The following is a 138667-nucleotide window of genomic DNA, read 5'->3' on the forward strand; positions in this document are numbered from 1 at the left end:
AATTATATGTCCCGCTTTAGATGCATGATGGGGGGCGGGGGTGTCAAAGGTTTTGTGGGTTTTTCAGAGAAGTCAGTGATTCAGAAAAGTAAAAAGTCACAGCCCTTGAGATGCTTCCCATGCATCTTTTTAATTAATCTATTCAACCAGTATTTATTGAGACCTACTATGTGCCGGGTTCGTGCTAAGTCCTGGGACTGCAGCCATGAATTCTAGAGAAAGACCCTCACATTAGACAAACTACAAATAAATGTCATTACAGGCGCTCTGGGGCTAGGAAGGAACTGGGGAGAGGTTGAGTGGGAATGACAGAGGAGCCAGCCCAACTTGGGCTGGGGCAGGGGGGTCTCTGAGGACTTCACAGGTACCCTGGCTTCTACTCAGCCTGCACCCCAGCCTCCTCCCCCCCAGCACCCCCATACCAGCGCTGCCTGTCCCTGTTCTGTTCCCACAACCACCATAAACAGCACTCAAAGTATGCTGGGGGCTGAGGAAGACTATGGCCCCACCCTGGGCTCCCTTGAAAGCAGTAGAGCTGGAGGAGTGACTGATCCAAAGGTGTCCTATGTAGACAGGCTCGAAATTTGGATCCGGGTTTGTTTTGTAGTAAGGACATTTGCCAGCATTCTTTGAGCCACTGCTCTGTAGCAGGCACTAACTGAGGTGAGCATTTTACATGTGTCCTCTTTCACTGGCTCATTCGCCCGCCACTTCAACAAGTGTCTGCTGAGCCCCTCCTCTTGCCAGGCACCCTGCCAGATGCTGGTGATAGACCACTGGAGGGGCTCCTAGCCCTCATGGAGCTCATAGTCTGGTGGAGAGATGACAACAGACAAATGAATTAATGAATGTCATAGCTGGTGACAAGGGGTGGGGATGAAATAAGCAAGGTAATAAGAGAGACAGCAACCAGTGTGCAAGGCGAGAGGTGAGTGGTAGCTACTCTGGATAGGGATGGTCAGGGAGGGCTTCCTGGAGGAGGGTTAATTCAAGGTGAGATGTAAAGTTCAAGAAGGAGCCGGTCACTTAAAGAGCGAGGCAGGAACTTCCCAGACAGAGGAAACAGTCCACAAAAAGATTCTGCCATCCTTACAATGGCCTTGTGAGGTGGACATCACTACTATGCCCATTTTACAGACTAGGAAACTGAGGCTCAGAAAAGTGAAATTCCTTCTTGCCTGGGGTCACCCCACTAGGATTTGGTGGAGCAGGCCCTGGAATCCGGGCCTTCTCCCCACACTTTCCCCTTTTGTCTCCTGCCCCTGCCACCTCCTTCCTGAGGACTGGTGAGCAGGCCCCCTGTGGAGGTAGCAGTGGGTGGCAGGGCCAGGAAGTCTGAGTTCTAATCCTGTCTCTGCCTCTCCCAGCAGGGTGACGTGGGCATTCACTTACCTTCTCTGGGCCTCAGTTTCCCTCTCAGTGTGCAAGGATAATAAATGCATGCCTTTTATAAGGTTGCAGTCCAGTGAGGTCAAGGGCATAGAGTGTTTAGTAGAGGTCTCTGCACCCAGAAAGTGCTCAGGGTGATCAGAGCTGTCCCCAGATTAAATGAATTGTTCCTATAGAAGTGGTTTCTACAACTGGGCGAAAATTAGACAGGATTTTTTGTTGCTGCGAATGGCAGTGAGGGGTAGCCTGCACCTTTTGCTAAAAGGTCTGCGTTGCTCACCTCCCCTCTCTGCATTAAGCAAGCTCTTCCTCCCCCTCTCCCTCCCCCTCCCCGCATGACAGCTGCCCACTGAACTGTGAGAAAGAAACTCTGTATTGGAACAGTAAGGTGACCAGAGCTTAATCTATACAGGAGAACGCTGATGAGAATCAGCTTTGGCTAATGGCAGCCTCTTTGGGGCCCTGAGGACCCAGTCCTGTGGAACTCACCTGCTCTACGGCCAGCCTGACCTGCAGCTCGGCCCCAAAGCCATGCATGTGCTGGGCCTGGCCTGGGCCAGCTTGGGCCCCCTGCCCTCCTCTGATTTCTGGTTCCCTTCTTCTTTCCATCATCGGTGCGCCCACACAGCCAGTGTCCCTTATCATAGCACCAGACTGTGGCTTCCCCCCGGGGCTGGGGGCCTCCCAGGGCAGGCCAGGTCCTATCCTAACCACCAGGTGTTCCCAAGTTACTCCTGGCTCAGTAAACTTGAATGTGTCCATGATGTCGCTGACTCTTCTGCACCCCCAGAACTTCTGGCAGTGAGACGGGGTCTGGACAGGTGCCGGCTGGCTGTCTGGTCCCCCCGCCCTGCCCCTCTCCTGCAGAAGCAGGCCAGCCCTGCCAAATGCCAGACAGGAATGCAGCGCCCCTCCACAGCCTCCCTGCCTCTCCTGAGGCACCACCCTGGGCCTCCTGCCAGCGGGTAAACAGAGGAGTCTGAGGAGGGAGAACTCAGCAGCCTAGCTCTTGGGGGCTGGAAGGGATGGGTTTGGGGAAGGGCGGTGTGAGGGGAGCCAGCTCTGCCTTGGATTCAGGACCCCTGCTTCTCACCTGTCCCTGCCTCTAACCAGATGGGTGATTGGCCTCTGTCCTTCAGCCAATGGGACTCAACACAGGGACCGCCAGAGCTTGGGACCAGGGTCCCTGCATCCTGTTGGAAGGCACAGTGTCTAAATGTCTTTCATGGGGACTTGTACTGTTTCCCAGTTCAAAGCAAGTCTGCTGCTCCTGCTGTGTAATCTCAACTTGCTGCTTTCCAGCACTGAACTCACCCAGCTCTGAAGACTTTTGGGTCTCCCCCAACTCTGCTCCCAGGCCTAAAGCTACCTTCCAAATAAGTGTGGCCAGTTCTCAGCCCACAGAAGGCTGATGGCAAAATGATCGAGTCCAGCCCTTCTTTCTACCAACCTGGGAGAGATGGTCACTGCTGGCAACCTCCATGGCACTCCTCTCCCTAACCCTCTATGGCTCCCCATTGCCTACAGCTGTAGTTTCCAAACCTCCCTTTTTAGTAAGGAGACTTTGTAACACCTGTGTTGGTAAAACAGATGACTGCTGAGCATCTCAGGCTGAGGCAGGAGTTGGAGCAAGGCTGGACTCTGCCCCCCATCTTCCCCTCTCCTGGAAGCCCAACACTGTTGGCAAACCATTAGCCAAAAGATAAGGAAGGTATGAGTGTAGCACACAGATCTCCCACCCCTCCTTGGCTCCCACCCCTTCTTAGCTAGCCTCCTGGGTCAGAGGTCATGGTGGCAGGAAACCTTCCCGGGAGAGGCTATCCTTCTGAGCCCAACAGGGTCCTCACCTCCCAGGGCCTACAGACACACCCACAAAGGTTTGACTGACACCACCCCATGCCAGGCCCTGTGCTGGGCACTGGGAGACCTGAGGCAGAAGTGGCTGCCTTCAGAGAACAGAAACCTGTGGGTAGGGGCCTGACACCCAAGAAACAAGTACAGGGATAAGATGGCTACAAACGGCAGTAAATGCCACAAAGACAACAAAACCAAAAGACAGAATCTGGCAGACATCATTAGACCACGGGGTCAGCAAGGGCTCCCTAGGAAGGACAGGGAACAGAGCATCTGGGCAGAGGGAACAGCATGTGCAAAGACCCTGTGTCTCTGTATGCTCCTAGTTGGGAATCATAGGATAAACAAAAGTGTCACATCAGGTCCCTCCCTCTCCACAAAAGGACAGGTACTCGATGTTCACAGCCTCACACATCAGAGTCAGAGATCAGAAATGACCGGCATGGCCACTGACAGGAGAAGGGATAAATAAACAGTGGAATTCAACTAAGCAATTAAAAAGGACACGTCCTGATGCACTCGGTGCCATGGCCGAATCCCCAAAATATGCTGAGTGAAAGCGCCAGGCACAAGAGGGAACGGTGCTGGGACTGCGCTTGTGTGTAGAGGCACAACCGTCTGGGGTGATGGAGGGCAGGCTAGCGGGTCTGTCCCGGGTGGAGCATGACGGGAACCTCCTGAGTGACAGGGCTGCTGGGACTCTTGCTCAGGGTGGTGATCACGCAGTGACACAAATGTAAGAAATCGCAGCGCTGTGCCCATAACACGAAAGTGCTTTATCTTGTGTAAAGTATACCTTGAGAAAGTCCTGAAAGGAAGATAAATACAGTTTGCCCTGTTTGGAAGGAGAGACTCCCACCTCACCCCAGCCCACCTCAGCCAAATCAGGAGTCACCCTGCCGGCTGAGTCTGAGGTCACCACTCAGGGCAGAAACCGAGTCCGGGCTCCCCCAGTTAAAAAAAAAAAAAAAAAAAAGCCACCTGAACCCAGCGGGTCCTCCCCACCTCTCTCCTCTCCTCCCAGCTCCTCCCTCTCAAGTCCCCAGGGCCTGGAGGGGGTCCCAGGGTGGGGATGGGGTGGACCTGGAGACCAGCCTTCCAGAATGTTCCATGTCAGGCTGGGAAGGGCCCGGCTCCGCGGGAGCAGCTAGGCTGTAACCTGAGCCTCTGGTTAAGCGGATTTCTCCCGGGGCAGGACCCCCTCAGGTTCTGGAATGCAGCCTGGGGCGTGGCGGGTGGGGGGGGGGAGCGCTGGGAAGGGGTAACAAAGGGTGAGATCGCTTTGAAATTCTGCTTCCTGCCCCCTCGGTCTCAGAGCTGAACAAACACGCCCTCTTCTCCTGGCGGGGCCTTTGTTGGCAGTGGAAGTGGGGGGAACAGTCCAGGCCCGCCCTTGCCCAGGCTGGGATCGTGGTTTCCAGCCCCCCACCCATCCTCCAGGCCCAGCTGCCCCCCACCAGCTGCATGAAGCCCACCTCCAGTTCACGTGGGGCCAGAGCACAAGCCCCAGCACTTCCTCCGGAACCCAGTGGGCTCCAGCGTCGGCCCACGCATCAGGACGAGATTCAGCCCCACAGCCAGCGGGAGGAGGCATCGGGGCCTCCCGCAGCGGGTGAGGCTGCCCAGTGAGGCCAGGACTGAGGTTGCGGGGCCAGCTTGGGCGGAACATGCCTCCTGGTCGCTTCTCCCCGTGCTCCCCCCGCCCCCATCCCGCTCCCCCGTGACCGGCTTACATGGGTCCAGCACCAGGATTCTGGACAGGCTGAGACAGGGGCAGTGAACTGTCCCCAGTAGGGTTTTGTTTAGTTTCAGTAAGAGGTGCCACCTTTATTCCGGGCCTTCCAGCAGCTCCCTGAAGTGCAGTGAAGAACGGATGAGGCTGCAGCCCCTGGGCCCAGATCCGCGTGCTGCCCCAGGTTTCTCAATCTCAGCTAATAAATAAGGGAGGGGTGATGGTGAGGCTGCAGCCCCTCTCCTCATTCCGACTTAAGGCAGGGCCCCAGTACGGACACCTTACCCGAAAAGGACAGGGGCCTTCGGAAGGGAGCCATCTATCTGGTAGATAAGAGCATGGGGAGCCAGCAATACAACGACACACGGGTGTGCACACAAGCACATGCAGAGGCACCTGGCTCCTCCTTCTCCACGCCCCGGCTCCCAGGACAGTCCCAACGCTCAAACCCCCTCAGTGTCCCCTGTAAAGCCCCAGTGGCTACTCTCCCAGGAGACCCCTGCCCTACCTGCGGCCTTCCTTCCTCCCCCTGCCTTTCCTGCCCTCTCCAGGCTGGGCCCCACCTTCAACGCCCAGGTCAGTTCCCATCCGCAACCCAAGCCCAGGCCATCACATCACCCCCTGGTGCCAAATGGCCCCTGAAGCCTCTCCATCCCTGGAGCCGTCCCTCAGACAGGACCTCCACCTCAGCTGTGTACCCACTGGACCCCAAGGAGGACTCCCTGCCTCCCTCCTCAGCCTGCACTTGACGCGTCCCTAGGCCCCTTCCTCATCTATCTGTCCAGGAGCACTCCCTGGGGGCCAGGTGCTGGGGATGGGGGCAGGAGCTGGCTGGACCATCAGAGGAAATCCCCAACTTAGTCTCCTGGTGAAGGGAAGGCAAGGACAGAAGCGGGCTTGATGGTACCATCCCTGCCGACAGGGATGTCACAGAACCTGAGCCAGGGTGGTCCAGCCACAGTGGACCTATAGGTCTCCTCTGGGGCCTCACTCTCTCCAGGCATCGTTACCAACTCCACCGAGCTGGCCTGGGGGTCTCCTCTGCACTCCCCCAGGCCCGCGGGCTGCCCCTAACACAGCACTGACCACTCTGCACTGTCCTTGTCTCCACGGCTCTGTCCCCCCCACCAGCTGGATCTCCAGGCTTCTGCTTACTTACAGACACACAGAGAGAAGTGAATTAGTGAGCGAGTGAATGAATGGACAAACAAATGAATGAGGGAAGAGCTTCTCCACCAATTGTTCATTTGTAGGCTTCCCTGCCCTTGCAGGTCATGCCCACACTCGGGGGAAGAATTTGCTCCCCTCCCCAGCCTTGTGCTGGTCATTAACTCAGTGCCTGGACTTGCCTGGTTAATGAATAATTAAGCTGGACAGGGGCTGACCTCAGGCTGACCTTGAGCCTCCCCCCAAGTCTTCCTCCAGTTGGATGTGTGACCACTTCCAAGTGACCCTTTTCCTCCTCTTCTCTATTGGTGAGTTCTGAATCCAGGGTAGTGCCAGGCACAGAGGTGCCCTGGCCCCAGCCCCGGAGTGCCTCTGCCCTGGAGGGCCCCAGAGTACCCACAAGGCCACTCCCCCAGGACACAGGGAGAGCGGGGACTGCTTCTTCTCCACACTCCTTACCAAAGCCCAGAATTGCAGAACTGAGCCGGCATGCAGGCCTCAGGCTGGGCTCTGCCATGGACGCACTGAGTGACCTGGGGTCCAGCTCTCCCCACAACTGGGCCTTGATTTCTCCATCATTCAAACAAGGAGGATGGGTTCAACCTGACTGCAGCTCGTTCTCTGATGCTGTGGAAACAGGTGAGTGTTGTGATACAGAGGAGTCCTCGGGGACCAAGTCATCATGCAGTGAGGACCCGAAATCACGCAGCAAGTTGGGGAGGGCTGGGAGGAGGACACAGATCTTTTGAGCCATAGTCCTGGCCTCCCTCGCCTTTAGGGCAGTCCTCCCTGTTGTCAGTGATTCTCTTCTCTTCTTGTCATTCATTCATTCACTGGATAAGTTAGGCAGGGCTTAGCATGAGGTGCCAGGGACTTGCTCTCAGGGAGGCCCAACCTAGGGGACAGAGCCATCCAGAGCAATTTGTGCTAAGGGGCAGGTCCACAAGAGAAAAGGGTGAGGAGGCCTCCTGGAGCAGGTGTCACCTAGAGGAGCAGACGAGGAGAGGGAGGCAGGAGCTGCCAGCAGGAGTAACAGCACGAGCAAACCCCGCAGAGCAACAATGAGCCCTCGGGAGACCTGCACACAGTCCAGTCAGCTTGGCTGTATCGTAACCTGATGAGCCACAGGTAGGAGCCTGGGATTAACTCCGAGACAATGAAGAGCAAAAGGGTTGGCACCAGGGAGCGGCATGGTCAGACTGCCATCTGGAAAGACAGCTCCGGCTGCTGTTGCAGAAAATGACTGAATGGAGCAGAGACAGCCCGGGAGCCTCTGGGTGTCACCCTGGGCAAGACGCAGTGGGGTCTGGATCGGTGGCAGGGGCTAGGAGAGAAGCAGACAGAATCAAGAGTTACTAGGAAGTAGGATCATCAAGACTTGGTAACTGACTTCTGCTTTTGGCCAAGATGGAGTAACAGGCCAGATTTGCTATCCCACTTGAAACAACCAAAAATTCAGAGAAAAAAACAAAAACACATGAAACGGTGGTTTAGAAAAAAAAAAAAAATCTGAAAGGATTAGAGGGAACTGTCTCATGCTTATACTGGTTCCCACCAGCCAGAATGGAAAAGTCATAATTCACAGGGCAGTGGGTGGCTAGAGCACTGAGGAAGTTCTCATCTCAGAATTGGGTAGAATTGGGAAATAATTAGCCTTAGACTGAGCACTGCTAAAAACCTGCCTAATAAATCATAAAGCAAGACCCAAAAGGATCAATTGGCTCCCAAGTAATTTAACTGTTTCTCAGAATAAGATTCAAGAAGATTTATAAGAATATAAAAATATCCAAAAATCCCAATGTCTGGCATCCACCAAGAATTACCAGGCATACAAAGAAGCAAGAAAGCATGACCCATAAAGGAAAGAATAGTCAATCAATAAAAACTGACCCAGGACTAACACAGGTTAGAATTAGCAGAGAAAGTTTCTAAAACAGTTTTTATAACTGTATTTCATATTTTCAAAATGTTAGAGACATGAAGATAAAAAAAAAGATTCAAGTTAACTTTTAAGGGTTGAAAACTACAAAGTCTGAGATGAAAAAACACACTGAATGGGATTTGTGGCAGGTCAGACAAGGCAGAAGAAAAGATAATGAACATGAAGGCGAGGCAATAAAAACTAGCCAAAACCAAACATAGGGAAAGAATTTGTTTAAAAAGTGCAAAGAACAGTAGTCAGCTGTGGGATAATTCCAGGCTGCCTAATATAAGGATAATTGGGGTCCCAGAGGAATAGAGAAAGGGAAACAGAAAAAATATTGGAAGAAATATAGGAGAAAAATTTCCAAACTTAATGAAAACTATCCAAGAAGCTTAATGAACTCCATGCTTGGTGACCGACTGGATGTGGAGAGTGAGGGAGAAGGAGTGGGCAAGGATGATGTCCTAGCTTCTGGCCCAGGAGACACGGCTAGGGTACCATTCTCTGATGGGGAGGCCTGGAGGAAGGGCAGGTAGGGTGGGATTGGGGCGGGAAGGATCTGTGTGGGCTCTAGGGATACAGATGGAGGTGCCAAGGGCAGCAAACGTGATGGGTCTGGCGTTCAGAAGGCAACGGGCTGGAGCTAGAAGCCCAGGAGATCGTGGAGAGATCACTGCCGGAGAGAGCTGAGGGCCAGGGGCAGATTTCAGGACATACTATCAGTTGATCAAGGGGCAGAGCCAGAAGAGCCGCATGAGAGCCTGAGGAGGGACATGCAGAGAGAGAGCAGGGAAGCCCAAGGAGCGCGGTATCCAGGTGGAGTGGCCCAGTAAGAGAAGAGTCTAAAGTGGGAATGCTGTCGCTCAGAGGTGAAGTCTGGTGAGGCTGGCTTGGCCCTAGGCGGAGACTGCCTCAGGATATTGTACAGAAAATGGTAGACGGGGCCTGGAAGAGGGTGGCAAGCTTAAAATATTCTCAGAAGAGTGAGGGCTAGGTGAGTGGGAGGTGGGGTGGAGGCAGGGATGTCTGAATTTCAGACAGCGCCGTCATGCAAGCAAAGACCAGAGCAGGCTGGACCACGGTGCAGGGGCCGAGCCAAGGTCGCGGGGAACAACAGGATAGAGAAAGGGAGAGGCCAGTATGTTGGCCAGGGGATCCTGCTGGTGCAGGAGGGACACTCTGAGTGAGGAGAGGAGGACTCTGGGAGACCTCAGAGTCTTCTGAGCATGAAGCATTGTGCCAGGGTGAGGAGGTGACCCCAGGGACCAGGGTGCAGGAAGCACAAAGTGGGGAGGGAATTGGTGGGGGTTGGGGGGGCAGCAAGCTGTGGTGGATGGAAGGGCATCACAGACTTAGGTTAGGAACCAGGGAGATTCCTAGGGGGAGAGAGAGAGAGAGAGAGAGAGCTGGTTTTCCGCACACCGGGCTCCATCACTACCACCAAGGCTGGCAGCTTGAGGAAAGATGTGCTTGTGCAATCTTGCCTTCACAGAAGGTTCTGGCTGCCTAAGAGGAGAGCCATGACCCAGCCCCCACCTGAACCAGGGCTGTGGGATGGAGAAAAAGTCGAGAGGAGCCAGGCCCCACAGCCTGTCCCTGGAGCCCGATGTTCGGAGCAGACAGGCCAGGGCGCAGGTGTGAGAGGCCCGAGCGGGGACGTGGCAGGCGGCAGCCTGCCTCTCTGAGCTCAGAGGCTCGGGAGAGCCTCTCTTGGCAGAGGGCCCGGGGGAGGCCTCAGCGTGCTAGGCAAGGCCACCTGCTGTCTCCTGCCCCTGCCAGCCTCAGAGGCCCGGGGGGTGTGGGGAGGAGGCCATCTCCCTGGACCCCAGCTGGGTGCAGGGGGCAGCTGGCCAGCTCCTACCTCCCTCTTGAGCATCTTCCACCAGGTAAGCAGCAGCCAAGCCGCACCCCTGTCTCTTTGTCCTCCAGCTCTCGGCTGAACAATTGGGAAGCACCCTCCTCCCCACGGGAGCGTGCTGTGCTCCCTAATGAATGTGGGGGTTACACACACCCAGGGCGCCATGTGTTGTTCAGAAAGTCAATGGAGGCAAACACAGGCACAAACATAAGCACGCGCGGAAATGTGCACGCGCTTGGGAGTAGCTGCCTACACCGACGTGCACGTGTGTAGAGGGATTACACGTGTGCGCATGCAAACACACAGAAAGCATGAAACCACGAAGGTGAGTATATGCACTACATATCCACGCATGCTGGCATGCACACATTATGCACCCAGAATGCAAATACACAGCAGTTGCCCAGGCAAACATGGCCATGTCATCCCTGCAGCTCCGTGCATCCAGAGACGCCCATTCTAGGCGCTTAAAAGAATTCAGAGATGTTCACCCACACACATCTATGTGCATTGAAAACTAAGTGCAAACGGAGGTACACAGGCACATGCAAACATGCACAAAGATGCACGTTTACGCAGATGTACACCCACATTCACATACACAGTTATTCACACATGTACGGAGCTACTCACACTTAAACACGTGCATGCAGACTCAGCAGTGCATGCACACGTGCACAGTCATGCCCGTGGACACAGTGCACAAATACTTCCATGCATGCAAAGAGGTACCTGCAGATAGGCATGTGTCCTCATAAATACTCCGTGCTTAGAAGACCCCAGCAAAAGGCGCTCATTCCTGCAGGTGCACATTCACGCTACACTGAAGGCGCCACGAGGGCAGGGATCACAGCCCCTCTGGTTCATCACTGCATCCCTGATGCCCAGCTCAGGTCCTGGGCCCAGACAGTCTGGGGAATGGCCAGGAGTCCCATGTGGGTGAGTGAGGCTGGGACAGGCTTGTGGCTGGGGAAGGGGGAATTCAGGAATTACTCCTTGATTTTATCTTCCTCCCACTCTCCTCTTCCTCAGACCAGGGCTCCTGTGGCCAGCAGAGGGGCCACTTTCCCATGGGGGACCTTCAGCACCACCTTTGGAGCCCCCTTGGGGAACCAGGAAATCTTGGGATGGGGAGCCCTCAAGTTTCTATACCACCCTGCCCCTTTGACTGAGTCACTTGTTGACCTCGCCCAAGGTAATACGAACCCAGGGCTGATCCCCTCCAAAGCCCACAGCCCCTAAAGTGATGGAGATCATTATCTCCTTTTCACAGGGGAGGAAACTGAGGCTCAGAGAGACCAAGAACAGAGCCAAGACTCCTCTGTAGGATTTTTGCACACTAGGCTTCCAGCTTCAGGGATGAACTTGACCCTGTCATCCCCCTACTCAAAGCCCTTCCGTGCTCCCCTTCACTGGGACTAATCCTCACACTCCCAACCCCTCCCTGACCGGACCCTGCTGACCTCCCCCTCGTCTCTTGCCCTCCAGCACACTAGCCTTTCCCAGTTTCTCGAATGTTCCAAATTCCATTTGGACTTCAACTTTAACCCATGCTGTTCCCCCTGCCCTTGAATCCTCCTACTCCACCTTCAGTTGCAGCTCAAATGTCATGTCTGCTCTTAGGATGTCCTCCCTGGTGGCCAATCCCCCACCTCCAGCCATAATCTGTCACAGTCCCCTGAACTCACCACAACTATTCCTAATCTGCTCAATACCCACCTTGCCCCAAGAGGGAACCCCCAAGGGGCCATCTTGCTCTCAGTATGCCCTGGCACATAGCAGATGCTGGACGGAGCTGTGCTAGAGGAATGATGAGGCTGTGGCTGGCAGGCAGGCAGGGGAGAGGGCAGCAGAGAGAAGGTGGTTGAGCCTGAAGGAGCCTTGGGGGACATAAGGTCCAAACCCCTTTTTGTATTAGGCTGGGGACAGGGGCAGGGGCTTGCCCAAGGTCACACACTGGTGAGAAGAGGGACAGAATTAGAGTTGAGGTCCCCTGCTCTCCAGCCTAGAGTCCACCCACCCATCCACCACCAACAGCCTAGTAATGAGAAAGGAGAGGCCCGCCCCTCCTCCCCCTTCCCTCCTCTCTGGAGGCTGCAGAGTCGAGCTGCCCTGAGCCAGTGGGCCTGGGGGCCCTGACCTCCCCCACCAAGCCTGCAGTATGCCAGTACCCATGAGAAGACCCCCTCCCGTCTCCCCTTTGCTAGCTGGGTTCTAGGGTCATGGGGCCACTCGCTGGCTGTAGGAGGTGGACAAGGCACCTCCCCTCTCTGAGCTTAGTTTACTCATCCATAAATTGGGGCTCTGACACCTCTCCTAGAGTCGCTGGGAAGAACTGGCGGTATAATCGTGAAATAAACGCCCAGCTTCCTGCTCGGCGACAAGCCCAGGCCCTCCTCATGGAGCCTCTGATTTTATCCTCTCAACAAGCAAGACGTAAGAACTACCCCGGTTTAGGTGAGGAAACTGAGGCTCAGGCCACGCACTTTCGCAGGCAGGAGGGCTCCGAACCCCGGTCTACAGCGAGCAGGGGTTTGTCTTTCCTCCTCGCCGGCGCTGGCCCGGGGGCAGGGTCCACACTGGGGGCGTTCTCCGCACCCCCGCGCCACGCGGAGCCCCGGGCGCCAGGCCCACCAGCGGGGCGGCCAGAGCGGAGGGCGGGGGCCGCGCTGGGGCTGGACGGGGGCGCCTGTCCGCACGGGGCCGGCCGTGGGTCGATACCGCGGCGGGATAAAGAGGAGAGGAGAGAGCAGAGCGGCAGGGAGGGCGCGGGGAGGAGGAGGAGGGGGGTGGAGGACAGCCGGGATGGGGAGGGCGGCAGAGGGGAGGGGGGAGAGGAGGGCCCGCCCCCACCGCTGCGCCTTCCTCCCCACACCCCGCCCGGCGGGCCCGGCCCGGGTCTGCAGCCGTCAGCGCTGAGCGCGGCCCCGCGGCCCCGCCGAGGGATCGATAACTAATTTCACCGTAGCAGCCGCCCCAGTTTTTTCCCGATAATTGTGCGCCGGCAGCTGCGAGCGAGGCCCCCAGCCCGGCGCGCGGCCCCCGCCCGCGCCCGATCAATTGACACCGCCACCGGGCGGCAGGAAAACTCATTTTTCTCTCCCTCCCCGGCTCCCGGTGGGCGCCGGCGAAGCTCCGCCTCGCGCCGAGGAGAGGGATGGGGGGCGCGGGCTGGTTCCCGGACTGACAGGTTTGGGAAGGAGACTTCCAGGGAATCCGAGGAAGCCAGAGTGCCTCAGTTTCTCGGTTCCCAGGTAGGGGCGTGGCCGGAGGCCTGGCGTTTGGATTGAGCCGGCCCTCGAGGCTTTCCCGTTGCGGGATGCAAGCGTCCCCCGCCTGAGAGCGCAGGCGCTGTGGTCTGGATGCGTAGGTTCGAATCCGGTCTCTACCAGCTAGCACTGTGTGACCTCGGACTCCTTCTTCCCTTTGAGCTCTTCCTCCTTGATTCTCAGTTTCCCCATCTTCCCAAAGGGGCCCGGCATAGTCCTGGGCACGCAGGGCTGTTGATCGGAGGCGCGCGGGGGGCGGGGGTGTTGGAAGGGCGTTACACAAGTACTCGCTCTATAAATGGTGGTTGTCATCGGAGAGTGGAGGAACTCTTCATCAGTTACTCACTGAGCACCTACTGTGCGCTAGGCACTGTTCTGGGCGTTGGGAACAGAGCAATGATGACAGTAGACAAAAATCCCTGCCCTTATGGAACTGACCTTCTACCGAGGGGATGGACAATAATACATCAATGAAGTGAGAAGATGAGAAAAGCAATAGAGGAAAGTAAACTAGGGCACGTGAGATAGGGTGTGTGTGGGGGGCGTTGCAAGGACGGTGCAGCCCCCAGGACCAACTGAACAGGGCTTCTTTGCCAGAGGCCCCTTTGCCAAGCTGGAGCTGCTGGCTCCCACCCTGCTGTCTCTTCAAGGTCAGGGAAAGCTGCAGACTTGGCGTTCTCTGAGGAGGGTAGGCAGGAGGAGGGAGAACAGAGAATGGAGAAGGCGAGATGGGTCGAGTCCACAGTGGGGCCTGGAGGGAGTCCAGAGAGAAAGGGGGAGTGTAGACGGAGGGAGAAGGGAGGACAGAGCTCTGATGGCCGGGAGGCCTGCAGGGTCAAGGTCAGAAGGGACGCAGGCAGTCGGCTGTCCCAGCTGAGCCGCTGAGGCTCAGAGACAGGCAGGGGCCTGCCCAAGACCACAATGCATGTAGGGGTCAGAGGTGGGCTCCTGAGTCCTGAGGTGAGAGAGAAAGGCCAGAGAGGGAGGGACTGAGGGGAGGGAGCAGTGGGGGGAGCCCATAGGCTGGGTCAGAGTGGGGAGGGGAGCCCAGCTGTGCCTCTCAGAGGTCAGCTGGAGCTTCCTTGGAATGACGTGGGTTGTTAGGACATCTCTGGGAGGCCTGGGAATGACTCAGGGAACCCCATCTGCTGACCAGACTCCCCCTGCCCTGCCCCCAGCCAGATGCCCAGATCTGACAGAGGGGTCCTAAGGCTTCCCCATGAGGGTGGGGGCCCAAGGCTGCTGGGGGGTGAGGCGTTCTGGGCCTGAACAAACCTCAGGACTCTCCCCCTGCCCCAATTTCCTCATCTTGAAAATGGAGCTAGTGGTGAAGTTCTCAGGGTCTGTCAGTCTTCTTCCCTCCAAATTCCTGGCACAGCCAGCCCAGTCACGGGGTAGAGAGCAGTGACTTGGCAGAAATGAAAGTCTGCTAGCAACCAAATGAGGTTAGCAGAGGCAGGAAGGGCTGCGCTGGGTGGCTGGGATCTGGAACACACAGAACTAGGCCACACCCACCCGTTTGTCCATTTGTCCATCCATCCACCCACCCAGACATTCAGCATGTATTTAGTAAGCACCTACTGTGTGCAAGGCACTATGGAGGGGGCTGGGCATGAGGTCCCTGCCTCTTCCATCCTCTCCCTCTCCCCACAACCCCCACACTTTCTCTTGAGGAGTGGTCGAAGGAGCACTGGATTGGGAGTCAAGGTAGAACTCAGACCCACCTGGTGGCCCCTCTGTGCCTTGGCTGGACGAACAAAAACCATGTTGAGGGCCTGGCTCCCAGTATGTCGTCCATCCAGTCCTGCAGTCCCCGTGAGGCAAGATGAGGGAACAGAGACCAGGACTCACCCAGGGTCCCACAGCCGGGAAGTTGTGCCTGTTCCAAGCCTCAGAGTTGCAGATTTGAGGATCCTGCGGAGAAACCAGGCCATGGGGTGAGGACTAAGTCCTCACCTTTCCCTCAGTTGGTGGCTTTGGCTGCCCCTTTGCCCACACCCAGTGGCGGCTGATGCCCGGGGAGGTCATCAGGGTGACCTCAGCTTCCACACTAGCCCCTGAGCCAGCCCAGGCAGGGGCCAAGCCTCCCTTTCTAGAGCCTTGTGCTCCGCCAGTCAGCTGTGAGGGGAAGGCAGGGCAGCCTCCCTTGCAGCTGAGAGCACAGGGTTTGTAAGGCCTGGGTCCCACCCCGGCTGTTGCCCACGAGCCCTGTGCCCTGGTGCAGGCTGAGCCTCAGGGTCCCTATCTGGAAGATGGGCATCTCGGAGGTTCAGTAGGAGCCCCGCAGGCCAGACCCTGTGCTGGACCCATCCACTAAGGCCTTTGAGGAGGTGAGCATCCCCTCTTCTGCATCCTTCAGTCTTCCAGGCCCTGCCACGTTTCTCGGCCACAGTGACGATGCTGAGCCACCTGACAGGACACCACAGCATGACCACACCCAAGGCCTTACAGAATTTTTGGCTTGGAGACGTGAGATCCCAGCCCACCTGGGCCTGGGACCAAGAGCCACACTTTATGGCAAGGAAAGAGCACAGTGGATGCAGCACAGTAGCCACTGGTCTGACCCTAGAGCAACAGGCCTGATGGAATGCTGGGGCATCTGGCTCGTGTGACACCTGGTGCCCAGAACCCACAGCCAGTCAATGGTACCCCTAACAAGGACACACAGTCCAGGAACAAGCTGTGGAAATAGGATTGCGGCCCCTCCATCACTTCCAGTGCCTTGCTTGAAGATTTACATTTCTCCTCCCTGCAACTTAAGACATTGTCACATAAGAGGTCCTGGTTACCTGGGACTGGTGTGGGGAGGGCACAGAATGGGTCCCACTGAACTCAAAGCTGTGACTGCCCTCTGAGCACTGTGGAGCCCTCATGCCAGGGACCAGCCCTGGGACATCTCTGATTCCCCATATGGGGTACCCCTCCCCCACCAGGAATGACTTTTGGGCACCCGGACACCGTAATGGTGAACTCAGGGATGCGAGTTGGTGCTGGCTGTCTGTCCTATCCTGTTTCGCTCTCCCCTCTCCCCATCCCTTGCTCTTGTCCCTGCGACTATACTCCCAGACATGTACTTCAGCCTTTATTTTAGCCTGCTCTGGAGGAACCCAGACCAAACAGGTGTTACGGGCTGAACTATGTCCCTACCCCCGCCCCGAAGTTTACAGGTTGAAGTCCAAACCCCCAGTACCTTAGAGGTTACTGTGTTTGGACACAGGGTCTTTAAAGAGGTAATTAAGTTCAAATGAGGTCACCAGGGTGGGCCCTAATCTAAGGACTGGTGTCCCTCTAACAAGAGGAAATTAGGACCCAGACACACACACAGGAAGGACCACATGAAGACACAGCTATCTACAATTACAAACCAAGGAGAGAGAGGCCTCAGAGGAACCAACGCTGCCAATGCCTTGCTCTTGGGTTTCCAGTCTCCAGAACTGTGAGAAAATATATTTCTGTTGTTTAAGCCACTGGGTCTGTGGCGCGTTGTCATGGCGGCTCAGAGATACACACGGTGTCCTGTTATCACCCCCATTCTACAACCAAAGAGGTCGAGACTTCGAGACGCAAGGACTCACCCAGGGTCACACAGCTAGTGAGCAGCAGAGCCCAAATGCAAACGGGGTCTTTGGGCAGCAGAGTGCAGGCGCTCCACACTAGGAATGCTAGGAGTGCAGTCAGTCTTCAGACCCCCTGGCCCGGCATCACCGGCTCCTCTCCCAGGTCTGGGAAGCCCCTCCCTCCAGCCGGGCCCACCCCTCCTTCTCCAGCTTTGGCGGCACTGGCCTTGGGAGGCTCCCTCTAGCTCCCTGCCTCTGGGCCTCTGGCTCAGCTGTTGCTGCAGCGCTGAGTTCTGCCAGCTGATTCCCTCCTTCCTCTCCTCTGAAGTCTCTCCTCCGGCAGCTTTAAACACACACACACACACACACATGCACACTCAGTGCTCACCCCCTTTTGACAGCCGCTCTCGGGCTCTCTCTACCACCTTCCTTAATGCCTGCTGCAGACCAGTGCAGAGGGACTTTGGGACACTCTCTGAAAACCATGCCCCCGTTGCTCCCTGTGTTCCAGTTGCCTGGGTGACACCCTCTTGTCCTAGCAGGACGCTGTGCACAGAGGATCTCACTGACTCCTATCCCCTGCAGCAGGGACTAGTAGCATCTCCATTTTCTATATGAGGAACCAAGGCCCAGAGAGGGGTAGGGCTCTGCCTAAGGATGCACAGCGAGTGCAGTGGTGGGGCTGGGATTCATCCCTAGTCCCAAGACCCAGCTCTCCCCAGCAGAGGCCAAATGCAAAAAATGGAATTAATCCCAAAGTGTTGTGGCTAATGCAGGCCCTTCCGTGAGAGCAGGCTGTGATGCAGGGCAGAGGGCGGAACCAGGCATGTGCACCCAGAGGTCATTCCCCTCCCCGCCACTGCCCTGATCCTCTCCCCGTGGGCGCTCCAAACTCCTTGAAGGACAAGCATGAACCTCCGCCCAGCCCATGCTCCCTCCCATGTGGCTGCCTGACCCTCAGGCATGAGGATGCTCTGCAGAGACCCTCAAAGACTCCCACTCTGCAGGGAGGGGATGCTGACAGAGGCCAACCTTTCAGGCACCTCTTATGTGCCTGGCTCTTTGCCGTGTTGTAGACATGGAAGGTGGAGCCAGGCCAGGCTTGACCTCCCACAGCACATCATCTAGTGGGGGGAACACGCAATGATCCTACAGGCAGCTGGAACTTTCTAATCACAACAAACGCTGTGAGGGAAAGGAGGTCAATAATGGGATGATCTGACCCAGTCTAAGGAGAGGTTACGGAGGGCTTCCTGGAGGGGGTGGCCCATGAGCGGAGATCTGAAGAATGAGGGGGAGTAACCCAGCTAAAGAGGAAGGGAACAGCATGGCAGCTTGAGGGAATGGCATGTGTTATTCAAAGGACCTGTACAGGGAGGGACACGGAGAGAAGCGGCAGGGACAGGGCCCATGAAATGGAGTTGGTGGAGGATTCAGACGAGGCTGGAAATGCTCCCAAGGGCTGGGGTGGGTAGGGCCCCGTGAGCCACGTTTCAGACTCTTGTCTGGCAGATACCTGTGTTTTGAGCCCCCGCGCCGGTGTGGTGGAGTGGGGTCAACGCACAGAAGCAGGCAAAAAGGCGAGGCTGGCGGTGCGTCCAGGTGAGAGGACCTGGGGATATGTTAGCTGGTGTGAATATTAAAACACAAAACAAACAAACAAAAAACAAAACCCAAGACTCAGCACAGCAGCGACAATATTATCCAGCCCTGATTTCAAACCGGGAGGGACCTTGGAGATTCTTGGTTTGTGGACACACCGTTTTACACGTGAGGAAACAGGCCCGGAGAGAGGAAGTGCTTTACCCCCGAGTGAGTCTGCTGGTTCGTTCATTTAACAAACAGTTTTTGAGCACCTACTAGGTGCCAGACACTGTGCTAAGGGCTGGAGACAGAAAAATGAGCAAGACAGACCTGGCCCACTGCATCAGGGATACGCTGGGGCCAAACCTGCATGGTTCTCAGTGCAGGATGGCCACAGGGATGGAGGGAGGGTAGGAATGGGATGATGATGACAAAATTATACCTACTGAGCATTTTCCATCGCAGACACTGTGTCAAACCTGTGAATATGATTTCATTAATTGCTACAAGGCAACAAGGAAGTGTCGTGGTGCCATTTTACAGATGACAGGATTAAGGGTCAGAGAGGTGGCACAACCTCCCTCAGCCAGGCATGAGTGAGGGACGGGGCAGGCTGTCTGGGCTAAGGGGCCAGACCAACCCCCCCTCCACTACCCCAGCTTGTCCTCCTCCCCAGGACCCAGGCCAGAGCTGGGAGGATGGTGCGGGGGTGGGGTGGGTTGCCTGGAGAAGTAACGCTTGGCTTGGTGTCCCCTGGGGACCCTGGGAGGACTCTACCCCTTCCCCCATTCAGTGGAGGGGCCTGGCCTGGGGGATGGAGGTCATGGGGAGGTTAGGGAGGAAGGAAGGAGCAGAATGTGTCAGGCATTGAAGGCTGCAGGCATCCGCCTTCCTTCTTCCCCTCTCTACTCTCCCCTCCCCCTCCAACAGCAAGGCAACCTCTACAAGTCTGAGTCCACTGTCTATGCAAGGTAGAGGGGACTAGCTTGGGGAGTGGAGCCCTCTGGCCTTCCCCTGCACCAGCCCCACTCCAGGGCACAGTCTTGGCTCCACCACCATCCCTGATCACCAACTACAGGAACACACGTGCTGCACACCCCTCCTGCAAGATCGCAGCCTCCTCACTCATGCACCCAGACATATGCACTCATTCATTTATTCATTCATTCAACAAAGTTCTGAGCATCTGCTCTGGGCTAGACGCCGTGCTGGGTGCTGGTGACAGGGTACAGCAAGGCATTCTAGGTTCCTGTCCTCAGACCAGGACCTCAGAGGGAAGAAGGATGGTCATGAGGGATTACTGTACCTTGTGGTTAGTGCTGAGACTGGGGGAGCACATGAGAGGGAGGTGCCACTAGGTCAAAGGGGAGGATAATCATCCCAGTGGGGGTAGCAGTCAGGGAAGGCTTCCTGGAGGAGGTGATAGCTTACCAAAGAATGAGTAGGAGCCAGTCAGTGAGGAGGAAAAGGGAAAAGTGTTCCAGACAGAGGGAATAGCATGGGTGAAGGCCTGGACTCCCACAGGAACATGACCCACTTAAGGGATAGAGAGGAGGCAGGCAGGGCTGGATCTGAGGGTGCGAGTGGGGGAGCTGGGGAAGCTGAGATGCTGCAAGAGCTAGAAGGTGCTGGGCCCTGTCGGCTACGGTGAAGATTTGAATTTCTCCCTGAGGCTACAGGGGGCTGTGAGCAGGGGAGTGCCAGGTCAAAGGTGAGTTTCAGAATGCTCATCCAGGCTGCATATACACCTGAACACAGGTCCCGGCACACACGCATACCTGCCCCCACCCACGCACCCACCCAGGACACACGCAGGGATACACCTATGTGCCTGGCCCTGTGCTGAGCTCTTCACAAACACAGCATCCGGTCTGGCCCTACAGGTAAGTTCTACCTACTCTCCGCATTTTACAGAAGAGGAAATTGAGGGTCGGAGAGGTGCAGAGTCTTGTCCGGAGACTCACATGTAGGCTCAGCAGAAGCGGCGCCCAGGACCCCGTCTCCAGGCTGAGATTGTGACCACCACACTCTGAGGCCCCCTGGTGAAGAGAGGCAGCGGCAGACAGCACCTGAGGGGAGCCCTTCTTTCTGGAACAGCAGGGCTGGCTAAGACCTGGGAGAAAAGCTGGTGCAACCCCTCTGGACTGGTTTCTTGTTGCTGCTGCGACAAATAACCACAAAGTTCGTGGTTTAAACAGCACAAATTTGTTCTCCTAAGAGTCTGGCAGTCAGAAGCCCAAAGTCAGAGTCTCAGCAGGGCTGTGTTCCTTCTGTGGGTCTAGGGGACAATCTGTTTCCTTGCTTTATTCAGCTTCTTGAGGCTGCCCACATTCCTTGGTTTGTGGCCCCATCCTCCTTTTTCAAAGCCAGGAGCACAGCACCTTCCAGCCTCTCTTTCTAACTCTGACCTTCCTGCTTATCTTGTGATTACACTGGGCCCACCCCCACCAGCCTGACTGTGAACCCCCAGGGGGCTTGGTAGTGCTTCTCCCACATCCTTCCTCCCCCACCCTCCACACACCGCCCGGGTTAGGCCCGGGTCCACCACTGCTGCCTAGAAGACAGGGAGCCCTGTCCAGGCTTCCTGGGAAGGGGCCAGGATGCCCCTGAGGTCTCAGGCTCTCTGGGCTCTGGTCTGAGCCCCACCCCTCCTCCCTTGCCAGAGGTAAGAGCCGGCTAAGGAGGAGCTGAAGTTCGAATGGGTGGGGACCTGTAAGGCCTGTACGAATTCCCCTAGACCCGACTGCTGCCTCCAGCTCTGGGGGAATGGTGCCAGGAGCCAATTAGCTGGGCCCCACCAGGCTCTGGACCTCTTTCCTGGCGGCGGCGAACAGGAGGGGGGTTCTAGGACCTGGGCCCAAGGGCATTCCAGGGAGCTTGGAGCGGAGAGTCCCTACTCTGCCATGTCCCTGCTGGGCCACCTGTGGGGAGTCCCACTCCCTCTCTGGGCCCCTGGGGAAGATGGAGATAATCTTGGAGCCCTCCTCCTGGGTTACTTGGGGATTCAGCGCAGCTGGTGGCGCAGGTACTCCATGTTAAGAACAGTCCAAACCTGCGAAGTAGCCAGACATAGGCCTTCACTTACCATGAAAACAGCAATGTCTCCACCGGGATCCTGGAGAGAAGGTGACACCCAGCGGAGCTGCTGCCCTCCTGCCGCTCAGCTGACCTCTAACGTGAGCAAGAGGCAGAGTTTTGTGGTTGCGAGACCGCCGCGATGTGGAGGTTGGTTGTTACCAGAGCATAACTAAGCGGGACCTGACTAACACGTTTTCTCCCCCAGCTGGATCCACTTCCGGCAGATACACTCACTGTCTGCCCTCCTCCTGACCTGCTGCTTCTGCAGGAACTCCAGAGAGGAGCAAAGTAAAGGAACCCGCGACCCAAGAGGGAAAAACGAGGAAGTGAGCTGGCTCCACCTTCTCCTTCAATTCCCACATTTCATTGGTTATTGGGGTCAGGTGATTCTACCTGGAGTCTAGGGCTCCTCCCCTTAGTGATTGGCCCCGCCCCCACGCCTGCCCCAAGCCTTTTTTCTGCCTTCCCAGAACGCCATGTTTGGTGAGTATAATGTCTGCACCCCAAAGATTAGAGCACAGTAGGATTCCTTAAACTGGGGTATCACATGGGTAGAATTCAGGGTGTTCATGAACTTGGATGGGAAAAAGATTACATCTTCAATTTCCCTACCCTGTAACCATATCCAGTTTAGCATTTCCTTCAGTGATGAACATACCCAGCACGCCCTGTATTCAGCAGTACCTGCGGCTTTGTTCCCAGTAGAAATTGCTGGTATCTTCAGATCACATCAAAGTTGATGCAGACTTCTCAAAATCTCACTCATCCCTCCTCCATTTTAGACCCGCTGCTGAGTCTTGTTAATGGTTAATAGAGTAGCACATTTATCATTTCATCACAACTGTGGCTTTTAAAAATATCTTGATAGCTGTATTTCAAATTAATTGGCTTCCAGTATCATCCCATGTATTTGTGATACATTTACAAACAAGACAGGGTGTGGAGGTGCCACCAAATGCCCCAGTGGTCCATGGCACAGAAAAGTCATGACCACCTGCTGTAGGGAGAAGAATTGGGACTTTGGGTACTTGGAGAAGTAGGGCCAGAAGCGCAGCTGGGAGGCCTGCAGGGAATCTGTCAGGGGCCCTGCAGGTGGGTGCCTGGTGTTCAGGTGGAGCTGGTTGGAGAGAGAATGGGGCTCTCTGGTTGTCTGGGCCTCTCTCCCTGAGGGATGGCGCCTCAAGGCTGGAGGCTGGGCCTTTCTAGGGCCTCCTCTCTCTGCACCAAACCCAGACTGAGTAGGAAAAAGTCCCCAAGAAGAGCTCCTTGGCAGAGATGCCCCAGGGGGAGGCAGCCACCACCCAAGGGAGATGCTGGAGAATTGCTGGTGAGGCAACATCCCTGGCTCCTGCAGGGCCAGGCAAGAGCCTAGCCCACCCCCAGACTCTCCTGCCTGCTCCCCCAGGGTCAGCACACCCCAGGAGCCAGAGGCTTGGGCAGAGCCACCCTAGCATCATGCTGCCCCGGAAAGATCTTCTTTTCACACTAATTCAGTCCCAGTTTTTGAAGGAGGCCGGGGGCTGCCACCACTTCCCCCCTCTGCCTTGGCCCTCTGGCACCCTCCATCACCCCAGCTCAGGGTTGCAGTTTCCTTTACTTTGCTCCTCTCTGGGGTTCCTGCAGAAGAAGGAGGTCAGGAGGAGGGCAGACAGTGAGTGTATCCTCTGGAAGTGGATCCAGTGGATCCCTGCACCTCCTTCCCTCTCAGTGGCAAAATCCCCTGCTCCATCCAGGAGCTGACCTCTCTGAGTCCCCTCGCATCAGGCCAGGCTCAGTCCTGGAGGCCACAGCCCAGGCCCCGAGACAGTCCAAGAGGGTGGAGCTCACACTGAGTGGGGAATCCACACTGAGGGGGGAACTCACACTGGGGGGTGCCCAGCCACTTGTGGGGCACACAGAGATGAACAAATTCAGTCACATCACAAATTCCTTCTGCAGCAATTCAGCAGGCACTACAGAGAAGCAGAGATGTATCAGCTCTGGAGTCAGAAGGCCCTAGGTTTAAATCCCAGACCCACCCCTTACCAGCTAGATGGCCTTGGTCAGGTGATTTGACCGATACTGTTCCTCAGTTTCACTGCCTTGATGGTTATTATGAGGATTATCAAATGTCTGCAAAGTAAAGTAATAAATACATATCATTATGACCATTATCATTATTATTACTGTTATAAGCCAGGAGATGTGCACAGTGACACAGGCTGCTAGGTCTCGTTTCTCCTCTTCCATAAGAATAGTATCTCCCATCCTTAGCTGGGCACATGGCCGCCTGGCCTAGAGACTACACTTCTCAGCTTCCCTTGCAGCTAGATATGGTCATGTGACCAAGTTTTGGCCAATGCGGTGTTGGCAGAAATGCCTGGGCTCACTTCCTGGGAGTTTCCTTAAAGGACAGCTGGGACGCTGCCTCCCTTTTTTCTCCTTTCTGGGATTAGAATGTGAGGGTGGAGGCCAGAGCTGGAGCAGCCATTGTGCACTGTGAGGTTGCAGCTGCATACTGCGGATGGCAGAGCAACAAGGCAGTAGGAGCCTGGGTCCCCAGTGGCCGTGGTCTCTCATACCAGCCCTGACTGCCTGTATTCACTTCAGCAAGAAATTGACACTTTTCTTGTTTAAACCACTATTGTTTGAAGTCTTCCCTGTGTGAAGAACAACCAAATCCTTTTCAACACAGAGATGCTGTGCTAAGGCAGACACACAGCCCCTGCCTCCCGGGGAACTCAGCTGATAGTCAAGTCGCGGAGGATCCATAACCATGTAAACAATGAAGGAAGTAATTGCAGTAGTGAAGGAAGTGAAACGAGGGGATGGAGAACCATATGGGGAGTGGAGGAGGCGCTGACTGACTGACTGGGAGGACAGGCATCCACGGGAGGGCCTCCTGGAGGAGGGAACAGCTGAGCTGAGATCTGACAGATGGAGGAGCGGAAGAGAGGAAAAGGGATGGAGATGGCCCCCATCCTGCCAGGAGCACAAGCCTGGGGTGGAGTCAGGTAGGTGGTCCTGGGCCCCTAGCCCAGCCCTGCCTCTTCCAAGCTGTGGGACCCAGGCAAGCTATTTCTCTCTCTGAGACAAAGTGCTCAGCAACTACCTGACACACAGTAGGTGTTCAGTGAAAGATGGCTGTTTTAGAAGGCATAGGTGAACCGTGTGTGAAATCATAGAGGGGGCCGGGCGGGGGTGGGGTGCAGGAATAAGGGAGTGTTCTGGAAGTCTTCACAGTAGAGGGAACATTTAGACTGGGTCCTGAGGGATGGAGGAGTATGACCAAGATGGGGAAAGAAAAGGCCTCCTAGGAGAATGGGTCACACACGCTTTCTACTCACTATCCACTTTGGGGCCAGCGCCACCCATTGTACCTCCTCAGAGCCCAGCTTCCAGGTCTCCATTTCCGCCTCTAGTCAGTCCATTCCAGGTGGGGTCTGAAATCCAGGCTGAGATTTTCTTCTAACCTCAACTTAATCCCTGCTGCTTCTGGTGGGTAGCACTCATTGGGTTCCCTCCACCTGGCAGTTGGGACATTCTAGGATGAATTCTGTGGGTTCTCAGGTCCTGCAAAGCCCTGCTCAGCCAGGGCCCTGCCCAGACTGCTTGCTACCCGCTGGCCTCTGCTACACTTAGGTTCTCTTCCCTCCTCCAGAAAGTCCTTCCTCTCTCTCCCTCTCACACAATCCAGCCCACGCACTGTTCCCTCTGCCTCCCTACTCTGCCCTTCCTACCACTCACTCTCACCTGCCCTGGCTTTTGCTTTCAATTCAGTCGTGCCACTTCCTCCAGGAAGCCTTCCCTGATCTCTGGGTTAGAGCCTTTTCACTAAACTGTCTGTAGTTCCATCATGATAGCCTGTATTACTGAGTCTATTGGATCCGTGTCTGTTTCCCCCACTAAATGATGAATCTCTCTTGTCCACAGAGGTATCCACAGTACTTAGCTCAGGGTTAGCACAAAATAAGTGATCAGCAAACATATATTAAAGGAAGGAAGTAGGAGAATTAGTCCAAATCCCCAGGAAAGATAAGAAAACAGGCTGAGGGCTTTGGCCCAGGCAGCGGTCAGGTCTCCTGCCCCTGGGGTGAGCTCTCCATTTCCTCTCCCCTCTGCCTAACCCAGCAGAGAGCAGGCTTGGTGTGGGGTGGTAGGGGGGGCAGTGGGCGTGGTGGCAGGGGGCTGTAGACAGAATACCCAACACCCTGGGGAGGCAGAAAGCTGGAGCTGGTGGGGAGGGGAGGCTGAAGCTCACATCTGGTTTGGCCCACCCAGGCCGCAGCTCCTGCGGGCAGCGCATCCACCCCACAGCCCACTAACCGCCCCCCTCCGCCTCCTGAGGGCCCCTTTCAGGGCTGCCCTTGGATTTGTGTGCACGTACAGCCAGTTATATGGTGCTGTGTATGCATCTAAACATCAGGTCTCTTGGGGAGGGTATAGTTCAGTAGTAGAATGCATGCCTAGCATGCATGAGGTCCTGGGTTCAATCCCTAGTACGTACCTCCATTAAAAAAATAAATAAATAAATGAATAACCTAATTAACTCCCCCCCAAAAAAGAATAAAATAAATAAACATCAATTCTTGAGACATAACATTGAAACCTATCTTGAGGCTTGCAGCCAATTTGTTCCTGTGTTTAATATATGGAAACCTCCCGAAAGGATGGTGCCTGGACCCTCTCAGCCTCCCAGGAGGCCTTGAGTGAAGGTAGTCCTAGGTTTGAATGTAGCCTGAGAGAGGCCCCTCTCTTTCCCGAGGCCTAGCGCTGCCAGGTCTGTCACGCCAGCTCTGGGATCTGGACCCTTCTGTGGGCCTCAGCGTCCCCCATCTGCAGCCTGGAACTAAAACTCCAACCCCAGCCTGCCACTCTGGGGGTGCTGGGAGAGAAAGGTGGGGGAAATCAGCTGGGCCGGCAGAGGAGAGGGTTCAAGGAGGCAGGTATGAGGCATCATAGGACCCTGGGGCAGGGAGTCAGGAGACTGGCGGAGCTGTCAGTGGTTGAGCCCCTCTGCAGTGAGGGCAAGGCCCGGGCTGGAGGGGGGAGGAAGGCCACCCAGTTTTGTAATTGGAAGATAGGACACGGTATACCACGAACCTGGGATGTGCTCTAGGAGCCTGGAATTCTCTCTGCGCCCCCTCCTCCTCCACCCCAGACCGCCGGCCCCTAAGGCTTATCATCATGACTGCTGTTACTGAAAGATTCCTTCTCCCCGTTCCCCAAGCACCTGCCCACAGCCCATCAGGCTGGGGATGCAGGGATGCCATCCTGGAGCTCATAGCCAGAGCCTGGGCCGCCACTGGGGGCGCTGCAGCAGGGGACCGGGAGGAGGGCACCTGGAAGGGATTGGGGCGCGGTTCTGGGAAGAGATAGAGCCCCAAATGAGGAGCTGACCCTGAAGCCTGGCAGGAAAAGGTGGGAAGGGCCTTTTAGGCAGGAGGAGCAGCCCGCGCTAAGGCCCGAGACAGGCCAATACCTGGGAACCACTCTGTCTAGCCCAGGGGTTGCGTGGGAGCCTCGCAACCAGGGGCGCAGGCAGGGCAACCGCCGACAGGGCCTTGAACGCCGAGGACAACCCGCTCCCTCGCTCCGCACCCCCACCCCACCTCCAGCCTCCTCCCTTCCTCCGGGCGGTCCCGGGCGGTCCCGGGAAGACAGGGCGGGGCCCCTGGCTGCCCTTTCAAGTCGGCCTCCCGGAGGCTCCGAGCCGAGCCGGCTGGGCGCGGGGGCCGCTGCTCCTCCGCCTACATCAAAGCCCGCCGCCCCAGCCTGAACCGGTTGCGGAAGGGGCGGGCGAGCCCGGAGGGAGGCAGGTTTGGGCAGATTCCCCTTTCATCCCGCGGCTCGGCCAGCAGGGACCTTGGGGAGGCCCTGCACGTCCCTGCTGGGCTTGTCCCTACAGGGCCTAGCGGCCAGAGAAGCCTGTGCGGCTCGTCCCGGCAGGGACAACCTCTATCCTGGCCGGGCTGTGCGACCTCAGACCTGTTCTGCCCTTCTCTGTGCCTCGGTTTCCCCAGCTGCCCTCCACCGTGCTCAGGAAGCCCTGGCACCGGACCTTCCTGGGGAGAAGTGTTCTGGGAAGATTCCCTAGTGATTAGACGCTGAGATCCCAGCAGGGAGCCAGGGCTCACCTTGGCGGGCAGCTACCCTCAGAGGCTGGTGTACCTATCGCCCCATTTTACAGATGGGAAAACCTTGTCCCTAGGAGGCCACATAGCCAGATAAGTAGCAGAGCTGGGTATGGACCTGGGTTTTTTTTTTTTTTTTTTTTTTTTGCTCCAAAGACTTGAAGCTTAGCTGCTGCCTCTGGGATGAGAAAAGTCGAGCCTCTTATCCCCAACAGCCCAGGCAGGGAACCACCCAGCCAACACAAGGACCCCAGCTGCGACCTACCCTTATTACATCCAGTATGTAGCTGAGGGACTGAGGCACAGAGAGGGATGCATGGTAAGCCTCAGTCTCACAGGAAATGACTGTCAGAGTTTGAACCCTGGGGGCATGAAGGAGTTTGATAGCTTTGGCCACAGAGAGCAGTCCTGCCACCACCAGTATCCCCGCCTCGGGCCTAGCAACACACAGCTATGGAGCCTGACAGGGCTTCTCTGTGCCGGGGTTGGGGGTGGGGGGTGCTTAACTGCCAAGAAGGGGCAGTTTTAATGGGCCTCCCCAGGTTGTCAGGTGCACTCAGCCAGGTGGGATGGGATGGGTACCCGGGTATCAGGCAGATGCCACCCCAACCCAGAGATTTAAAATTCCTCCCTGGAAAATCAGATAATCAAGGAAGTCAAATACCGTGAAATGAGTGTGATCCTTGCCAGAAACCCAGAGGGAGCACCGGAGAATCATCACGTGGCAAGCGCAGGAGTGTGACCTGCCCTCTCTCCTTCAGGCAGGGAAACTGAGGCCCAGAACACAGCAGGGAGCCCCTTGTCCAGCATTTATTGAAATCCTCCCATGTGGCAGGCTCTGTGTTGGGGGCCTGTTCAGTCCCTGTGCTTCCGGAGCTCCGGTTCTGCTGAGAATAGTCCTCTGTGCACCGGTAACATTACCATTGTTCAATTTGGATCCAGGAGGGCTTCCCCGAGGAGGAGAAATTGAAGCTGAGACCTGATGTTAAATAGGAGTCAGTGGAGCTAGTGGGAAGAGCATTTCAGGCAGAGGGGAAAGTACGTGCAAAGGCCCTGGGGGCATGAAAGGGTTTGGTTTAGGAGCTTAATGAAGCCAGAAGCCTGCTGCAGAGGAGGGGAGCCTGGGAGAAGGCAGAAAGGTGTGTGTCCCTGGGGTTTGGAGAAGCCTGCCTGGGCCAGGTCAGTGCTGAGGCAGGGGAGAGGAGGCGGGGGCAGCAGGGAATGAAAGTTGGCAACCACCTCAGTAGCACACCAGGACTTCAAATCTCAGGAGAACCCTGGCTGGGAGCAGGATTGAGAAGGGAGCTGTCTCCAGTCCTGTTCTACCTGGGCCAGGTCAGTGCTGAGGCAGGGGAGAGGAGGCGGGGGCAGCAGGGAATGAAAGTTGGCAACCACCTCAGTAGCACGCCAGGACTTCAAATCTCAGGAGTACCCTGGCTGGGAGCAGGATTGAGAAGGGAGCTGTCTCCAGTCCTGTTCTAAACCCAGCTCTGTTGAGCTACTAAAAGAAAAAAGAGGGAGATCAAAAGGGAAAATTTGCAAGTTAGATTTACCCTCAATTCTATTAAACCACCAAAAGCTGTTGGAAAATAGTATTAGGGTCTTAACTCCACAAACGCTGAAAATCCCAGCCTGGAAGGCCCATGGAGGCCCTACCCTGTCCTCCCTGCACTGGGGAAGGAGGGAGGGGCCGCACGAGGCCGAGGCCGGGATTGGGCAGCCTGGCCTGGGCTGGGGGCTTAGCCAATGTGCAAACTGAGTGGGATCAGTGGCTCCCCCAGACGTGGTTTGGGCTTCTCGGAAGTGTGCTGTGTAAGGGGTTGAGCAGTTTCTACCCTAAGATGCACAGGTGCTTGTGGGCATGAGCAAGTCTTCGTCTTGTTTGTGGATGGGGGCGGGGAGGGGGGAGAAGGGAGAGGGAGGAAGAGGAGTAGAGAAAAGGGAGGGAGGCAGAGGGGAGGAAGAAGGACACAGAAAGGAGAGGGAGATGGAGGGAGGAGGAGCCTGGGCTAGACGGTGTCTGCACTTCACTTCCTTCACCCCCAGTAACCTCAGCTCCCCAGGTGGTGCCCCCATGCTAGCCCTGAGCCAGGGGAGTCCCCAGGTGGGTCTTATATGATTCTCACAAGGGCTGGACCCCAGTCACCAAGCTTAGCCAGACCTAGGGGTCCCCCTTGCCCCACTCCCAGGGCCTAACCCTCAGTTTACCAAGGGGCCAGACACCGAGCCTGTGCACACGTGCTAGGTTAAGAGTAAAGACTGGGCTGCACTGGTGGGGCTTCCATCACTCAGCCACTTACCAGCTATGTGACCTTGGGTGAGTGACCCAAGCTGTCTGTGCCTCAATTATGGGGCATAAAGGAATTGATCTGAGAAACCCCACACCACAGCCCTGGAAACACAGTAAGTGCTCAGTTTTAGCTACTAAGATGATTATTTATTATTCCAAAAAGGCTGACTGTGGGATTCCTTCAGGAACAGGCTCTAAACTGGAGGGAGGGGTCTGTGGATAGGCCTCAGGAGGTTCTAGAAGCTCCTAGAATTGACTGCAAAGCTTGGTGTGCTGGTACATTTTTCTGGACAGATAAAGTCCTTAGCTTTTGTCCGAAGGCCTCATGACCCCCCAAAGTTGAGCCTCCTTGTGCCAGCATGGACGGCACCCCCAGTGCTTGGAGGTCTTCACACAGCTTCTGAGGGGCTGCCTGTTGCCTGCCCCTGCTTGACCAGGGCAGACCCACCACAGACACCCACACTTTGGGGGGCCACGTGTGCTCAGGGACAATGAGCACCCAACTCCAGGGGAATTATTTTTAAGGCGGAGTCAAGGCTGTACGATGCAACCAAACCAGCTCCCTTCTCTGGGATGGGGAGGCATCAAAACATATTTCAAAGGCGAGCCTTGAATAAACAAAACACAATAAAAATAACGCTTCGAACCCAAATGTTGAATCGCTGCCCCAGGCACATGCAGCCAGCTGACGCCAGCCCTCTCTGGCGACAGGCACAAGCTGCCCAGGGGCGCGTGCCAGGAACCTCGGTGCAGCTGGGGCCTGGGGGCCAGGTACCCACACCTGCCCCAGCCCCCAGCAGGCCACCTGGCCCGGCCCCGCCCTCCAGGCCTGGCTGGGACTCCTGCCAGCTCCATCCTGGTGGCTGTCGGGTTGGAAGGGTCCTTTGGCCAATTCTCACCTGCTGAAGTTGGAGCTGCCCCATCTGGCATCGGGAGGTTGTCAGTATATGGCAGGGGGCAGTTCCCTCTCCCCGGGAAATGTGAACCTGTTCTGGGAGGCAGTGCAGCTTTGCTGATTCCAACCTTTGTTCAGCTGTGTGACCCTAGGACGGTACCTGCACCTCTCTGAGCCTCACGTAGAAATACGGATCATCCCAGTACCTCCTTCACAGCATAGAGATTTGGCTCCCTCCACAGCAGTCCTTGCAATTAGGACAGGAGAGAGGCTGTCAGGGAGGCCTGGGTGCGCATGAGCACGTGGAAGGACCAACAGCCTCTCTGCCAAGGCCAGGAGCCGTGCGTGGGCCACCAGAACACCCACACTTGCTGGGACACTCTGGGTCCCCGTTTCTCCATCTATGCAATTAAATGACCTTGAAAGAGCCTTCTGTGATTTCCCAGCTAGGCTGTCAAGTGGGAACGCTAAGAGCAGGAAGTGTGTGCAATACAGAATGTGTACAAGATTGACATCCCCCCCCCACACAAATCAGCATCACAATGCAAAAATACACGCTCGTACGCACTTCCTCGTATGGTACAGAACAACTCTGGTGGTGCCCAGGGAACAGGTTACCTAGTGGGAGGGGCCAGGGCCGGTGGGGGCCGACTGGGCGGGGCTTTCTCCTCTCTGGTTTCCGGAGGCGTGTGCCTACCGATGCTGCGCCCGCGCGTTATCTAGTCCAAACAGACACGCAGGGGTATTTGTAAGGTCCCCTTGGAGCTTTGCTGTTCCTGACCTCCTGTGTGATGCTGACCCAGCTCCCAGGGAGCTGCCCTGTGGGATCCGGGGACCCGTGACAGGATGTGGGATCAGGACAAAGCCCAGGCCTAGGCCAATCTGTTACTGCCTCCTCCAAGAAGCCTCCCGGACTGCCTGCCAGCCCTCCCTACAGCCCCGCCCAGCATTTGCCACAGTTTAATAGCTGTGTCCAGGCCCAGCTACACAACTTGCAAGGGCCCAGGGCAAAATGAAAACGTAGGTCCCTTTGCACAAAACTGATTCAGAATCTCGATGGGAGCCACAGAGATTTAAGCCGAGTGGAGGGCCCTCCTGGGTGAGGCCCCATGTGACTGACCGCAGGGGTCACACACTTGTGAGGCCAGCCCCGTTCCTATCTCTCTGACCAAGGTGTGGGCTCCCTGAGGCAGAGTGCTGACAGTCTTGTTTGCCGAGCCTGGTACACAGTAGGTGCTCAATAAATGTGTCTGTGACTGGAGGAGAAGGAACAGAACTAAGGTAGGGGTAGAGTTTACCATAGGTAGGCAGCCTGTGGACACTGGCTCCAGCTCTGCCCCCCTTGGCCTTGCCCTCTGGGCTGGAGGAAATCTGGGCCAGCTTTCTGGAGGAGGAGACCCCTGCCTCAGAGGAAGCAGACACCCTGTGCTCCTCTGTACACCTGCCTGTCCTTCCTTCATCACAGCTTATTATCACTGATGTCTTATCTGCTGCTCAGCTGTGTGACCTTGGGAAAGTGACTTAACCTCTCTGTGCCCTGGTTTCTTCATCTCTAATGTGGAGCTAAGGGCCTGCCTACCTCACAGAGCTGTGTCCTCCTGTATGGATAAGTGAGCTTGGAGCATGACGGCCTTTGGACAAGTGTCTGCATGAGGACCTGCTCGGTAGCCTTAGTCACAATGCCTCTGTGACTCCCAGCTGGACTCCAAGCTCCAGGAGGTCAGGACCTGGGTCTGTCGTGCTCATGTGGGTTCCTGTCGCCCTCGTTAACACTACAAGCTGGCTATGGACTGTTAGAAGGTACTCAGGGCCAGACCCAGCCTGGGGAGGCATCTTCCCCAGGAGAGCACAGGCTAGGTCTCGGACTGCCTGGGCCAGTAGGTTCCTGGGAGAAGATTCTTTGGGGTTTGCTGGGCTCTGCAGCTGGGAGAGCTGGAAGTCAGCCCAGAGCCCAGACGGGGGCTCCCCGGGAGCTTGCGGGTGTCACCACAATCCCCAGGGCTGCCAGGTGCAGACAATAAACCCAGGAAACCCTGGTGGGTGAGTCATTAAGGGTCCCCAAGGCCTCATGATGGGAGACAGCAGATGAGCAGCCCCTGGCTCTTTGGGTCCAAGTGCCACTATTCAAGAGGGTTCCAGAGCCCAATTTGCTGGGTCCAACCGAACTCTGCTTCTGGCTCGGGCCCCACCCAGCATCCGAGGCTGGCTATGATGAGCCCAAATGGCACAGTGAACACAGTGTCACCACTTTCCTAAGGCTGTTTACAGGGAAGTGTTGAGGCTTGTGGGGCTGTCTGGAGGTGGCAGCATGTGTTGTCTCCATGGAGGAGTTTGATGGTCTTCGGCAGGAGCCACCGGAAGGTGCAGCCCATCTATCACTCAGGGCATATTTGGGAGGGACTGACAACAGGACCCCAAAAGGCAGAAATGTCAGGGAAAGGGAGGCCATGGTGGGGGAGGGGGAACTTAGATAACCGGCACAAAGGCCGAGGGCCTGGAATGAGCAGGGGGTATCCCCTCTCATGGCTAGGGCACAGGGTGTGTGTGTGTGTGTGTGTGTGCGCGTGTGTGTGTTCTGGGCTAGGGGAACACTGGCCTCTCCCCCTGCCGTGTCAACAGCCCCCTGGGCCCCTTGGCTCCCCCGGCCCGTGCTGAGAATCATGGCAGCAGCCTTGCTGCAGGGACTGTAACAGTTACCCCCCTTCCTGGGCTCCTTTTCCCATCTGGGTCTAACAACACCCTCACCTCACTGTCATCCAAGGCCCAGGTGTCCACCCCATGCCCTGAACACTGGGTTAGCCCCCCATCCCAGAGCCCGGGTCTCCCATCAGAGCACTTATCACTGTGAATTGCCCATTTGAGTCCATCCATGTCCCCCACCAGACTGTAGCCTCCTGAGGGCAGGCTGGTGCCCACCGTGCACCCAGGGCCCAGCATGTGTGTGGCACACAGTAGGTGCTCAAGTAACTGCCTGCAGAATGAAAGTGAATGAGCCGCCAGGGCAGCTCATGTCCCTGGAGCCCCGTGCGGGGCCGGCTTGCTCTGGTTACCCAGCACCATCGGGTCTCTGGCCCCCTCTCAGGCCAGGCCCCGACTGGCATTGGGGCTGCCTTTCTCGCTCCCCATGGGTCCAGCCCCGCCCTCTGAGGAATTCTGGAGGCTTCTGGCTCACAAGACCCTTCGCTCCTGTCCTTTTCTGTGCCAGTCTCCACATCCTCCCCGAATACACCTCTCTCCCTCCCAGACCCTGCCCTGGTTCTCCCTGCTTCCAGGGTGCCCCAGGTAGGGGGTGGGGGCGGAGGGCGGGGGAAGGGGCAGGAAGCATCTTCCAGGCCACCCTGCTTGCCCTGAGGAGGGGGAGCCCCAGGATTGTCTGTTGGCATCTCTTCCTGCTGAATTTGAATCCTGACTCCAACACTTGAAAACTAAGTGACACTGAAAAAGAAATGAACCTCTCTGGGCCTCTGTTTCCCAACAGTGAATGGCTGTTCTTCTGAGAGAATGCCTCTGTGTGTGGCTGAAGGCTGGGTCCTGGCCTAGGACACGTATGGATCTGGTCCCAGATCCAGCTCCTGCGGTTGGCATGGCCTGGGCGAGAGCCCCTAACTTCTCTGGGCCTCAGTCTCCCCTGCAGAGGGGCTAAAGAGATGCCCTCTCAGGTGGAGAGGCCCTATGAGATGGGGGAGCGCTCAAGAGAAAAGAGCAGTGAATTTCTCCCTCTCCCATCACTTCCTTTTGTCCTGAATGGGAGTCATTGCTCCCTCTCCACCACCCCAAACCAAACCCAACTCCCACTGCCCCCAACCCTGGTTTGGCACAAGTCTGCCCAAGGGCCAGGGTGGGATGGGGGTGGGGGTGAAATGGGGTGAGGGTTACCATTGCTCAGAATGAGAAGGCAGACAAGAAGTGGAAGAGACCCGTGGTGGGGTACACCTGCCTTGCCCCCCAGAGATTCAGGGGGTCTGGGACTGTGGGGAGCAAAAGCTGGGGCAACCAGCTCCAGCCACAGCCACTTCCTCGGCCTTCCAGCTGCACTGCTCCCAGGAGCCCAGGAGGGACAGGCCACCTACCAGCCCTGAGTGGAAATGTACCAGCAAAAAGGACCCTGCTGGGGACCCTGGGGAGGGGTCCAGGCGCTCCCTGCAGCTCTCCCTCCCACCCCTCCCTCCCTCTGTCCCCCACGTTCAAGTTCAAGCTCTGCCTGCTGGGAGCAGGGGCATGTTGGAAAGATCTACAGACGGGATGGGGGTTGCCTCTGAGCCAACAAGTGGACCCGGAATGGGGAGGCTGGGGTCGCTAGGAGACCCTAACAGTGGGAGGGTATGTGTGCGTCCTCTGTGAGTATGTGCTGTTTCTAAGTGCTGTGGTGTGGGTCTCTGTACGGGTGTGGGTGTGTTTGTGGTGCGTGTCGGGGGGTATCTGGGGGCTTGTGTCTGTGGCGCATCTTTACATGGTGTGCATCTGTGTGCTGTGTGTTCCTCTGGTCTGTGTGGTGTGTTGGGTGTGTGCCTGCGTGGTGTGTGTCTGACTTGTGTGTATGTGGTGTGTGCGGGGCGCGTCACCGGGCGCCTGTCTGCGGCTGTCCCTGTATGTCCGTGTGTTTCCGCTGTGAGTGGCGGGAGGTGAGGCTCCGAGCTGCTGCTCAGGGTCCTCTTGACACAGAATCCACGTTTGTCAAGGAGGAAGAGGGCGACCGGAGGGAGAAGAAGGAAGAGGACGGGGAGAGGCGAGAAGAAATGAAGGGCGGGGGCGAGGGGGGCGATGCGAGCGGAAGGGAGGCTGGTGAGACGGGGCGGCGGGCAGGGGAGGGGTCCCCGAGAAGCCGGGGTGCCGGACCCACGTGGCGGCCCGCGGAGTCCCCACACCGACCCCGCCGGCCGGGAAGTACAGGGACGCTGTAGGGCCGCGCCCTGGCCGTCCTGCTTTGGGGTCCCAGATGCCGCAGGGCTGCCCGCCCCCCCCCCCCCATCCGCGCCCTGTGCCTTGCACGCGGGACTCCATTCCCAGTGCTCGTGGCTGACGGCGCTGTCGCAAGCTTAGTAGTTTTTTGGTTTAACAACAACAAAAAGGCGAGAAAGAGAAATTAGGGGCTGGGGGAGGCACGCCCCCATCCTCGCGCGGTCCGGCCTCGAACTCAGGCAGGTGGAAGGAGGCCGCGCGGCGCGGGGAGGGAGGCGCGAGGGCGGCGCGAGGGGAAAAGTTTCCAACCCTTTAGCAAGAGGCGGAGAAGTTTCAGCCGCGCCGGGCGGCACCAAAGCCAGGCCAACACTGCCCCCGTGTGGGCGCAGCGCGGCGCTGCAGCCGGTGGCCGGCTTGGGGTGGCCGCGGCCTTGCCAGGGAAACTGAGGCTCGGAGAGGGCGACATGGGCTGTGCAAGGCCACGGGGAGGAGGTGCAGTAGAATCAGGCCTCCTCTGGGACCCACAGACTTTTCAGGAAATAGAAATACTGGGGAGGAGGGATAGTGAAAGTTGAGAAATGGGATGGAGAGGAGAGGTCATCCAGGGTTTGGAATCCCACTACAGTCCCCAGTGAAGAGGGGTGGCAACACAGCCCCATCCCACTCCCCTGTGGCCTTTCTTTTGGAGCCAGAGCACCCCTTCAAAACAGGCCTCCCCCATCCACAACCCGTCTTGGTCCTAAAATCCCCACTGCCTGTCCAGCCCAATCCCAGCCATCCCTTAACACAGCGTTTAGCTGTGGATTCCGTGGCTGTTTTCTCGCTGGCCAGGAGGTGGCGATAAAGAACTCGATCCGGGATTTGGCCAGGGGTTGGTGCCCAAGCACTGCTTCAAGAAGAGAGGGGAGGGAGCTCAAACTTTGCCCAGCAGTTGGAGTGCAGGTGTGTGGCAGGGCCTAACCTGGCAGACAGGCGAAGCGGGGTGGCACTGCTGGGTCAGTGCAGCGGTCAGATAACCTCCAAGGCAGTTCCCACCATCTTGTCTTTCACCCTCTCCTATGTGGCTCAGAACACTGCTGCTTTGCTAGACCAGCCAGGGCCCGCCTTCTGTGGAGGTGTGATCGTCTGGAACTTCTTGGGCACCTCCTCAGCTGGGCCCCTAAGGTCTGCCTTCATGGATATTGGGAAAGGATGCTCCTAGTGCCTTCCTACCTTTTCCTGCCACTAAGAGAGAAACATCTGGCCTCTGCCCACCCAGATGTTTGCCCTCCAGGGACCAGATGGTGAGAACCTGACCTGGGGAACACATAAGACAAATGTTTGCCCCGTCAGCCAGAGTCTGGATGCCCTCACCCCATAGAGGTGGTCAGCAGACTGCCTTTGGCTCCAGTCAAAGATGGAGGCTGGGGTCAGGGAGGGGGGAGTGGTCAGGGCAGGCACCTGTTTCAGGTGTGGGCTGATCTAGGTTGACAGAGGCTTGGTCCCAAGTTTGAGGTATGTGGCAGTCTCCACCTCCCAGAAGAGGGGCTCATTTGGAACAAGCCTGACCCTTGAAGACACCTTGCCCCCAGCCCTCAGCCCCATCCCAGCTGTGACTCCACCCCTTCCCTCCCCCTTGGTCCAGGACTCCTGCCCCATCCCTCAAGACCAGCAGCCAAGCACCTGGAGAAGCCTGTAGGGTGAGACCTGGCAGCAGGTTCCAGCCACCTGGGATGTGTGTTTATTTGCAGGGCAGGGAAATCCTCTCCTCACTCCTGGCCCATGTCCACGCCTGGGCTTGGGTTCCAGTGGCCATTTATCTCTGAGCACAATGAGATGTTGCGGAAGGCAGAAGGAGCTGGTACCCCTTAGGGTGGCCTCGTTTCAGGACAGTGTGCAACACCAGGCTGGGCAGGAAGGACTCCTAGAGTGAGAATGAGGACCAGCTGGGTGATGCAGGGGGCCTCTGGGCAGGAGATGGGGTTCCCTGGGCCCAGAGGGATTCTACACTGCAGCCCGGGGAGGCAAATCACTGCAGTCAGCCCCATTTTACAGATTCGGAAACTGATATGCAAAAAGACCCCACTGTTTGCAAGTAAGGAGCTGGGATCTGAACCCAGGCAGCCCAGCCCTACAGTCCACCCCTGAGCTGAGCACACAGTGGGGTTTACCCGGAGCCCTGGGCCACCCCACTAGGCACCCACCACTGGGCAAGGAGAGCTCCTGGTGGCCAGCTGCCAGCAGTTGCTTACCAGCTTCTGGCTCCAGGAACAGGGTGATTTGCCCACCTGCTCCAGGAAGGTTTTGAGGTCCCCCCGCTGCCTCGGGATGGTGGCCCTAGGGATGAAGGGCAGGCTGCTGTTCATGGAGGTGTCCTCAGAGAGGTGGCCCTTCAGCTCCTGGGTGGACCTGAGGGGGACAGGAACTCATGAGATCCTGGGACTCAGGGTCCCTGGGTCCCTCAAGGACCCAGACCACTGCTGGACAGGGGGGTTTACAGTGTGGGGAGATGCATGAATCCTGTCCCCTTCCCCAAAGCCTCACAGGCCAGGGAAGTCCCAGGTGAATGAGTTGTCCACGGTCTCCTCCTTGGCTCCGGGGTACAGGGCTTTGGGCAAACTCTCCAGCCATCTCCCGACACTCCCTAACACCCGCTCTGATGCCGCTGGCCCTGACCGGTTGGCTGTCCTGTTCTTGGTGACACCCTGCTGTGCTGGAGGAGAGAGGGCCACTGTGAGTTCTCTACCCAGGTTGGGGCGCCCCCCCCACTCTCCCCTCCTCCCTCTGGCAGGCAAGACCGGGCAGAGCCCCGTCTCCATGGCAACCCAAGGCTCCCTAGTGCCTTCTGGCTGCCTCTAGTGAAGGCTGGGGTTTTAAAACTATCCTGCATGACTGTTTCCGCCTTTATTACCCAAGCTGTGCCCCCGCCCCCCCCCACACCTACTCCTGCTCCAGCCCCAAATGGGCTGCCTTTCCCACAGTGGGAAGGCCAATCACTCCACCCAGGAAATCTAAGAGACAGTGCTGAGAATCCTATGTAGTTAGAAGGGGTAGCTGGGGATGGGAGCCTTTCGTGTCCAAGAGCTGCCCCTCCAGCTGGCCAGGAACCCCAGACTCCCCAGGTGGAAAGGACTGAGAAGCAGCCGTCCGAGCCCCGCGCGGGTGCCCTGGGCTATAACCCAGCCCCTGTACCCAGTCTCCCGTTCTACCCAACTGCCATTTGCAAGCAACTTTCTCCAGTGCCCCATTTCCTTGGATCTCCAGGGGTGGCCTGGGGACTCTGTGGCTTCTTTCTTGGTTGCTGTGTCATCTGCTCTCAGGGCCTTGGCTTCCCCATCGAACAACTAGAAGCTGGACACAACTGCAGCCTGCACCTCCAACTTCCTGTGGCCCGAAGGGGGCTGGGTCTGGCCAAGGTCCTGCATTTTGAGGGCTTTACCCCCAGGGAGGCTTTGGGGCAGCCGTTCCCTGAAAGTGCACACAGTCAGTGCTTAACAAATAGATGTGGCTGTTGGACTCCTGAGAAGAGAAGGGACCGAGCAGCTGGGGAAAGGGGCCCTGGTAAAGGTCATACCAGAGCAAGGACAGGTATTCCTCCGGCCTGACTCTCCACGGCCACTTCAGAAGACACTGGAAGCCCTGCCAAAATGGACACTATCGTATCTGTCCCCAAATTGCCAAGAGCCAGGTTCTGCCTGAGACTCTGGGCCTGGTGGTTGGTTTCCAGCTGCTTGTCTGGACCAGGCAGCATTGGCCTTCCGTAGAGGTGTGATCTTCTGAAACTTTCTGGGCACCTTCTCAGCTAGGCCCCGGAGGCCTGCCTTCATGGATGTGGGAAAAAGATGCTTCTGGTGCCTTCCTACCTCCTCCAGCCCCTGGAGGCCATGTTCGGGGCCAGACGAGGGGTCTGCAGGCTGTGGTGCTGGTTCCAAGGTGGGCAGACAGGGCGTGTGGGAACCCTTGGCAGCAAGAAGTCCTTCCGTGGTGGCCAGGCCTGGGCAGCCACTGTTCTCCCTGGTGCCACCCGCCTTGGGACAACTCTGTTGGACCTCAGACCCTCTACTTAGTCCTTGGAGGTCACCTTAATGGCTTCTGTTAAAAGGCCAGTTCAGATGTCCCCTCTGCAGGGTCAGCTGCCTCTTGGCCTTTGCAGGCCAGCCCCTAACTCCCAGGACCCAGGTCCATGGCCTCTGCTGTCCAGGCTGGAACTTTCTGGAGTCCAGGGCTCCCATCCTGTCTGCTCACCTGCACAGCTGCGCTCCCAGTAGCGGAGTGCTGCATCCCTCAGTGTCTCATCAGCAAACCGCACTCGGAAAGGGCAACACCGCCTGCGGTGGCCTGAGCCTTCCCCCGAGGAGTTGTGGGTGAGCACAGCCTTGAGCTTGGGACCCTGTGTAGAGTGGGGCCTGCTGAGAGAAGCAAGAGGGGCAGGGGAGGACCAGGGCCTGAGCCCCCAGCGCCCCACGCCACCCTGACCACACACATTCGCCAGCCCGGAGCTCGCTGTGAGACCCTGACAACCATAGTGTTTCCTGAGCACGTCCTGCCCACCAGGCAGTGGATCAAGTGCGTGACAGGCATCAGCCCACGAAATCCACACCACCTGGGAAACATGATGATTATTCCCATTTTACAGATGAGGAAACTGAGGCACAGAGTTGGGTTTTTTGTTTTTTTGTTTTTTTTTTGTTTTTTTTTGTTTTTTGCAACTTGCCCAAGGTCACACAGCTGTTTAGAAGTAGAGCTGAGATTTAAATCCTGGTTCCAGAGCGGGCACTCACACGTCAAGCAATCCAGCAGCGAGAATAAGGATATGAATTCAGGAGTCAGGCGGTCCTGGGTCAAGTCTAACTCTTTTGAGCCTCAGCTTCTTTGTCTGAAAAATGGGGATCATCACTGTGCCCACTGTACAGGGCGGCGAAGAGATGAAAGGGACTTCGGTGCACGTTGCCCAGGGTCTGCGGGGCCAGGAGTAAACATCTCTGACCGGGAGCTGTTCTCATAATCATCGATTTCAATTATGCTCCTTCCCAGCCATGTGGCCTGGAGCAGACTGCCCTCTCCATTTTGCTTTTTTGCCCTTTAAATTATGTCCTGTGTGTTATAGGCATGAGAATAGCTTCCTTATAAGAGTTTGGTGAGCAGCAAGTAACACGTGAGGCGTCCAGGACAAGGTAAGGAATCTGATATTGGTAAAGTACCAGTAAAACGTATCTGTTATTGCTACTGTCATTAACTTACTGTCATTTATTTACTGTCATTAGTTCAGCCTCCAGGGTAGGGCTGTAGGACGGCCGGCTTGATCCATCCATGGCTCTGTTATTTAGAAATGCCATATTTGACCTTAAGTATATGCATATTGACATACTGCCTCCATTTATCTGACCACATCTTTATGTCCATGTCGACACAGAAGGGATGCTTTTCATAAGCCCACTGAAGAACCAGGCAGCCAGGAGGTGGCCAAGACAGTGCTGGCTACAGGCATTGGGACCTAGTTACCCAACAGTTGTCTGCTTATGCACGCCTGCTCAGTGCTGGCTGCAGGACCCGACAAAGGCTCGCTCCAGCTCTGTGCTGGTCTGAACCCTCAGCTTCCCCTCTCAAAGGCCGCTGGAGCCTGTTCAAAGGCACCCTGGTGTCCTCAGCAGGACCTACCAGGGAATCCCACTCACTGAAAGGTGCTCAAGAATTAGCTCCTTAATGTGAAACAATGTGGTGTCCACCCCTGCTGTTGCTCACATCTGAGATAATGAGTTCCATACTTTTATTTATTCTTTCTTGTGAGAAGTAGTGGCCTGATTGATTTAAAGTTCCTAGGTTGGCAGATGTGTTTCATTTCTGGCACCTACTCTGATCCATTTGTGGTGTCTGAAGGCAGGTGGATGGATGGACTGATGGATGAATTAATGAAAAGGTCGTAATAGAAGGACTGAATCTTAGGAGGATGGGTAGATGTATGGATGTATGGGTGGATGAATGATTATGTAGATGAGTACGCAGACCTGTAGATGGCTTCATGACTAGATTAGAGATGGATAGTATCCTGGATTTACAAGTGGATGGAAAGATTGGTAGATGATTGATTATTGGATTCATGGATAGATGGATAGAATTCTGGGAGTTTGTGAATAGCTGGATGACTAGTTAAATGGATGGATGGATGGGTGGATGGATGGCTAGGTGGGTTAATGGATCAATAGGAGACCTGGTTCATGAGTGGATGGATGGATGGATGAATGGAGAGATTCATGAACAGGTTGTAAAAGACCTAACTCAGAGATGAGATGTATGCAAGGGTGGAAGGGTGAATGGGAGAATGAATATATGTGTGGATCCGTGAATGGGAGAATGAATATATGTGTGGATCCATGAATGAATTATGAATGTGTTGGTAGCAGACTTGATTCATGGGTGGATGGATTCATAGATGTTGATGGGTGATTCTTGAACAAGTTGGGAGAAGACCTGATTCATGGATGGACACAGAGATGGATGAATAGGTGGACAGATAGATAAATTCATGGGTGAAAGTCAGAGCAAAGAAAGGAAGGAAAGAAATGCTCTTTCTCTCCACTCCCTTGCCCCCACCCTCCCATAACTCACTGGTTGGCCTTGACTGTGGTAAATTGTGAGTGGTCTCTCCTCAAGGGCCCCAGGGCAGGTATCTGATGGAGCAAAATCTTCTTCAGACTATTCTTGAAGTGTGATGACTGGTCCCTTGAAGACAAATAGACCACACCTGGCATGAGTGATCAAGGTTCCCCATTGTCGGAGCACTGATGACAACCCTGTCCCCAGCAGCAGGTCGCTGGCACTTACTGGAGGTCTGGGAGGAAGGAGCCGCTGGGACACTGAGAACTTCTGCAGTGCTCTGATACACCCCGTTGATGTTGCGATGCTGAGGGTGCTGGGAGCCAGGAGGAGGTGGAAATAGCTATGAGCCTTCGCCTGGGGACAGTCCTTGCTAGGCTCTACCTAGTTGTATGGCCTCGGGCCTCAGTTTACTCATCTGTACAGTAGGGGCAATGGTAGACCTGCTCTCAAGGGGTGGTTACCAGGCCTACTCCGCACACTAGCATCATTCTATGCCAGGTGGTGGGACACCGTCCCCCCGCCGGAAATTACTCAGCCCCGCCCTTGCCCCGCCCCCTGGAAGGTCCAGCAGGGCCTCACTCGGTGGCTTTGTCTGCTGGGTACACTGGACTCCGAGCTGGCACAGGAACTCTCGGAACCGGCCGGGGAGGAGCTCTCCTACGAGGGCGCTCAAGGAGTCGGGGACCTCCTTGGCGGAGCCCCTGCGCGGGTCCTCGCACGGTCCAGGCCCGGGGCGCGAGGGCGCCGGTTCCTGAGGCTCGCGGGCCCAGAGCAGGGGCGGCAGCAGTTGCGGCCTCAGCCCTGTCCGGTTCCTCGCCGCCCGCTGGGCCAGGGTTGGCAAGGCTGGCAGGCGCGGCCCGGAGCGCCTGACGCCCACCCCGGGATCTAAGTGCGAGGCCTCACACCCCGCGTCCTCCCACCAGTCGGCGCCGCTCCCCGAGGCCCTCGACCCCCGGGAGAAGCCCCGCACGCCGGAGGATGCTCGGAGCTCGGGCAGAAGTAGCCTGGGCAGCCCCGGGTCTTTCCTTCGGCGAACGCCATCGCCGGGGAGCCCCTCGGGCGCCACCTGCTGGGCCCAGGAGCGGGGGTGACGCCGGGGCATGTCTGGTCCTGCGCTCAGCTCAGGGCATCCTCACGCCTGTGGGGGCGGGGGGTGCCGTCCGAAGTGGAGAGGCGGGCATAGACCAGCCCCCAGGCCATAGCGCCCAGAGCGGGGCAGTATGGTTTGGGGGGGTACCACCACTGGCTCGCCAGACAGTAGTAAGTGGCTCCCGGCTACAGCGCTCCGATCCTCTGTTTCCTCACCTGAGAAACGGTGACGGCGAGAGTACCCACCTTTTTGAGTTGCTGTGACGTTTAAATGAGCGAGCCCACGTAAATGGCTTAGAATAGTGCACGTTGCACATGCTCAACAAAGACTAGCTGACATTATTATCGTTTCTTAAAAAGTTATTTAGGACTTACTCTCAGCTCCACTTCTTATTAGCTGTACCCTTGAGCAAGACTGGCAATTAACCTCTCTCAGTGTCCTCGTCTGTAGAATGGGGATAACGGAGCACTTGCTCCTTTGGAGCGTGAAATAGCACCACGTGGTACGGAGCACTTAGCACTTGGAGGGTTTAACGTCCTGTTACTGCTATCAGCGCTACCGTGGGAATTGGGAACCTGGAACCAGCTTGAAAGGGTGACCTGCCCTGCAGCTGCCCAGTCCTGCTGGAGGCCCAGAGCCCCTTGTGGGTGGGAGCTTCTTGAAAATACAGATACCCAAGATTCTGATTCACGGGGTCCTGGGTGGGACGAAGATGCATATTTTTTTTTTTAACAAACTTCCTCTTTGAGAAACAGAGCCCCAGACCGACCCCAGCTTCTGACACTGGGGTCTCAGAGCCAGCTTCTTCCCTACCATACCCCACTCCAAGATGGTTGTCAACTCTGAGCTGTCTTCTAGTGTCACACTCACCGCAGTGGGGTTTGGAGGCGGGGCCAGAGACAGTCCCCTGAATTTAGAGCCCCCTAACAGGTGGGCTGGTCCTTGGGAGAGCCCATCTTCCTGGCCTGGTCCCTCCGCGGGCCCCTCCCTGCTGCCTCTAGGGCCTCTTCAGTCATTGTGATCCGCCCCTCACCCCAGGCCAAGTGGGACTGAGGCTAGGGGCAGAGGGCGGGGCTGCTGTGCTCAGGATGCCAAGGCTGCAGTCACAAGAGGGCGTGGGACTCCTGGCCAGGGCAGCCAAGCCCAAGCCAGCGAAGAAGGAACCAGGGTTTGGCTACCCCTCTGGTTCTGGGAGGCTCAGGTGAGTCACGTTTGGGCTGGGTGGCTCTGGAACTTCCACTAGAAGGCTGGGCAGTAAGAATGCCGTGCACCTGGAAACTAAGAGAACCAGTTCTGAATTGACCCTCTGCTCCTGCCTGCTGTGTGATTCTGGATAAATCTCTCCTTTCTCAGGGCTCCATGGTGAAATGGACTTTTGGGCCCCCATCTGTGGCTCTTGAAACACCAGACTAACTAGATGATTTCTAAGAAGCCCTCCAACCCTTACTTGCTGCAAACATTTATTGAACAAATACTATGTGCAAGGCTTGGGAATTCAGAGATGCAAGAAGCTTTGAGGTCAGCAGGCTGGCCAGACCCAAAAGGCCTTGGAGTCCAGGTGTAGGGAAGGGATTTTGTCTTCCATTGACAAGAAGCAAAGTTAGGGGTGGATTTTTAGGTGCCCCTAAAAGAGTTAGGCTCAGAGCTGCCCCCCAAATATTACAGACACCTCCAGCAATTGAGATTGTCCAAGTTTATCCCCTTGCCGTAGAGACATGGAAAATGATGCTTGGGAGAAAGGCCCAAGCCAGGGGGACCAAGTCGAACCTAAAGTACCCTAGAGAGGTACTTTAGAGGTGCCAAATAATATGGACAGATTTGGGGGACTCAACAGCAGGTGACCCTTTTCAGCGCACCCCTCACCATAGCTTTCATTTCATTAGAGCAACACACTTTAAGCACCTGCTGTGGAACGCCCAGAGGAAATCACTGTAAATCTAAGTCAGGATGTCAGTTTAGGAAAAAAGAACTTATGATGAATATTGTGACTATTATGATACATATGAATATTGTGATGAATTTTATGAAGCAGCTTCTATTTACTGAGAGCTTGCTCCAAGCACAGGGCTGAAGGCTTGATGCACAATGTCCCACAAATTTAACCCTCAGAATGTTGGAAGGTGAGTAATTATTACATCTATCTTGCAGAAAAGGATACTGAGGCTTGAAGAGGTTCACAAGGTCTACCTATCTGCAAACTCACATTTCCATCAAGGCTGCTTCAGGGAACTCTCTGGAATTTCTGTGTATGGGAGATTAGGGGAGGCAACCTTTTTGGAATGGAAACTTAATGGACTTGTTCTGCTTATTTGGAGTGGCAACCTCATGGCACTGCCAGAGGTATTTTCTCTTCTTTCTCTTCTTTCTTTCTTTTTTTTTTTTTTTTTTTTTTTTTGATCTGTGCATTATTTAAAGATGTTCATTGTTACTGGTGGGATTAAGGCTTGAATGAAACTTTCCCTCCCCCTCTTTACCCAGTGGAAACCCACAGAAGGCTCATTTTTAAAAGTCCAGCCTCGCCGCCTCCAAAAGAGCTGATGCGCAAGCTGGAGGCGGGACAGGGTCTGCACAGCGGCCGTCTCCTTAAGACCACGAGGCTCTCCCGATACTAAACTCCCGTTAGGTTCCCAGCCCACAGGGCGGGGCAAGCCGATCACGGGGCGGAGCCCACCTCGGCCCCGCCCCTCCAGGCGCCCGGAAGTGATGTAAGCGGACAAAGGCGGCGCCAGCCGCGAGGTGTCGCTTCTGGCCGAGGTCTGACGGAGCTGGTTGTGGGTTTGTGGGGTCTTCGCCTCCGCCGTCCTCCCTTCCTCTTTCTGGTCCTCTTCTCCCGCGTCCCGGGAGCCCCCGCCCGGGGTGAGTAGTGCGAGGCGGAGCGGGGGGGAGGGGCCGCGGCGGCCGCCGGGAGAGGGGAGGCCCCGGCCCCCAACTGCCTCGGTGCCCTGAGGCCCCGGCTCTTCACGTGATCCGGGCTCAAGCCGGCCGGGCCTCACGTGCGCGCTCGGGGGAGGTCGGCGGGCCGGGCCTGGGCCCCGGGTTGGGGGTGGAGGAAGGCCGAGGCCCCCCCGAAGCCTGACCAATGCACTCCCCTACGCCAGCTCCCCCCGCAGCAAGTCCCTCTCCCGTTCTGAGCCTCAGTTTCCCCTGTGAGAAACGAAGGTAAGGAGAGCACCCACTAGGAAGATGGGTGTGAGGATTCAGTAAAATGCTCAGATCAGAGTCGCCCGCAGGGTAATGCCTGTTACATGGAAGTTGCTGTCATATTTCACTTTGGACCTGACCCCAGTTACGGCTCAACATAGGTGCCACTCAAAAGACAGCCCACTGCCAAGAGCCCTTGGAGTCAAGGTCAGCCTGTTGGCAGAGAGGCTGCCATTTCAGAAGGCCCGGGCTTTGCTGCCCATCAACTCTGTGATCTCTCTCTCTGGACCCTGGTTTCTTCGTCTGAACCATAAAGGGTAGAAACAGCTGGTGTCAGAAGCTTTGCCGGTAAGGCTGGGCAGTATTGCACATGGTCTGGATGTATGGAATCTGCCCAGTAAGATGGGATGAGCCCCTGGGAGGACTAGGGCTTTGACCAGGGTAAGAAGTCTGGATTCTGCCAAATCCTGTTCCTGGCTTCCTCTGTGTGTGCATCACTCCATTATTGGAATGGTTTTTCTCCCTGTAAACTACGGACTGTGGGAGTGTTGGAAGTACACGTGGAATGCTTTGGTGGAGGCCAGAAGCCACAATCACAAAGATAGAGTCTCTAAAACCTGCAGTATTTCCCCGTTTACATGGATTGGAATCTCAGTCCCCTCCTACGTGGACTGGTAGAGCTGTTTGAGTCTGCGTTAAGTCATAATCCCTTAGGTGTGGCCAACACGCTAAGGTTTATAGGGCCTTTCAGTGCATTTTCTCATTAGATCTTCACACTTGGCAGAGAGAATTCATGAGAATCTCATTTGACAGAGAGTTTTACGTTTGAGATTGATATGTGCCCAGCAACGTATGGATCACTTTATACTTTTATATCCACGTCTGACCATCACAGCCTTCCTGTAAATATTGCTGTTGCCATTTCATAGATAGACACTTACTTAAACTGAGGTTGTGTCTTACCTGAGTTTACACAGCCGATGAGAAGCGAAGCTGGGATTCAGACCTGGTTCATTTTAGTCCATCTGAGCCTTTGCTTTTTAATCCCCTTCTTTTTTTTTTTTTTTTTCTTTGTCTTCCTTACTCCCTCCCTCCCTTTCTCTTTCATAGAGCACCCTGCCATTCTCATAAGTCCGACTGCTGTCCACACAGATCCAGGGAGAACAGGCCCTGTCCTATAATACGGTGTGGGAGGGAAGAGGTGGCTTCAGGCAGGCTCTTGCCTCCTGTTGCTTCCGGTCTTTTTCTTAGAGACTGGAGAGGAGGATGAGATCAGCCTGCAGAGCCTGATGGGGACAGTCCTAACACCGTTCTCTCCCACGGATCCTGGGAGAAGAGTAGTAACTGGAGCGGCTGCCTGGGTGTTTCCCTGAACGCCTTTGGCAGGGGAGGTGTTGGCCAGATGACCATGAAGGATGCACAGACACATTCTACTGGCTGAGGAGTGGTTCTCTGAGAAAGGGTTCCTCTTCCCCTCCAAGCTGGACTGGAGCACCCACCAAGCCAGCCTGGGCCCAGGTGCCTTCCCCCTCCCTGCAGCCAGGTAGCTCCTCGCTGTGATCTGGACAGAGTGGAGGAGGACTTCCTGCAGTCTGACAACCCAGCTGTTCCCTCTGACTCCTGGGGACCTGCCCACCCCAATCTGGACGCCCAGAAGCAAAGTGTAGACAGGGCCCCAGAAGTCACGTTTAGTAATGAATCTAAGCTGCTAGAACAAATGTCAGAGTTATACTTGCCATTTCCCAGCCTATGTGTGCCTGGCTGGTTCCTAGAATCTGCCTGTAAGTAGAATGCTTGTAAATTAGATTATTCGGGAGACCTTGACATTTAAAGGAATCATGTTGTAAGGCTTTGGGGAAAGCAAAAAATTATATTGTCAGTAATGGGCTTCAGCCTTATCAGGTTTCAGTGGTTAGATTTTTGTCTGTAGGATTTTTTTTTTAAAGTGCAAAATGACTAGCTGCACAAAGGTCCTTCTTTGATTCATTCAGCAACCAATTAGTAAACACCCACCTTGTAACAGGTGTAAGGCTGATGGTGTATGAGGTAATGTCCCTGCTCCTGGGAAGCTCACCTCCCAGGAGGGTAGGCCAACAGATAGAATACAGCCAGGTAAGTGTCCAACTGCAGATTTATTTGGTTCATTTGATCAGAAGGGAGCTTTTTGTTGAATACCTGTGTGCTACGCGGGATGCAAGAGAAATACAGTGATGCATCCTGGTGTCCACTGCTTTCTAAAGAGTTCCCAGTCCAGTGGGGAGATGGATACAAATACAGAACCAGAGATTTGTCAAGGCTGGTGGGCGGTACGGGGGACAGGGCTGAACTTGCTGAGCCTGTGGGCTCATCTCCCACACCCGCTTTCTCTGTCCACACTGCAGCCCGCCCAGGCCATCACCAGTTCTCTGTGTAGCATGCGTGTCATGCCTCTTCTGCTCTGTCCCCATCCAGAACATTCCTTGTCCTAAGCCCGGCTCAGGGGCTGCCTTCTCTCGGCTGCTGCCTCGTCTCCCATTTGGAAAGGACTCCTCCATCCCCTGAGTTTCCATAGCACTTTGTGGCTCAACAAAGGGTCCTTGTTTCTGCCTTGTTTTTGATGGTTCCATTTCTTCCTGTCTCTCCTCTGGATTGTAAGCTCTCAGGGGGTCGGACTTGATCTGGACAAGCCTCACAGCAGCTGGGACAGCACCTGCCCATGGTGACCATCTGTAGCTGAGAGCCATGCCTAGGTGGAGAGATGTGATCCTCCGACCCTTCCTGTCGTGGTGCGGATGTCCCTCCCTGAGTGTGGCACCGTCGAACCGTCCCCCCCTCCTATGCAGCACTGGGGCCTCAGCTCTGCCGCCATGGCCTGGCTGCTGCTTCCTGACCCGTCTGCTTTCACTCTTCCCACAGTCCACACAGCCTTCCAGAAGCATACAACTCAGGCCACTCCCTGCTTATCCTAGAGGAGTGCAAGCTCATCGCTCTTAGTGTGGAGTGTAGACTACTAAATGTAACCTGCAGGACCCGAGGTTTCCCATTGGAAGGTTCTCCACACACTTTCCTCCCGAAGCAGCCGTCCTGACTGCTTAGCAAACACATCCTCCGTCTTAGTTCCAGCTGGTGTGTCCTGTCCCCAGGGGTGTCTGCCCTGATGCCCTGGGCACGCTTGGTTCCTCGGGCTGTTCCCTTCTAGCCGCAGTACCTCTGCCATCCTCACACACACAATTGTGTGTGTCCGTTGTCCTGGTTCACAGCCCGGAGCCTGGCAGAGTCTGCCTCATGGGTAACGAAGGACTGGACCCTGCAGTGAGTTTGTTTCTGTGCTCACGAGAGAGGAAGGCAGGTGTGGGGCTCCTTGGGCCCCTGTCGGGACCAGCTGAAATTTCTGCTGTAGGAGGCCTGGGTTCTTTGCTGTGTTTTCCTTTCTCTTAAGTGCAGGTTGGGGGTCTCTGTATCCTGGGGTCAGAAGCTACTGAGTCAGGTGTCATGAAGAGTAAGGAAGGAACCAGAAGCCAGGACTCTGGGTCTCCTGCTCTGACATGAAGATAGCTTTGTAAAATGACTTGAATGCAAGAGACAGAAGGCACTGCCATCCAAAGGGTGGAAGCAGATTTGGGGACACTGGCCATTCCTCTTTGTCAGGCAGGATCGTGTGACCAGGAAAAGCACGGTGTGGGACTTGGGCCCTCAACCAGGCTCCTTTACTCTTTTCTATTTAGGAGGCGCCACTGCTGAATTTGGTGCCTGAGCAGAGACGTGGTTGGTGACAGCATGACGAGTGAGGTGATCGAAGATGAGAAACAATTCTATTCCAAGGCCAAGACGTACTGGAAGGAGGTCCCACCCACCGTGGACGGCATGCTCGGGGGGTATGGCCACATCTCCAGCATCGACATCAACAGCTCCCGGAAGTTCCTGCAGAGGTTCCTGAGGGTAGGCAGGTCTGGTGTGCTCTCCAGGAGGAGAGGACATGGCGCTGGTGGCCCTGCCTGGTCTGCATGGGGCACCACCTTCACCATGCAGGGTCTCCGGTTCTCTGCCGGTGTCTGCCACCCCCGCCTCGGAGAGCGGGTGGGGCGACTTGTAGACTCTTCCTCAAGGTTACCAGACGGGACAGGGCTGTTAGGCTGGGGCCTCCCGGGTGCCAGAACGAAGCAGTCCTCTGGCAAACTGTCCAGTTTTTCCAGAGGCAAAACCTTTGCTCTTCTGCTGTGTTGGCAAGCATTTGGGCTATAGGTGTTGGCTGTTCTGCAGAACACAGGCTCCTAGTTACTCGCCCCACCGCCCTCCTTTGCATCAGGCTGGCATTGCCCTGGGTCTGCATCCTTGTCTCCAGGAGGCTGCTGCTTGCTCCCCGCTCCACCCACCTTCCATTTTCCCAGATTGGCACACTGCTTGCCCTCTTCCATTCCTTCACTGCTTGAACCGTTTTTATTCTTGCTCTGCTGTCATTTTAATGGGGTCTCAGGAGTGAGATGAATGCACCTATTCAAGTCAGTACCTTTATGTGGAAGCTGGCTTTTGTTTTAGATACGTGTGGCTCAGAAAAAGCGTGCTGTGCTCACACACTCTGACGTCCCCACCAGTGCCAGCTGCCAGTCTGGGCCCAGCCCTGATTTGAGTCGTCCCAGGGCTTATGAAGAACAGCCCCTTCACAGGGACAGGGCGCCTCTGGCTTCCTAATCCTTAGCGCCTGCCTCCTCTGCTTTTAGGAAGGCCCGAACAAGACGGGAACCTCGTGTGCCCTGGACTGCGGAGCTGGCATCGGGAGAATCACCAAGCGGCTGCTCTTGCCTCTCTTCGCGGTGGTGGACATGGTGGACGTGACGGAGGACTTTCTGGTCAAGGCTAAGACCTACCTGGGGGAGGAGGGCAAGAGAGTGAGGAACTACTTCTGCTGTGGGCTCCAGGACTTTAGCCCAGAGCCCAGCTCTTACGACGTCATCTGGATCCAGTGGGTAATAGGTGAGCATCCCCCGGCCCTTATCCGCCTTCCCGCGCATCTCAGAGGCTGGGCTTCCCTACGCCTCGGGAGCCTTGAATCCTCCCCCTGCTCCCCAGACTCCACCTAAAAGGTTCATCTGCTTCCATGTTTTGTTTTGACTCAATACCTGCTACAACCCACTTGGGGGCAGTTTTTGGTTGAAAAAATTTAAATTGCCAATAACTTACTGCATTCAAAGAATGTGGAAATGAGTTTTTGTAAGTAAGGGGTTTTTAGTCAGAGGAAAAGTTGAAGCCTTGGCTCCCCTGCCCCACCCCACCGTTCGCGGTGAACGAGCCCTACTCTGTCCACATCCTGTCCTGCGCCCACTTAGCCTAACAGCACAGCCAGGGTGCTCTTCTCAGGCTGCTGACTTGGCGGCAGGCCCCCTCCTCCAAGGTGGGCAGCACAGGCCTGCTAGGGACATGCTTGGTCGGGCCTGTAGTTTGTGGTCCCCAAAAAGCCTGTCTCAAGTTTTAATGTAGGGAAGGAACTCTGTTTGGCACAGGCCCCTAATCCAGGCCTAGGAGGGGCGAGTGGCATGGAGGGCAGGTGTTGGGCAGGGCCTGGAAGTCACCCAGTCAGGGTGAAACCCCAGCTGCGTACTTTCTGATTGCCATCAGGTAGGTGACTTCGAGCGTTTCCTCTTAAGATGGGGCCTGGTAAACCCCTCCAGGCTGCTGGGAGCCAGTGAGCCCTGTGTGTTAAGCACAGAGTAAGTGCCCGGTAAGTCAGTAAGAGGTGGCGGAAAGAAAGGCAGTGGTGAAGTGCCCATGTCCTTCCCCGGTAACGGCCTCCTCCTTCCCCAGGCCACCTGACCGATCAGCACCTGGCCGAGTTCCTGCGGCGCTGCAAGCGGGGCCTCCGCCCCAACGGCATCATCGTCATCAAAGACAACATGGCCCAGGAGGGCGTCATCCTGGATGACGTGGACAGCAGCGTGTGCCGGGACCTCGACGTGGTCCACAGGATCATCCGCAGCGCGGGCCTCAGCCTCCTGGCCCAGGAGCGGCAGGAAAACCTCCCGGACGAGATCTACCACGTGTACAGCTTAGCCCTGAGATGAGCAGGGGCTGGCAGGAGAGCGGGACCAGTGTGGGCGGGGGAGCCAGCAGCGGGCAAGGTCCAGAAGCTCCACGTGGATGGTTCGGGAGTGTTGAGTGAGGCCACTAAATACACCTGTCTGCCGTCCACTCACTATACAGACTCTTCTTACAGAGGCACGGTGGGACCCCGCGGGGAGGGGTGCCGCCGAGTGGGGCGGTGAGGCGGGAGCCTGGCTCTGCTGCTGTGAGAGGTGGGGGTTGGGGAGGGCCCTGGTGCTCCCCATGTGGGAACCCGGCGACCCCAGCAGAAGCAGAGATTCCCTGATCTCCAGTAACGCCACCTGGCCTTCCTGCCACTGGCTTGGCTGCCTTAAGAGGAAGAGAATAACCCTTAACTCTGCTGTTGAGGACTTTGCCTCAGGGGAGGAGGGGCTGGGCTGGTGGGACCTGCGGCTTCCTGAGCCCCCCGGCTGCCTTGAGCCCACGTGGTGCCTGCCGTATCGTGCAGCTGGTGGGATGTCCACGTTCTGAGTCCTGTTTAGAGATAGGCCCTGGTGTCCTTACTGTGATCACTGCCGTGGCCTGCAGCAAGGGGAGGGGCCCGGAGCCTCACTCGGCTGCACCTTGTGGCTCCTCCTTGGTGGGCATTTTCATTAAAAATAAAAGGGAGACGCCTTGTATGTGACATCCCTAGCCAGTCTGGAGTGGTGCTTTTCTTAACAGGGACAGCAGTGTCGTGCTACTTGAAAACTGTTCTCCAAAATGCTGCATCTGATGTGTCATCTCTTCCACAGGATCCTCTGTCCTGGAGTAGGGCGGCTGTGGCGGGAAGTGCGGGGTGGGGAGTGGGTTATACAAGGACCTTTAAGGCCAAAAGAAAATTTAATTTTATAATATAAATATATCATTTACTTGCCTCAGTTTGTCTCCAAGGCATTTACACAATTCACAATTCACAATGACCACTGTGTGTGACTTGCAAACGGCTTGGTGAGGGCTCAGGGTGGGGCGGTAGCTGGCTTTCAGTCTTGGTGGCTTTCTCCATCTGATGAACCCCTCACAAAATGACACATTTTGGAAAGCATAGCCCCTGGTCGTGCATGATTGCTTTTTAGAAGGCATGGTCCCCAAGACCTCAGGTTTGGCACAGAGCTGCCACCAGAGCCCAACCCTGTGCCTTGGCAGGCAGGGTGGTGGGTGACCTGGCCCCAGAGCTACAGAAGTGGCAGGAGTCAGCTCTCCCTGCCCACCAAAAACACTTCTGGACAGAATCCAGAGTGAAGAGGCGGGAGTAAAGGGCCTCGGCCCGGCTGCACCCCCACAGGCCCCTCCCGCCTCCTTTAGCTTCACCTGTCTCCAGGCAGCACGGGCCTGTCTTGGAGCTCCCCTGCTTCTGCAAATGCCCAGCACTCCCCTCAAATGAAGAGGGGATAAGCTTGTCCCAAATCTAAACCCCGGCCCTTATTCCAATATGGGTTGAGACTTGGGGGCACTGGCAGGGGGAAGCCGAGGCAGTCTCTCTGAAGATGGAAGCCTTTCCCCACTGCAGTGGTTGTGGCCGCTGCGCTCCACCTGGCTAGCTTTGTACTCAGTAAGGATCAAGTCTCGCCTCCAACCTGCACCTTCTGACAGACAGGACCGAAGTTTCTCCCTAAGGTGCCACAGGTACTGAAATCCACCAGCAGGCTGACTGAGCTGCCCAGACGCCGTCCCCTGTGTCCGGAGCTGTCAGATGTCATCTTCCACGGTGCCGCTGTGCTCACTGAGGAGGTACCACTTCAGCCTGTCAGGCAGAGGGAGAGCTTTGACCTTCGCGTCCACTGGCCACGGCTGAAGGTAGAGCCGGATGTAAACGCGACACAGGTGCTTGAGGGGTGGGGGGTAGCTCTCCAGCTGCCTCAGGGAGCCATGGAGGGCCTGGATCTTTTCTGCCAGGCTGCCCACAGGGTGAATGTCGAAGTTTTCAGGCAGCTGAAGTTTCTGGGAATTAGTCACCATGAGATCCAGGACGGTCTCGGCTTTGCGCAGTAGGTCCACGTGGCTCTCGTCTTCGGCACAGCCTGGGTGGGAACAGAGCCTCTCAAAGATGATGTGGAAGCCGGACCAGCAGGATGCGCCATGCAGAGAACAGTTATAGGCGGCTCCGGACTCCAGCAGGAAGCGCAGGAGCGGGAAATGCAGCTTAAAGCTCTTGAGGCAGATGTGTGTGAGGGACTCGTGGGCCGGGCACTCGCTGGGGTCAGCCCCGTGAGCCAGCAGCAACTGCGTTACTTGGAAGCAGAAGCGGTTGATCAACTGGGCCTCCTCCTTGTCCCCTCCCACCGTCTCACCCAGCAGGAAGATGATGCAGGTAAACACGGTGTCCCCATCTTTGGTGGTAGCCTTGACGTCTGCCCCTGGAAGAGCCAGAAGGAGAACAGAAGGTGGGAGATGGCCTTAAACCCTTCCCAAGTAATACTTCATGTTCCAGGCGGTGGGGAGAGCCCGCAGAGACCAAGTGCAGTGGGAAAGGATGACGCTGGGGAACAGCCTGGGCTTGGGCCTCACCTCCTTCCAGTAAGAGCCGGATGTTCTCGGTGTTGTGGATCTGCACCCCGTCACTGCTGGCCAAGGCATGGAGCAGAGCAGTCTTTCCTGGGGAGGGAGAGTGAGTGAGGAGAGGGAAGCCAGGAAGCCAAGGGCGGGGCAGCCCCAGAGGTGGAGGGGAAATACAGACACACAGGGTCAGAACACAATGAACTTGAAAAGCTACTGATATCTCAGCCAGGGTGGAGGGTGACAAGTTTCTGGTCACTCTCTCCACCCACACTCAGGTGGGAACCGAAGGGCCAGAAGTAGAACTTTTCTGGACCCTGAGATGCTACCTGCGACCCAGGCTGGGTCTCTCCCAGTAGGAGGCCCTGTCCCTCAGAAGCTGAGCGCACACATACCCCATTTCCTCCTACAGGCAGCCCTCAACGCACTGCCTCAGCAAGTCAGCAAAACGCACCAGCGTAGCCTGGCTGTGCTGTGCCATCAGATGGGCTGCATCCAGCCCAGGGTACCTGGTTGTGCTCACAAGGCAACTCAGCCCAGGCCCGTCTGTTTCTCTAGAGGAGGCACCCACCATGCTTGTCGGCGGCGTTGACATCTGCTCCAAGATCCAGGAGGCGCTGCAGGCAGGGCAGGCGCTCTGGCTCCTCGCTGGCCAGGTCCAAGGGGCTGCTCTCGTGGATCTGAGCCCAGAAAGCACAGCCAGGTTGGGCTGGGGGGCTGTGGGCTGCTTGGGGCCCCTACCACATGCCCCCTTCAGAGCAGGCTGGGTCTGGCTCTTACCCGGTCCCTCCGGTTAATGTCGGCCCCATGGCGCACCAGCAGCTCCACCATGTCAGGCTGGTTTCGCAGGACGGCGATGTGCAGGGCCGTGTAGTAGGTGACGGGGTCTGAAGGCACAGACACAGCTCACGTCAGTCCTGCCTCTCGGCATGTTCTTGCAGCATCCCAGGTCCTGGCCTGGCAGCCCGGCCCCAGCACTGAAGCCTAAGGAGTCCCGGGCTCCTGTCACCATGAGGGATCAGGACACAGCTGCCCTCATCGGATGCCACAGCCCGGGCTCTGGAGTCAGGCCTAGGTTTGGGTCCTGGGGGCATTCTAATGGACATGGTACTTAACCTGGGCTTCAGTGTCTTCTGTAAAATGGGACCTAAAACAAGGCCATTGAAAGGAACACCCAGAGTGACAGCTCCTTTAGTCTTGTGATAAAAGCTAAGTTCTCAAAGCTGGGTCCCCAAGGGACTGACTTCAGAATGTCCCCTTCCCCCAATCAGCTCCTTGAACTTCCAGGAGCCCAGCAGCCTCAGAGCCTGTCCTCACATGGGGAGGAGACACACGCCTGGACATATCCTGCCTCAGCACAAAAACCCCCCATTCAGCCACAAGTCAGCCCTGCTTGTCTCCCAGCTCACCCTGTTCCCCCCTTCCCCACCCCCAGTGAAAGCAGAGAGGGAAGGAAAATGGCTCGTCACCATCCCCCAGCACACAAGCCAGAAGCCAACATGGTCCTGATGTGATTTATGCCTGGCATGGCTTATCTGTTTCCCCTCTCCTGATGGCAGGAACAAAAATGCAAGATGGCTCAGAATGAATAGCAGAAAATGACTTTCCCTTAGCCTTGGGCACAGTGCCAGCAGCCACATTTTCACACTAATGGAAGCAGGGATTTAGCCGGGAGCCAGGGAAAGTTCCCCAAATTTATCACATGGCAGAAGCAAACTCACTCTTGGATCAGAGGTGGTTAAAGGCCATTTGAAAGCCCATAGGGAGATGGGAGGCCACTGAGTGTGGCTTTCCTTAGTCATCACCCACGAAATAAATGAGGGAAATAGCTCCTAAGAGAACAGTAAATGCAGAGCCTGAAGGCCTGGCCGCCCACCCAGAGCAAGGCCACACTTAAGCCATATATGCACCCCAGCCCCTCTGGGCTCCAGCTGACCTTCAAAATTGAGGTTGGCTCCGTTCCGCAGGAGAACGTCCGCTGCACGCGTCAGTCCCAGCTCAGCCATCTTCAGCAGGGCGTTGCTCACACCTTCCTGGTAAAACGGAGAGTGGGCTTTTCTCTCCAGCAGCTCGGTGAGAACAAGGATTCGGCTCTCCTCGCTGGCAACATAACTGGGCCTGCAGCAGGAAAGAGGCAGACCAGCTGGCTGGGCACCCTGTGCGTGTGTGGCCTTTAGTCTCCTGCTGTCATCCCCCCTAGGCAGGGCCCTGGCTCTGTGGGGCAGAAAGTCTCTTCAGAAAAGGTCTGTGGTAGAGGGCCAAGCTGGATCTTTTCACTGGAGCAAACTCCTTGGGTTTGCTGAGAAAGGACCCTGGCTTCAGCTTCCTTCCAAGTTGCCCAGAGAATCTGGCCCCTGGCTTGGGTACATACACCTGGGTTGTTGGCACTGAAGGTAACCCTTGTGGCCAGAGCAAGAACTAGACACTGACACCCCTTCTTCAGATACTGTCCCTGAGCTGCAGAGGATGCCAGACCAGCCCAGGCAACCTCTGCAGCCAAGGCAGTCAGCAGACCTTCTTCCCGGCTCACGCTCAGAGACACTCAGCCTCCCAGCCTTCCAAAGGCTGAGTGCACACATGTCTTTAGCACGCCAGCCCCAACCCACCCACCTCCTCTGCCAATTCCAACTGACCCCTAGAAACACACCTGATCCCCTTTCCTCTGCTCTTTTCTCTGTTCCATTTAATACACTGTGCACTTCACTTATGCTTGTCAGTCTCTTTTCTGGGCCACAAGCATCACAAAGGTTGGGGGGTTTTGTTTAGCTCACTGATGGACCCCCGCACGATTCACTTTCTAACACCTTTCCCACAGGTTCACGGATAGACCTGCTCCCATCTGTATAAAATGCAAACTCAGCTACAGAAAGCTCATTTCGCACTGCTCACAGATTCCACCCTGCTCCTCTGCAACTCAGGGTGGAGGACACAGGACAGGCAGGGCGCAGGGTAGGGCCCTGAGGCGGAGGCCCTGACGACACCACACCCTCCAGCCCTCCCTGCGCTGGCCAGGAGCATTCTCCACCCCTGTCTGTCTCTCCATCTGTCAGGCGGGGCCACTCCGCCCCAACCCCCGCCATGTTTGTAATGACAATTAAAGGGAGGCAATGCCTGGTCGGAGGCGGGAAGGGGACCAGTTACCCATCCAGGGGCTCCTGCCGCTCGGGGTCCTGGATCCCCAAGGAGCCCAGAATTGCATCCACTAGCGGCTGGTACTCGAAGATGATCCTCCGGAAGCCGTGCAAGAACGGCATTGCGGCAGCCGCGCCTTCCGCCGAGGCCAAGATGCCGACTGGGCGCGTTCCAGCGGCCGCGGTCTCGGCCAGCTCTGGCCACTGCTGGTCCAGTCTCCACAGCCGACCCGATCTACCGCCCAACCCGCTGCTCCGCGCCGGAAGTGACCCTCGCACTTCCGGCTCGTTCCGGCCCAGAAAAGCCATCTGGACCGACAGCGCCCTCTGCGGGCTAGGAAGACCGAAGCGCAACTGGGAGCGGGAGCCAGGGCTCTCTAGGGGGCGGCCCCGCGGGAATCCAGTGCGCGGACCCGCAGCTCAGCCCGATCCCAGCCCACGGTGATCCCACCCGTCCTCCGCCCGGCCCGGCTCCGCCCTGCGATCCCGCCCGCGGCCGCTGGGCGCCGTCCGAGCTCCGCCCACTGCGCTCACTAGCCCGATCACTGCTCAGCTCCCTCCGGTGGTGGAGGTGACTCGAACCTCCCGCGTACCTGAGCCGCCGTGGACTCGGGTCGGACCACGGCTGGACCCGGCTCTTGCCTCCCCGCTACACTGACTAGACTACACCCACCTCGATGGGCGATGCGGACAATTCCTTAGTCTCCGCCCCCGGGAGCTTCTAACTCCGCAGGCTGCCGGTTCCTTCCACTTTATGCTTTGAGGGACTCAGCGAACTGTAATTTCTTCATCTGTGAAATGGAGATAATCAAACCCCACGCAAGATCCTAGAACAAGAGCTCTTACTGTCGGTGGAATTGGAGACTTGCAGCAAGGAATCCAAGCCTGGGGCCACTTTTCTGGGGTGTAGGCAACTTCCCTTGGCCTCGCATTTGAACCTGCACAACCTTGAGGCCCACAGTAGGACCCTGATATCTTCATGATTCTGAAAAGTCCGTTACGAAGAGGCGCGCCTCTCCCAGCCGTTCACAGCGCAGCCTTGGTCTCCCGTCTACCCCCTACCCACTGTGGGCTTGGGAGTGTCTCCTGCCTGGCAGGTGCCAGAGGCAAGAGTTGTTGAGCGAAGTTGAAACCGTTTAGAGACGAATTTAACCATGTGTCCATGGTTAAAAAAAAAAAAAAAAAAAAAAAAACACAGAATAAGCCTCCTCCTTCTGGGAGCTAAACAGTCTCACCAAGAAAACCCAACCAAAGCATTGCCAGGTCCAGCTAGGGGGACCCAGCAGGGTTGAGTACACTGCAGGGGCTGGATAATTGCTCGCTATTATTATCGTCCAGTTTACAAGGTTGTTGTGCAGATGTAATGATGAGCTCTTAAAATCCCCATCACTCTGAGAAGCCTCATTTTGCCTCCCACTTCGTTGCCTAAAGGAGCAAGAAAGAGAGGTGGGGGTGGGCAACAGGGTTTAAGCCCCTTTGGGCAGGCCAGCTTAGGTTTGTCAAAGGGGCTCCAGACACAGGGTCCTTGGTTCCCACACACATCTGCCTTGGTTCTCCCTCAGGGAAGAAGTTATCTTCTCCTAAAGTGAAACTGGGATCTTTTGCTCACACATAAATGGAGATTTCCAGGTTGTCTTGTAAAATCGGAAAATCCGGCACCCAGGCCCAAATTCCTACCTGGCAGCAAAGAGCATCTGGATGGGGCACTTGCTCTGCTGTGTCTCCATCCTGCGGGGTGTTAGTTTCCCTGGGGGTTTGGGAATGTCTGCCCCTGTTTGAAGGGTCCACAACCCAACCCCTCAATTCATCTCAGGGCCTGGAATGATGCAGCAGCCCCCAGGCGACCCTGGGGCTTCACAGTCCTATTTGATCTAGGGTCACTTGTTCGTGGCACAGCTGAGGGGCCTGAGGGGCCTGAAGAAGCCTGACTTGCCCAAGAGCACATGGTCAGTACCTGAAGGACGCCCTTCTAGAATGGGGTCCAGGGCAGAACGGGAGGCTGGGAGGAAGCAGCCTGATCTGAAGCCTTGACTTCATTCATTTCCTAAGGCCGTGTTAAAAAAGCACCACAAACTGGGTGACTTAAAACAACAGAAACGTATTGCCTCCCAGTTCTGGGGGCCAGAAGTCTCAAGTCACAGTGCCAGCAGGGCCATGCTCCCCTGGAGGCCCTGGGGAAGGTTCTGGCAGCCCCAGGTATTGCTCTCCCCAGGCAGGATGCCGTCTCGTGGCGGCATCCACTTAGTCTCTGCCCATCTCTGTCTTCACGTGGCCTTCTTCCCTGTGTCTCTGTCTCTGTCCAAATCTCCCTATCTTTTCTAAATGGCACCAGCCGTCGGATGTAGGGCCCATCTTAATCCAGGATGGACTGATTTTAACTTGGTTGCCTTTGCAAAAACCCTATTTCCAAATAAGGTCACGGTCATAGGTTCCATGGGGTCATGACTTGAATGTATGTCTTTGGAGGATTTAATGAAAGCCACTCCAACAGATGCCCCCAGGGATGGCCCTTCTGGTCTCTGGGCCTCAGCTTCCTCCCCTGTAACCTGAAGGCCCTTCAGCTCTGACAGTCTTGGAGCCAGTGAAGAGGTCCTTGATGTCACTGATGGACTCTGCCAACAAGAAAACTCTGATTGTCTTGTGATTAGGATGGTAGCAGTCATGAGTTAATTTTCATTTACTGAGCCCTTTTGATGCGACAGACACTGTGCTAAATACTTGACATTCTACTAAGTTACTTTTTCAAACAAGGAAACTGAGGCTCAGAGAGGTTTGGACGCTAACCTAACATTGCACATCTAGATTGAGACTTTAACCCAAGTTTGGAGGACTCTTCCATATACCTGGCCTCCAGGGGTCGAGAGCCCTGCAGCTCCTCTGGTTCAGGGCCTGAGAGGGTCTGGACATGCCGGAGGGAGGGGCTGACCCTTGCTCCATCACAGCCCTTGGGCACCACATCGTGGAGTAGGCCCTGCCGCCTGCCCGTCGCCCAGGCTCCTATCTTTAGAAAGCTCTGTGACCCATGACCTCCTTCCCGTCAGCAAGGGCAACCCTATTTCCTCCATCTGCCTTCCATTAAGGCCCTGTCACTCAGAGCCTCTCATTTCAGCTCCAAACCTCTCTTCTTTCCTTGCCACTGCCTCTCACAGTCCTGCCAGCCTAGCCGCCTCCTGCTACCCAACTCCAGTTCCTCAGCAGACTGGGGGTCCTGGGGCCAAGCACTCAATGCTCAGACCCTGGCAGGGTCTGTCCCTGCCTCCACCTCCCCAGGGAGGTTGGGAGTCCCTCTGACTATCCAGTGCACAGAGGGGGATAACCTTAATATATAAAGAACTGTTAAAAATCAACAAGATGGCAAAAACACTAACAGAAAAATGGGCAAAGGACAGCCACAGGGGAGTCACAGAGGATGAAAAACTGTCCACAAACATAAGGAGGGAAATTTAGCCCCTCAAGCTGTCGAACGCCAACAGCAGTGATAGCGGACATCTAGGACATACCATGCGCTAGACTGTGCCCTCGAGCAGCTCAAGAAAGCAAGTTATAGAACGGTAGGTACTGTCTGATCTCATTTAGGAAAAAGTGTGTGTGTGGGGTGTGTGTGTGTATATGCACATGCAGGGGCAGGAGTAACTCTGGATGGTCCCAGGCTGAGATGTTATTGGTGAGTGTTTCCGTGCTGGAATCTGGGGAATTTTTATCTTCTTGGTTCTTCTCTGTGTGTTCTACCTTCTTACCCATGAGTGTGTCTTACCTGAGACTCAAGACTCCAGATCAGCCAGAGGCAGGGGGATCAGGCCCTGCACGTCCTCTGACACCTAGGGTGCAAGTTAAGGCCGTGAACACCAGGGCAAGGCCGTGGTCTGTGCACAAAGCCTTTTCTCCTCCCAGCTCCATCTAGTGACAGCCTTCCCAGCACACAGATCACCTCCCCCAAGGCCCTCCTGAACCCCCTAATCCTGGGCCCCCCTAGCCTGCATTAGCGCACTCTCATGGCCCTCCCCAGTCCTCTGGTACCTCAGGGCACAGCCGGACTGTATGAATGATAAATTGATCACAGCAGCAGCCTTTGGTGTGGTGTGTCCTGTGCCCCGTGGATTAGATTAGAAGCTCCACCTGGATTGTCTGACTGACTGGTCATTAACACCCCAGGAAGGGAGTAACAGTGGGAGAGTCTGGGAGACAGAGGCTCAGAGAGAGAACTGAGCAACCCCAGGGCAGCCAGCGAGTTGGGGGCCCAGCTGGGACTCCATCCCGAGCCTGGCCCTTAAGATCTCCCTGGAGCCCCAGCTCAGGGCCCTGGCCACCCGCCCAGCCACAGTCCCCTGCACTCTCCCTGCTCCTCCTTCGTCACGCACACTCTCACACTCACGCACACACTCACACAGCAGACCCTCACGCACGTGCTCCCTCTCACACCCACACCGACTTGGGACACCACATTCACGCCCACAAGATGTTCTCCCACGCAAACACTCACACACTCACACCAACACTTCCTCAGACACAATCATACACACACACACACACACACACACACACACGCTCAGGAGGGGCGGCAGGAGGGGCGGTGTCGTGGCCCCGTCCCAGCACCTCCACCTTCCTGTGCCCCCTGCCCAGGAGGGGCTCTCGGCAGCCAAGTCTGTCCTTATAAGGCCCCTGAAGGGGAAATTGGGTCAAAGCCCCCTCACTTTATTTCTCTCTTTCTCTCTCTCTCTCTCTCTCTCTCTCTCTGATTTGGCAGCATTTCCATAAAGTGAGATATTTGGAAAAATGTAGCAATCTGCCACCAGGAACGTGCTTCCCCCTCTGGGTGGAGAGCCTCCAGCTTCAGGCCTGGCAGGTCCCGGGGCGGCAGAGAGGCGGGCGGGCAGGCATACTTCTCCAGTGCAGTCATGGGGCTGCCGCCCCCCAGCTTCCTCCTGTCTGCACCCCTCCTGGGGCCCAGCCCCATTCCCCCACCTCTGACCCCGCCCTGACCCCTGACCCTCAGGACCAGGAGGCCCTGCCTGCTCGGCTCTGTTTGACTGCAGTCCCCATGCTGAAGGGCAGAACCCAATTCTCTGCTCTGGGGGGCTTAGCCCTCTGTGGGCTCAGCGGGCAGCTGAGGGACGGGGAGGCTGGGAATGGGGGCCGGCAGCAGGGAAAGACTTTCCTGTCCCCTCCCTCATTTTGTGGACCCCCAACACCCAGGGACGTCTGTGCTCCCAGTAGCCCGCCTCACTCCTCCCTGCTACCTGCCCCCTCCAAGAAACCTGGCTCTGCAGGCCAGAGCCTCCTGCCCCAGGGCAGCCTCCTCCCTGACATGCCCACCACCCCATTCCACACCCAGACACTGCAGGTGGTCCTGATGCTTGGCCAGGGAATGGGGCCTGTGAGAACCAGTGCTGGGCTGGGCCAGGCCCTAGGGAAGCCCCCAGGTGGGCAGCCCAGAGCCTCAGAAGGGGTGCTGAGGGACCCCCTTCCTCTGTCATCCCTATGTACCCACATCAGGGGCCCCACTGACTCCCAGCCTCTTCCAAATGAGATGAGTCCTTAGGCCCTCAGAAGCCCAGGACGACAGGGTGAGAAGGCACTTGCAGCCTTACAGGAGGCTGGCAAGTTCAAGATCAAGATGCCAGCAAGGTGGGTTTCATTCCAAGGCCTCTTCTCTTGGCTTATAAGCAGCCACCATCTCCCTGTGCTCTCGCAGGACATCCTTCCTCTTCTTACAAGGGCCCTAATCCCATTGTGGGGGCTCTACTCTCATGGGCTCACCTCCTAATACCACCACATTGGAGGTTAGGGCTTCAGCATATGAATTTATGGGAGGGTGGGAGAGGGGGACACATTCAGCCCATACGGAGCCCCTCAGGCCCCTCACCTCAAGATGGAAGGGAGTCTGGGGCCTGGGCTCTGGCCTGGCCCTCTCTCAGCCTCACTGCCCCACCTACACAAGAAGATGGTGGTTTCAGGGCTCACCTAAATTCCTTCCCACTCCAAGAGTCAGGCGTCCTACTGAGAGTGACCCTTCGCATCACTTGGGCCTTTCACTGGCAGAGCCTCTTAGCTGCTGGTCAGCCTGCCTCTGCCTCTCCCGTCCCTGGTGAGCAGATATGCATGATCCTGGCCCAGGCCTTGCCCTCTCTGAGCCTTGGTCTATCTCACTGCCACATGGGTTGGGGAGGGTGCCCCGGAGGTTTGAGCCTGACCCATCTCTGGCTGGTCTGAGCCCAGATCCCCCATCGGACCCCTGCTGGCGCCCACGTGGCATCAGTCCCTGGCAGGCCAGCCCAGAGGCAGAGTTCAAGGGAAGGGATCCCTGGGGCCCCTCCAGCCACTACAATAGGTCCAGTCAGGCTCTGCCTAGAGAAGGCCCACGAGGGCTCAGCGCCCTTGGGGAAGGAGAAGGGCAGAGGTGGGCTCAGGGCTGGGTCCTTCGTACTCCCAGGGGAGCCCCCCACTCCACCCCCACTGGCCCTGCTTGGCAAAGCTGTCGGCAGGAAGAATCCAGTCAGCCGTCAGTCAGGGGGACAGAGTGGGCCCATTCAAGGAGGGGAGCTGGGAAATTTGATCATTAAGAAACCCTCCTGGCTGTCTGGGGGAATTTAATTAAATTGCTGGAGAGGGCTGTGAGAGAGGGCCACATCTGGAACCAATATGCGGGCTTTGATTTTTTCCCCTCCTCTCTCTCTCTCATTCCCTCCCTCCCTCGCCCAGCTCTGCTGTAAAAGAGGAGAGTCCAGAGTACCCGTTCCTCTGGGACACAATTCCCGGCAGACAGAGGCAGAGGGAAACCAAAGGCAGTGGAGCCCTAGTGGAGGCACAGACAGAGGCAGGAGAAGAGAGATGGGTGAAGACTGAAACAGAGGCAGGGACGGGAGAGCCAGGAAAGAAGAGCAGGGTGCAGCTGGGCTGTGCTTTGGGACTTGGCTGTGGTGGTGTCAGCAGTGACAAGAGGTAAAGGTTCACTTGGCAAACCAAGAGAATAAGCTCCAGAAGGTTCCAGAAATCAACATGCTCGGCCAAGCGTCCCTCGGGTAGCCAGCACTGATCGAGCCCCTGCCCTGCTTGAAACACGTGTTGTGGGTGAATCTTCCCGACACCCCCCAAAGTGTAGATACCGCTTTTAGCCCCGTTTACAGATGACAGGGAAGTGACCTGCCTGAGGTCGCAGAGCATGAGTGGCAGTGCTGGGGTTTGATCCCAGGCTGTCTGGATACTGTCTAGACGTGCTGCGTGGGTCACTGTGATGGCATCACTTCACTGGGCAGCGGGTGCCGGACACCGGGCTAGGCTCCTGGAGGGAGCACGCTCTCCTGGGCGAGAGTTGGCTGAGACAGGAGGTGGGGACAGAGGCCTTGGGGGTCTCTCTCAAGTCCCTGTGGAGCAGGACCCTCCAGGCCTCAGGCTGCAGCCCCGCGGTGGGCCACAGGAATGGTCAGATGACTTCCCAGGCTTGACCCCCACAGCTGAGCCATCTGACACTGGCCTAGTCCCCTTTCAGCCAGATTCCTACACGTTAGCAATCCTGCTCCTGGTCTCCAAGCTTACCATCCCCCTGCCCCCAGGTCCCAGAGCCCCCAGGCCCAAAAGGCCCCCCAGTCTCCTCCAGCCAGGGCTGCAGGGAAGGAACACGGTCTCCACTCTGCAGACAGCTTCTGGGATGATTCCCTTCCTTGTCTAAAACTCAGCACCTGCCCTCCTGCCTGAGCAGCCTGGGGGCCCTTCCTGGACCCTTCCCATCTCCACCCAGGATGGCTGAAGTTCAGCCTTGGGTTCAACATCCATCTTTACTCCTCCTCTGCAGGCTGTGAGCCTGGAGCACAGGAGCCAGCTCGGACTCAGTCCCCAGCGTAGCCCCAGGCCCAGCCCTGCGCAGGCACAGGATGGAGCATGGTACATATTTGTGGAATGGATGTCTCACGATCTTGGTGCCTGCAGAGCAGGTTAAAGATGTAATTCAAGCCCTTGGCAAGGAGGGGAAGTGAGCAAGGCCAAAAAGGGTGCTACTGCAGCACCCCAGCCCCTTGGAACTGGTAAGGGTTGGGGCTCTGGGGGTCGGTCCTCTACATGTGCTGAGTCTCCTGCCTGGCTGCCCCTAGACTCTGCCCCCTGTCACCTGCTAAAGTCTGCTCAAGCTTCAAGAGTCAGTTTAATGCCTCTTCCTTAGGGAAGCCCTCCCTGATACCCTTCCCCCAGCCCACTTCCCTGTGGAGCCCTGATCTGCTCACTGCTTACTTCTCTGCTGAGATTGGCTTATTGACTTCTCCGCAGGACTGGGCTGTCTGGGTCACCATTCTCTCCCCAGTGCCCCAGCCCGCTCCCAGCACTACAAGGCTTTCAATAAAAACGTGTTGATAGAGGCTCTAAGCCCTGCGTTCACCAGGAGCACCAGCTTGTAGGCTGGGGTGGGGGTGGGGGCAATGGGAACAGGACAGGCCCTGCCCTCAGGCTCTGCTCTGGGTCTGGGGGAGTAGTAACGGTGACGCGGTGGCCGCTGCTGTAAGCAGATGTGCACTGTGGGCCGGGCACTAGGCAGATGCTAGGATGCCCAGCAAAACCTTCCTGCAGCCTGATGGTGACCCCAAGGTGTGTGTGTAACTCTTATCCCTCTGTTGGACAGATAAATAAGGAAACTTTAGGAAAACAGGGTGAGGGCTGGAGAGTGACCAAGTTGGGACTGGACTCAGCTCTGTCTGGGGCGGGGTCACTGGCATAACCACGGAGATATATTTCCTCGTGGGGTGGGGAGGAGGGCCTTGGGGAATCTGAGAGGCCAGTGCTGAGCTGCGGGAGGCAGCTGGAGTACGGTGGGGTAGGAAGGCAGAGGACCAGAGGCCAAGGCGCTGTACGAAGATCTGGGGGGTCAGAGGGGATGGCGTGGGGCACAAGATGCCACGGTCAAGGCCACGCTAAGGGAGGGAAGCGGGAAGACCAGTGGCAGCAAAAGAAACCAGACTGCAGGGCCGTCCACACGCCCTGTTAATCCGAAACAAACCAAGAGGGAGACGTGGGGTCCCACTTGGAGGCCCTGACAGGGTGATGATATACAGAGTTTTAAATAAATGTATCTCATTAGGGACGCGCTGTCTGGAGGGAGAAAAATGAACCTCTTTCCCACCCCTACCTCCCGTCCCTCCCACTCCCTCCAAAAAGAAAAAAAAAGAGAGAGAAAGGAAGAAAAAAAAATCCAATGCTACAGCTAAAAAGGAAATTGCATTAATACAGATTGTTTTATTTAAAAAACCTTGACCTCCACTTCAAAAAAAGTCATTAGACATTCTCCTTCTCAAAGGCTGCCGGAGCGATTACGGGGAGGCCTGTTCATTTCTCAATGACTTACTGTTCCCGGCTGCTCGGGGAAATGTGCGAGGAATCGGGAGTAATTTAAGGCTCCCTGCAGAAAGGTGTGTAAATCTTTGCATGTCTAAAGAAACTTTACCAGACCACTAAGTCAGAGGAAAAGAACACTGGGAGACCCCCCTCCCCCGCCCCTTCTTTTCTTCCCATTTCTTTCCTTTGGAACTCTGATCTCTTTGATCGTAAAAATGGTCATATTTCACCCCCAAAATATCAGCAATCAGCAAACTAAGGAAGTGGGAGCCCAGGGGGAGTTTCACCGCCGATTAGGCCTTTGGTTTAATTATTTAACGCCTGCCTGGATTGTGTAGGCTGTGAACACACTCTCCTGGCGAGGGTTCAAGAGCAAGTTATAAATAATAATAACTATTATATCCCCAATTAAGCCGGTGAGCTGGAAGCCTCAGCCCTGTCCTTCAGCCCCGCCTGGCCCTGAGCCACCGCGCCCCCAGTGTGCACAGGCCCCCACCCCCACGCTGAGTGCAGTGAAGAGTCACCACAGAGTAATCACAACAAGATGTTGCCAGGCCCGCGAGGGAGCGAGGGCAGGGCCCGAGGGCTCCGGAAGCCTTTGTGAAGTCTCGGGGCTCCCCGAGGCCTTAGTTAGGCCTGTGCCCCTCACCCCAGCAGCCTTCTCCTGACTCCTGGGGAAGGTAGGGCGGGAGCAGGTAGGGGCATTCACCCAGAGAGAATTCCGGAGAGCTGGGGGGGGGGGGTCACAGGCTGGGTCTTTTCTCCTCTGAGCCTCAGTTTCTCCTGCCTGTAACAGAAAGGAGTTCTCCAACAAGGGCCAGCCCAAACCCCTGGCTTGGAAGATGTCTTCGTTGTAACAGACAGAGTGCCTGGCCCAACCGAGTTAAGTCTGTGGTTCTCTGGCTGACGAGGTTGGACCGCAGCATCTCCTCCGAGAGTCCCACCAGGTCTCTGGCCTGGTACTCACCTGAAATGCCTCAGTATACAGTGGGTGCCCAATAAATTGCTGTGGAGTGAGTTTTCAGGACCATTTCCCATTGGTCCGTTTCCCTGTGAAGACTGCAGCCTGATGAGGGCAGCAGAGGTGTTGCTGTGGGTCCAGAGTGTAACATGGGTACCACGCTGTGCCCACCAAGAGCTCTGCACACAGTAGGTCATCAATAGGAGCTTGTCATTTGGCCCAGAATCCAGGCCTGTCCCAGCCCTGGGGGTGGGGTCCTTGGGCCTCCAGACCCGCCTGAATGCCACCCTGGCACTGGCCCAGGCATAGTGCACCATGCCAGCCAGGTGTTTCCTGGGCAGTAGGGAACCTGATCGCCAGCCATTCAACCAGCCATTCACTCTCAGAATAACCATGTATGAAGCCCTACTATGTGCCAGGTCAAGACCTGCATCACTTCTACTGTCTTATCCTGTGCAGGCTCTGGGGACACAGTGGTGTAAAGGATAGAGCGGACAGCTTACAGACGCGAAGCTGAGGCTCAGAGAGGGAAGTACGTGTCCTAAAGTCACACAGCAGGTCCACAGCAGATCTGCAGCAGGACGGCCTTGAATCCAGCCACATCTTCCCATTTAGGACAGATCCTCTCTGCTCTCTTGGTTTTATTAAAGCCTTTTCTCATACCCATAGGTACTCTTTCTTTCTTTCTTTTTTTTTAATTGTGGGGGGGTGAAGACTAGGTTTGTTTGTTTGTTTGTTTAAATGGAGGTATTGGGGATTGAACCCAGGACCTTGTGGATGCTAAGCACGTGCTCTACCACTGAGCTATACTCTTGCCCCATAGGTGCTGTTTCTTGAATATTTTCCACATGCTGAGCTCATGCTGGGTTTTTTATTTACTCAGATCACTTCATTTGATGCTCAGAAAGCCCTGTGAGATCCGTGCCATTGTTATCTCCAATTTACAGATGAGGAAACTAAAACCCAGAGAGGTTAAGTGACCCCCATCAATGTCACGCTGCTAGAAAATGTCCAGTGCAGGACCATTACATCAAAAAGATTTAAAATGAAAAGGAAAATGAAAAACTCATGTGAAAGAAGACAAGAGAAGTTAATACACTGACTTGACACCTGGACAGTTACTGTGATTATGGCTTAACATTAGCTCTGAGGTTCCTGGTAGCCAAGGCAAAAAGGGAAATGCCATGGATTGTCCAAGTCTCATTATTTGATTTCTTTAAAGGAGAAACCATAATTCTTCAAGAGAAACAAATAACTTCCTAGCCCTAAATTCTCATGGAACAACCTGGCATGATGGTTAGGAGCCTGACAAACTTACCAGAAGTTAGAGCTTAAGCTCTCAGAGTCTCTGTTTCCCCTCCTCCCATGGTAATTGTGAGGATGCTGCAAGACAATATGGTTCAGCACATCGCCTGGTTTACAGTAAAACTCGTGAAATATGAGCCCCTGCTGTTATAGAGTGCATCTTTATCTTTAGATTTGTGGGTAGAGCAGAAACACTTTTCAAAAGGGTATAATATTTCAACCCTTGCCAAGAGCTGAGAACCAGTCACTTCAGCAGGATATCCTGGTTAGGAGGTCCTCAGGAAGGAAACTGAGGCTGGGAAAATTTGGGCAGTGAGCTGAGGGAGAGAGCCAGATGTCCTGTCCCGTCCGGCTAGGCTCCACTTCCCACAGGGTGGACCCGGGTCTGGGGTGAGCAGGGAGCCCCGCTGTGATAGCAGCCTGACACAATATTTACAGAACCCTGGGATCTGTCACGGTCACGCCTGGTCACATCTGAGTCACATCGGCCTGCAATGTTTATGATTCCCCAGACATGGAGCAGTGAACACAGTCTGGCCTGTGAGCCTCTGTGTGTAGTCTCTGCGGAACTATCTCCTTCTAAAGAGGCTGTTGGGTATGTGGCCATGGGGGCTGATCAGGTGAACAGAAGAGCTGCAGGATTCCATGTCACCTCTGTGTCCCCATCTGTGAAATGGACTTGGTCCTTGAGTGACTGACAGTCAAGTGTCTTGCAGAGGTTGTTATGGAGAAAGAATGACCTGATTATAATTCCATGAGAAACGGAATCATTCCAGTAGAAAAACAGGTAGTGACTATAAACAGACATTGTGCAAATAAGAAATGCAAGTGGCTATTAAATACCCATAATCTTTACCTCTGGCGATTAATCCAAGGTATGCAGATTAAAAGAAGGAAATGTCTTTTGAAATTAGAAATAAATTATTATTATCACTCTCTGCAGTCTGAAGGCAGAGGAGATGCCACTCAGCATCTTGTCTCCTGGGGAAACCCAAGATCATCAAAAGGAGAACCAAGAAGTTCATCCGGTGGCAGTTAGACTGATATGTCAGAATTCAGTGTAACTGGCAAAAACCCAGAGGCATTGACAACAGGATATCCAGAGGATTCAAGATCAAGTTCTTTATGTGATGATGTGAACAAGGAAATTAGTACATGCTACCCAGTGCCTTCCTGAAGTTCCTGGTCCACAACATCAAGGAGCTGGAAGTAACAATATTGCTAATGTGCAACAGATCTTACTGTGCTGAGATTGCTCAGTGTTTCTTCCAACAACTGCAGAGCTGTCCTGGAAGAGCAGCCAGCTGGCCATGGGAGTCACCCATCCCAATGCTGGGTTGTGCAGCAAAGAAAGTGAGTAGACAGTTCACGCGCACGTGTTATTCATGTTAAATAAAACAATGAAGTGCCTGCCATGAATAAAGAAAATAAACAAAACAGCTCCTGCTAGCAAGGATACTGAGGCACATCCAGAGGTAAGAATTAATACAACATTTCTGGAGGCTATACAGCAATATTATCAAAAGTCTTAAATTTTTTTGCAGCGTCTTTCATTCAGTGCGTTTGTTTTCTATTTGCTGCCGTAACAAATGATCACAAACCTAGTGTCTTAAAATAATACAAATGCAGTATCTTGCCTTTCTGGAGAACAGGCTAAAATCAAGATACCTGCAGGGGTGCACTTCTTTCTGGAGGCTCAAGGGAAGAATCTGTTTTTCTTGTCTTTTCCACCTTCTAGAGGTGGCCCACATTCCTTAGTTCGTGGCTGCCTTCCTCCACCTTCAAAGCCAGCACTACCCAGTCAAGTCTCACACTGCATCACTCCAGTGGGACTCTATCCCTCTCTTCCACTTTGAAGGACTCTTGGGATTACATTGGGCCCACTCAGATCATCTAAAATGTTCTCCCTGTTTTAAGGTCACCTGACAGGTAACGTTAATTCCATCTGCTACCTTAATTCGGCTTTGCCACATCCACAAGTTCCGGGATTATAATGTGAACATCTTTGGGATGTTTTCTGCCTACCAAATCCAGATATCCTATTTCTAGGTATTTCTTACCAAGAAAATAACTATGGATGTATATCAGTAGGGAATAATGTATCACTAGGTTTTCATTAAAAACAATGGTGGACAACAGTAATGACAGTGTACAAGTTATTACAAAGTTGGTACAACAAAGTTTGACTTTTATAATATATATGATTATCTTTCATTCTTATTGAAGTATATTTGGTTTACAATGTTGTGTTAATTTCTGGTGTATGGCATAGTGATTCAGTTATATATATATTCCTTTTCATATTATTTTTCATTATAGGTTACTACAAAATATTGAATATAGTTCCCTGTGCTACACAGTATAAACTTGTTGTTTATCTATTTTATATGTAGTAGTTAGTATCTGCAAATCCCAAACTCCCAGTTTATCCCTCCATAGGCCCCTTCTCCCCCTAGTAACCATAAATTTGTTTTCTATGTGTATGGTTATCTTTTTCCACTTATCTAGAATATAGATAGAAGCTAGAGAGATACACTATAAATTTATTTTTAGCTAACTCTTTTTTCTTGTCTTATTGCTTCTTCTAGGTCTTCAATATTGAATAAATAAGATGATTATTGTCAATCTCTTTCATTAAACCAATTAAAAACATATATATATATACAGAATACCTGTTTTGTCTCAGAAATCTCTGGGAGTGGGATATATGTGTTTTTCTTTTCTTAATTTTACTTGTGTTTTCTAAAATCACAATAAGCATATTACTTCTGTAATAAGAGAAGTTAATTTTTCTTTTAAGCATGTGAGCTTTTGAGATTGGGGCAAATATGCACTTTTACTCATGGTCAGACCCAGGGTCCAGCTTCCAACAGAGGATTAAGGATCAGCTCCTTTTCCTTGGAATCCTCTCTGGAGAGCAGGAGCCCTCTCTGTTCCATTCTCTTCCTCCCTGCCCCTGCTAGAGCAGGCCCTGGTTCAATAATCACTTATTGAACAGAGAAGTTCCAAACTGGAATCCTGTTTTCCCTCATTGCCTACTCTGGGTTAGCACCACAGAATTTATCTAAATCACTGTGGAGGGGAGCATATAGCTCAGTGGCGAAGATCATGCTTAACATGCACAAGGTCCTGGGTTCAATCCCCAGTACCTCAATTAGAAAATAAATAAATAAAAATAAATCACCACAGAAGTTGTCTTCTAATTTTTTAACTTTGGTAGGGGGTGGTAATTAGGTTCATCTATTTATTTATTACTTTTGGTGGAGGTACCAGGAGATTGAACCTGGGACCTCATGATGCTACATGTACTCTACCACTGAGCTATACCCTCCCCCTGGAAGTTATTTATCTTTTAGCTGTATCCCGTTGGGGTAATGAGTTCTGTCCTAAATTGGAGCTTCCTTGGGCTCATTTCCAGGCTGCACCAGGCCGGGAGCTCTCCCTCAGGGGCTGAGATTTAGAATAGCAGTCTGCACCTCTTGCCCCCCTCTGAAATCCCTGTGCCACCCCAGCACCCACCCCTAGGACTGGCAAGGGTAATAACAACCTGATAACAACAACCTAATAATGTCAAATTCACAAGAATCCTTTTGGACTGGTCCTTTTATTCTACAGGTGATGGATCAGACTGAGAGAGGACCAGCTAGTGACCTCTTCAAGTCCACATAGCTAGTACATGGCAGCGAATGGATTTAAACCTGTGTCCCTTCAGCTCTGGAGCCTGAGTTTGCCGTCACTGACCTCCATTGCTTTTTGGAATAAATGTTTTTTAAATGATAATTGTTGACACTTACTGAGCATTCCCCAGGTACCAGGTGCTCCAGGTATATCAACAAACTTAATGCTCCTAACAGCCCATTTTACAGATGAGGCAACCGAGAGGCAAGTGGATTGCTAAGGTCCACAGCTAGAAAGTGCAAGGTCTGGATTTGAACCCAGGAGCCCCCTAGGAATGGGAATGAGATGTTCTCTCAGGCCCTTTCCAGTTCCACATGCTGATGCTGACAGTGTCTCGTGTTCTAGGCCACAGACCCAAGATCTTACCTGTGATGGACTCCCCATAGTGCCCAGGAGGTAAGTACTTCATTAGATCCAGACTACAAGGGAGGAGCTGGGTTCAGAAAGGGAAGGTGACATGTCTGAGGTCACACAGCAGTGCGTGGCAGCCTGGGCCTGGCCCCTCGTCTCTGACACCAGTGCTGTTCTGAATGCTTGGCTGTGCTCTTCCTGGGATAAGCACCCCCATGCTTGGCTTGCTGGGTGCTCCAGCAGGGACAAGGCTCCCAGATAGTCCCCTGAGCCCTGGAACGGCCCCGCCCTGCTCAGAAAGTTCTCAGCCACTCACACCGTGGACCCAGGTGCCCAGGCACCCAAGCCGGCCTTGTTGGGGTAGCTTTCCAAAGAAAAAGAATCTCATCATATCCAAACTCTCAACCTACCCACGTGCATGGATGGCTTGTCACCTTCGGGGACACTCAGCTTTATCTCGGGGGCGATTCCTCTCTGGGAAAAGCCCTCACTCATGCAGAAGCTGGGCTGCTGGGCTGGAGGTTTTCAGCGGGTGTGTGCAGGGTGGCGTCTCTGTGCGGGAGCCCAGAGGGTAGATTCTGAAGGCCTTCTTTTGGTGGGTTTATTTTTGTTGCTATGAATTACAGCTCTGCAGTGATGCTGGGACAAGAAAGGGCCAAGCCTACAGGCAGCCATCCTGGGGAAAGACCTGTGGCATCTGGAAGGCTTACACTCTCAGCTTCACCACCGGGAGCATCTTTTTTGTGCTTTCCTTAAAAAACAAAAACAAGAGCAGAGACCCAAGCCGGCCTCTCTTTCCCTGTCACCCATCTGTCAGTCCGGCTGTCATCTGGCAGTCTGTCCTCTGTGTGTAAACTAGGAATTCTGGGCGGAAACTCTTTCCTCCCGGCTTGGTTTTCCTTGGGGAGGCCCTGGAGCATCCTGGCCGTGGGCTTCGAGGTGTGTGTTGGGGGAGGAGAAGCGCGCGCACCCCAGAAGCTTGAGGATGTGCTGCTTTGTGGGGGAAAGAACCTGGGGCCAGGTGGAGTGAACAAGGCGGACCCGGGGACTCTTCCGGCCGGCGTTGTGGAGCACGCGGGATGACAGTGGCGTTGAGATTTCCAGATCTTCCCAGCCAACTGTCTCAGAGTCGCTTCCCCCTTCTCGGCAAAGGAATTTGTAAATGGAAGGGGCCTGCTAATCTCTCCACTATCACCTCCCCAGACACTTGTTGGGGGATTATAAAACACACACACACACACACACACACACACACACACACACACACACAGACACTAAACTTTCCCAGTCCTTAAAACGTGGGTGGGGAGGGTGAAAGGAGGACGCCCCTTCTTCTCCCCCTCCCCGCCCCCAGCCTCCAGCTGGACTCCCGCGGGACCCCCTCCCTCCCGCCATCCCGGAGGGGTGGGGGCGGGCGAGGCGAGGAGGAGCGGGAGGAGGAGAGGCAGGGGGCGAGGTCTGCTTCAAGAAGGGGCGTGTGGCCGGAGGAGCTCGCGTTTTAGCAACTTCGGAGCGAGCGAGGCGGCAGAGAAGGGGAGGGAAGAAAGTTGGTTTCCCCCGACGTCAGCGCCGGGCGGGTCGCGGCGGCCGCGGAGCCAGGAGGCGGCCGGGAGCGGGGCCGAGCGCGGGGCGGCCGGGGCGCGCTCGCTCCGACCCGCGCCTGCCATCCCCGCCTCGGACCCGCGCCTGCCAGCGCCGCCGGCGACCCCGGGGCGGCCCGCGGGCATGGACAGCGCGGCCGGCGCCGCCTTCGCCCTGGACAAGCCGGCGCTGGGCCCGGGGCCGCCGCCGCCGCCGCCCGCGCTGGGGCCCGGAGACTGCGCCCAGGCGCGCAAGAACTTCACGGTCAGCCACCTCCTGGACCTGGAGGAGGTGGCGGCGGCCGGGCGGCTCGCGGCGCGCCCCGCGGCCAGGGCCGAGGCGCGGGAGGGCGCGGCGCGCGAGCCGTCCGGGGGCAGCAGCGGCAGCGAGGCGGCGCCGCAGGACGGTGAGTGCCGGGCCGGGGCCGGGGCGCGGGACCCGAGGGGCCGTGGGAACGGAAATGCGGGGAGCCGGGGGCTATGGGGCTGCCGGGGGCAGAGGGGTGCGAGGCTGGAGTCTCGTGGGCACGAAGTGGCGCGCACGGTCAGGCGACAGAGGTGGGGCGCTGGCTCTGCCCGAGCCCAGACTGGGCAGGAGACGCGGCGGCAGGACCTCCGGGGGCGCGGGTGCTGGGCGCTGCCGCCCGAGTGACTGGCTTGGCCCGCCGCCGCCACTGCCGCCGCAGCCCTAGTTGAGATAGTCTGTCCCTGATGGGGTGGGCTGCGGGGACCGGAGCTCTAGACAGGGGGAGGGCACTGTCTTTTGGCCAGAACCACCTCCAGTCTTCGGAACAGCAGAGGGACGTGCTGCCTTGTGCTCAGCTCAGGAGACAGCCCTCAAGGCCCCATTCCCAAATAGCCTGAGAAGTAGGTGTGATTATTGTGGTGCCACAGCTGGGGAAACTGAGGCTTCCCAGGGGCAAAGTGACCTGGTCACACAGCTGGGTTTCCAACTCTGGCCCCCTCTCCTCCGGGATACCATTCCAGCTACTACTAGGCTTTTGCAAGACGGGTTCCCCGGCTGGGGTACACGTGCCTGCCCCCCACCTTCAGTCTGCCCCACTAGCAGCTTCCTAGGGGGAATGGCTCAGCCCTGAAGAGCCAGTAAGTCCTCCCTTCCCCTGCCGAGGTTAAAGGTCATCAGGAAGGGGCTTTAAAAACAAACAACCCACCCAAGTGGCTTTTTTCAAAAAGTCACGAGGATCACAGGGTCCTCAGTGCTTGGTAAGAATGGGGGTGTGGCTAGAGCAGGAGAAGATGAGGATAAAGCAAAGATCTCAGCCCTGAAGAGTTTCATGGAGGGGGAGGACTTGCGGCCTCATAGCTCACCCACGTCCTGAAGAGGTGGTGCGGTCATCTGAGACCACTGCCCGCTCCCCTAGCTCTGGGGAGCAGGCTGGCCTGCTGGAGGCTCTGGGTCCCTTAACAGTCACCCACCTGACTCCAGCAGGCTTCCCACCATCCCTGGGGACCCCCACTTCCTGCACCAGCCTCCAGGTCTCAGGGGAGCCCTGGTGGCTGCATGCTATGCTTTTCAGATGAGAGGACGTGCAGGGAAAACTGAGGTGGCTCAGGCGGCCTCCTCTGAAACCTTGTCCAGGAGCCTGTGTGTATGTGAGGGATGCCTGACACAACCCGTTCCATAGTGCACCTTAGAGAGCGCCCAGCTGGTGCCAGCTGTATCCGGCGTCCTCCGGTCCCCCCTCAGTGGCGTCCACCTCCTGCTAGCCACAGCAGACTGGCATCTCTTCACCGGCCCGGGTGATCACAAAGCCGTCAGACCCACTCCTGGGAGTTGGGGTTTCCCTGGTAGAAAGGTGGAAGGAAGGTGTTTGGTTTGGGCCAGGGGTAAAGTGGGGGTGCCTTCTGGTGTGCGGGCTGGGTCCTGCCATCCTGAGTTGTTTGAGGACCCCAGGTCTCATGGGAAGAGCTCCTGGCTTGGAGCCGGCTTCCCCACAGAGCGGAGGAGAGGTCTCCGATCTTACCCTGATAAACTGGGGAGAGAAGGAGGAGCAAAGAAGCAAAGAAGGAAGAGAAAAAAGGAAGGAGAAGAGAAGAGAGGAGTAGAGGAGTGTTGGGGAGAGAAGGAAGGAGGCTGGGCATTTTGTACTCAAGTCCTGGCGGGGGGTGAGTGCCCGCTTCTGCCCTGGCCCCTGGCCCCTGGCGGTGGGGACAGACAGTGGAAGGCCTTGCTTCTCTGGGACACAGCATAGGTCTCCAAATGGAGGGGTTTTCTGGGGATCCCCAGAATAGCTGGGGTCACAAGTGTCTAGACAGGGCCACTGGCAGCCCCTAGGTACCTGGGTGGGTAACAGGCCTCCCAGCAGCCCCCTGGGGCCAGGCCACCCTCTCTGAGAGCCCGGGGCCTTTGCCTGAGGAGGGGCTTCTGCACACTGGGAATTCCCAGGCACTGGAGACAGAGGACACTCTGGGTGTGAGGTCAGGTGGGACAGGCCTGAGGGCAGCAGTCAGTCTGCCCCCAGAGGAGGGCATCTTCTCCCCTCATCTGTGGGGGACAAGAGGCCACATGCAGAGTCAGAGCTTGGCTCAAGGAACCGCCCCCCAGCTTAGCCCTGGGGACATGCAGCCCTGGGCTCCCAGCCCTCAGGGAGATTTTCTCCAGGCCGCTGCAAATGGAAGCAAACATGGACAATACAGAGAGTTCCCTGACGAAACTAAAAAAAAAATCCAGTTTGAAGGATTCTCTGGTTTGGGATTATATCTTTCTTACTCATTTTTGGTCTTAAAACACCCTTTCTTTTATGAAATAGGGATTATAACTGGAGATGGTTTTATTTTAATGTCCTTACTTGGCAAAATTAAAAGGAGGTAACCCTATACTCATTCCTCAGACTGAAAACAAATCACTAGGCCATGAAATCCAAATGTTTTATGTCGAGTCAAGCAGCTCCCCAAGGCCAACTGGGTGCATTCCAGGGGTGCCCGCTGCCAGGCGGCGAGGGAGCAGGGGTGGGGGTGCTCCGCGGCAGCCCCCTGGGCCAGGTCTGGGAGAGCTCTTCCCTTGCCCGCCGGGCCTGGGCCTGCAGACAGAAGGTGGACGGAGGGGAGGCCGGCCTCCTGTTCTTCCTCCTTCTCCTCCTCTTTCAGGCACGTGCCCCCTCCCACAGCCGCTGGATTCCCAAGTCCTGAAGTCTCCAAAGCTGGGGGAGAAGGGCCCTTTCGTCCCCTCAGCCTGGTGAGCCCAGCCCGCAACCCTGGACCCCTTTCCGAAGTGGGCAGTCAAACTCAGGTGCGGGGAACCTGGACCCCGGGCCAGCAGGCGTGGGCTCTGGGCTGTGGCTTCGTCCCCCAGTCCTGGGCCCACAGGGAGCCCTGGTGCCTCACTGAGGATTTGGACATGCCGGCAAGTAGATTTTCCTCTGGCTTCTGGAGCTGTTTCCAGGTCCAAACGAAGCGACTGACACCAAAGAGAAACGGGGTGCCCGCATTAGAAAAATAAAGGTTAATGGGGAAACTAATGAGTTAGAAAATTGGTATATTTTCTACCTGCCAGGTTAGCAGGCTCAAAATTTTTAAGATATATTTTTCAATCGTTGGTTTTCAGCAAGTCACCGGTAGATATTGCCTCTTCTTGCCAATGATTTCCCCGGATCAGGCTCCCCCCAGAACTGGCCAGGGAGGCTGTGGCTTCACCGGTGACTCAGAGCAAACCGGGGTCTCGGGTTCCTCCCAAATCAAACGCTGAGGTCTGCGCTGGGGCGCCGAGCTATGCCAAGCACGTTAGGAAAATAAACTCTCGTTTGCTGCCTTTGCAATGACTTACAACAAAAGAAACCACATTAATAACTGAGATTTTCTTTAAAGCATTCCCTCCTGTGGGCAGGGCGGAAACAGGGATGCGGACACACTGAAAATAAACTAAACCCCTGGAGCCAGGCAGGGGTGAGGCCCCCAGCCCGGGGAGGCTGCCTGGCCTGCGTGGGGCTGGGACCCGTTTCGGGAAAACGCCAGGACCGAATGGTCCACCTCCCAGAGACTCAGGACAGTGGAACACTTGGAGTTTGAGGGTACAGGCTGAGCCGGGGTGGCCTGGAGCCCAGGGCAGGGGTTTTGGGCTCCCCTCATGGAGCTGTTCTCTGAGCCGCATCTGTTGACGGGTGACAAGAAGCCAGGAGGTTTGGGTGGGGACCTCCCGCTCCGCTTTGCCAGTGGTGGGAGGGCAGGGCCGAGTGTCTGAGTGGAGGGCCTGAAGGGGCCACTGAGTAGTTTGAGAGACAGGCAGACTGGCCTTCAATGTTTTGATTTTTCTTGGGGTCGAATACACCTAATATATGATTTACCGTCTTCACCATTGTTAAGTGTAGATTCGGGGCGCTGAATACATCCACATTGTCGTGCAGCCATCCCCACCATCCATCTCCAGGACTTCCTTCATCTTCCCCCACTGGAACTTTGTCCCCATTAAACACTAACTCCCATCCTGCCTCCCCAGCCCCTGGCCCCCACCATTCTACCTTCTGTCTATGAATCTGACAGTTCTAGGGACCTCATATCTGTGGAATCATACCGTATTTGCCTTTCTGTGTCTGGCTTATTTCACTTAGCATAATGTTCTCAAGACTGATCTGTGTCGTAGCAGGTGGTAGAATTTCCTTCCTTCTTAAGGTCAAATAATATTCCGTCCTGTGTATGTGCCACATTTCGTTTACCGGCTCATTCGTCGGGGACACTTGGGCTGCTACTGCCATTTGGCTGTTGTGAATAATACTGCTGTGATCCTGGGTGTGCAAAGCTCTCTCAGATCCCTGCTTTCAGTTCTTCAGGGCGTATCCCCAGGTATGGAATCACTGGGTCGTATGGTAATTCTGTTTAATTCTTTGAGAACCGCTACGCTGTTTTCCATATCTGACTTTTTAACCGGCCTCCCTCTGACTGGGTCTGAAATCTGGCTGTGGCAGCCTCAGGGCCTGCAAGACAGGAGCAGGGCTGGTGGGGGATAAAGACAAAGGGACTTCTTCAGAACCAGGCCTTTGAAAGACAAGCCTGCTTTCCTCCCCTCGTCCCTCCTCCCCTCCCTGCCTCTCCCTCCATCCATTTCCTTGACGGAGGTGGGGGACGGAGCATCTGCGGTGAGTGAGCCCTGGATGGGGGGTCAGGACACCCAGATTGGGGCCCTGCCTTTTGCTGCCATCTCCATGTGGGACTCCATGTCACATCCCTTCTCTGGGCCTCGGGTCCCCACCTGAACCGTGGAGGCAGCACACACGCTTGTGAGGCTCCTTCTGTCCCCCCTCCTGAGTTGATCCAGGCTGAGAAATTGCCCATCTCCCCAGGAAGGTGGAGTGTCTGAGACCTGGGTCCTGGCTGGGCCTGGGCCAGACAGGTGAGGGTGTCCCTCAGCACACGCCCAGGAACAGGGAGAGAGGAGGCGTGAGTGAGAGACTGAGGAACCAGGCCTGGAAGCTGAGAGCCCGGGGAATTCAGTTTGAGAACTGCTGGGTTCACCAGGGGAGGGGAGCAGGGGGAGGGGGGCAGCGATCTGTGGCTCTGGTCTTCTGTCATCAGGAAGGGCTCTTGTTTTTTCATTCATTGTCCATGGTCCCAGAGTGGTCTTGTTCCTCTATCTAATAGGTCATCCGGGTGGAGCTTGGGGGCCTGGCACAGGGGCCTCGGGCCAGCTGGCAGCCCCACGAGAGCCCTTCCCTGTGGGCTGGAGCTGTCACTGTTCCCTCCCAGAAGACTCAGGAAAAGTGATTTTTGGAGCATTAGCGATAATGCTCGCAGGTACACCACCCTTGAGGCCTAAAAAGCACCTTGAGGTTCAGTGTTGCCATCTTTGAAATGGGTATGATGGCCAGTGATGTCTCTTACAGGGTGGGCCCTGATGGGGGTGGGAGACCACACCTGGCATGTAGTAGGTGCTCAATGAAGGGTCTCCATTTCAGCTCATGGAGATGCTCACAGCAGCCCCGTGAATCAGGCAGGACTAGTGATTCCCATGCCTATTTTGAGGAGGCCCAGAGAGGCAAAGCAGCCTGCCCAAGGTCTCCCAGCTGGGAAGAGAGGGGTGGGATCTGGTTTTGGATCTCAAGTCCAGGCTTCTCCTGCATAGCTCAGTATTTGGGCTGGAGGAGTTGGGAGGGGAAGCCCGATCTGGTTGTTGGGGAGACTCAGGTAAGGTTTATTTGGGAATCGAAAGGGGGCAGGGAGGCAGGGGGAGATGGGCCTTCAGGGTTGGCACAGAGTGGGGCTATTGGGATGGACCCAGTGCCGTGTTAGGTTTCTATGTGGATAGAGACAGGAAGGAAGGGTTTTCTGTTGTTTGTCCTGGGCAGGGATGTGAGGTCAGACTGGACAAGGCCAAACTGGGGAAAATTTCCTGGTGTCCTAGACCCAAAAGGCAGTGGCTCTCCCCAGGCAGAAGTGAGCCTAGGAAGTGATTTGAGGAGGGCACTGCTTCCCCTGAACACATCCTACAAATAGGGCATCAGTGTTGGAACCCGGCCAACCCAGGTGCTGCCCTGGGATCAGAGGCCGAAGGAGTGGAGTTGAAGGGATTGTCCCAGAGGGAATGTGGTGACAATGACCAGTTACTTACTGTTCACTGTCCAGGGCTCCACACATGCCTCACCCCTCATTGTCTTCCCACCAACTGTGGAAGTGGGTCCTTTTATTAACTTCATTTTATGGAGAGGGAAACTGAGACTCAGAGGAGATGAGCCCTTGCCAAGGTGACAAGAAGGAATATAGGATTCCAGCCCAGGTCTGTCCCGAAGCCTCTGCTCTCTGCCGCTGGCTGGAGCCATCCCTGGAGCCCCCAGAATGCTAGGTGGTCTGGCCAGGGATGTCTACTCCCAGGCTGGTGTGGGCTGCATTCAGGGGGCCACGAGGCAGCCAGGGGTGGGGGTCTCCTCCACATCTTCAGCAGCCTGGCCTGGGTCACAGGTGTGGGGAGACGGGTCAGGCCTGGCAGCGGGAGGACAGCCTGGCTTGGAGGGCCTGGGGAGGTGTGAGAGTGAGTGGGGGCCCTCCACCCCGCCTGTCCAGAAACATCTGGAATGGCGTCCTGGACATAGGAGAGCTGTGGAGGGTCCCTAACTCTGAGGAACATCAATAGGGCAGGCCCCCTTTCCCTGCCTAACCCCAACTCCCATATTCACTCACTCGCTCACTCATTCATTCATTCACTCACCCACTCACTCATTCATTCATTCATTTACTCACTCACTCATTCATTCATTCACTCACTCATTCTTTCACTCATTCATTTATTCACTTACTCATTCAACAGTCATTTTCTGAGCACCAACTATGTGTGAGGCCTTGATCTCCTACCACCTACACAGACTTTCAGATTTCAAACCCTGGTGAAATTTCCAGGCACTTAGAGGAACTGGCATAGACTGGGCAGCTTTAAAGTTGCCAAGAAAAGCCATTTACTTACAACAACTACTATCTTATTGCTCACATCTGTTTATCTAAGAGAGAACCTTTTAGCACCTTAATCTCAGAGTAAAAAATGGTCCTCAAAATGAATTTTAAATTTAGCTTCACAGAGACACTTGCAAAGTGCCCCTACCTTTTGTGGTAGGTCGGTGAAAACTCAGTCATGGGCTGGCATTTGGGAAGCACATGGTGGACTGGCTTTCCCAGCTCAGACACAGACGCACATACAACCCCCACCCCCCAAACACACAGTCACCCTCCACCACCCACAAACCCACTCACTCACACACACACTTGCACCCACACCCACACCCACCCTCACACTCCTTCGTGAGGGCTACAGCCTGCAGATGATCAGGGCCAGGCTTTTAATGGTCAGGGTGGCCGCAGGCGACTGGTGTATAGATGAGCGAGCAGCCAGATTGCGCCTGAATGGGCCAGGGGTTAAGTGTCTTTTGCGAGGTGGTGAGTAGGAGAGCCCTGTGGGAGCTTCCTGTTTAGACAGAGCTGGGGAAAGTGATCTCAGCAGGCGCCCATTGCTGAGCAGACACAGGGAGACAGGGTGTTCGGCAGCCCCTAGGGACCGGGGTGGGGGGGGGGTTATGTCTCAAGGTGCTCCCCGCCCAGAGGGAGTCGACTCCTGGAAGTCATGGAATCTCCAGATGTCCTAGGAATGGACGTCACTGAATAAATGACCCAGATGCTCGCGCTGCCCCTGCCAGTCAGTCCTCCTTGCTCTCTGTCCCCTCCACATCTGGGAAGCTGCTTGCTCCCAGCCTGGCTCCGAGGGGCCACTGTGATGACAGGACGCTGTCCACGGGGGGCCCTTTACCGCTCATGATATCTTTTATTGCATCCTAAAAATGAAGCAGGCTCTGGAAGACATTATTTTTGGTCCCTCTTCATGATCCTTTCTGCTTTCCTCTGCCTGGGAAGGACAACCGGGACTTTCCAGTTTGGGGGCCAGTGGAGACGTTAGAAGGAAGCTGGGATGATGAGTTACAGAGAAGCCAAGAAGGTGGGACATGGTGGCCCAAGAGATGGACGGGGGCTGCTGGGTGGATTGTGGTCTCTGGAGAAGGTCCTGAGTGCAGGGCAGATAGAGCAGGAGGCCAAGGGGCTCTGCCTTTAGCAGGGCCCCCAGCCATTTTTATGTGAATTAAAGGGTGAGCACTGCTGTGCACTCAGAGGCTCCTTCCAGTGCTAACTCTGCCCCTCTGTTGTGCTTGTCATTTTGTCTGAGTGGAAAGTGGTCCTCTTGTGGGAGGATAGAGAGGCCGCGCGGCGCCACCAAGGAAGCCTGAGGCTGGCGTCGTTTGGAAGCACCTGGAAGAGTCCATCCTGGGGGGAAGGGACTGCTCCAAGGCCCAGCCCTAGCGCCAGCATCCCCAGAGACCTGATTGCAATGGAAGCCACATCGCTGCGTCTAGGAAAGCCCAATCGCTGTCGACCATCCATCGGCACTCATTGGACACCTACTGAGTACCTGTCCAAGGGCACCTGAACGAAGAGCTGGAATAAAGGGGGCAACTGCCACAGGGAGTTTCTCCTTCTCAAGCACTCTGATTCCCTCCAGCTGCCAAAGTTGGGGGGTGGGATGGTTAGAAGCCTCGCTGCAGAGCTGGGGGTTTCTACCACTCATTGCTGGAAAAGCCCCTCCCATCATCCTGCCTGCCCCCTCCTCCGGGCGCACCCCCCCACCCTGCCCCTCACGGCACTACGGGCTCCCCTTGCGGGGGTCTCCTGAGGTAGAGCATCCACACCCCAAGGCGGGCGGCCGCCTCGCCCCAGGTTTGGTCCACTGGCCCCCCATCCCGCCTCCCTGCCTGGCCTCCCCCACCACCGGCCTCGCCCTCCCGGCCACCCCTCTTGCCGTGGGCGCAGACGTTTACACGCCAGAGATGGCGTTATTAAAAATGACATTTAACCAGAGCTGGAATTACCACGCGGATGGCTGCAAACCTCGGAATCAAAGCAGGAGCCGCTGGGCGCGCCTGGCAGGGGCCTCGCGGCCTCCTCTCGCCGCCAGAGCTCCGTGCGGGCCTCCCATATAAAACCCCCGCAGAACGCCGAGGTCTTGAAAGCCAGTGCACCTCCTTTCATTAGACTAACAAATAACACGTAACAGAAAACATCTGTGAACAGCAGCCCCTAATGCTCTCAAGATGGTGCCGCGGGCGGCCGGTCCAGCCAGTGGGCAGCCCAGCCGTCCGGCGCTCAGGTTCTGGCTGCCCCCACCCCAGGTGGGTGAGGGCCTGGCACCGTCCCCCATCTCCTGGGCCTCCCCCCGCACCCTGTGGGACCTGGGGCCTCCTTCTCCGCCTCTCCCTCCTCGACTCAGTCTTCAGCCCTCTCTTCTTATAGATGAGAACCAGTCATCTGAGGGTCTGTTTGCATGGGGACAGTGCCCCTGCTCAGGGCATCACAGCCCCCCACTCCAGGCAGGGGCTTGACCCCTTGACCAGCCATATGACCTTGGCGAGTTTCTTCTCTCTAAGCACCTCGTTTGTCATATGAGAAGAGTCGTGCCTCCTTGCAGGGCGGTTGTAAGGATTTAGGGGAGTGATGAGAACAGAGCGGTGGAACATGTGAGACGTGTCCAGAAAGGGCATCTGCTATAATGATTACAGTCGGGGAAACTGAGGCTCCACAAGGTTACGTGACTTGCCCAAGGTTCCACAGTGCTGAAGGGGAGCGAAATTTGGAGCCTCAGGGTCTACACCATTTTCATGACCCCATGAAGCACGGAGTGAAGAATGAATGTTGTGCTGAGTGAGGCGGACATTCAGAAATGGATCTGCCACGGCCCCTGCCCTCAAAGAACCTCAAGTCTGTAGCTGACGGCAGAGGATGAACTCATCTCTGAGAGAGAGCAGGTTGGCCCTCACTGAGGCCAGGCGCCCCTCAGACTCACCCCTCTGCTGCCACTAACCCCTTGGGCTACAAAGCCAGAGGGTCCCAGGACCTGAAGCACTTGTCCCCACAGCACAAACTGGGAGGAGGAAGGGCCGCATCCCAGACTAGGGAGGAAAGTCCAGGAAAACATCCGAGAAGTGGGAGAAAAGACAAATGGACACTTTGTTCCCCTTTTCCTTCATGATGAAGCTACAGAAAACAGGCCTTTCTGCCTTCCTCTGAGAGACTGTATGCAAAACTTCATGCCTCCCTGTCCTCCTCCAAGAGGTGCCTTGCTTTTTGGTTCCAAGAACACTGGATTGGATTCATTCATTCGCTCATTCATTCATTCATTCGGCACGTGCGTGTTGCGGAGGCATCGTGCCAGGGAAACCCCAGTGGACAGACGAGACCTGGTCCCTAACTGGGGAGCGGAGCATGGAGACAGCATTGCTCCCCGACGTCCAGCTGTTCATGTCTGCCTGGCTCCAAGCTCAGCCCTTCACATGCAGCCTCACCCTGAGTTCTCTCAGCAGCCTTATGAGGGAGGTGAAGCATTATCCCCATCTTACAGGTGTGGAAACTGAGGCTCAGAAAGGCTGAGTGACTCGCCCAGGGTCACTCAGGAAATACGCGATCATCCCCTGAGCTCAGATACCACGCTGGCCACTCATGCTGGGCCCCCAGATGGCCAAGAGGCTGCAGGGTCCTATTGGGGAAGTGGCCTAGGCCCTTCCAGGGAGGGACTGTGCCTCCTCCCATCTCCTCGTTTTTCACCCAAGACCGCTGCAGTGCCCGGGGAAGGCCCCGCTTTTCCAGGGACACCATTTTGCAGAGCCTGGTCTGTAGCTATCAGGCAGGAGGGCTCAGAGCTGTGCTGTGATCGGGGAACTGGGGCTAGGGAGGTACCCCAGCCTTTGGGAATCTCGTGTTTCCGAGAGACATCGTGTTCTAATTGGAAGGCCAGCCTCTCCTGCAGAGCCGGCTGCCCGGCCACTACACCCCCGGGTGAGGAGAGTGTCAGGGCTCGAAGCGGGAAATTGCTGGAGACAAGAAGTAAAAACGAACTACTCTGGTTTCACCGGGAAGGAAAAAAGAAAAGGCGAAGATCTAATGCAGCTGAAAGCGGGGGTCGTTGTTTAAAGAAAACTGTTGCTGTTGCAGCGGATTCGAAGGAGCAGAGCAGAGCTCCGAGGAGGGGCATGGGAAAGGCGTCCCATGAACACGTCCCTCCATCTTTTCTCCCACAAAGATTTGTTGAGCATCTGCTCCATGCCCAGCCCTGGGCTGGATCCTGGGGTCCCAGCAGGAAACAAGGGAGATGTGGGCCCTGCTACGAAGGAGATGTCCCCGCTGCTATGAGAACAGATAAGGGGAGGACTGGAGGTTCAGGGAAGGCTTCCTATAGGAAGGGACCTAATGGATGGGTGAAGTTAGCCAGAAAAAAGAGGTTGGGAAGGGTACTCCAGGTGGAGGGAACAGCAGATACAGAGGCTCAGAGATGAGAAAGAGATTTATTGTTCCAGGAGCAGACGGGGTGGGAGGGAGCTTGGTGGAGAGGGCCAATGAGCAAAGCCTGCTTCAAGATGTGCAATTTATGTGTTAAGAGCGGCAGGAATGCTTTCTGTGCATCTGTGAGCATTTGGAGTGTCCAGTGCGCCCAGGCCCTTCCCAGTAGCACTCTTGCTGAACGGGCGTTCCCTGTCATGTGGGAAGTAAATGGTTAACTTGGGAACAGCACTTGTGTCCTGGCTGCCCAGAGCCTCCCGGGGTGCCCTGTCTCCAAAGGAGCTGATCACAAGCCCCAACTGCTCAGCTGCCCCCGCCCAGCTGCTGTGAGATCTGAGATCGTGAGTCAGGGAGGGGAGGGTCCAGGAGCCATGTAGAACCAGAGGCCAGGCGGGTCCCTGTGCCCAGCTTCAAGCTCACCAATCGGCCATCTGTCGGGTAGCTGCATCCAAATCACGGCCCCAACACTAGGACTTCGTGCCGTAGGTGTACAGCTCAGAGATGGAAATTTCCTTAGCAGATGCATTAGCAAGACAGGGAAGGTCGGCCCAGGCTGTTCAACTGCAAATCCCATCTCCCGGGGGGAGTAGAGGGAGTTTGGGGTGCTTGTGGCTGAATCGGGGGCTGGATGACTGGGTGGCTTTTGAGTGTGTTCATCTTCATCATTGTCATCGTCACCAAGATCCCAACAGTGAGGACCATTTATTGTGCACCTACTATGTGCTAAATTCTTCATGTAGATCATCTCATGAATTCCTCCCAGATATTGTAGGCTGTCTTATGACCCCATTTTCCAGATGAGGAAGCTGAGGCCCAGAAAGATGGGTTATGGTTTGAGGACATGAGAGCTGCAGGCCTAAGGTCCTTGTCCTCGGCATGTTCCCCACCCCTACTGGCCTGCAGCCCTTGGGCTGTGCTCGCTCTGACCTCATCCAGTCTCTCCCGGCTTGTTTAGAAAGGGATGGGTAAGAGATGTGATAACGCCAGGGCAGAGGGTTGCTGGACAGAAACCAGAGCTGTTCCTCGACCCAGGCAGGCAGGCCAGGATCCTGGGACAGGGACAACCCCCACTGTTCCCATACAGCTTGATGGTGACACAGGCATAGAAATAGCGAGCCAGCCCCAGGGAGTCCCAGCGGGTCACCTGCCTTCTCCAGGGCAGGACACACTTCTGGTAGGGTCCCAACGTAGCTGTGGGATGCTGGCCCCAACCTCACCCCTACTTACTGGGTGATTTGGGAAAGTGCTTCATTTCTAAGAGCCTCAAATTCCTCATCTGCAAAATGGGTGCAAATCTAGTACTTGGAGCTTGGGTTGCTCAGAGGATTTGATGGCATCAAGCAGGTGGGGCTTGGCTCTGTGTCCACCTGGACCCCCATAGGTGCGCAGTAAACACCAATATGTGTTCTCTTTCACTCTCCCTGCCATTTGGGAAGAGAAGGAAGATGCACAGTTTAGGACTGTCAAGCCCCCTTCACAGATAGAAAAACCAAGGAGGGAAAAGTTTCCCAAGGCTCCACAGGAAGAGGAACTGAGATTAGAAACAGAGTTGTGGGTCCCAGGATCTGAACCCAGTGGCCTTTGCTGGTTCCTAACTATGTCTCCAAAAAGGAGACAGGTTACCCACGCACACACAGTACCAAGACCCCGCTGCCCCTGCCAGCCCTGCCTGGTGACCTGGGGTCCCCTCTCTGGAAGGATGGTGTGGATTTGCTGCAGCCCCAGCCTGGCTGGAACTGACCGCTGCTCTCATGAGGAATGAGCAACTTGCTTTATTTTCCACAGCGTAAGATATAATAACCATGTATAATTTCCTGACAAATGTGTCTATAAAACACAATGCAGCTATTTTTATAATGTAGCATTTGAGGTTAAAAATTCAATTAGAGATTAATTGCAACTTCTAGAAGGTCTGTGGATAAGATGGCTTGGGGAGGAAGGCTGAGATATTCAGATATGCTCCCTGAGGGATTACAGATGGGTTCTCACACGTGTCTAGAACACACACACACACACACACGCACGCACGCACGCACGCACTCAACTGATCTCTGGCTTCAGCAAAGCTGGTTTAGACACAGTGTTTGCACTCTTGGGAAAGTTGATCTTGATGCTGGCTCCTTTCTCTGCCCAAGACTCCAGTCTCCAACCGCCCATCAGAAGCAGGTTCCATGATGCTCAGGCAGCCCTAGGGTTGGTGGAGGCGGATGGCAGGGGGAAATACACAGAGCTTGGGGCACGAGCACATTGGGTTAACCTCCATCGGGTGCCAGCTCTCAGCTTCTCCCTAAACCCTCCCCTTCCTCCACCCCCTAAAACCAAAACCAGATGGAAATCTAAGTGAATAGTGGGTCTTTGGACAGGGCAGACAGCGTGGGATGGAGCCTGGTCAGGGAGGAGGGAGACAAGCCAGGCGAGCCCCATTCCAAAGAGGCCAAGGGCGGGGTGTGTCCCCTTTGGCACCCAGGGCCCAGACCAGAGCCCCCACAGAAGAGCAGTGGGGTTCTGGAGAGCTCTGTGGGGATCTTGGTGAATGTTGGCTGCTTTCTTCAAACCGGAACAACAGCAGAGGTTGGGAGAGTGGGGCTGCCCTCTGCACTGCAGATTTTCCTCTCCCCACCTTTTCATGGGTCCTGGCAGTTCCCTGAGGAGGAAGAGGTAGCAGGAGGGCAGCATCTCCAGGGAGCTGGTAGCCAAGGGTGGGAGCCTAGCAGCCTCCTAATGTGTCTGAGGGGCCCCAGGGAGAGGAGGGCCAGAGTGAGGCCAGCAAGTCAGACTGACCCCACTTGGCTCCCTGGGCCCAGGGGCTTCCCCTTCCCGAGCCTCAGTTTCTTCATCCGCAAAGTGGGGACAAGGCAATTGAATGGTGAGGTGAAAAGATAGGAAGCACTTCCCGTAGAACTGGCACGTGGCCCGCTGCTGCTGCTGTGGTTATCATTACTGCCATTGTTATTATTAGCAACTCACATGCGGGTCCCTGAGGGAGGGCGGAGGACCCAGCCACACCCCTGGCAACTGCTGGTCCCCAAGGTCCCTCATCTCCCCAGCATGAGGACGGGAACTGTCCCAACCCAAACTAGCTCCATATTAAGGCAACAGCTCTCCCTCCACCCCCAGCTCCACCCCAGGGCAGGCAGTGTGAGTGGGGCTTGTTTATTTCCCTTGTCTGTTGCCATGTTCAGGGCGAGATAGAGGGGAGAGGGAACAGGCAGTGTCTCCACCCCTCTCTCAGCAGGGGCTGTCCATCCTGGGGCACTGCTCGGATGTCTTCAGCACTGCCCAGTCTTGGGCACAGCAGACAAAGAAAAGCCTGGGCGCCTAGAGCAGGGTCAGAAACAGCCCAGGGGAGGGGCTCCTAGCTCTGTCGTCCTCAGATCATTGCATCCATCTCCCCCTGCTCCCCGGGCTATGCCAGTGCCTGCCACGCCATGATAAATGTCACTTCTTTGGTTGAAGTCACTGTCCACAGGGAGCCCTTGCTGGGAGCCCTGTCATAACAGTAGCACATCATCTCCTTGAAGAGGCCCTGTTAAGCCCAGGGTGTCCTCCGTCTTTAAAGAAGGCTATCGAAATTTTCATTTTACACATGAGAAGCAGGCTCCTCCACTCAGCATGTATTTCTTGAGCCCCTACTATGTGTGGGCACTAGGCTGACATCCGCCCATCACCCCTTAAGAGCTCCCAGACAACAGGAGACAGGCAATTAACTGATAATGACTCAGACAGGTAATTAGTTGCAGTGCCGGTAAATTTCAGCAAGTTCAGAAGCATAGGGGCCTCTGGGGCTCAGAGACAGGTGTCGCCATGCCAAGGCTGCACAGCCGGCACCTGGCAGAGGTGGGATCAGACCCCAGGCCCTCCCATCCCTTCTCTCCCCACGGCACAACGCTGTGGCTAATGGGAGCTCCTCTGAACAGGCTGCAAAGATCACATTCCAAATTAGTTGGGAGAGGGACCCACGACCAGCCCATGTGGCAGGGGTGGGATTGGGAGCAGAAGACAGGATTCCAAAGATGGGTTCACAAGTCCTCTGGGGCTGTACTCACCGCGACTTGGGGGTGGGGGTTTCCCTCGCTGGGGGCACACTAGTTCTGCCAGGGTCTAGGTATAGGTGGGGCTTGGGCACTGTGCTAGTCGGGACTGTCACCTACAATGGATAGAAAACCAGCCCCAAGTGGCTTAAGCAAAGCTAAGCTAATGTGCAAAACTGAAAAAATCCAGAGTGGGACTTCAGGCACGACTCAATCCAGGACTTAAACAATGGAGCAGCCAGAATTTGTCTCCCAGAATCTTGCTGTGCTACACTGGGTCCCTGTCCACCTCTGAATCAATCACCCTGGCCGCAGAGGAGCTGCGTGCTAACTGGCCAGAGCTAGACTGTGTAGGGTGGCGCTTCACCGGAACCCCTTGGCCCAGGAATGGAGGGAGGCTGCCCTCCAAAGCGTTGTTCCTGAACATAACAGAGCTCACATTTACAAGGAAGAGTTCCCTGAAGAGCACTAGCCCTGCTTCATGCGCTTCACATGTATTATCCCACCTAATCCACTTAGAGTTTTGCTGGGCCCCCTTAAGTAGCAGTGTTCCCCTCCCATGACATCAAACACTCCATGACAAATACACTTTATCCACAGCCAGGAGTGTGGGGGACTTTGGATGTCCAGTTGACATGCCATCATGTCTGGTCAACATGTTGCTAACCATTTGTTAATTACAAATTATTTTGGAGCCAATAAAAAACTGTATTTCAGGCTTCCCAAAGATCAGCCTTTGAAAATCTCCTGCGCCTTAGGCATTGTGGGTCTCAAGGCTAAACGGAGCTGAGCTGTGAGTCGTTCGTTCATTCATCCAGCTTTTACTTGAGCACCTGCCTTGTGCCAGGCACCACTATCAACACAGAGAACCCCGGAGAGGGACAGAGAGAAACAGACTGGTGCAGCCCAAGGGAGTCTAATTAGTGGGAGTGAAGTGGCTGGGGAGGTAGGTGGGCCCCCAAACCTTTCTGGGGCTGTGAGGGAAGAGTTCCTCTGGGAAGTGGTGCCTAAGGTGAAGACTAGGTTGGGCTTCATGACAAGGTGGGAAGCGTATTGCAAGAGGGGCAGCATATACAAAGGCAGGAGGTAACAGCACGTGGCTGGTGGGGTGTTTGTGGTGGGGCAGGGGAACCGTTCAGGCCAGAGGAGGCGGGGGCAGATCCTAAGTCTGGGATCTAGACTCTGGTCTCGCTTGTTGGCTTTTCTCTGGGTCAGGACCAGAGTGAGGAGAGTGAGGCACTAATGGTGCCAACTGTAAGGAGGTGCTCACTGTCAGGGCCGTGCAAGTGCTGGGGGGCATCTGAGACCCTCACGTTTGCTCCCTCGATGCCAGGGCCAGCTCAGAAAGAGGTCCCTGCTCATCAGGAGCCTCCAATCAGCTGCCCCTCCTCCGCCCTGGGCCCCCTCCCCTCCTCTCTGAAAAAAACTTCCCTATCCTGATTTTTTGAGTAGGGGGCTTTGGTGGGGGTGATGGGGGGCTGAGCCGAATGCTAATGAAATCAGAGGCACCCAGGTGGGGCCAGGCCCGGGTTAGGGGAGAATTAAGCAAATGCACCCAGCCTGCTACAGGCTGTTCTCCGTATTTGATTGGTGCAGGCTGACGGACAGCCCCCTGCGGTGCAGCCCCCTGCGGAGGGGGATGGGGAATATGATGGGGAGTTGGTGGGGGGTGGGGAAGCTTGCTTCTTCAGTCCTGGGAACCTGCGAGACTGCATTTGGCATTCAGGGATGCTTCATAGTAGAGAAGGGACAGAGATGGGCCCCTGGCTTGGCTGGGAGCTTGGCTGTCCAGCCCACCCCCTCTGGAGAGGCGAGGCTTACAGAGGCCCGAACTCATGCTTGTCAGCCACGGCGACACTTGTGTGTCCTGTATCTTGACCACCTAGGCATCATCCCATGGAATCCTCACAACCATCTGTGAGTGATGTGCTATGCAGACTGGGAGACAGAGGTGCAGAGCAGCAGAATGACTTGCCAAGGTCACAGAATCAGCAGCCTGGCTCGCAGCCCGTTGTGGTCGCTTTACCTGAGTCCATGCAGTCACAATAAGAAACCACTGGGGATGGGCACTCTTATTAGATCCACTTGAGATTTGGGGAACAGAAAGATAGCATGGCCCAGGAAGTAAGAGAAGATAGACTCTAGCTCAGATCCCAGCTAGGCAGGATCAACTCTCTGAGCCTGTCTCCCCTTCTGTAAAGCAAGTTAATGACAGCATCCCCCTTGCACCGTCACTGAAGGTGGATGAGAAAGGCTTTGAAGACCGGGAAGGGCTCCATGACGTGAAAGGGGGTTGTCTGAAGACTCCACCCTGGACCCAGGCTCCATGGTGTGGGCACTGACCACGAGCTGCCCACCTCAATGTCTGCCCCTCTCTCTGTAGCTTCTTCTCCCCTCCCCAAACATGTGCAATAGTACATTGATCTCACATTTTCTCCAGGAAGCATCATCAATGTCAGGATAAGGTCTATTTGATTCTGAAGGAGAAAGGCCAGGAGGGCTCCTGGGGTTCACATTTCTGAGCCCCTTGCTACTTCTGTTCAATTACACTGCATCCAAAGAGGCACCTGGGAGTTCACAGCCTAGTAGGACTTGAGACAGAGGACCAGGCCCAGAAGCCAGTGTGAGGAAGCTGAAGCCGACATTTGCACAAGGGGTTCTGAGCATCAGTGGAGGGCTTTTCAAGTGGGGTCTTGCAGGATGAGTAGGAGCCCATTGTTCACTAGTTCATTCCACATCACCTCACAGCCTGTGTGACTTTGAGCCTAGCATCCCTCCCTTCTCATTCATAGGATGGAATGGAAAGGGCCTACTCTGCTGAGAATTCCCGCAGACTAAGGAGGGTCTCAGAGGAAAGAGGTGAAGTGTGCATGAGGCCTGGATTACTCCATATTGTTGGTTTTCAAGAGGCCCATGGCATAGCAGTGCTGGTCCTGTGGCACAAGGAGACACTCCAGTGCCCCTGACATGCTCCCATCTCCTCTCCAAAGCCCTCCTCTTTCAAGCTTTCCTGCCATCTCCACCCCTGACTCTTCTCTGAGCTCCCAAAGCATTTGTGTCCTGAGTAATAAGCCTGCCAGCTTTGGTCTGAATCCTGACTCAGCCAGCAGCTTGCTGGATGACCTTGGGCAAGCCCTCCTTCTTCCTGAGCCTCGGCTCTTCATCTGTAAAAGAGGAGTAAATGATAGTGCTTATTTCCCAAGGTGGTGCACTTAGCTTGGTGCCCTGCACACAGGAATCGCTCCACTCGTGTTCTCAGGATCCATCACCGTTTCCTATTCTCTCTCCTTGGACCGGGCCCTGTGCTTGGTGATGTGAGTTACTGCCTATGACATCCCTGGAGGTAGATCTCCATTTTTCAGACAAAGAAACTCATTTTGACTGACTTTGGGGAAGTGGCTGGGACTTGACTCTAGACTGGTATAATAACCCCGAGTCATGTCATTGTCCGTGAGTGGTTCTCAACCCTGACTGCACAACAGCGGGACCTGGAGAGCGGTCAGTGATTGCCATGTCCAGGCTCCACCCAAAACCTGTTGAGTCAGACAGGTTGGAGGGGTGGGGCTTAGCATTTTATGTTGAAAAGCTCCGCCCCTCCCCACCCCCCAGTGACTGCAGTGAGCAGCTAGCGCTGAGGACCCCACCTTGCCGCCTCCATCCCTCCCACCTTACTCAGCCCATCCTCCCTGTCCCTTGGGACCTCTGTTTTGGGGAACCCATCACTCTTTCCCTGAAAGTTGGCATGAAAGCTGCAGGCCTGAGTTTTCTCTGGCAGGACTCTTCAGCCCTCTGAGCACACTTTTGAGAGTAACAACTCACTTTGGAAAGGCCCCCAGCGCTCAGACTGGTAATGTTGTTGGATCACGCATAGCTTCAGGTTGCAGGATCTGAACCCTGATGACAAGATTAGCAGGATCTGGGGACTTGCCTCCAAGGGCAGCAGTTCTGGGTGAACTGCTAATCCTGCGACAGACCTGACCATCACCATCACAGTACCTGGTTTCCATATCCAAAATGAGCTGTCCGCCGGGATGCCAACTCCAACAAAATATGCCCGCCCGTGAATGAGGATGGGACGAAATAGGCAAAACTGAGACCGCCTCTCTTACACAAGCTACAAATCATTTTTCTAACACCAGCTGATACTGGCTCATGAGAACCAATTGTTAAATTTCCAGAATTTTGGAAGTTGGTTGTCAAATACACATGCTATCAAAAGTTAAATGATATAAACTTACAATGACAAAAATTATATTTAAAACAGAGGCAATATATACTCAAAACTCACCTCTTGCTAGTAATTTTCATTTTACTATTATTTATGTTCCTAGGATGATTTCTTTATGTACCATCTGGACAGTGGAAATACTGTGTACTGGTGTGCCTCTGCACAATTTTGCCTTCACTGATGTCACACTGTACCTAGAAGTTGGCTGTGGGAAGTATCTATACCCCAGAAATTAGTAAACACTATACATTAAGGGCCCCCTTTCCCGGAGAACCAGTTGTTAAACGTTTACCAGCACACCACAGACTATATTTTAATTTTTTATTTTCTTTTTTTTTCCCTTTTAAGTAGATTTTATTTTTAAGAGCAATTTCAGGTTCGCAGCAAAATTGAGCAGGAAGTACACAGTTTCCACACCCCCCACCCCGGCCCTCACCTCCCCCCATTATCATCCGTCACCAAAGTGGCACGTTTGTTATAATCCTCGAACCTATACTGACACATCATTATCACCCAAAAACCATAGGGTTTGGACAACCATTATGGTATCTTGCAGACTAGCTTCATTGCCCTAAAAATCTTCTGTGCTCCGCTAATTCATTCCTTCCCACCGCCCCGGCTCCTGGCAACCACTTATATTTTTACTGTTTGCATAGTTTTGCCTTTTCCAGAATGTCACATAGTTTCCAGAATCATACAGTAGGGAGCCTTTGGAGACTGACTTCTTTCACTTAAGAATATGCATTTAAACTTCCTTCACGTCCTCGAATGGCTTTATAGTTCATTTCTTTTTACTGTTGAATAATATTTCATTGTCTGGATGTACCACCGTTTACTTATCCACTCACCTTCATTCATCATGAAGGACATCTTGGTTGCTGCCGAGTTTTGGCAGTTACGAATAAAGATGCTGTGAACTCCACGTGTAACTTTTCATGTAGACATAAGTTTCCAGCTCCTTCCGGTAAATACCAAGAAGTATGCTTGCTAGATGGTACGGTAAGAGTTGGTTTAGTTTAGTAAACCAGACTATCTTCCAACATGGATGTATCATCTTGCATTCCCACCAGCAACGAATGAAGACTTCCTGTTTCTCCACATCCTCCCCAGCACTGGGTGTTGTCAGTGTTCCAGATCTTGGCAATTCCAGTAGGTGGGTGACGGTGTTTTGCTGTTGTTTTCACTTGCATTTCCCTGATGACATATGATGTGGAGCATCTTTTCATGTGCTTATTTGCCGTCTGTATATCTTCTTTGGTGAGGTGTCTGTTAAGGTCTTGGCCAATTTTTTTAATCTGGTTGTTTATAATTTAATTTCGTAAAAGAACTTTTCCCACGGTAGATAGCCTTAAAAAAAAAAAAAGCCTATTCTCTTGGGGCAAAACCTAGCAATGTGGTATTTCTGTGCAAGGGGTAGAATGTTGTCCCCAGTTTTTTTCTTCTAGTTTTACTGAGACGTAACGCACACACAGCACTGCATAAGTTTAAGGTGCACAGCATAATGACCTGACTGACATACATCATGAAAGGATTATCACAGTAAGTTTAATGAACATCCATCACCTCGTACAGCTACCAAATTAAAGAAATGGAAATTTTTTTCATATGATGAGAACTCCTAGGATTTACTCTCTTCACTTTCATGAGTAGCATACAGCAGTGTTAATTATATTTATCATGTTGTACATTATGTCCCTTATTGTCCCTGTTTTTTAAATGTTGAAGGAGGTTGGATCATTCTTCCTGTATCACCAAGGCCCTGGACAAGGGTTTGCCTCCTGACAACACCAGGTTGCTACTCATTAATTTCCTTAAAGAGGCAGAACTAGCATAGCTCTCTTCAAGTGTATTTCTGTGGTCTACATGGAACTTCCCAAAATGAATGTGTCAGGGGACAAGGGGTAGTGAGATGGTGGCACATGTGACACTGTCCCTTGAGGTGGAAATAGCCCTGAGCAGGGACCGAAGCCCATGTCCCCTCCCAGAACTTTCTCTGTGCCCTTGAGCAAGTCACACCTCCTCTCTGGGCTCCATCTTCAGATCTGTAGAATGAGGACATCGGAACCAGGGGTAGGATTGACAAATATTTGCCTCCTTGTCAGACTCCCCTTCCTGAGCCCATGGCAGACAGAACTAATCAACCAGCGCTTCTCAGAATCCTCCTTAACAGTGTTCCAAGCAGCTATTACCGGGCTATTATTCTGAATGACAGGGATATTGACACCGTGAGCCAGCCCTGATCTGAGTGCTCTCTAAGGCCACTTGTGCTTCTGACTCTCTGTACAGGATGCTGCCTGGGAGGAGCTGAGCACAGACTTACCTGTGCTCAGCAGGAACCTTCTCAACAGGAGACAGTGTGCTTCAGTGGTTAGGAGCTCAGGTGCTGGAGTCTGGTGCATCAGAGTGTGGGCGAGTCCCAGCTCTTCCGCCAATAGGCTGTGTGACTGTAGAGAAGTTACTAGACCTTTCAGATCTTGTGTCCTCCTCTGTCTGATGGGTTGATGGTGTCTGCTTCTTAACATTACAGCTGTAAGGATTCTACAAAGTCAGGTGTATAAAGTGTCTGGCACATGGGGACTCTGCGGAGGGCAGCTGCGGGAGCCTTGTTCAGATCACGATAACCCCTGTGGTGTCTGCATGTGGCCGTGGGCGTCAAGCAAAGGCCTCGTGGCTGGGCCAGGCCTTTGGCCTGGAAGGTTCAGTGTCTTACGGGCCTTGGGGAGATCAGGGCTGTTCTGGAAGTTCCAGGACTCCCTCCCCCACCGCCAGCCCTGGCATGTAGACAGGGTACCTGCAATCAGCAGGAGGTGACGGGGGGGGGGGGGGGGGGAGGGTAGTGAGAGGGGAGGAAAGGCAAGGAGAGTTCTGTGAGCAGAAATCGCCACAAGCCCTCTCTAGTACCACGAGAACCTGCCCTGGCAGACAGACAGGACGCGGAAGTGGCAGATGCCTCGCAGAATCGGCTTCCCTCCAAATTCACTGTCACTCCAGGCTCCCCTTGACCAGTGTGCCTGTTTGCTTTGGTTGTCACACACCTGAGCCAGTGCCGGTTAGTCCCAGCCAGTGGCCTGGACTTCACCCCATCCCAGGCTGGGAAAGGCCCATTCTTACCGCCGTAGGGGGCTGAGAGCTGGGAGCTGAGTCAGGGGACCCCAGTTTGCTTGAGCCTCCCCTTCCTGCAGCAGGCTGCTCTTCCCCAGACCCCCACCTCTTTGGGGTGGGGGCGGGGAGGACAGGGGCCCCACCACCCCAGAACATTTACCTGGGACTTGGCTGGAGAGTGAAAAAGACTGTTGGTTTCCAATGCCTGGGCATGTCCGCAGTGGCCATTACAGGGCTTAATACCTTCAGCCTGGGAACTCTAAAAGTGTGGTTTTGTTCTAAAACCCAGAATTTCTGACAGCCTGAGTTAATAAGCCCCCCAAGTGAATTCAGAGCGTATTGGTGGGAAAGTTCTGAGCTAGACTCCTTCTCCCTCATGGAAGCATCTCAGAGAAAGGCTCTTCTCCCACTTTAAGGGTGAGTGCAGATTCTGATGTGGGCCCTGGCCCTTTAAAAAGTCCCCTCTGTGGAGGGGGTACTAAAACTTAACCTGGAGCCAACACATGACTTGCGCTTTGAGAGCATATGTGCTTAGTCCTTAGGGGCTAAAGGCCATGGCTAAAATACACAAACAAACAAAGAAATAAATTTTTTTTAAAAAATGGAAGACAAAACCCACCTCCTCCCACCGCAGCCCTTTGGCCCACCCGGACTGACCCTTTGATCTGGTAAGGGGCTGTTTCTAAAGATCATAGCCCCCTTTCAGAAGCGAAACGTCATGCAGCCTTGAATAATAAAACAAAAACAAAACAAAACAAAACAAAACAAAACACCAAAAAAAAAAAAAAAAAACCCAAAGAAATAGCCTTCTACAACGGAGCAGCTCTCTCAGAAGCAAGAGTGGGCCTGGGGTGTAGCTTCCAAGTTCAGGGTTTGATGTGGGGTGCAATTCAGAATAAGCAGCCATCTGGGAACCTTGCCAAGGGAATTCATCTACCCAGATTCCCTGGAGTCCCCTGGAAGCCTCACTGCCTCCAGGTGCTTGGGTCACAGGACCTCAGCTAAGGGACCAGGGGTGCAGCTGAGGAGAGGTTCTCTGAGAAAGAGGAGGGGCGTCCCCGGTGAAGGTACGTGTTGCTTCCAACTTTGGGAGGCCTTGGGTCCCAAGTGTGTGCGTTAGGAATTGAGGAAGGAGCCCAGACTCCGTAGGGGCTGGAGTCCCAGCCTAGCTGAGTGCCAGCTTTGCTGTTGCCTTCGCGCTGTGCGATCTTGGGCGAGTGACATCTGCAGCTAGTCTCCCCAGCTGTGAAATGGGAACCGGCGATGGCGGCCGCATACCTGTCGCCCAGGGTTCTTGTGCGGAGAGGAGCCAGGGCGGTGCCCGGTCCAGTCCTGGGCCCGTGGTACGCGCCAGGCAAGCAGGGACTGCCTCTGTTACTAACTGGGGTTCGATTTCCGTGACGGTTTCCCAGGATGGAAAGACCATTGCAAGCTCCAATCCGGGGCCTAGCGGAGCCTGGGGGATTGGGGGGAGGGAGGGAGGCGTCGGAAAGGGAGGAAAGGAGGGCGGCAGGAAGGGGGGAGGTGGGGCGGGCGCGCCCGCCCCGCCCGCCGCGCGCCCACCCCTCCGACCGCGCCCACCCTCCCGCGCGGGCGGCCGCCTCGCACTCGCACCGAGCAGCTTGGCGGCAGCGGGCGCGGGCCGCGCGGGGCTGGGCTGGGCGCGCCGATCTATTAACGTCTGTGTGTCTGGGCCGCGGGTCTGCGGCGAGGCAGGCGCCAGGGGCTCGCCTGGAACCAGATGTGCCGCGGCGCCGCTCTGGCCGCCACCGGCGCGGCGCGCTCGCACGCACGGGCTGGCGTGCACATGGCCGGGCGGGGCAGGCGGCGGCTGGCGCGCCGGGCCGGGCACCCCCTGGGTTTCGGGGCCGACCCCCCACCTGCGCGTGCGGAAGAGCGACCCCCCGCCCCGGCCCCGGCCAGCGCCGACCGAGCGCGGCCCAGATGGGAAAGTGACCCCGGGACGCTGGGCTCTCCTGGGTGGGGTCCGCCGAGCCCGCGGGTCTGGTCCCTCGGAGGGAAGGACCTCTCTTGGAAAGCCCAGCCCCTCCACGCCCCTTACAAGGGCCAGGGACTCTTCCCGCCGCGCCCCCCCAAGTTTGTTTTCTTAAGTTTGTGTGTAAGATTTTTTAAGGTTCTGAGTCAGAGCTTCCCCTAAGATGAAGGAGCTGGGGCCTTACCGAGAAATGCCAACATGAGGGGGGGGGTGCGGCGGGGAGCAGAAAATGGGGCAAAGGAAATGTAGGGGTTGGCGGCTTTTAAACGCCTGAGTTCTGAAGTGGGCTTTTCACCCATGGGGGTGGGGGGAAGGGAAATAGAAGGATTTCGCTGAGGCCTGTCCTGATTTGGCACCGCATCTGCTGTCAACCGCAGGATGGTCCCCAGCCCTGGTTGCTGCTGAGCAGCTTGCCCCACCTCCACGCCTGACAGCCTTGGGGTCCTCTGCATCCCCTCTGGGCCTCCTCTGGGGTCCTGTAAAGTGAGCAACGGAGCTGGGCCTCTGGAGTACCCAGGTCTCAGTAGATGGGCTCCCAGGCCCTGGCAGCTGCGAATTCCAGCTCAAGAGGTTAGGAAGATGGGAAGCGGGGTGTGTGGAAAGGCGCTGCTTTGGTACCACTAGATGGAGGCCTCATTGAGAGCAGAGAGGAGGCGTAGGACAGGGCGAAGCTGTCAGGCTGGACCAGCCCACTCTGGCTGCCGAGGAGATGGCCTCACCCAGGGCCTTTGGGCTTGGGGCAGTCTCCTTGGTTTGCAGTTCTTCCCCGTGCTTTCCAGAAGAGTGTTGCATAGAAAACCTTTGAAGATATGTGGAAAGACTGGGTTTTCCCAGCCTTGCTGGCCTTCCTTGTTCTGGAAATGAGGCACTGAGATGCTGAGTAGGGGAAGGGGCTGTCAGCTCCATAAACATCAACCCTCCCTCCCGTAGATGCCTGCGCCGCCTCTAGGGACTCAGGATGGAGAGGGCTGGGACCTAGGCGGCCAGAGTGCTGGCTGCTTGTCAGTGCTGGGGTGGAGGCTGCCTCTCACATCACCGCCATCCTGTGGGAACCATCACATGCCCTCTTCACAAGGAAGCTGAGGCCCAGGAGGAGTAATGATAGCCTCAAGGTCACAGAGCCAGGAAGTGGAGGAGGGGGGATTCCAATCCAGGCTGTTGGGCTCTGGAGACAAAACTTTGGGCTTGGGATCAAATCCCCTCTGTCTGGAGACTCAAGGTACGAGGCGGTTCATTCCCAACCTTTAGGAAAGTGGAGGTGCGAGTGGACCCAGTTGGAGAGGGGGTCAGGGCAGACAGCCACCTGCCCCTCCAGTCCAGTCTGTCCATCCCTTCCCTTCCGAGCAGACTCAGCAGATGTGGCTCCAGCCCAGGAGCCTCCTCCTCTGTCCCTGCCCCTATAAGAAGAATGATGCCCCATTCCTCTGGCCTTGAGCACCGGACTGAAGCTTTTCCCTTTGGGAGGGGATTTCTCTGGGTCATGTTCTGGCCCCTAAATTGAAAAAAAAAAAAGTAAATTTGTTTCTGCCAATAGGAAGATCAAGAAGGTGGGAAACTTGTAACAGTTTACCCAGTCTATAGTGCACAAAAGTCTTCATGTGATTGGGTGAACAGAGAATTGGGATTACCTCCTCTTTGGGACCCAAGTTCCATTCATTCAATCATATGTTTATTTGTTCAGTATTTATTGACCACCTACTACGTGCCAGACACTGATAATAATGAGGCAAGTTTGGTCTGTGACTGTGGCAAAGCTTCCTGCCTGGTCTAACCCAGCTTCTCTGGAAGCATCCATGAAAGACCATGTCCCAGGCACTGTTTTAAGAACTTTACATATGATAACTCACTTAACCTCCACAAAAACCCTAGAAGGGAGATATTATCTCCATTTTCTAGGTGGGAAAACAGAAGCACAGAAAAGTGGTAAGTTTCTCAGGGTCACACAGCAGTGAAGCTGGGATTTGAACCTGAGCAGGTGAACTCCAGAGTCTAATTTGTAATATGCTGGATGAATCACCTTTTATGCTTTTGTGGGGCAGCCTGTTCTGACTGACTTGGTGGTAAGAAGGAGCCCAGGAAGTCCTGGCAGAGAGGAGGACGAGGTCATAAGAACTTCTGCTGAAGTAGGTGGGGTGTGGGTGGAGATTAAGTGAGCATTAACCACCACACGCTCAGCCCTGCTCCATGCCGCCCACAGCAAGAAACACTTTACCCGCATTGTCATACTGAATGTGCTGTATAAAATGGTGAGGTTATAACAGTTACCCACATAATAACTAATGTTACTTGAGTGCTTACCAGGTGCCAGACGTTGTCTAAGCACTTTAGGTACTGCTGTCCCCATTTACAGTGGGAAAACCCAGCCTCAGAAAGGCAAAGCCACTAGCCCAGAGAGCTCACATAGCTGGTGTGTGGTGAAGCCAGGACTTGAATGCAGCTATTTCCAGGAAAGAGAGGTATCATTGAGCAGGTTGTCAACTGCATAACTATAGTGGGCACCAGTCACACTCTAATCTATAGGGAATGCTGCCCCTGGAGTTGTGCAGTGCACAACCTGCTCAACCATACATGTTGTCCCTGGGTGTGTCCGATCTTCCTCCTGGCCTCTTGGTGCGCCATCCAAAAAGGGAAATGATATTCATGCACACCATACGTGGACTCATGTGTGAGCTGGAGACCTGTGGACATGGGCCAAAAAGTCTGCCAAAAATTAAACAGATATGCTGGCATGGTGGGATTTGGGGATGATTTTTCTTCTTTCAAACGTCCTTCAGTGCTGGTCTTTGTTGTTGTTCCTCTCCTTTAGAAGGAGGAGGAGGAGAAAAAATGGAATATCGAGAACAGCTCTGATACAAATTTCTGTAATGAGGAAAATATTCCCACTCTGTGCTATTCAGCATGGTAGCCACTAGCCACATGTGGCTGTTGAGTCCTTGAAATGTGGCTACTGTAACTGAAGAACAGGATTTATGTTTTTATTTCATTTTAATCAATGTCAGTTGGACTGGAGATGGCTCCGTGTGGCCAGTGGCTGCCGTACTGGCCAGCGCAGAGCTGGAGGGTGGATCGGCACTTTTCACATTGTGCCATGTCACTCTGCTGGCTTCACGGAAGCCCATGGTTCCTAACCTTGTGGGCGAGGGAGACGGTGCTGCAGACTCCGGACCTGGGCTTGCTGGATCAGAATCCCCCAGGATGGGATGGGAATGTCCCATTCTAATGAGCTTCCCACGGAGTTTCGAAGCAAGTTGTCAGTGGACACCCCTTTGAGAAATCTGGAAGACCTGGTATCAGCCCCTCCGCTGGGGGCCACCAGGGCAGTGAGGGTGTGGCGCAGGCTCTCAGAGTTCCAGTGGAGGCATTGGAAAGGCTGCCTTCAAATGTTAGCAAGGTGGCCCTGGGGAAGAGTCCCCTGTGCTGCCCCTCGCTCAAAGCATAAACTTGGGGGGCCCACATGGAGAAAGATTATGGCTCACTGTAACAGAGAACTTTCTAGTGTCCGGGTTGGCTGTCATTTGAGGGTGTGCCTGGGACCAGTTAGAGATGTCACAGATGGCTCTGTGCCCAGGCTATGAGTGCATCCTGCCAGTGAGGCCTGTGGCAGCTGGGACACAGACAGGCACCCATCCCGCTGGCACACAGCAGGGGATCGTCAGCCTTAAGGGCACCAGCACCCAAGAGCATGATGGGTGGGTGTGGGCAGAGTGCTCAGATTTGCTCAAGTAGAGAGGGGTGGCCGGCGAAGTCACAGGGAGTTGAAATGGTCTCTGCACCCAGCCATCAAGCCTCTCTCTGACTCCCAGCAGGTGCTGGCTGCAGGCTTTGAGAGTCCTGGGAGCTCTTAAGTGGGAGAGAAAACCTCACACTGGGTCCTTGGGGGCAACTTCACCCTGGTCTGGAAATGGTTAAGGAGGGCAGCTTCCACTGCCAGATGCCAGCCATTTGGGGACAAACAACCTGGACAGAAGCCCCTGCCTCATCACTGCCTGGCTGTGTGACCTGGGTCAGCTGCTTCACCTGTCTGAACCTCACTGTCCCTGATGGAGAACAAGGCTTAATAACAGTGCCGTCCATATTGGAGAAGTCAGGCTTTGTAACCCAGTGCCAGGCACAGCATAAAAGTTTAGTAAATGGAAGCCAAAAAATAAAAAAATAAAAAAGGATGGGAAGTGGGAGTCCTGGCCTTACCACACGCCCACACTGCGGTGAGCGGAGCAGCAGACACTCAAGACAGCCTGGAGCTTCACTGAGTTGAGCCTCAAACTCACATTTTCCAGCGTGCCTGGAACTCACAGATGGGTCATAAAAATCTGCAGTGATGCTTTAAAGGTCAGCCTCTCTGGGAGTGCAGCATTGCCTCAGAGCCAGGGTCAAGGGAGGTCCCGGAAGCCTTAGAAGAGGGGTGACAGGCACTGCCTTTGTCTCAGCTGCTGTCTGGGGTGGGGAGCTGGCCAGGGGACCCCAAGGTGAAACAGAGGCAGAGAGGCGGGTTCCTCTGGGGCGGAAAAGCTGACTTTCCATCAAGCTGACTTTTCAGTATGGGATCTGTGGACATGATTCAGGGAGCCTGTGACCTGACCCGCCCCCCACCCTGGGTTACACGCAAACTTCTGTGTGCACCTGTGTTTTTCTGGGGAAAGGTCCATCGAATTCCTCAGATTTCTCAAGAGATTTATGATCGAAATAGGGGAGGAACCAATGAGCCAGGACCTAGGTTTCATTCTGGAAAAATAGTAGGCATCTTGGTAGCCCATGGCGTTTAGCGTGTTCTTAGGAAAGCCCTGGGCTCTTCCATCCTTTCTGCCACCCTGAGAGGGAGGCACAGATACTGCTTTTGCCCCAGTGCACAGGTGGTGAAACCCAGGGCCCAAGAGGAGAACTCTCTGGACTAAGGACACACAGGGGGTCATTTTCCTCAATCTCAGATGCTCAGGGGAGGCAGCCATTGGCTAAGTGGGCTGCTGCTTCGCCCCGCCCCCTGCCAACCGTGCCCGCTTGCTGTGTCAGGGATGCACTCATCACTCTGACTCCTGCATCCGGCCCCCTGGGAACCCAGGAACCGGGAGGAGGCAGGAAGGAGGAAAATGTGTGTTCTCAGGAGTTGGACGTCAGTGGGCAGAACTTAGGGTCCCCCTGCCTTGCTGGGAGCCCTTGGCTAAGTCACTGCCCCATCCTGTGCCTCAGTTTCCTCATTAGCAAAAACAAGGGGCTTTGACAGATGATCTGTAAAGTAAGGTCCCTTCAGGTCTGAGGACTGAGAAGACAAGTGTAACAGGCTTGAGATCCCAGAGCCTCTTGCAGCTTTGTTTCAGAACCAAGCTGCACAAAATTGGGCCATTTCTGCTCCTGGCCACCAGCCCTTGCCTTGACTCCCAGCAGATGCTGGCTGCGCAGGCTTTGAGAGACCCAGGAGCTCAGAGCTGGGAGAGGAAACCCCACACTGAGCCTGGAGTGGCAACTTCACCCTGGTCTGGAAATGGTTAATGAGCTTTCTTTCCTCCAGATACCAGCCCCTTATTAAAATGTAGGTTTTACAATAAATCTGGCATTTGGCCACCGACCTTAGATTAAAACCAGACGGGACAGACACTAACCCCCTTCCTAGACCAAATTTTGAGCAAAGGACTGCTCTTTTTCCTTCTGAATGACTCCCCAACCCACACTCACCCCTGCACCTCCACTCCAGCCACGTGCCCCCACTTTCTGGAGCTCGGTTTTGGGGTCTCAGGAGTAGAGAAGACTGGGCTGACCACAGACGTGAGCCCCTGGCTCCTGGAGTGTTGAGGTGAGAGGTGATCAGCCCCAGACCCAGCGGCCTGGGGGGCCTGGGGGGAGGATCCGGGGACGCCAGAGTCTTTGAGATGGTCAGCTGTATCTGGCCTTTGACCTCACGCCCTTTTCTGTGCCTGAGACTGGACACAAATGTTCTCTGCCCTGTAGCTTTGTCCCTGCCCCCCACTTAGGTCCAATGATCCCATTTTTCAGAGGATCCTGGGTCTCCAAAGAAGTTTGGGCCTCCCCCATCCTGCTGCAGCAGCCCCCGCATGGAGACATTCGGTCCCAAGAACCCCGCCTTGTGGATTCTGTCTTACTGAGAGTCTCCCCAGAGCCCCTGACCCAGCGTGGCTTTGAGGCTCCTCTGGCAGTACTGAGCCACTCTGTGGGCCTTAGTCACTCCACCCTCCACTCCCTGTCACTCCCTCCCTGCATCCCCCCAAACATTCAGGGGACCTCCTTTCCTTGCCATTCTCGGCCAATCCCAGTGTTTCCCTCTGCCCCCTCCCCTTTTCTGTGTTCTTCTTTTATGACAGCTTGATTGACATGTAACTCATATAGCTCACAACTCACTCATTTCAAGTGTACAGTCCAGTGATTTTTTAGTATAATCAGTTGTGCAGGCATCACCACAATTTTAGGACATTTTAATCACCCCAGAAAGAAACCCTGAACCCTTTAGTCCTCACCCTCCAATCTCCCCAGCACCCTCCCCCAGCCCCCAGCAACCACTCATCTATTTTCTGTCTCTATAGATCTGCCTTTTCTGAACTGTTCATGTAAGTGGAATCATACATCATGTGCCCTTTTGTGACTGGCACTGTCTTCTTTGACTCAGCGTAATGTTTTCAAAGATCATCCATGTTGTGGCCTGGACCAGCACAATTTATTTCTCTTCATGGTCGAATAATATTCCATCCTATGGATACACGACATTTGGTTTATCCACTCATCAGTTGAAGGGCTTCCCCCTTTGGGCTGTTATGAGTAATGCTGCTATGAACATTCATTCATATACGAGGTTTTGTGTGGACATATGTTTTCATTTCTCTTGAGTATATGACTAGCAGTGGAACGGCTGGGTCGTAGGCTAACTCTGTTTTTAACATTTTGAGGAGCTGCCAGACTGTTTTCCAAAGTGGCTGCACCATTTTACGTTCCTCCTAGCAGGACGGGAGAGTTTCGATTTCTCCACACATTCTTGTCACCACTTGTTATTATCTGTCTTTTGATTCTGGCCATCCCACGGGGTGGGAAGTGGAATCCCCTCATGGTTTTGCTTTGCCTTTCCCTGATGGCTAATGATCCTGAGCATCTCTTCATGTGCTTCTTCATCTCTTCATGTACTGGTCATTTGTCTGTCTTCTTTGGAGAAGAGTCTATTCAGATCATTTGCTCATTTTAAAAATTGGGTTATTTGTCTTTTTATTGTTGAGTTATAAAAGTTCTTAATTATTTTCTAAATACAAGCGTCCTCATCAAATTAATAATCTGTAAATAGTTTTCCCATTCTGTGCCTTGTCGTCTTCCTTGATGATGTTCACAGAAGTTTTTAATTTGATGAAGTCTGATGTATCTTTTTTTTTCTTTAATTGCTTGTGCTTTTAGTGTCCCATCTAAGAAACCACTGTCTGGCCCTTTTGAGGGGGAAGGTAACTGGCTTTGGGAGTTGAGATTTCTCATTCTTTTTTTGGAATGAGGCCTTTCTTCATTTATATAATCATTCATTCAGAAATATTTTTAAGCCAAACTGCTTGCCCAGTCCTGGGGATACAGCAGTGACAAGGCAAACCCATTCCTTGCCGTCCTAGAGCTTAGAGTTGAATGGAAGAGACAAGCATGAAGCAGATAACCAAAACAGAAGAATGACTTAATTACAGATGTATGGGAGAGGAAGAGGGCCCAGGAGCCTGTAATAAGGAGATCTGTTCTGGTTTGGGGGCTGGGAAAGACCCTCGGGGCAGGGCATTTAGTCTGAGATTAAAGGCTGGGAAGCGTTAGCCAGGCAAAAGGGGTGCAGTGTGTCAGCCAGAGGGAACAGCATGCGCAAAGGCCCTGAGGTGGCAGGCGCTCATGCTGCTTGGTAAGGCAAGTCCCCTTGACATACCGGCCCTTTCACTGGGGTTTCTTGGTGGGGGGGTCTGTTGGCCCGATGGAAGTGTATGCCACATGCCATGTCCTCAGTGCCTGTATGGGAGAGGTTCTAGACCCCAGGGACACCCAGATGCATTGCAGCTGCCTCTAGGGCTCTGCCGAGGTCTTGAGATGCCATATAGGAGCCTCCCCCAGCCTCCTCCAGACTCCAGGGTCAGCCCAAATCTGCTGAGGCCTCCTCATAGCCCTTGGGCTGGGAGCGGGTAAGGGCACAGCACCCCAGGCTGGGGTGGCCCATGACGCCAGGTTCACAGGCTATCTGAGGGCCTGTAAGGCCATGGGGGCATGGATGGGGTCCCAGGGGACCTAACTCCTTGGGCCCCACTGTGTTTTCCCTTCCTCCTCTTCCTTCCTGAGATATTGTATCTTTCTCCAGACTGATAGCTATAAAAACGTATCAGCACCTTGGGTTTTTGTTCAGAATTAATGAGGTGAAACATCCTTGGCTGGACAGTGGGTGTCAGTGGCTGACTCCCCCACCCCGCCGCCCTCAGCCACTCCATCCTGCCCTGTGACATAGGCTCTCATAACTCAGCACTGGCCAGGCCTTTGTGGCTCCGCAAAGAAGAATCTGGACCCTGGAGACAGCCCAGGACAGGGGCAGGCTCTGAAGTCTTCCCCCACTCTCCCAATGCCTCCCTATTCATTTGTTATCTGTTCATTCATTCACTCAACACTCAACAAATATTTGTGGAGAATTTACCGTGGGCCAGGCCCTGTGAAGGGCCCCAGGGAGACAGAAAACAGTAAGTTCCAGTCCCTGCCAGACAAATGACCCTACATTTACCCTACAGTGTGATGGGATCTGGGATGGCTTCCTGGAGGAGGCAGCATTCTGCTGACACTTGAAGGTCATCCAGGGAAGTGGAGAAGGGGATGTTGCAAGCTCAGGAATGGAATGGGCAGGAGTCCACAAGGGAGAGGATGTGTATGTCTGATGTGAACACTAGCCTCAGGGAGGCTGTGAACTTGGGACAGCAGCCCTGAGACTGCCTGAGGCCCCCTGTCTTGGCGCTGCCTACCCCAGGGGCCTGGGTGGCCCCATCCAATAGATAGAGTCAGAAAACCCTTAAGAGAAAAGCCCCATCCTTCCATCATGCTCACTGTCAGATTTGCGCAGGGCTAGGCTGGGGGCGGGGCTACCTCCTCCTTCTGTTATCCCTGCCAAGTGGCTACCAGGGGTGTCATGAGAAAAGAAAGGGCCTAGGGGGTGGACTTTCACTCGCTGTGTGACCCTGGGTAGGTCCTAGCCCCTCTCTGGTCCTCCCTCCATCTTCTCCTCTGTAAGACAGAGATGAATCTGCCTCCATTCTTGAGGTTGCTGGGAGCCTTCAGGGAGGTGATGCTGGTAAGTCCACCTGTGTGGTCTCACCCCTCCTTTGTGCCTTAGCCCTGGTCCCTGAGTGCCCAGGACTAAGGCCCACCTGTTCAGACATGAAACTGGCTCTTGGCCCCTTGCTTGAGATTCTGGCTGGGATGGGCCTAGGGGATGCCCAGACACCCTTCTTCAGAGGGCTCCTGGGTCCATGTTTCCTCTTCCTTCTCCCTTCTGTCCGTCCTTCCTCTCTTCCTTCCTATGTTGGTGACACACTTGGTGCCAGGCCTGACCCTGGCTCTGCCCTCACAGGTCTCACAGGCTGGGCAACCCACATGCCCCTCTCCTCCCCCTGGCCTGCGTGCCAGGGACTCCAGCTCCAGAAATGCTCCTGCTGCCTTCAGTATCCCTCCTCCTGGCTGACTCACACAACCTAAGCCCCTGGAGACGCCCTCAGGCTCCCACTGCATGAGGACCTGGGGGGCCTTTAGGGCCGGCTGCCTTGTGCCAAGATGGTTAAGAGCCCAGGGCTTGGTGCCAATCTGCAGGTTTAAATCCCAGCTCTGGCCTTTACTAGCCACGTGGCTTTGGCGTGTGGCTTCCTTAACCCCCTGTGCCTCAGTTTCCTCATCTGTAAAATCAGGCTAAGAGCACCCGGGTTGGACTGCTATGAGGGTTATATGAGGTGGTTCCTCAGTGAGATTCCTGAGGCTGGGGCGGGATAAATTCTTTACCCAGGGCCACTCTGCAGGATAGCTGGGGCTAATCTGAGGTCCTAAACTGGGACCCCTGAAATCCTTAACCACTCCCTGAGGCAATGAGACTGTTCCTCAGGTCTCTAGTGGCATTTGAGTCTGAACAGCCACTAAGGACACAGTTTCCAGAATTCCTGTCTGGGCCCTTCTCCCAGGGGTCTTTCAGAGGAACCCACGTCTCTACCAAGAGACCTGAATGTTGGCGGCAAGGGGGGTGGCCTCTCTACGCCCCCAACCTCCACTTCCTTCCTCAGCCTTTTCTGGCTGTAAATATTTCTGCAGCTTCGAAGTTCCTTTGACCAAGGCCCAGTGTTAATTTGTTAAATCCACATCAAGGTCCTGGGGACCTGTTGTTTATTTTTGTGAACGTGTTGGCAGAGATCACATTTGGGGTGGGGGAGGCTGCTTATTTGGTCAGAATAAATGCTAATTAATAAAAGTTATTTATTTGGGTTGGAGCTCACCGTGGCCCCAGGGTCAGGCGCAAACTGACTATTTGAAGCAAAAACAAACTGAGAGTGTCTCTCAACAGCTTGAGAAAGGCAGAAACGAAGAGGCTGGGTTTATTTGTCTTAGGAAGAATTTGCAGTTAATTCCCTCCAGACTATTTAGACCCTTAAATTACACGGAATAAGAAAAACCATGGGTGCAGGAAAGAGCCAGGAACACTTGATCACTTGGCTGAGAGCAGAGTTTTTAAATGTCTTTGGCCTGAAGTCAGCCAAATAAATGGTATGTGTGAAATAATTTAATGGCAGAAAACTGTGCACCAGTCACTTTTTTTTCATCGTAACGTAATCGGAGACGAAGTAATTTTGGTTTTAAGAGAGAGAGAGCGCGGTCTGCCTCCCTCATCTGAGTCTGTTTACTCTTCCCTGATTCAGCCCCTCCCAATTGCGTCTAAACAGCCGGTGTAAATGGAGGTGGTTTCAGGCCTTCTTTTCTTGTCCCAGAGGAAAGCAAAACTTTTCCTGAACAAAAGGCAACTTTGGGCACAGCCCGACTTGGACAGAGCGGGCCCCAGCGCTCACTGGCCTGAGCCTTAGTATTTATTTATTTTCCAACTGCTTGAAGCTCCAGTGTGGAGCCCCCAAAGGACACACGCCCACCACAATATGTTTCTCAGGAGGTGAGTCAGGAACTCGGGGTAACGGCACATCTGCTGAGAAGCAGAACCCAGCCCCAGAGCTTGGCTGAGTCCAAAGCTGTGGGTTTGAATCCTGGGTCACCTCCAAGACACTGCCTGAATCTTCCTCAACCGTGGCTACCTCTCCTCAGCCTCTGGCACAGCAGGGACCCATCTTCCTACTGTGGGCTGGGCTGAGGGAGGAAGATCCTTATTTTCAGGTGTGAGCGCGTTGCACACAAGCAAGAATGTTAAGGGCGGTGAGCACTGATCAGGCAATCGCTGCGCCCTTGGCACCGAGTTAAACTCGGCTCCTCCAGGAACTTGGTGTGACCTTCGCAAGCCACTGTCCCTCACAGCTCCCAGAGGTGAGGTCTTTCTCCCAGGGGCACCCTTCCCAGAGCCACGGAGACTCGGGGTTATTTCCACACCAGTGAGATGACATGGACCTGGAGACCCCATGGTCCCCTCCCCACGGCGTCTCCCAGAGCTGGGACAGAGAGTGTGACAGACCCTCGTGTCACCTTCCCTGGGAGCGAGGTGGATGAGGGAGGTGACCCCGACAGAGACAGGCTGACACCCTGGGCCCGCTGAGCCTTCCTACAGACATGGATTCCGGTCCCAGCAGCGTGATCTTAGGCAAGCCCCTCAGAGCCTCAGTATTCCTGTGTGTGAAATGGGGTGGATGCTGGGATTCAGTGGATGGAGGCATATGGAGTGTTTGCCCCCCACCCCTAACTCGAAACCAACTTTTGTTGAGTACGTCCCATCAGAGCTGCCTTGATGAGAACCCCGGAGAGATGTGCCTCCAGATCAGTGGAGACCAGCTGGTGCCAGGGGTGGGGTGGAGATGGGGCCTGGGGTTGGCAGTAGGGAGGGAAGAGTAAATGCCTTTGCCTGAGGGTTTCAGCTCCAAGCACCACGCAGTTTGGCCAAAAAGCAGAGTTGTTTCTTCCGGTGCCCACTTGGCGGTGCCAAGGTTGCAAAATGGTTTTCATTTAAACACCCTCAGTTTTGAATTGTTCAGAAATTTCCCAAAAAAGTCTCCTTTTTTGGCTGCAGTGCCTCCTGCGTTGGGTTTGTGCCCAAGCAGCATTGCCTAAAGGGGGGCGGAAATCGACTCGCAGTGACTGGTGTTCCAGAAGCTTCCGTCCGCTCTCAGGCTCTTGATCACACAGGTTTTCAGCACACGGCCCCTGTTATTTCGGTTTAAGGTTTCTTCCCGCTCAAGGGGATGGGGGGCAGGGGGTGGAGAGACATTCCCAGGCACCAGACATTCTCATCCATCTTCGCCTTTTCGTGGAGGAAAGGGGTGAGGAGTGAAGACTGAAGTCGGTCCAGGAGACAAGGCCAGCTCGCATGGGGCCACTCCGCGTTCCAGAACCTGCCACCGCCTACCCCACCCCCACACACATCTCGTGTGTTTGCAGTACTTCCCAAAGGGGAAAAGTACTGAACCTCAACTCCTGGTCCTCCCTCCAAACCAGGGCCTCTGACCCTCAGCCCTGTGGACATGGTGAACCAGGTAATTCTCTGATGCGGGACCTGTCCTGTGCGCTGAAGTGTACTTAGCTGCATCCCAGCCTCTACCCATTTGATCCTAGTAACACCCCCTCTCCAGTCCTGACCATCAAAAATGTCCAGACATTGCCAGATGCCCCCTGGAGGCAAAACTGTGCTTGGTTGAGAACCACAGGTCCAAACCCAGCTGGAAGGTCATCTTTTCCCGGGCACCATCCCTGATTCCTGCCTGACACCCTCATATGCTCCACGCAAACATTTACCAGTCTCACGGAACAATTTAGCCTCCAATTAAATCAGTTGGTTCAATTGGAGGCTAAATTACTGACACAACCCTGCAGACGTGGGAACTTGTTCAAAAGCAAGGATTGAGTGGTATCCATGGCTGGGCCTGGAATGTTCTAATGCTCAGCTGAACAACCAGCCAGCACCATGTGAAGACCATAAGATGTATAAAGAGAATGTGTAACTAGGGGAGCAAAAATACAAGGTATGGACCAAAATCCAGAAGGCTGACAATATGCTCTGTTGGCCCAATCTGTGGCCAAAACAGGCCTCCCCACTCACCGATGCTAGGAAGCCTCATGGGGGAATTTGGCCACACCTAGCATTTTACTTACTGGCCCAGCAATCCCATTTCTAGGAATCTGTCCCAAATATTCACTGGCAGAAATAGAAAATCATGTTTGTACGAGGTTATTCATTGTGGTATTCTTTTCATTGCAAAAGACTGGAAACACGCCATGTGCCCATCCAATAGGGCTCCGGTTTTAGTTGAATAAACCACAGTACATTTGCACAGACAAATGGTATGGAGCTGGGAGAAGGTACGTGCAGGACTCCTCTGCACTGGATGGAGAAATCCCTGCGATGTATTGCTCAGTGAGAAAAAAAAAAAGTGATGTGCACAACAGTATACGGTCTGCTACCTTTCAATAGAAGGGGAGAAAATGTACACTTGAAAAAACTTGTAAAAAGCACTGCTGGGAGGATAAACCAAAGACTAATTTAAAATTGGTTCCTACAAGTGGAGGGAGGGAGCAAGAGGGAAAATACAATAGGGAAAGAAATGCAAATAATGCAGGTAAATAGGACTGGGTTTGTTCTGTGGGTGGAACTGTATCTGGAATAAATTAAACAGGAAAAGGCAAGTTGCAGCACCAGTGTGTTCAGCGTGATCTAATGCTTGTAAATTTTTTTTAAATGCACATTTGTAGTTGTGTAAAGCTGGGGAGCAGAATCAGGAGAAGGGAGTATCTTGTTTTACTTTATGCCTTTCTGTGTTCTTTGAATGTGTTACTGTGTCAAGCAGTGACATTACTTGGTTATTAAAATATGCATTTTTAAGAAGAAAATCAGGTACACAAAGAAGTACTGAACAGGACACTGTTGGGTCTAAGTGCTGAGTGAGTGTGGTGGAGAAGAGGGGATTTCACTGGACTCAGGCGGTCAGGGAGGGCTCCCTGGAGGAGTGGGCAATGAACTGGGCCCTGCAGGATGAAGGTTCAGCAGTTCTGCCCCTGGGGTTAAATCTAAATGTGAAAATAGTAGCTGAACATCCCCTCTTCCTTCTCCCTCTGTAAATAGGGTGTGATGAGGCTAACAGCACCTGTCTATGGGATGTCTGTGAGCATCCAATGATCTACTAAAAAGCCTACCTGTGTGCAGTGGACTCTCAGAACTGTGACTCTTACTGTTCTTTTTTATATATTAATAGATTTCAACAACAAATAACTATGGAGGATTTACCATGCTTCAGAGCCTAAGCCAGGTGCTGAGGACATGTAGGTGTCCCAGGCTTTCCCTGACCACGTTAGTTGTCCCTCATGGCAGCAGGTACCAGTCCCCTGGCTCCACAGAATAGGATCCTGACTGCTTTTGTTCACCATTATGTCCCCAGGGCCTCAGCCACATAGTAGGGGTTCAGTAAAAATGTGTTGTAGAATGGATGGATGGATGGATGGGTGGATGAAGGAGTGAATGGAGTGAATTAAAGGGAAGTGCTCCGGCTCTCAGGCTGGACGACCCGTCTGCAGAGGGAGACACAGGGAAAGCGCTCAGCGCAAATTGCTGAGCTGGTGCCTGAGTTGTGACAGTGCTGCCCACCGCCACCCCACCCCCGCCCCCGGGCGCAGGGGCGCTGCGGGCACCCACCGCGCGCCGCCCGCCGCCCTGCTGACCCTCGGGCCCCTCCGCAGGTGAGTGTCCCAGCCCCGCGCGCGGCGGCGCCGCCAAGCGGAAGAAGAAGCAGCGGCGGAACCGCACCACGTTCAACAGCAGCCAGCTGCAGGCGCTGGAGCGCGTGTTCGAGCGCACGCACTACCCCGACGCCTTCGTGCGGGAGGAGCTCGCCCGGCGCGTCAACCTCAGCGAGGCGCGCGTCCAGGTGAGCGCTGCCCATCCGCGGGACCCCCCGGGGTGGAGCAGCCGCCACTCACCCAGGGTTAGGGAGCTGCCATAGTTTGGTGTTTAAGAGCAGGGACATCTGAGGCCAGGAGGGTTGAGGTTCAAATCCCAGCCCTGCCACTTACCAGCTGTGTGACCTTGAGCAAGTTACTTAACCTCTCTGTGCCGCAGGTGCCTCCTTGTAGAATGAGAATCATGTTACACCGTTCTTACGAGAATGAAAGGAGTTAGTATCTTTGCAGCTTAGAGCAGTGCCTGGCGCCCAGGGTTTTGATAAATAAAAGTCGTTTGAGTATTCTGTGCGTACTGGGGGCCAGCTCTGAGCTGAGTGCTCAGCCTGCACCGCTCATGACAACCGCACAACAGCTAAATGCTCATTTATTCACTCGTTCACTTGCCCGTCCTCCAGCACATACCCAGCCACAGGCATCGTTTATCACTCCCATTTTACAGACGAGAAAACCGAGGCTTAGAGAGGCGAAGCTGCCAGTACAGGGTTGGTGGCAGAGCAGGCGCACAGTGGATCCAAAAGGACTTGGGTCCCTTTTGCAGCCCACTCATCATACCTTCCCACTTCCCAGGTCTGGTTTCAGAACCGCCGGGCCAAGTTCCGCCGAAACGAGCGGGCCATGCTGGCCAACCGCTCCGCCTCGCTGCTCAAGTCCTACAGCCAGGAGGCCGCCATCGAGCAGCCCGTGGCTCCCCGGCCCACCACCCTGAGCCCAGATTATCTCTCCTGGACAGCCTCATCCCCGTACAGGTGAGAGCGGGAACCCCTTTCGGGTCGGGAGTGGGCAGCAGCCTGGGGATCCCGTGGGGTGTTTTAGAGCCCAGACTCCTTTGAGGAGCTGAAGAGAGCTGTGAATGGTGCCTAGGGGCCGCGTGGCACTGGGGTCCACCCAGGGGTGGGTGGGCGGGCAAGCATGTGAGTGTGTGCTCATGAGTGTGCACATGTAGGGGTTGCATGCGTGTGTGTATGCACATCATGTGTGCACATGATAGTGTGCATGTGTGTGCCTGTGAGTGCACACGAGTGTGTGGGTGGGTGTGTGAATGTGGGGGACGGCGAGAAGATGAGGTATATCTGGAGGGAATGAAGAATCCACGTCACCCTCAAGAAGCTGAAAACCTGCAGATGTCTCCGCCGGCAGGAGCATCCAGCATCCTGTGTTGTCCATTCCGAGGGAAACAGGCTGGGCGGGCTGAGAGAATGGCCTCCCTGTCCTGGGAACCTGGTGGGACCCAAAGCCAAATTTGTCCTGGTGAAAGCTGGAAATAGGTGGCAGGGTAAGAATAGAGAGAGAGGAGGTGCTAGGGAGTAGGGTTTCTGCATCCCACAACTCCAGGGGGCGCCACCCACCCCTTAGTCTGTGTGAGCAGCTCTGCCAGAGCTGTGGTCTCACGAGAGGTAAGATACAGTGGGTCAGATCGTGCAGTCTGAGTCCCAGTGATGCTCACATCAGCCTCACAGCTCTCACAACTCCCTCCCTGCCTGTCCTTTTCTGGGGCAGGAGAACAACCAAGAGGTATCCTTACACACAGGTGTGTGTTCATTTCACCTCCATCCTGCTATGTGCCAGGCCCAGGGCAGCCACTGGGGCTGAACAGAATGCAGGCCCTGCTCTCAGGAAGCTCCTGGTCCAGTGAGGAATGACCACAAACCCATAGAGGCAGCTCCATGTCCCAGGGCCACCTGTGGGAGCTTCTGACTCCTCCCTAACCTTGCAGCCCCAGGGGAAGGCTTCCCAGGAGAGTGAGCTGAGGCGGGGAAGCAGGAGGACCAGGGACTGGGGTCCAGGACTGACAGCTGGCAGTGGTCAGCTCCAGGCATCCTGCCAGCCACACCACCATGTCCTTGTGTCTTGTGTCACCCCCAGCACAGTGCCGCCATACAGCCCTGGAGGCTCAGGCCCTGCGACTCCGGGGGTCAACATGGCCAACAGCATCGCCAGCCTCCGTCTCAAGGCCAAAGAGTTTAGCCTGCATCACAGCCAGGTGCCCACGGTGAACTGACAGCCAGCCCCACCAGGACCCCGCGGCTTCCCTGGTCTACCAGCAACAGAAAAGAGGGCAGACACGCAGTAAAGTGAACTTCTCCTGTCCCCTGTCTCCAGGACAAGCTGAGTGGGCTCTCCTGGTCCCTCTTTCCAGCCCAGACTCCTGGGCCCAAGAGGCTGCTAAGATGCCTGGAGCCCGGCTCAGCCCCTCATTCACGGCCGCTGGAGACCTCAGCCCACGACCCTTGGAGGGGTTAGGCCGGAAGCTTGGAGCAGCAGCTCACCAAGGACCTCATTTATTTTGTGTATTAAAGCCAAAAAGCTGTTGTCTTTAAGAAATAAAAAAATTTAAGCCCCAGAAGGTTGCAAGAGGGCGGATAAGGGAATCAACCCAGTGAAGGGACAGCCTTTGGGGGCCAGCTGCCCTCGTTTCTGGGCCTCTTTCTGAAGGGAGTCCTCCATCAACCGGCAGGGCCCCAGGGGTGGGGAGTGGGGTAGGAGGACAGAGACCTGCCCTGGAACCCCAAGACACCCAGGTGTTTGGGAGAAACCTTGCCATGTGATTCTGGGCAGGACCCCACCCCTATCTGGGCAGAGAGGGCAAGGTGGGTGACCATGGATTCCTGGACTGGCCAAAGGGTGTGTGGGGCAGACGCTGGAATTAAACCCCTTGCTCTGGGCGTGCAGAAGGTGTGGGGCCCCTCTGGGCATTTGACTGTGGAGGAGCCTGGACAGATGGTCTAGAAAGTGGGATACAGAGTGGAGGTCCCAGGTAGGCTCACAGGAGAGGGCAGTGGTCCTAACAGCCAAGGCCACCAGAAGACATTTTTCCAAGTCCTCCAACCCACTCTTGCACAGATGGTAACTGCGGGTGTCAGAGGACACATGTGCCACCAGCCAATGCCAATGACCTCACTTATGCGGGGTCTGCAGAGAACTGTAGGGTGAGGGGAATGGTCTGAAACCAGCCCTCTCCACCTGGCCCCCTGCCACCCGTCCTGATGGGCACACCCTCCAGGGAAGTTAAGAGATAATTTCTGCTGGAAGTAACCACAACCAGCCCCCAGGGAGTAGGACAGACCCCCCAGAGGGCACAAAGAGGCTCGGCCCCTCGAGGGGGTGTCCCTCCCAGTAATACAGCGATCGCACTGCTGGAATCCACAGATGGACCCCATTTCTCTAGTCTACCCTGCTCACCCAGCATCAAAGCACCCCCAGAGGGCCAGCCCCCACCCACAGGCTACGTCTTTCTATATGATCTTGAACAGGTCAAAACCACGTGACAATCCTCATGCGAGGAACAGTCCCCATTTTTGTTTTAGCAGGTGTGGCAACTATCCCCTGAGTGAGGCGAGGACCCTTCCCCTTCTCCCCCAGATCACCCCCGCCCTGAGATTCTTCCCCATCCTCCATTAGGAATCCCACAGTGGAAGCACAGTTTGTGTGGGACGAGCTTTGCCCCCTTCAGATGTGTCAACAGGCCTGGGAATGCTCACGTTGTGACTTCCTCTTGGCGGTCGGGACTCTGGTGGGCAGGAGAGCATGGAGCACCGATGCTGAAGGGGAGGGGGAACGCAGGCTCCGGCTGGAGGTGGGGGAGGGGGCATTCTGCTGATGTTTGGAGCTGGCTCTGCCTGCCTGACTGTGGAGGCCAGAGAAAAACAGAGGCCTGTGCCCTGGACTATGGGGGGTCAGGGGGAAGTGTGGAGGATGGGGTGCAGCCAGAGCCATGTTTTCTTGCTCAGTTTGACCTCTGCCTTGAGTAAGTGATTTCTGGGACTCTACTTGCCATTCATTCACTGAACAAATATTTTGAAATACTTGATGTGTGCCAAGGCTCTGCCCGTGGGCTCTGAGGAGAGAGCAGAGAATTGACACGGGGTCCCTGGCTGCAGAGGCCACAGCAAGCACAGCGAGCCTCAAACCTAGTCTAAGGCATCCAGGCAGACTTCCTGGAGGAAGTGTCTGAAAAATGAAGACTCCACGAAAGAGGGGAGGGGGAACCAGCATTTCTGGCTAAGGGAACAGCATATGTGAAGGCCCTGGGGTAGGCCAGAAGCTGTCTCTTTGGGCCAGTGGAGACAGTTCCCGGGCTGGACCTCCTGGTGCAGGATAAAGGTGGAGAGAAGCAGGGACCAGCTCACGTGGGGCTTGTGTCGCCAGATCTAGATGTTTGGACATCATCCTGGTAGTGAGGGAACCACGGAGGGGATTTTCTTATTGGGGGGACCTGCCCCTTGGGCTCTGTGTGGAGGCAGAGAGCCCTGCAGAGGCTGGAGCACATGTCCAGGCAAGAGGGGCAGCATCCTGGACCCTATGGGGACAGAGTGGGTGATCTGGGAGATGTCCCTGGCACAGCAGGATTAGGGGTTGATGACTAGATGATGGACTGAGGGAGAAGGGGGAGGCCAGGGGGCCAAGGATTTGTCTTAGGCACATGGATGTGCCTGGGAAGAAGAGACCCTGGAAATAAGACTGGCTTGGTAGAGGTGTCGGGAAGATGCTGGCCTGTCCTTCCACCCAGAAGAGCCCTGGGGCCATCCTGCTCTGAGCAGGGTCTTCCCTCACAAGCAGCTTACCCGCCATCCCAGGGATTTGCACCAGTGAAGGGCCGGCCCACAGGGCCCAGAGCGACGATGCCCTTATGGGCAGCCAGGAAGAGCGGCCTCTCTCCCTGAGAAGCACGGACTGGTTGCGAACGAGTGGGCCAGCCCGCCCAGGCCCCCGGCAGCCTCCAGAGCTCAGATGGAGGCACGACGGTCTTTCTATTTTCAATCCAAAGGGAGCGGCCATGAAGCATCACCAGGTTGGGGCTGCCTGCAGCAGAGATGGGGTCACACCGGGCGGGGGGCTCCCACTAGGGCCTGAAAGGCGGGTCTCAAGAACACCAGCTCCAGAAAAAGCCATGAGCTGGGTCCCCACAGAGGCACTGGCCCTGCCATCGGGCCACAGGGATGTCAATGTCACTTCCTCCCGAGCACTCTAGAAAAAACAAACCGGCTTAATCGCTTACACATGCTGCTCTGCGGCGCTGAGGGAGGGGCCACGGTGGCCCTCCTTGTGAAAGAAAATATATTCAAACATTGCTGTCACTATTGTAGCCCTAATTGTAGGGCTGTGTGGGCACCCGTCCCAGGATGTAATTTTCCATGAGGAGAAGGTGCCCAAGGCCCCGCCCCCGGCTAGGAGACCTTGGAAGCCCCGTCTGTCTGCCTTCCTTTGCCCGTTTGGCCAAGCTTGTGGGAGGACATTGCGTGTCCCTGCTTCTGTCTTCTGTCTGAAACAAAGGAAGTTAAGTGAATGAGAGAGAAACTGAAGGAAAGGCAGTCTAACTCTTGCAAAACCCAAAACCGGAGAAATAAAGACCAGAATTTTACCTTGGGCAAGGCACTTCTCCGGGCCACAGTTTCCTCCTCTGTAAAATGCGGGTGATAACATAAGCCACTTACCAGGGTTGTTGGCACAGAGTTACCGTCCATTAATGTGCACTTTGGTGTTTATGGTGGAAAAGCGCTGAGCAAAGGGGTAGTTTGAAGAAGTCGAAATACTCTCTGTCCTGGGGTGAAATCACACTTTCCCTGTGCAGAGAACACGGCTCTTCCCCTTGTGCCTTCCAAGCCTACATTTCTTGGGCGCCAGCAGGGCACCAAACCAAAATGGCGTCCCAGTTCCTGCACCTCTGCTGCCTGCCCCTGGAGGGCGCTGTGGGGTTACTGCCGCCCACAGAGCTGGGCGTATACTCGCCCTCTCCTGCAGGATCCCCGGCAGGCTCCTGACCCAAAGACAAAGAAACAGGCAAATCCCAAGCCACCAGCAGGGGTCAGAGCATAAGCATCAGCACAAAGCCTCCTGGAAAATGCACCAACAGCCATGAAAAACGTTTGCATGTCTTCACCCGGTAATTCCATCTCTGAGACCCACTTCAAGAAATAATCCAAAATGGGGGGGTGGGGGGAGGGGTGTGTGCCAAGATGTGTATCATATATTTTCATACATGAAATGTAAAAAATCTGGAAGATGCAAACCAAAATGTCAGTACTTTTCATTTTATAATGACTCACAATCCACTTGTCTCCGTGTTTTCTGTAATGTCATGAGGCTAGTAACCTCATAGGGAAACAAAACAAGCAGGCCAGTGAGATCGTCTTCACTACATAAAGAGCTCTTTGAAGCAAAAAAACATGTTTCCTTCCCTTTTGTGTCCCCCTTGCTGGCTCCGTCAGAGCTGGACAGTCTTTTGCATACCTACTGGTAAGTGAGTGGCCCCTAGCCAAAGCTCTCTAGTCTACTCTGTTATTCCACCATTAGTCCTTCAAGTCTTGAAGCTTTGTGGCCTTCAAGAACTCCCTTCTGTATTGCAAGTGCTGGGAAGAGAGTGTTGGAGGGCTTCTTAACTCAGTTCACATCTTAGGAAAAATGGGACTGGATTGAGTTTGGGATATGAGGGGTCAGGAGTGGGCACCTTGAAATCAGAAGGTGCACTGGAAAAAGTGGTGTAGATGGCATAATTCTAAGATGGCCTTATGACTCCCACCCCAGGGAGACATACCTTCTGTAATCCCCTCTCTTGGGTAGGGGTAGAACCTCTGACTTTCTTCTAACCAACAGAAGATGGCGAAGATGAAAGGATTTAGCAGGTATGATTAAGGTCACCAATCAGCTGACTTTAATCAAAAGGGAGGTTATCCTGGGTTGGGTCGACCTAACCAGGTGAACTCTTTAAAACAGAGTCTCCATCTTCCCTGAAAGAAGAGATTCAGGGCAAAGAGATGCTCTCTTGTTGACCTTGAGAAACAAACACCTGTGCTGTGACCTGCCTGTGGAGGGGGCGTCTCTAACAGCCGAGGGCCTCAGTCTTACAACCACAAGGAACTCAATTCTGCCAACAATCAGAATGAGCTCAGAAGAGGACACTGAGCTCCAGCTGAGACCTCAGCTGGGGTCTTGACTCAGCCTGTGACACCGTGAACAAAGGACCCAGTGAAGCCATGTCTGGACTCCTGACCTACAGAAACTGTAAGATCATAAATGGGTGTTATTTTCAGCTGCTACATTTGTGGCAATTTGTTACACAGCATAGAAAACTAGTGCAGGTGAAGTCCACCTTGAGCTTGGCCTATCTCTGCCCTTGGCACATCCAAAGAACCCCCAGGCCCATGACAGAGAAGACTTGAAGCCTCTGCTCAAATTACCTGCTGTCTTATCATCTTCTGGGCCATTCTGCACAAGCTGACAGATTAACTGCCCCAAAGCACAGCCTTAATCAAGTTCCTCTCTTGCCTAAATCCTCCTGGGGTTCCCCAGGGCCCGCCCAACAAAATTCCATCACCCAGGCCAAGTGTTTGAGGCCCCAGCATCCAGCCCTGCCCTCCCTGTCTAGCTGTAAACCCCTTGTCCCGTACCCCAGGTTCTTCAGACAACGCTGACAACTCAGTCCCCTCTCCCCACTGTGCTCTGTCCTCTCACTGTCCCCCTGCGGCAACACCCTCCCCACCCAGCCCCCCTCTGCCAGCACCCGCTCTGCCAACGCAGGTTACAATGTAATGTCCGCTTTTGTTAAAAACAAGTTAAATTCTAGACAGTCAGCAGGCGCATCAGCATGTCTAGGGAGATGTATGTCGTTTTGAAAAAGAAAATAATTCGATGTTGTAATTTTATATTTGGAAAAATGGAAAGAAGAACCCTATTAGTTTCATAATTCAGACTTTAAAAAGTGAAGCTCCTCATAGACTTCCTGGCTGGCACAGATCCCAAGAAGAGCAACCATTGTCTCACGGGTGGCCATGCGGATCTCCAGGGAGTGGAGGTGAAGAAACACAATCTTCCTCGGTCTCTCTCTCTGGGATATGTATACATATTAGAATATAAATATTATATATGTAATATGCATCGATATAAACATATTGTGTATATTACATACAATTTGCATATATATTTAATATGCATAGTAAAAAAATCTGGAAAATCGTAAATCATAGCGTGAACAGTGGTTTTCCCAGGGATGTGGGATTGTGGGTGGTCTCTGCCCTTTATATATACGCTTGTAAATTTCCCTTCTCGGCTACTAAAAATTGACAGAGTTCTTTTTAGAACCCTATCCAAATTGGAACCATCTTTTTGGAGGACAATATATACCACAAACCTTAAAAACAGGCATGCCTTTTGGCTCAGTAATTTTACTTCTTGTAACATATCTGCAAGCAATGGATGTCCACAGAGATTTATGTACAGAGGTGCCCAGGAAAGCATTGTTTATGCTGATGCAGCCCGGAAAATTAATTATCCAACAATAAGGGCAGATTAAATAAATGATGAGGGTATCCAGAATGATGGAATGTCAGGGAGCTGTTAAAATTCATGATATTGACCATCGAAAAGCCTTGGGAGGACTTGCAGGTGTATTATTAAGGAAAGTCTCAAGTGATAACAAAAGAGCCAGTCCAAGGTCTTGCTGTGAGGCTGTGAGCCCCTGAGCACAGATGCCACCCACATCTGTGACACAGCAACGCTCCCCAGTGTCAAAACACCTTGATCAGTGTTTTACACATCATTCCTCCATTTAATAGAAACGGCCTAGAAGGCAGGTGCTCTTCCAAGACCCAGGGACACCGGCATAGCCAGGGACAACACAGACCCAAGTCCCTGACCCTGGGGAGCGCACATTCAGAGGGAGAAGCAGACAACGGAGCAAATGAGGAAGATGGTGCGGGGCCTTGCTGGCTTCTGAGAAGGCAGCCCACTCCGAGCGGGGAGAAGCCGCTGGAGGGCTTGGCGCACAGCAGAAGCCTCTGGCCCTGGGTGGAAGGTGGACAGTGGGGGCCGAGGGTGGACACAGGGATAGGTTGGGAGGCTGTGGCAGCGATCCAGAGCGTGACTGGGACCGCCTCTGCGTGGTGGGAAGTACGAGAGGTTTTTATTTTCTTCTTTGAGCTTTTCTGTAGTTTCTGAAGCTTGGATATTGACCATTACTTGTGAGCACATATAATTAAGTTTTTGAAAATCCCATCCACCTTTCAGGTTCCAACTCAAACGATCTCTCTCCTGGGAAGCTGCCTGGATTCCCAGTAGCCCTGACAGACACCCTCCTCTGTGACTGCCCCAGACCCAGCCCATCTGGAAGTAGAAGGGGCGGGTCTTTCTGCCCTAGCCAGCCTGGAAGCTCGTTCCTGAGGCCAGTGGCCTCCCTGGGACACACACACACAGAGCCCCACGAGTCCTTCAGGCCGTGGGACTCAGGCTCTGCTTTCCCCAAGTTCTGGCCCCACCTCCAGGATTGAAAATCACACCCTTTGGTCCTCTCAGCTTGGTCAATTCCCCCAAGTCCCTCACATACCAGGGAAGCCCTTAGAGACAAGAAATCCATTCAATGAGGGATCCCCAATAATGATGAAACCCCAGGGGTTCTCCGGAGGGGCCCTCCTAGGAGGCTGGGGAGCCAAGATGGATGGGACACACCAGCCAACACCTGTCTCGGGCTTCTTCCTTAGAACATGTGTATACTGGGGTGGGGGTGAAAGGTTCTATAATGTTAAGCCAAATTGGCAACATTTTGAGGAGAGGGCCCCAATTCGCAGCCCAGCACCCTGACCCTGAGGTCTGCGTGACACCCCAGCCAGGCGCTGGCCTTTCCTGCTCACTCAGAGCCCAGGAGAAGATGCTCCCAGACACAAGGCCCCACCATGGGCAGCTCTGGCTTCCTAGGCCTGGGCGGGGGCCCTGAAGCCCTCGCCTGCCCTCAGAGCCGTGGTTCCTGAGCCTCCAGCTGCTGCCCAGCATCTAACCCCCAGCCAGGGTCAGAAGGAGGAGGCAGCCCTAGAGGGGACCCAAGTCTGGGTGGAGGGCAGGATGAGCGTGTACTGCAGATGACAGGTGGAGGGGGAGAGGGGCGCTAGCTCTCCTGGGCCTGGGTGTTCAGTCACAGGGGCCACTGCTGCTGGCAGCCCGCTCCCAGCCATTCCCCATCCTGAGGGCTGGGTCTGCCCTGGGGCCTAGTTCTCCCCTGGAAAAATCACCCAGCTCCTGCCAGCTCTCCCAGACAGCACCCTGGGCTGGCCCCTTCCTGCCCTTCGCCAGCACCTGCTTCTCCCCTGGGCCCTCCAGCTTCTGGATGGGCAGTTGGGGCACCAGTTGTGCCTCTTGGAGAACAAGGGCCGCTGCCTGGCTGCCGACCCCTCCTTGCTGTTCTCCCCACAGCCTTCTTGGAGACTCTCTTAGGACACAGACTCAGCTGCACCAATCCGGCTCCTGCTTGTCCTCACCCTGGCTCTGAACTCCCCAGCAAGGCCCCAAAGCCTCAGTGAGCCCCACTGCTGTTCACCCCTTTACCCTCGCTCCCCTCCACATCCACAGGCCCCCTCCTCCCTGCACACCCCCAACTTCCCTTCCCCTCTCCACTTTCAGCCACAAGACCCCAGGGGGCTGAGCTCTGCTTGTCTTTTCACCTCAGTTTCCTCAACCTGACTGGTCATGACCCCCCCAAATCAGTCTGACTTATCTCTCATCGAAGGTGAGTTGCCACCTCCCCCAGGAAGCCCCTCCCCAGCAGGGATTCCCTGTGCTCCCCCTGCCCATCCCCCCATTAGGGCACTGAGCACTTGGAGTTGTCACTGTTTGATGTCCTGCTGTCCTCGCTATGCTGCTATGGCTCCACACTGGGGAGGGAGTGACCCACCAGTGCACAAGGGGCTCGCTGTCCGCAGCTCCGAGGGGCTGCCCCATTCATCAGTCCCAGGTTCACATGGTCCCCGTGGTGTCAGATGCCCTCCTCACCCCAGTCTGAGCTGGGCACTTTTCACTCTCAGCCCCCTTTCCCCAGGAAGGAAAACATTAAAATACCAGCACACACAGACTCTGCTCCTTACCACATCCCAGCTCAGGGATGTTGGGCAAGTCACCGCTCCTTTCTGAGCCTTACTTTCCTCATCAAAAAGTAGAATACCTCCTTCCTGGGATGCGTTTAAGGATCAAGTGGGAAAAAATAATAAACTGCACCCAGCCAATGTTTAGTAAACAGCAGGCATCCAATATAGAACAGTGCCCTTCTTGTTCCCAGATGTGCTGCTGCAGCCCCAGAACGGAGGCTCATCTCACCACCAGGGGGCAGTGTTACCCACACCCAGCTCCCAGCTAACTCGGCTTTCTAGTGAGGGAGGCGTGTGGTTCCCTGAGTCCCCAGTGGGGCCCTCACTCTGCAGGCCATCAGTCCGCAGGGGCAGAAATTCTGGGTTGCAAGGCAGTGGGAGGGAGCCGTGCCCAGGTGCTAGGGGGGCTTGCCCAGGTCCTGGAGGGAAGGGGCGGTGCTGGGAGGGGGCTTGGGGAAAGTGCGCCAGGAGTGCACAGTGGTTAGAGCAGGTTTGGGAGCCAGACAGGCCGGGTTCAGAGCTGATCCTGCACCTCCTGACCTGACTTGGTGGGGAATGTAACTCAATGGTAGAGCACATGCTGAGTATGCGTGAGGTCCTGGGTTCAATCCCCAGTACCTCCACTAAAAAAAAAAAAAAAAAGTTGACCATCTTACTTGCCCATGGCAGGAGGTAGGAGTTTCTGCAGTGATTTAACTCCCCAGCCAGGATGTGTTTGTCTCTTTGCCAGAGACTGTGTCCCATCAGTTTGGCCCCACCTACAAACTCTCTCAGGCGAGCTGGAGTCGTGCCAGCTTGGACAGTGGTGGATGCCAGGAACCAGCAGCTAAGGGCCTTCATGAAGCAGTGAGCCCAGCTGGCCAGATTTCCCACTAATGATTAAAGCCACAGAACATCTTAGCATAAGAGTCTAAGAGAGACACACGATTCCCCGCAGGGGTTCACATTTGTGACTGGCCCTTCAGAACTCATGGGCCTTGACTGACAGTCAGTCCTTCAGAGCAAGTGAAGCCTCAGGAAGAGAAGGCCAACCTTACTGTGGGCCTCTCCCACCAGCACCCGGGCCAAGGGGAGAAGGACCCAGCATAGGAATGAGGCCGGAGCACGGGGAGGTGTCACCCTACCCCCACCTCACCACACCCCCACCAGGAGAGAAGCCACGGAGTCACACCCTGCCGCTCCGGGCCCTGCTCTAGGGGGATCTGGCAGTGGCTCCCAGGCCCGGCCATCACTCGGACTCACGGGGAGAGCTCCTTAAAGACGCCCAGGCTCCCCCTAGACCAGCTGCACCAGAATCTCCAGGGTGGCTCTGAGACATCCTTGTTTATTACTGCCCTGGATTCGGACGGTCATTAGGTTCAGAAACCTGAACCGAGTGTCCGCTCACATTTCCCATTCTGAGGGACGAGAAGGGGTGGTGGTTTTGATGCTGTTATTTAAGTGGAAGGATTTTCGATCAGTCTTGACAACCGATCTCTGAACAGTTCCAACTGGCCACTTTGCCAAGGAATCCAAGGGGCACACATGCACACACACCCCCCCAAACACACACAGGCCCACTGGGCCCAGGATCTCACGCTCAGCAGGTTGCCAGGTAACCAGGCTCTGAGGCCTATCACCACCTTGAAAGGGCGCCCACTGCCCCAGGAACAGTCTTGTGGCCAGTGGTCTGGCGGCCGAGGTGGCTTGTGGCCGGTGGTCTGGCGGCCGAGGTGTCAATGGCTGGTCACAGGTGGCGGGCTGCTTCCCAGACGATCTGCAGGGCCATGGAGGCACAGGGGAGCTGAGCCAGTGTGTAGGCCAGGGAGCGGGTAGGTGCACGCAGCTTGCCCAGGTAGGCCACGGTGTGCACCATGCGGCCCAGGAAGACCACGAGGAAGTGCATCCGGGCGACGAAAGGGTCGGGCCCCAGGAAGGAGTAGACGAGGCCGAGGAACAGGAAGGGGTAGATGGTCTCCATGTCGTTCCGGTGGGCTCTGGGAAGGCAAGGGGTGTGGTCAGCCAGGCAGCAGCTTGGAGAGTGTCCAGGAAGCTGGGGCCCTCTGCCCCAAAGGGCCCCGCATCCCTGGGGATCATCTCAGGGTGCCAGAGTCATGTCCATCCTCAGGACAAAGAGATACCCAGAGGCAGAAGGGACAGTGACTCCAAGCTGGCACCTGTGAACAGCTGAGGAAGTGAAGCCTTGTTAATGGACTAGGAGCTGTGAAAGGCTTGTGGTTGGATTTTCTCACCAGCCCCGGGGCTCGCCAGGACCCGGCCCCTGCCACAGTCTCCCATCTTCCCCGCTGGCCTTGGATGTCAGGTGGGAAAAGGGGGGCTCAGCGGGGTTGAGTCAAGGCCGGGGTGGGGCCTCAGTCCACCTCCGGCCCGTGCTCTTTACCACCAAGAGCTTCTCCGAGGCAGCCCTCCTTCCGAATGCAGGTTCCTGGGCCCTCCCCAGTGGGACAGGCTAGAGCTTACGAGCATGTGTCTGAAGTCCCCGCCTGTTTTATTCTGCCCCTAAATATAAGTAAACCCCTACTCGTTTCAGAGATAATTATAACAAGAACATCTTCCACTCACGGGAGCCAGCCAATCGCTGAACTCAAGTGAAACTGTCTCATCCGTGCTAGCCTGCTTCTTCCTTTGTTTAAAATAATCGTGTGTGGGTATGTGTGGTGGTGGAGGGGTGGCTGGGTATAACCCCGCCATCAAAAAATGACCAAGAAAGAAAACTCATCACTTCGGCTAAGAGCCGGTTCACATTTTCCATGACTCCTGCTAAATGGGCAGCTTCCCCTGGGGAGGGTGGGGACGACGAGTCCCATAAATTAGAGGCTAAGCAAGTGACTGAAGCCATAGAGGGCATGCTGGAGGCGCAAATAAACTGGAACACAGTGCCCGGGCCATGACCTCCCCCAAGGATAGGCCGCACGTGTGAGACGTGGGGATGCTGCTGGAACTGAAGCCCATTCTCTGAGCCTTCCAGCTGGAGTGCATTTCACCAATGCTGTGCCAACAGGCCAGGCCCAGCCCAGCAGCCCCTGTGTGGGGACATGCCGCAGAGTCCTCCTCTTCCCTCCCAGGGCCATGGTATGTGGATGCTGAGGAATTGGTCTGGGCAGGGGGGTGGCCTGGAGCACTCAGCAACTCAGTGCTGAGGGTAGGGTGTCTGCCGAGTGACCTACACCGAGTGCAGGTGTAGTCAGAGAAGGAGACATCAGTGCTGAAGCCTGAATGAGGAGGGGCCATCTGCACAGGGGAAGAACTTTCCTGGGAGAGGGATTGACATGTGCAAAGGTCCTGAGGTGGGAATGAGCGTAGTGTGTTCAAGGCTCAGAAAAGTGACCCATGCAGCTGGAGTGTGGTATGCAAGAGGGACAGAGGCAGGACAAGAGGGGGAGAGGAGCCTTGTGAAGCAGGATAAGGGGTCTGGAATTCAAACTGTGTACAAAATCTCCCATAAACCCAGCAGGGCCTGGATCTTTCTTAGGTCAAACTCAGGACACATCAGTTGGTGTCTCCATCCCCATACTCTGGAGCCAACGTGTGACTTCCTTTTCCTTTTCTCCCAAATCTCGACCTTGGGACTCAGCCCCATTGAAAGCAAGCCTGAGGCAGGGCAGGGCAGGTCTCACCAGCTGAGAGAAATACTGCTGGATGCTGACGTCAGAAAGGCATGCCCTGGCCGGGTCCTGATCCCAGGGATGAAGAGGGGGAAACCGAAGACCAGGGCCACTCCAGTTTCCCGATGGAGCAAGGTTCCTAGCTGGGAGTTACATGGGAAGAAATGGCAACTGGTCCTCTAAAGTCGCACCACCCTATGGAGATGCAGCTGTGTATGCCAACATCCTCCCATGTGCTATTAGACACCTTAGAAAACCTATTTTATGTTAAGTCAATATGTCCCAGAATGTGGTCTGCCCACCACAGGTGACTCATGAGATGGTGTCACCTGGGAGTATTCTCGTCATGTTATACATTTCTCAGAAAGTTTCAGGAAGAGCATAACTAGCATACGAAACCCATTCATTCAGACATTTTTCCTTAAAGTGTGTATTTACACTTTAAGAATGAGTCAGGTTTTAGAAAGCTGTTAGGAGGATCGCTGGCTAAACCCCAAAGCACAGGTGATGGAAAGAAGTCAGGGGACACAGGGCGGAGAGGAGGGGTAAGGATGGGAGATGACCCAGAGGTGGGGAGGGGCAGCCCCACCTCCTGGCTCCAGACACCGGGACTAAAGGATTCAGAGGTCACCACTGAGGGAGGAGAGGTGTCTGGGAGCCGACAAAGCCCTGAAGCTCTGACTCTCAGCCCCGGGCTGCCCAATGCCCTCTACCCCTCCCCTCCCCTCCCCGGGTACATCTCAAACCACAGCCTGGCTCCCACGAAGCCACAAGTGGTGACAAGGACAGAGAGACATGGGGAAATCAGGGATGATGCAAGAAAACTCATTCCCCACTCTCCACCCCAGGATCTGAATCGAGAGGCATGGAGGGAGTCACGTACCAGAGATGCTTGGGCAAAACATGTCATTCCAATAATAACCCTCTTTTAAGGTGAAAGTCACTCAAAGCAAATTCTCACTAGACTGGACTTGCATGACCTCCCGTAGCATCAGGCCTGCCCCTCCCCCTCAACAGACATTGCAACACCGCAGCCTTTTACCACATCAGGTGAGACAGCCACGTGGAGAGAGAGTCCCACAGTCCCCCGCCCCCCCCCCCCCCCCCGACAACCCTGGGGCCTCCAGGGCAGGGACAGCCGCCAGCAGCCACACCAGCTCCCTCCTCTTCCCTCGGCCGTGCTCTCCATCCGTACAGGTGATTTCCTAGAATTCAGGTTTGCTACAACACAAAGGCTGCTGAGTTTTAAAGGCAGGTAGAAAACAGAGCTAAATTATGTTCATGGAGGGGAGCAGTGCCCGAGTCTGACGGCCTGGGCCGGGTGGCAGCTTCGCCGTCAGAGCTTTGTGGCCTTGGGAACCCCACCTGCTCCTCTGTAGGTACGAGCGCCGTCCTCGGAAGGCTGTGGAGCAGGGTGAGTTGGTCCCTCGAAGTGCTTAGAACACTGCCTGTCACCGAGTAGGTGCCCAATTTGCCTGCCATCTTCTTTGTCATTGTTACCACCATCAGCAGCCCTGTCCTGGACACGACTGTTAAAACTTACTTTCACCTCTTGGTTTTTCCAGTCTCCCAACCACCTTCAGACCCCCAGGCCAAATTAATAAAAACCATTTTATGGTGCCGGGTAAACTGTCAGGCTAGGGGCCTGCAGATCCGCCGTGGTGATCCTTAGACCCAGGGTCTCGGGCACGTCTCTCTCCCTCGCTGGGTCTCTGTTCATTACCCACAAAATGAATGTGCTGCCTGGCGTCTAAGGGACTTGCTAGGGCTGAGATCTGGAGACCCAATCTCCTGACAAACCTCTTCCCTCAGATTGTCTGCACACTGCAAAGAGTCAGAAATATCCCAAAGCTTCAGTCAAGTCTTCCTTCCCCAGGACCACTCAGAGACCCCCTGCACCACAGCTGCATTCACACAAACTCAGAATTTGGCCAAAACACCCATTGCTGGGAGGCTCAGACAGGCATCAGAAAGCAGGCATCTGGATTTCATCATTTTCCTTGATACCTGGTTCCTGACTCCTCCCAGAGCAGGGCTCACATTTTCGATCCCAGCAGATGCTAATCTGCAAGGCAGAGTTATGCACAAGAACCAAGACCTACATGCCTTCCTGTTTGTGCAGAAGGCAGCCCTGGTTGCACTAAGAACTCCGGTCTAATATTTAACTCACTCTGCTTCCAGGGCATTTCCCATCAGGTTCCAGCCAGTTCTCCGGTAGCGGATGGCAGGATGTGTGATTCTATGCATTCTATACCCACGAGGTTCCATGATGTTAGGTGAAGTCAGAAGGAGGAGCCCCAGGGGCCCAGGCACCCCACGTCTGGCATGGTAAGTCCCAGTAAATACCAGTAGGTGGAAGGTCCCCAGTCAATACTCACTGAACAGATATAAAACATTACTAGATAAGAGGTGCTCAAGAAGTGCTGAATTGAATTTCAGCCACTTGAGCATCAGCACTGTAGATGCTGGGCGATTTTGCTCCTCATCATGTCCGTCTCCACCGCCCAGGAGAGTCAAACCAACCAGGTGGCATGAGGGTCACCAGGATGGATTTGTGTATGGGTGAAGCTTTTGTTCACTAAAGTACAATTAGTGCTGAGCACAGTATCCTGCACATAGTAAGTGCTCATTAAATGTTGGATGGCTGGCTGGGTCGTCCTCATATGAAGGACCATATACTGTAGTTATATTAAAAAGAGTGAAATAGCAAGGAATCTTACTTTCTACTTACCTGTTTCTGTAACTTCTAAAAAACTACAAGGATGTATGTTATTTTCAATAGCCAAGAAAAACATACAGGAGAAACCCCACAGACTTGCTTATAATAAAAGAACTTCTCTATTATTTTTCACTACACTGTCCCACCCATTTCTGCCTGTGACTCATGGGAACATGATAAAAACTATGTGAGGGTTTGTCTCCATCTCACCCCTGTCCAGAAACCCATCCCTACCGCGCCCCATCCCCTGAGAGCGCCTCCTCCAGCCCATTGGTGTGAAACAGCAGAGAGGAAGCCGCCAAAATCCCCACCTTTGAGTGGCTACGTGAAATTAACATTTAGTCTCTGATGGAATTTTACGCAGCCCTTTTGGAAGAATCACTTTTTGAGTAGTTATTTACTGACACAGAAAGTGCTCATGAAACAGTGTTAACTGAAAAAAAAAATCAGAACCCCAAACTGGGTATACAATGCACACCTAGGGTTATGAAAAATATTTAGACATAGAAGACGAATAAGAGATGGAAATGTTAACTGAGATTAGTGTTGTGACTGGTTTTCCCCTTTCTCCTCTATGTATCTTCAGCATTACCCAGATTGTAGGCAATGAGTGGCTCTGATTTTTATAATAAGAAAAATTGTTTTTGATTGACTGGGGGAGGCTAAGCATGTGAAAAGAGGTTCCACTTCACTCAGAACAAAAGAAATGCAAAGTGAAGCTGAAATGTGATGTCAATTTTCACCCATCGTGTTGGCAGGGATCCGTCCAAAAGTGGCTACACTGAGTTGGCAGGTCATAGAGACACACCTCCCGCACCAGTTGTGGGAGTAGATCTGGAGACCACTGGACAGTATTTCTTACCATTTGATGGCATCCTGCAGTTTTGCTCACACATACACACAAAGTGAAATGAAAGAGGTTTTGATGAGTTCTGTTCATAACAGAAAAAGACTAAGAGCCTAAATGCCATCGGAGGGGAAGTGACTGGATAAGCTATCTTCGATCATCCATTCAAGAGACTAATGGCATAAATACTGTAGCATGGATGTAATTAATGAGGCCCCTCTATGGGCTGATACGAAACAATTTCTGTTGTTATGTAAAAAAAGGACAGTATAAATCAATGGATGAAGGGTAATTCTTTGGGGATAGGAAGGAAAAAGCACAGTGCGAGTGTCGTAAATGCAGAAAGTCTGCCTCTGGGAAGAGGCACAAGACGCCAGTAACAGCGTTTACCCCTGGAGAGGGGATCTGGGCAGGACCTGGAGGTCAGAGGTGGCAGAGAGATTGAATTTTCACTGAATACCCTTTTCTACCTTTATAATCCTGAGCCATGAGCATGTATTATTTTTCCACGATTAACTAGTAATCAAATCAATGAATAAATTAAAACAGCCTAAAAGGATCAAGAAAGCAGAAGACCTTAGCCCCCTGGGTATCCTCCCAGTCCCTGGTGTTTGGAAGAGGGTCTGAAAGGTCGGGCCGCATCCAGGTAGAGGGAAAATGGTACTTGCCTGAGGCAGCGTTCCACATCCGGGTCGCTCCGGCAATACTGGAGGCCTCCGTGTCTCTGAGCATCCTCGGGGTTGGCAAAAGCCTGGAATACATCAGCTGAGAATTACTGCTTGTGAGACGGGTGGTCCGGTCAGCTAGGCCTGCGGCGGTGCAGCCGCACATGCGTCTGTTCACCAGCATCCATGAACTCCTGCTGTGTGCTGGGCGCTGCGGACTCACCGTGAGCAGGACTGCTATGACTTAACGTCTGTGCCCCCGCAAACTTTCGATGTTGAGACCTAATCCCCAGTGTGATGGTGTTAGATGAGCCTGTAGGAGGCGATTAAGTCATAAGGGTGGAGCTCTCCTGAATGAGATTACTACTCTTTTGAGACCTCAGAGAGCTCTCTCTCCCCTTCTGCTATGTGAGGAAACAGCAAGACCGCCATCTATGAACCAGGAAGTGGGCCCTCACCAGACACGGACTGTGCCAGTGCCTTGATCTTGGACTTCCCAGCCTCCAGAACTGTGAGAAATAAATTTCTGTTCTTTATAAGCCACCCAGTCCCTGGTATTTTGTTACACAGCAGCCTGGAGAGACCAAGAAAAAGGCCCTCCTATGCCTGCTCTTGTGAAGCTCAGTGCAATGAGCCTATGACCCAGAGAAGACCAGATGGCGAGCGTTAAGAAAGAGAAGACAGGGTTAGCTTTGAAAAGATTCATAGGAGACCTGACCAAGTCTGGAATCAGAGAAGGCTTCAGTGACATTAAAGCTGAGGCTTGAAGGATGCATCAGCCTTAATCAGAAGGAGGGAGAGTTGTAGCATTCAAGGCATAAGGAACAGCATGTGCAAAGGCCTCGGGGTCAGAAGATGAGCACGGATGAGGAATGAAAAACCCACATACCCACATGGCTGGAGCATAGACAGCAAGGGACTGAGTTCCAGGATGAAGGTGCAGGGGTCAGCTGGGGCCCTGGAGGTACCCTATGAATCTAGATTTTGAATTAAGAGCAATGAGAGGGCCTCAACAGGCCCCGGTAGGAAACCCAGCTCCACACAGACTAACTGCAGGTTTCTGAACTTCCCTGAGTCTCAGCTTCCTCATCTGTGAACTCCGGATCAAATGGAGCTCATCTGCCACGTGAAGAGGGTGGGAGAGGACTGGAGACACCCCAGCACATCGCCTGGAGCCAGGCGGGTGCTGGAGGAACTGTCAGTCTACAGCAGGGACTTGAGATCATACTTAGGTCATCGAAGGCCCTGCTTTACACATGACAGTCACACCCACTGCTCAGGCTCCTCTGTTCCCCGCTGGCATCCAGCCCCACCAACCACACAGCAAACCTGAATGTCTACAGCACGGTTTCTAAATTGCTCATTCAGTGGCAAATCCTGCTGCCTCTGATTTACAAGCCCTTGTGACATCTGTCCCCAAGCACTGGTTTGTCCTGCCTGGTGGGTCTGCCCCTGCCTCACCCCAGAGGTGAATGCCACCCGGGTGTGATGGCTCTCACAATCAGGATCCCTCACAGCCAGAACTCCTCTTTGCTGGCCCTTAAGTCACCAATTCTGATGGCTCTGTACAGAGTCCCTGTGCCTGGGACACCCTTCAAAAGGTCTAGGCACTCAGCGGCAGTGGTCTTGGGTGTCCGCAGTCCATGGGATTGCTCACCTCTGAGAACAACTTGAATACAAGTCACCCTGGTGAGAACCAGCTGTAGTGCGGGCGGGAAAAGGCCGAGCATCACAGGCTGGAGCACGGCCGGCCGGCCGCTTGGTGGGGCAAGGGGCGGGTCCCAGGATGCACTCCTGCCAACAGATCTGGGGCCATGCATGTTTCTTCCAGCTGTTATTAAGTTCTGAGGACTGACGTTGGTGGGACATTGGCTTCTGCGCCAGGAGCTAAGGTCTCCAGGCACTGCGGTGACTATCCCCAGTTTACAAATGAGGAAATCAAGCTCTCAGACTTGTCCAAGATCCCAAGGCTGCTGGGTGGAGGAGCCAGAGATGGCACCTCCCCTTCTCAGTGGAGCTCCCCAGTTCCTCCCAGGCTGACTGGCTGAATGCAGGGAGCAGAAATGAGAGGGAAATTCAGACAGTGGGGAGGACCTGCGACAGCCCGAGGGGGGCTTTCCTTCTGCCACTCCCTACTGACCAGGCAGGAAGGCACCCCAACGGGTTTGTCTCCTTCTCTAATCCACATTAAAAAGAAAGTTCTGGGCCCTGCACGGCCCTGGTGAGAACCCCGTCCCCCCATGGCAGGGCGTGAGCTCTGGAGCTGGGCACCTGGATTCAAACCCAGCTGTGTGGCCTTCACAAGTGACATCTCCTCTCTGAGCCCAGGTTCCTCACCTGGAAAACAAGCTGAATACGGTCCGCACTCCCTGCCCCCACCCCAAGGCCGTGGTGGGGATTAACCGCTCAGCTGCACGGAAGGAGTCAAAGGGTGGATGCGGCAGTCCCGCTGCGTGCCTGTATCCCGCATCCCAGCATGGGCCCAGGCAGGGCGAAGTCAGGATGCTCAAGGAGCCTCTACTTGGGGAGTTATTTCATCTGGGGAGCTGCCCTGCCTGCTCCCCAGTGTCCACCCCCAACACTTCTGCCCCCAGATGCTGGGAGAAGCAGAGAGTGATGTCAGCCTCACCTTGTCTTTGAACTGGACAAAGGGTACAGTCGGAAACAACTCCTCTGCGATACCTGGAGGCTAATCTGCGGTACCTCCGGGCCTCTCAGTGCCTAACAGGACAGCCTGCGAGCTTGGCCAGCGATGTCTCTGCTAACAGTCACGCTGGAACCGGTTCTCCCGCCCACCCGCTCCCCCTGGCTTAGATCTGGGCCTCTTTGTTGTTGTTTTGGCTCCAGAACTCGGATTGGCGGATTGGTGGGGGAAATTCCTCAACCGAGATCTCCGGTGGAGTCTGGCTGGGACCCGGCTTCTGGAGGCTGCCGTGGGGTTGTAAGCAAACTCGCAGGCAGGTTGGGAATTTCCACTTCAAGAATTCCCGGCTCCTGTTTCACCGGTTCCCACTCCACCCAAATATCAGATCCCCTGTCCGGGAAGCCGCCAGGTCAGATGGAGGCTGAAGGCTGCCTCACGCCACCCTCCGGGACCTGCTGCTCCTTGAGACGCTGACAGAGCTCAGTGGATCTTGTGGAATCTCCCGGTACCAAGAACTTACCTGGTGCCACAGCAAGTAAGTAAATGCTCTTAAAACAGAGGACAAGGAGGTACGCGTCTCACTGAAACTGAGGACCACATTGGAGCCATCCCAAAGGACAGGATAGACACCTAGTCCCCAGCATACTCACTCACAGGCTGGCCCTGAAAACTTCTTGGCCAAGTGTCCCATCCCCAACCTTACTGGCAGGACAAGTGAGCGCACGCAGGGCTGGGGTCCCCGAGGGCGGCACGTACCTTCTTCCGAAGCCTCACTTGGCCGGTGATGATGGCCACCACATACATCTTGATGACCAGCAGAGTGCTGCAGAGCAGGAAGGCCGGGAGCACCTGGCCGCTCCCCATCTCCAGGCTGGGGGGAGGCATCTTAGCAGTGGCAGCAGCCGCAGCTCCGGGAAAACAGAGGCAGCGAGCTCGGGCGCGTGGCTGTCTCTGAAAGGAGGGAGGGGCGGGGAGAGCCGTGAAGGAGGCATGTCTGCACTCAGCTCCCGCCCACTCCCAGCAGCAGCAGTAGCTTCTGCCCTCAGATGCTGGGAGAAGCAGAGAACCTCAGATGCTTAGGTGTCCCCATCCGCCCTGGCCGCGCACCACATTTCTCCAGCAAATCCATAAACACTTTCTAATCTGTTTCCTCAGTCTGTGAAGTGGGGGGGGGGGGGTGGCAGTGCCTGCCTTCTGGGGGTGCAAAAAAGCCGGGCACTTGGCAGGACCTCCATGGATGGCAGATTCATTGATCTGTGCCCCCCTCCCTGAGGGTGAGGTGCTGGTGTGAGAACCAAGCCGTCTGCCCCCACATGCAGCCTGGACACTTGAACCAAGGCACTACCTACGTTAATGTGACTTTGCTGAATAGTGCTTCCTCCTACCGCCACCCCCCGCAAAATGATGTCCACATCCTAGTCCCCCGAGCCTGTGAATATGTTACTGCACACAGCAAAGGGACTTTGCAGACAGGACCAAGTAAGGATCTTAAAGTGGAGAGTTTATCCTGTTGGTGTGTGTGGAGCCAAAAGACAGAATCAAGTCAAAGATCAGAAGGAAGGATTTATTACTTGCAGCAAGCAGGGGGAGGGGGAGCGTATAGCTCAGTGGTAGAGCATGTGTTTAGCATGCATGAGGTTATGGGTTCGATCCCCGATACTTCTGTCAAAAAAAAAAATAAAAGACAACTAACTACCTCCCCCACCAAAAAACAGGACTAGTTTTTTTTAAAAAGTAAGGAGAACACCAAGGATCTTTCCCAAAGCCGTGTCTCTGGAACAGCAGAACTGGGGAGGTTTTAGACTAAGGGTACCTGCATGTC

At 54.8% G+C, this 138667-nt stretch overlaps 5 protein-coding genes across 7 annotated transcripts in view; 2 read left to right on the forward strand and 3 right to left on the reverse strand.

Annotated features, from left to right (window-relative positions):
* Positions 1 to 6191: 6191 nt before the first annotated feature.
* C4H9orf50 (chromosome 4 C9orf50 homolog) lies at positions 6192 to 43287 on the reverse strand. Its single transcript, XM_032479140.1, has 11 exons — positions 42765 to 43287; positions 42411 to 42555; positions 42195 to 42308; positions 39834 to 39994; positions 38133 to 38301; positions 37841 to 37997; positions 37272 to 37512; positions 21420 to 23524; positions 18267 to 18362; positions 14918 to 15107; positions 6192 to 7466 (listed from the first exon to the last, which is right to left on the reverse strand). The coding sequence occupies exons 1-7, from the start codon at positions 43285 to 43287 to the stop codon at positions 37405 to 37407; spliced, it is 1377 nt and encodes a 458-aa protein (XP_032335031.1). The 3' UTR covers positions 6192 to 7466; positions 14918 to 15107; positions 18267 to 18362; positions 21420 to 23524; positions 37272 to 37404.
* Positions 43288 to 45974: 2687 nt separating this feature from the next.
* On the forward strand, positions 45975 to 53124 carry NTMT1 (N-terminal Xaa-Pro-Lys N-methyltransferase 1). 3 transcript variants are annotated; one of them, XM_032478627.1, is made up of 5 exons: positions 45983 to 46131; positions 46374 to 46434; positions 50121 to 50334; positions 51114 to 51366; positions 52195 to 53124. In XM_032478627.1, the coding sequence occupies exons 3-5, from the start codon at positions 50173 to 50175 to the stop codon at positions 52449 to 52451; spliced, it is 672 nt and encodes a 223-aa protein (XP_032334518.1). In that variant the 5' UTR covers positions 45983 to 46131; positions 46374 to 46434; positions 50121 to 50172; the 3' UTR covers positions 52452 to 53124. The 3 variants fall into 3 exon arrangements, with proteins under 3 accessions (XP_032334517.1, XP_032334518.1, XP_014412399.1); XM_032478626.1 differs by lacking the exon at positions 46374 to 46434 and having other exon boundaries at positions 45975 to 46131; XM_014556913.2 differs by lacking the exons at positions 45983 to 46131; positions 46374 to 46434 and having other exon boundaries at positions 50139 to 50270.
* A 170-nt stretch (positions 53125 to 53294) lies between these two features.
* ASB6 (ankyrin repeat and SOCS box containing 6) lies at positions 53295 to 58523 on the reverse strand. Its single transcript, XM_006181917.3, has 6 exons — positions 58108 to 58523; positions 56903 to 57084; positions 55747 to 55853; positions 55538 to 55646; positions 54979 to 55065; positions 53295 to 54827 (listed from the first exon to the last, which is right to left on the reverse strand). The coding sequence occupies exons 1-6, from the start codon at positions 58404 to 58406 to the stop codon at positions 54160 to 54162; spliced, it is 1452 nt and encodes a 483-aa protein (XP_006181979.2). The 5' UTR covers positions 58407 to 58523; the 3' UTR covers positions 53295 to 54159.
* Positions 58524 to 75158: 16635 nt separating this feature from the next.
* Positions 75159 to 117862, forward strand: PRRX2 (paired related homeobox 2). Its single transcript, XM_032478628.1, has 4 exons — positions 75159 to 75694; positions 115300 to 115487; positions 116089 to 116267; positions 117385 to 117862. Exons 1-4 carry the CDS (start codon positions 75433 to 75435, stop codon positions 117518 to 117520), a joined length of 765 nt encoding a protein of 254 aa, XP_032334519.1. The 5' UTR covers positions 75159 to 75432; the 3' UTR covers positions 117521 to 117862.
* A 9802-nt stretch (positions 117863 to 127664) lies between these two features.
* PTGES (prostaglandin E synthase) overlaps positions 127665 to 138667 on the reverse strand; it is an 11015-nt gene continuing 12 nt past the window's right edge. Inside the window, exons 1-4 of the mRNA XM_006181919.3 lie at positions 138659 to 138667; positions 137602 to 137796; positions 134205 to 134287; positions 127665 to 128341 (exon numbers count right to left, since the gene is read on the reverse strand). The exon at positions 138659 to 138667 is cut by the window's right edge and continues 12 nt beyond it. Of these exons, the coding sequence (XP_006181981.2) occupies positions 128092 to 128341; positions 134205 to 134287; positions 137602 to 137796; positions 138659 to 138664 (534 nt within the window). The 5' untranslated portion in view covers positions 138665 to 138667 and the 3' untranslated portion in view covers positions 127665 to 128091. The remainder of the gene's footprint in view (positions 128342 to 134204; positions 134288 to 137601; positions 137797 to 138658) is intronic.

This window comes from Camelus ferus, chromosome 4 (genome assembly GCF_009834535.1).
Source record: "Camelus ferus isolate YT-003-E chromosome 4, BCGSAC_Cfer_1.0, whole genome shotgun sequence".
NCBI lineage: Eukaryota > Metazoa > Chordata > Mammalia > Artiodactyla > Camelidae > Camelus > Camelus ferus.

Coding starts and splice junctions, on each gene's coding strand:
- C4H9orf50 (XM_032479140.1), bottom strand. CDS start 43,287: ATGCCCCGGCGTCACCCCCGCTCCTGGGCCCAGCAGGTGGCGCCCGAG. Junction 39,995..42,194: donor ACCACAGTCAAGGCCAACCA/GTGAGTTATGGG, acceptor TTCTCTCAGCAG/GCCCCACTCTACACAGGGTC. Junction 38,302..39,833: donor CTGGGAGCGCAGCTGTGCAG/GTGAGCAGACAG, acceptor TCTCTCCTCCAG/CACAGCAGGGTGTCACCAAG.
- NTMT1 (XM_032478626.1), top strand. CDS start 50,173: ATGACGAGTGAGGTGATCGAAGATGAGAAACAATTCTATTCCAAGGCC. Junction 50,335..51,113: donor TCCTGCAGAGGTTCCTGAGG/GTAGGCAGGTCT, acceptor CTCTGCTTTTAG/GAAGGCCCGAACAAGACGGG. Junction 51,367..52,194: donor CTGGATCCAGTGGGTAATAG/GTGAGCATCCCC, acceptor CTCCTTCCCCAG/GCCACCTGACCGATCAGCAC.
- PRRX2 (XM_032478628.1), top strand. CDS start 75,433: ATGGACAGCGCGGCCGGCGCCGCCTTCGCCCTGGACAAGCCGGCGCTG. Junction 115,488..116,088: donor TCAGCGAGGCGCGCGTCCAG/GTGAGCGCTGCC, acceptor CCCACTTCCCAG/GTCTGGTTTCAGAACCGCCG. Junction 116,268..117,384: donor ACAGCCTCATCCCCGTACAG/GTGAGAGCGGGA, acceptor TGTCACCCCCAG/CACAGTGCCGCCATACAGCC.
- ASB6 (XM_006181917.3), bottom strand. CDS start 58,406: ATGGCTTTTCTGGGCCGGAACGAGCCGGAAGTGCGAGGGTCACTTCCG. Junction 55,647..55,746: donor ACATTAACCGGAGGGACCGG/GTAAGAGCCAGA, acceptor TTCTGGGCTCAG/ATCCACGAGAGCAGCCCCTT. Junction 55,066..55,537: donor CAACGCCGCCGACAAGCATG/GTGGGTGCCTCC, acceptor CTCCCTCCCCAG/GAAAGACTGCTCTGCTCCAT.